This window comes from Anabrus simplex, chromosome 4 (assembly GCF_040414725.1).
Source record: "Anabrus simplex isolate iqAnaSimp1 chromosome 4, ASM4041472v1, whole genome shotgun sequence".
Classification (NCBI taxonomy): Eukaryota; Metazoa; Arthropoda; class Insecta; order Orthoptera; family Tettigoniidae; genus Anabrus; species Anabrus simplex.
In genome coordinates this window covers 298,085,635-298,229,813 of record NC_090268.1, presented here as the reverse complement: position 1 = coordinate 298,229,813, position 144,179 = coordinate 298,085,635, and the positions used below count along the sequence as shown (strand labels likewise).

Genomic DNA, 144,179 nt, shown 5'->3' with positions numbered 1-144,179 from the left:
TTTCCTGAAACGAGTGGAAAATGGCCTTCAATCAACTAGACTGCTTCTTCTTGCTCAGAACTTACAGACACTTCTGTTTCAGAGTTATGAACATTTTCATAAACTTTTTTTATAGGAATACTGGGACTGAATTTTAGGGGGTTTTTTTTATCGAATATTTAGATTTTTTGATTTTGACATATTACTGTACCTCTGACCATTGCAGATGGATTAGCGATATGATTTTCCATGTTCTGCCATTTTTAAAGGCGCAGAGTGACATGTTAATGCCTGCTGCACAGCCATTTAAATGCCCATTTCTGTTCATTCTATACAGAACATTATCCTGTAGATGCATTTATGCATTTTTCATTGGATAATTATGAAACATGGATTTGGAATGCCCTCTGTACTATTGACCCTTCATTATGCTACTACAGTAATGAACTAATTCAATTTCTGGAATATTTGTGATGACTACAGATTACTTCTGTTTACAAACAAGTATTTGAGAGAGAGTTGTGTCTTCCTTTTTGTTTAATTTATTGTGATAGGGAAGTTTCTTGCAATTTGTATTGCCTTCTGTGAGAGTATCACTTAGTGATTACAACATGCATTCAGTCCCTTCCCACTGGCATAAGCCAAAATGTAAAAGCAAAAGGAAAAGAAGAAAAAATGACAATATTAAATAATATGAATGATTTTAAAAATGCCATTTTCTCACTTTCACATTTTCACACGTTCAAAATGTACTATGTGCTACAGATCTGATGCTTTTATCTTGTAAATTCACATGCATGCTCCTTAGTACTTTATCCATAAACATATATATTACTTTTAGGATTGCCATTCTGGTTTGATGTAAAAAAAATTCAAAACTTAAAGTTTCAAGAATTTTACAAAAAATAAACATCAATGGGGGAACAAGTTCTATCTTCATAGTAAATCGTCGGCTGTAACTCGATCCAAGTATATATAACTTCTTCCTGCATACATTGACCAGTTCAACTCAGTTTATGGATGTGTTTACGATGACTAAACAGACCAATCCTGGCATAAAACATACGCCCACACAAATCACACTGAATGGATGAAGGAGGGCAGGGTTGTAATTGACAGAGTTATCTTGCTTTTCGCTTGGCCTCTTGATGTCTGCGGCATTCTCTTTCAAACAAGTTGGCAGCGGTGGATGTAGTGTTCCGCCACCGTGAACGGTCCACAGCACATTCTTCCCATGTCTGTATATCTATACCAGTAAATGAAACGTCGTATGGCTTTTAGTGCCGGGAGTGTCCGAGGACAAGTTTGGCTCGCCAGATGCAGGTCTTTTGATTTGACACCCATAGGCGACCTGCACGTTGCAATTAACCAATTACGGTTAAAATCCCCAACCCTGCCAGGAATCGAACCCGGGACCCTTGTGACCAAACTTGATCCTAGCCATGGAGCCAGACATCTGTACCAGTTGTCTTCATGATGTGTTTCAGCTGGTCCTTAAAATGCTTAAGAGAGGCTCCATGAGGTCTACTGCCGGAGCAAAGTTCACCATAAAGAATTTGACGGGAAAGCCTGGTATCACCCATGCGGTGAACATGGCCTAACTATCTCAGTTGATGAGCGATGATTGTTGCCTCAATGCTGTTTAGCTGCGCTTTGTCGAGAACTGCCGTGTTAGTCACATAGTCCTCCCACTTAATATTCAAGATGAATCTCATTTTCTGTTGGTGGAAGCGCTCAAGTTTTTTGATATCATGGTGTCAGAGTGTCCAAGTTTCACACAAAGTAAATAATACAGTCTCAAAAATGATGCACCATTTCATTTATATAAGAATGAGGTACTGGCTAATTATAGAAATATTGTGCCGTCTGGATTAGTTTGGCATGCTTGACATTTAAAATATTGTCGTAGGTTATGATCTTCATTTCCGTGTTGACTTTTAACTAATAAGATAGAGTTTGAGGGATGTTCCACCACTCAACACATCGAAACCGGTCTTCTTATAATTTGATAAATTTTACAATGTGTTGAATGGTGGAACATCTCTTAAACTCTATCTTATTATTTAAAATATTTGAATAATTTGCATATAAATATCGGGAAATAATAAATAAATATCTCTGGAACTAGTAAAGCTACATTATTGAAATTTGGTACAAATATTCATACTACCACATACTTCGAGCCAACATAATATTAAGATGGTATTTTAATATTTACAGGAATTAGAAATTTCAGTCCCAGTGTCCCTTTGAATAACTGTTATGTGCTTCAGTCTGCCAAAACTAATTTTGAATAAATAATACATAACTACGGTACCTAAAAAACATATGGTAACAGAATTTATACCTGAAAAAGAAACTACTTATGTAATTAAAATAGAATGACATGTCTCGTTCTTGATTTTATCAAATCACACTTACAATTATTTAGAAATGTATAAACATCTATGCTTCAGGTATCACCCCCACAAAAAAACCCACTATAAACCTCATCTGTTTCCTTACCATCACTTTCATTGTTCGCTGTTTCCACTGCTTCACCAACCACGAAAGTATCTGATCAGTGGATGTCATTTAAACTTGTCTAAATTCTCCAACAATAGTCACAGTATAAACGTTTCATACTAAACACAAGGTAGTAGCAGTGTGCAAAATGTGAGTAACACTATTACTCGCTACTGAGTGCGCTGCTCACCAAACATGCACTGTCACATGTAATAATGGACTGAGGGTCTTTGTTTATAAAAATAACTGAACTGAATGACACCTCCCCTTCATAATAGTGTGTTTAAAAGGTATAGGGAGTTTCAAAATTAGAGGTCTTGTAACATTCCAACAACAAGCAATATACTACAGAGGTGAGCGCCGCGCTCACCATGCGAGTAACCGTGGGTTAAAGAAGAAATTGTAATCAATGCTTCAGTTCAGAATGATAAGGCTTTATTCAATTCATTACTAAAAAGTAGTAGAATATGACATCATTAATACAGAAAAAGTAAACTACTATACAAGTCAAACCCTTCAACATTTGCTCATGTACCATGTCTGAGCACCAAACATTTCTAATTATAAAAATAGAAGAGTAATAAAATAATTATTTATCTGACATCATTCACAGTACTGACATTACACTGTAGGAGCATCCCTTGCAAGCATCAAACATTGTTATAATTTATTACTCGACATTTACAATGGACTTGCCTGCCTCCTCTTCCAATCCATAATTGAAGGGCTCCCTGCAAAAACATTGTATAATACGTTTTTCCAGAAATTAAGTTACGAGTGAAAGAACATTGTTTATCCGAAGCTGTACAGGTGACAGAACGTAAGAATCGATATCGGCAGTGTAGTCACTGTACTTGAAGCTTGAAAATCGAGCTCCGTGTGATAACGTTGTTTATCCATCCAAGATGGCTGATGTGGGAGTGAGTAGTGTGCCAGATGGCCAACTGAATAGTTTAAATAGAGGTAGGAGAAGTTCTATTAATGTTACCTCTTGGAAGGGCAATGTGCAAAAAGTACTGCGGAACAGTGGGAAAGCATACACAACTACAAAAGATGTGCTCAAACCTGGGAATTGTCCTTCCATTCAGGTGAGTACAAGAACGTTGAATATCCAAATTTTTGAATGCTATAACATGTCTCCTTTGTATGTGCTTCTATGCGCTGATAATAGCAAATAAAGTTTTGTGAAGAAGAGCAGGATGATATTTTCAGGCATTTTTAGGTTAGTATGTGAGAGTGACAGGTCTCTTTTTATCCTTTTAGAGACGGGTTTGCACGTATTTGCGGAGTGATTGCAAACACCTCACTCTTGAAATGAAGGAGGAAAGTTTCCATAACTTCTACTGCAAGAATTATCATGGACAGTTAATGTTCCTAGCAGAAAATACGGAAATAATCAAACCTCAGCGCCGGTGAATCGATGAAGCTATCTCACACAAGTCGTGTACTTTCAAGTACGGTATTACATTGTAGTTAAAGGAAAATGTTTTCATGTCTGCCAGAAAACATTTTGTGATGTATTACAGATAACACCCAGGAGAGTTCAGATGATACAAGAGAAAATAAAAAATGGAGACACAGAATTTGAGGCTCTGGTCATGGGGGATTCCATCGTTAGACACGTGGGGAAAGTGTGTGGAGGAAAGGGAACCAGGGTAGAATGTTATCCAGGAATTAGGTTGAGGCAGATGTTGAGGAAAGTAGAAGAGAGGGAGGAGGGGAAGGAGAAGGTGGTAGTGTTTCACGTTGGTACCAACAACGTAAGGCAAGCTGATATAAGTACCAACATAGTTGGAGATGTGTAGGATCTGGTAAATGCAGCACGGGTGAAGTTTAAGAAAGCGGAGATTGTTATTAGTGGAATACTGTCTAGGAGGGATACTGACTGGAGGGTGATTGGGGATTTAAATGAGACTATGGAGTGGGTATGTGGGAAACTGGGAGTGAAATTTCTAGATCCTAATGGGTGGGTAGGAGAAAGGGATCTGCGCTCGGATGGCCTTCATTTAAACCGCAGTGGTACGTATAAGTTAGGAAATTTGTTTGGAAGGGTAATAGGGAGGTACATTCAGGGAAACGGGATGGCCTAGGGAGCGGTGATAAGGGAACAGGGAACTGGAAATCAAGTAGGGATGACATAAAATTGTTAGTGTTGAACTGTAGAAGTATTGTAAAGAAAGGAATAGAATTGAGTAATTTAATAGATATATATTTACCAGATATTGTAATAGGAGTTGAATCATGGCTGAGAAATGATATAATGGATGCAGAAATTTTCTCACGGCACTGGAGTGTGTATCGTAGAGATAGGATAGGAAAGGTGGGAGGGGGAGTTTTCATTCTGGTGAAAGAAGAATTTGTAAGCTACGAAAAAGTTAAAGATGAGACACATGAAATTCTAGGTGTAAGGCTCATTTCTAAAGATAATAGGCAACTTGATATATTTGGAGTGTACAGATCGGGAAAGGGTAACACTGATGCGGATTCGGAATTATTTGATAGGATAGTCAGCTATGTGGGAAACGACATGGAAAGAAATGTGATTGTAGCGGGAGATCTGAATTTGCCAGATGTCAATTGGGAAGGAAATGCGAACGACAGGAAGCATGACCAACAAATGGCAAATAAGTTAATATGGGAAGAACAGCTGATTCAGAAAGTGATGGAACCAACCAGAGGGAAAAATATTTTGGATGTGGTGCTGATAAAACCAGATGAGCTCTATAGGGAAACTGAAGTAACAGATGGTATTAGTGATCATGAAGCTGTTTTTGTGGTAGTTAAAAATAAATGTGATAGAAAGGAAGGTCTTAAAAGTAGGACTGTTAGGCAGTACCATATGGCTGATAAAGCAGGTATGAGGCAGTTTCTAAAAAGTAACTATGATCGGTGGAAAACGGTAAATAAAAATGTAAACAGACTCTGGGATGGGTTTAAAGAAATTGTTGAGGAATGCGAAAACAGGTTTGTACCTTTAAGGGTGGTAAGGAATGGTAAAGACCCACCTTATTATAATAGAGAAATAAAGAGACTAAGAAGGAGGTGCAGACTGGAAAGAAATAGAGTTAGAAATGGCTGTGGAAGTAAGGAGAAATTGAAGGAACTTACTAGAAAATTGAATCTAGCAAAGAAGGCAGCTAAGGATAACATGATGGCAAGCATAATTGGCAGTCATACAAATTTTAGTGAAAAATGGAAGGGTATGTATAGGTATTTTAAGGCAGAAACAGGTTCCAAGAAGGACATTCCAGGAATAATTAATGAACAAGGGGAGTGTGTATGTGAGGATCTTCAAAAGGCAGAAGTATTCAGTCAGCAGTATGTAAAGATTGTTGGTTACAAGGATAATGTCAAGATAGAGGAAGAGACTAAGGCCAAAGAAGTAATAAAATTTACGTATGATAACAATGACATTTACAATAAGATACAAAAGTTGAAAACTAGAAAAGCGGCTGGAATTGATCAGATTTCTGGGGATATACTAAAGACAATGGGTTGGGATATAGTACCATATCTGAAGTACTTATTTGATTATTGTTTGGCCGAAGGAGCTATACCAGATGAATGGAGAGTTGCTATAGTAGCCCCTGTATATAAAGGAAAGGGTGATAGACATAAAGCTGAAAATTACAGGCCAGTAAGTTTGACATGCATTGTATGTAAGCTTTGGGAAGGCATTCTTTCTGATTATATTAGACATGTTTGTGAAATTAATAACTGGTTCGATAGAAGGCAATTCGGTTTTAGGAAAGGTTATTCCACTGAAGCTCAACTTGTAGGATTCCAGCAAGATATAGCAGATATCTTGGATTCTGGAGGTCAAATGGACTGTATCGCGATTGACATGTCTAAAGCATTTGATAGGGTGGATCATGGGAGACTACTGGCAAAAATGAGTGCAATTGGACTAGACAAAAGAGTGACTGAATGGGTTGCTATATTTCTAGAAAATAGATCTCAGAGAGTTAGAGTAGGTGAAGCTTTGTCTGACCCTGTAATAGTTGAGAGGGGAGTTCCTCAGGGCAGTGTTATCGGACCTTTATGTTTTCTTATATATAAATGATATGAGTAAAGGAGTGGAATCGGAGCTAAGGCTTTTTGCGGATGATGTTATTCTCTATAGAGTGATAAATAAGTTACAAGATTGTGAGCAACTGCAATGTGACCTCGAAAATATTGTGAGATGGACAGCAGGCAATGGTATGTTGATAAATGGGGCTAAAAGTCAGGTTGTGAGTTTTACAAATAGGAAAAGTCCTCTCAGTTTTAATTACTGCGTTGATGGGGTGAAAGTTCCTTTTGGGGATCATTGTAAGTATCTAGGTGTTAATATAAGGAAAGATCTTCACTGGGGTAATCACATAAATGGGATTGTAAATAAAGGGTACCGATCTCTGCACATGGTTATGAGGGTGTTTAGGGGTTGTAGTAAGGATGTAAAGGAGAGTGCATATAAGTCTCTGGTAAGACCCCAACTAGAGTATGCTTCCAGTGTATGGGACCCTCACCAGGATTACCTGATTCAAGAACTGGAAAAAATCCAAAGAAAAGCAGCTCGATTTGTTCTGGGTGATTTCCGACAAAAGAGTAGCGTTACAAAAATGTTGCAATGTTTGGGTTGGGAAGAATTGAGAGAAAGAAGAAGAGCTGCTCGACTAAGTGGTATGTTCCGAGCTGTCAGCGGAGAGATGGCGTGGAATGACATTAGTAGACGAATAGGTTTGAATGGCGTCTATAAAAGTAGGAAAGATCACAATATGAAGATAAAGTTGGAATTCAAGAGGACAAACTGGGGCAAATATTCATTTATAGGAAGGGGAGTTAGGGATTGGAATAACTTACCAAGGGAGATGTTCAAGAAATTTCCAATTTCTTTGAATTCATTTCGGAAAAGGCTAGGAAAGCAACAGATAGGGAATCTGCCACCTGGGCGACTGCCCTAAATGCAGATCAGTATTGATTGATTGAAAGATCATTGTGGCGCTCACAAAAACAGAAGTAACTGTATCCCAGAGGAAGAGAGAAAAGTAGTGATGATGATGATGCTTGTTGTTTAAAGGGGCCTAACATTGAAGGTCATCGGCCCAGAAAAGTAGTAAATGACCATATAAAAAGCTTTGTATTACAAGAGAGTCACTACAGCAGAAAAGAAAGCAGTAAGAAATGTCTTAAGTGCAGATTTAAGTGTTGCTGCTATGTTCAGATTGTTCTGGAAAGAAAATCCAACCTCAAAAGTGTCTTTACATTTCTATCATGATATCTTCAACAAAGAACATAATATAAGATTTGGACTTCCAAGGTCTGATAGCTGTGCCACATGTGACAAACTGCATATAATATTAACTGGTGCACATTCTGAGGAGAAGGAAGAAAAGAAACAACATGAGAGTGAATTACACCATTATAAAGCCGAACAGGCTTACACAGCAATGGATGGGAACATTACCTTATCTAGAAAAAATGACAGCTTTGTTGTGTTGGGTGTTGATTCCCAACAGGTATTGTTCAACCCTTCTCTTTAGACATTCAAATGTATTCTACCAAAGGCAATATACATCATATAACTTCACTATTTACAATCCAGTACAAGAAACAACTATGCACATGTGGCATGAATCTGTAACTAAAAGAGGATCCACTGAGATATTACCATGTATCCTGAACTATATTCACACGCGCTAGGTCAAGAACACAAGACTCATCATATGGTCTGATCACTGTGTGGCACAGAACAATAACTGGAAAACGGTTCCATTGTTACAGTAGTTGGTGGCATCAGACTATTTTACTGATGCAAATCAGAAGTTTCTTTGCAGCGAGCACAGCTTTTTACCATGCGACAAAGCATTCGCTCAAATTGAAAGAAGGAAGAAATTGTCTTCTATTTATGTTCCACAACAATGGGAAGATGTTATCAAGAATGCTTGTCCTAGTATTCCATTTCAAGTGACACTGACGACCCAGGAAAACTTTCTTGATGTGATGCAATTGGAGTCGAACCTAAAGAAAGACCCAACTTTAAAAATAATGAATGCTATGTGGCTTCGTTTATCGGATGACAGTCCAACTGTAGTTCAAGTTTAACCTGGTCACAATGTCTTATACCCATGGAGTATTTACAATACCACAAAGTGGCAGTGTGGGAAGGCCAAGGCAATATTGTTACTCCATTTACAAGCCTCAAGCCAATGTACACCAACCCATTCCTATTACTAAAGAAAAAGGAAAGGACCTAATCAGCATGTGTAAATTTTTAGAACCACACTACTGCAACTTCTATAAAAGCTTGCTTTGTGATTGATACTGTGCTTCTCTTTGTGTTCATTAGCCCTTATCTACAGGAAAAAATAAGCAAACATGGACTTCTAATTCCTTCTCTGCTTTTACTAGGCATTGTGCTTTATATTATATGGGAAAATGTGAAGGAACTGACATGTTATCTCTGATACAATGTGTGAATTTCAGGATATTCAAGATTTTTTGTGACTTTAGTGAGGAATTGAAGGCAGGATATAACTGATTGTGTATGTTATCAATCTTATTTCATGTAACTCTTTAGTATTTATTAAAACTATTTCATACATTTTTCAAATTTGTAAATAAGTTGATTTGTTATGTTTTTTGTGTCTCCTGTAAAATTAGTCAAATGAATTAAGCAACGTTTTTGAGGGGAGCCCTTTAATTATTTGCCTTATGTTCATAATATGTAGTCTGAAATGATAATTAACATCAAAGTATGTTCCAAAGTCCATTTTCTGACCTATATTTCAATTAGAAATATACAGAGAGAGGCCAATCTAATGCACGGGGGAATTCATGGGCTGTACGAGGTCTTGTATAACTTGGCTGGGGATGGAGATCTCTAAGCCAGGTATAGGAGCTCCCCCTGGCAGAGATTTTCTACCCAATTCCAGCCATTTCAGGGCTTGTACAACAACTAAGGCATGTTATAGCAAAAATGTGATTACACACGACAACAATGAACATCTCTTATTGGAGACATATCTATCAAAGAAAAATTTTTTTGAAAAATAAATTACATAATTTTCCTAGATGGTATAATCAAGAAGTACTGTTGTGTGGTTGTTCGTGAAGTAGCAAGAAACAGGATCCATGTCCAAAACGAACTCTGGCTGACAAAACCAGGGATGAATGCTGGTCTTAAAAGCCAGGCATGTTCTTGCTATCACTGAGGGAGTGAAAGGCATGATTGAAATCTGACTACCGATATAATGATTACAAACAATTTTTGAATTTTATGAACATTTATTATTAGAAATACAACATTTAATTTAGAAATGATACTATGTTTATGTTGTTTGTGGCAAAATAACTAAAAGATAAAGAGACACCATTGTGGAATGAGGAAAAAATAAGCATGGCTAGTATGGAATAGGGGATAAAATGGAAGGAAGTATAAGAAAATGAATAAAAGGTGCAAGAAAGTAGTAGTGAAGGAAAGCTCTGGGAAGGATTTACAAAAGTGTTGGAAGAGGATGCTATATGGACTTGGAAAAGAATGGAAAGAGTCTACATAAAGCAGATGAAAGGGGGGGAAGGAAAAGAACACAGCCAAAGAATATAAGGAAAACATGGAAGGATTACTTTGATGAACTCCTGAATGTGAGAAGGGGTGTAGACGAAAAGACAGAGGTAGAGTGCGAGGAGAGTGAAATCACAATGCAAGAGATGGAAACTGCTGGCAAATGAATGAAAATGGGAAAAGCAGCAAGATTGGATGAATTGTGTATGGAAATGATAATAATAATAATTTTGTGTGGCTATTTCCAGCCGAGTGCAGCCCTTGTTAAGCAGACCCTCCGATGAGGGTGGGCGGCATCTGCCATGTGTAGGTAACTGCGTGTTATTGTGGTGGAGGATAGTGTTATGTGTGGTGTGTGAGTTGCAGGGATGTTGGGGACAGCACAAACACCCAGCCCCCGGGTCATTGGAATTAACCAATGAAGGTTAAAATCCCCGACCCAGCCGGGAATCGAACCCGGGACCCTCTGAACCGAAGGCCAGTATGCTGACCATTCAGCCAACGAGTCGGACATGGAAATGATAATCAGCAGGAACCATTGTCTACATTGGCTGTATAGGCTATTTACTGTAGATGTATTTGGAAAGAAAAATAAGTAGCAAATGACTGGAGTAAAGGAGTAATAATACCTATGCTGTATTTAAGAAGGGGGCAAGAAAAATATGTGATAATCATAAAAGAATCCCACTCAGACCTCGGGTAGCAAAAAAATTTGAAAGGGTGTTAGAAAAAAGAAAAAAAGGTGGAAGGACAATTACGAGAAGAGCAATATGGCTTTTGAAACAGAAGGTCAATTGTAGACCCCACCTTCAGTATGAGGCAGTTGTATGTATGTTTATGTTTAGTCATCAGCCCGAAGGATGCTTGGATCCTCAACAGCTCTGCCATCAGCTGGCATAGATGGCCTAGGCATCACTGAAGAGGCGTACTAGGGAAATGAGCGAGGTAGTTTCCTGTTGCTTTCCTCACTGAGCCAGAAGTTGCTATTACATATCAGTCTGTCAAGCCCACTGAAATGCATGCACCAAATGACCCTATGAGTGATATTTTTATACCATTCATAACAGGGACTGGCTGCATAAGGAATGGCATTACTAGCATCGCTCATACCTCAGTCACTTTCATATTGTCAAAGCCAAAAGACAGACAGATTAATGAAAGCAACAAAATTGCTCTAGCCCATACCAGAAGACATAGTGCACTGTAAACACTATGTCCTGCCAGCAAAGGCACATGAGGCAGTTAATGGAAAAAAAATTGGGAATACAGAAGAGATATGGTAATGAAATGGCGTATGGCTTTTAGTGCCGGGAGTTTCCGAAGACATGTTCGGCTCACCAGGTACAGGTCTTTCGAGTTGACTCCCGTAGGCGACCTGCACGTCGTGATGAGGATGAAATGATGATGAAGACAACACATACACCCAGCCCCCGTGCCATTGAAATTAACCAATTAAGGTTAAAATCCCCGACCCGGCCAGGAATCGAACCCGGGACTCTCTGAACTGAAGGCCAGTACGCTGACCATTCAGCGAACGAGTCGGACAGAGATATGGTGATGACACACTTTAATTTAGAAAAAGCTTACAATAGTGTACCTAGTGCAAAGGTATAGAAAGTTATGCAACAGAAAGGATTTGGAAAACAAATTATAGAATATGTGCAAGCAATGTACAAAAGTTGTTGCGGCAGTGTCCAGACTCATGTGGGGAATACAGAGTGGTTTTGGAATAAAACTGGGCTATGGCAAGGAAGTGTACTGTTGCCACTGTTATTCATGATGATTAAGGACGAAATGTCCGGCTCTATGGCTAAATGGTTAGCATGCTGGCCTTTGGTCACAGGGGTCCCGGGTTTGATTTCCGGCAGGGTCAGGAATTTTAACCATAATTGGTTATTTCCGCTGGCACGGGAACTGGGTGTGTGTGTCGTCTTCATAATCATTTTATCCTCATCATGACGTACAGGTCGCCTATGGGTGTCAAGTCAAAAGACCTGCATCCGGTGAGCCGAACTTATCCTCGGACACTCCCGGCACTAAAAGCCATACGCCATTTCATTTTCACGAAATTGTGAAGGAGACAAATGTATAATATGGAGACAGGGAGCTGAAGATCTGCAGACGATATTGTAGTGGGGGGGGGGGGGGAACAAACAGAGGGGAAGAACAAGAGAAACTCTACATGTTGAGTGAGATAATGGAATAAAAATCGTGGAAAAGAGGACTAGAGGAGAAAGGGAAGCAAAAGGAATTATAAAAATAAAGGGACAAAATCTTCAGATTGTGGAGAGCTTCAAGTACTAGGGAAGCAAATTGATGTAGGATGCAAAGATTGACATAGAGATCAATGAAAGGATTCAACAGGGAAATGCATTCTACCAGAGTGCAATAAACCTGGTGTGGAGGAAGGAAGTACCAATGAAATGTAAGGAGGTGATGTATAAGATGTGCTATGCCCAATACTGACATATGCAGCAGAGACCTGGACAATGAAGAAAAGATAGGAGAATAAAATCCAGGCCAGTGAAATTCAATTTTTAAGATGATAGGAAAGACAAGAAAGGACAGAGTAAGAAATGAGGATGTCAGGAACAAAATTGGAGTGGAAAAGTTTTACGACAATGGAGAGGGATAAACTTAGATTGTTGGACATGTTAGAGGATGGGCGATGGAAGGATGCTGAAGCAGATTATGGAGACCCAGGTAGGAGGAGGAAAGGTAAGAGGGAGACCCAGGCTGAGGTGGTTGAAAACAATCAAGAATAGTATAATTAGAAGAAACCTGGATAGCGACACAGTGAAGGAGGAACAATAATGGTTGGATAGAAGAAGATGGAAAGGTGGCATAAACATCCCAACCCAGCACGAGCTCGATGTGGGAATCTGATCCTGTATTAATTAAGAGGGGAATACCTCAGGGCAGTATTATTAGACCTTTATGTTTTTTTATATATAATAATATGAGCAAAGAAGTGGAATCAGAGATAAGGCTTTTTTCAGATGATGTTATTTTGTACAGAGTAATAAATAAGTTACAAGATCGTGAGCAACTGAAAAATGACCTCAATAATGTTGTGAGATGGACAGTAGGGAATGGTATGATGATAAACAGGGTTTCAGTTTAAATACTGTGTTGATGGGGAGAAGATTCCTTTGGAGATCACTGTAAGTACCTAGGTGTTAATATAAGGAAAGATCTTCATTGGGGTAATCACATAAACATGATTGCAAATAAAGGGTACAGATCTCTGCACATGGTTATGAGGGTGTTTAGGGGTTGTAGTAAGAATGTAAAGGAGAGGGCGTACAAGTCTCTGGTAAGACCCCAACTAGAGTATGATTCCAGAATATGGGACCCTCACCAGGATTACTTGATTCAAGAACTGGAAAAAATCCAAAGAAAACCAGCTCGATTTGTTATGGGTGATTTCTGACAAAAGAGTAGCATTACAAAAATGATGAAAAATTAGGGCTGGGAAGACTTGGGAGAAAGAAGATGAGCTGCTCGACTAAGTGGTGTGTTACAAGTAACTAATCTCATGTCTGTTCCGTATTGAAGATTCTAATAGAATCTTACTTAAGTGGTATGTTCCGAGCTGTCACAAGGGAGATGGCGTGGAATGACATCAGTAGCTGGAATTCAAGAGGACAAATTGGGGCAAATATTTGTTTATAGGAAGGGGAGCTAGGGATTGGAATAATTTACCAAGGGAGATGTTCAATAAATTTCCAATTTCTTTGCAATCATTTAAGAAAATGCTAGGAAAACAACAGATAGGGAATCTGCCATCTGGGTGACTGCCCTAAATGCAGGGCAGTAGTGATTGATGAATGATGATGATGATGATGATAATGACAGGGATGATGATATTTTGAACTACTTGAACAACTGTAATCTACGGCTCTTTTTTAATGAAATGTTTAATAATGTCATCATATAAAGTCTTTATTACACACATATATATCTTTATTTATTTTTCACAAGAACATCAGTGCACGTGCTGTGAGTGACCACAACGATTCTGAATTTTACTTTTATCCCGAACACTCCTTTGGGAAGAGGGATTTTTAAATAAATTGTCAATGAACACATACTCCTAATGTCTGTGTGGCATCCATCCTAACACCTTGAAATTAATAATAAACTAATAAATGCTGCAGTTTGCATACACAGTCCCTCACAAAACTCAGTTAATCTCGATGTAAGGCACACAAGTCACCGTTTGTTCTGTGTTTAAGAAGCAACACAAAGACAAAGTGAAGGGAGCGGGAATGATATTGCATGCACATGAAACCACAATACCGCAACAAGGATTTCAAAGCTCCCACAAATGAGAAGCTTCAACATTCGATACTGAATGACAAATTCAACCTCGCCACACTCGCTCAGAACATCTGTCTAGAAAATATAAAGGTTTAGATGGAATGCTTATAAATGCATGCATATATTAACAAATAATTAGTAGAAACAGGAAAATAATGAGCTTGTTGTGCAAGCTTAGTAAGTGTGAAGAAATTTCCCTTAGACAAAATGCTTGAAGACATTCAAGTCAGAATGAAAGTGGGTCAGGAAAAGCCCATTTAGCAGTTTGTTTACAAATGTACCATTTCTCAACATTCCATTGTAAAAGGTCTTAAGAAACTGAAGTTTCTTTAACATAAAAAGTCAGCAGCTCATAAATTAACTCCTACTGATCCAGATTGTCAGCTGAATATATTACGCAGCACATCACTTTACAGCTCTCCTCGACAAGGCCGTGTGCACTGACGGTCATATGGGATTTCCTCCAGGCCACGAATTCCCCAGCACATTAGGTGTGCATCTCGCTGTACTAGCCAAGTGTATGGCACAACTGGACAGGCACTCGCTTCTTTTGTGGTGCTGCCATTGGTTTTTGCGGTTTCTTTATAACAGCATAACTTTTGGTTGTGCTATTTGAGGATCTAACCAGCCTCTGGGCTGATGACCTAACAGACCAATAATGTAATATCAACAAAACTAGCACACAATATTTTAACAAGAAGTATTTATGATAAAAACAGACAACACTGCAGGGTAATAAATTACTGAAGATATTTTCATTTTACTTTGAATTGCTATGCGTGCAGAACTTGGTTTCACTGTTGACAACATTAGCTGAACTGTAGTCAAACATATTCTACACAAGGCTAATTATCTAAGAACAAAACATTAGGTGGTTTTACCATATATACGTGAATAATCCACACACTGCCATTTTAGGAGGAAAATTTCTAAAATATACAACAGGATAGAGATGTTGCAATGGAAGTGTCTTCTAGAATCCAAAAAAGGATGGAGGAACTGGAGAGAGATGTGATAGGAACGTGCCAATAAAACTTTAAGGAAAAATTTACAGGACAGCCGTGAGACCAGCTGTGCTGTACACCATTAAAATGGTGCCTCTAAGGCAGGTTAGAGGTAGCAGAGATGAGGGTCCTTCAATGGATGTGTGGTGTCACCAGAAAGAATCACCTCAAAAATGACCCCATGTGGCACTCTGATAACTTTGATCATTGATGCAAGAATTCAGGACGCAAGATTAACGCAGTTTGGCGATCCAATGAGGTGGGTGGGGAGGGGGGGCAATGAATACGTTGGCAAAAAAAGATTACACGAATGCAAGTTGTTTGGAGGAGGAAGCAAGGGCATACTACATTTGTGCTTAAAAAACTTATTAACTAATATACATATTTTAAATATTTAAAAACGTCTTGGTGATACACAAATGTAGACGCGAACTGTAATTTAAGTATTATTCACACATATTACCTTACCTCCCAACCTCCCCCAAGCCCCTCCCCCTCCTTTCTTTTAGAGCACCTAGAGCAATAGTGTTTAGGATCCCACGGGACATAGTTTAAGGTTTAATGTGCTTACTGTCCAAATGTTTTCATCTAAGCTATTTATATACAGCTGAAGTTGACCACTAAGTGGTCAAAACATATTCTGTGTGTGTTAATGTATTTTTAATTTTTCCCAAGGCAAAAAAAATAAAGTATTGATTAGGTGGTTTTTAAAAATTAATTTGTTGAGCCACATTGTTGACGCAACCCCACACCACCACCAAGGAGACAGCAATGGCGCTGTACCTCTCTCCAGACCTTCTCTACACTCTCTCTCTTCCATCCAGAGACCTCCGATTAAATCAGCTCTCTCATCAGTGAAGAGAACAGAGACCCACTGCTCCCAGGTCCATCCCAGATGTTGCCTCGCAAAACAAAGACACACTTCTCTACGTTATCGTTCAAGTAGGGATCAATGTGCATGTCTCTGGACAAAAAATAAGCTTCTTGTAACCTCCTCCTTACTGTTCTCTTTCACTCACTCTCACACCTGACATTTTCCAGTCGGTCTCTTGCCTGGATTGCTGTGGTATGGTGATCTGCAGGAAGTTGGAATTTGAATCCTGGACTGAACACCACATAGCCCTGACATAAAACCCTTGAACATGTATGGAATATGCTTGGAAGGAACATCAGACAATGTGACAACCCCACCTTGGCACAATTAGGTACATAATTTCTGGAAGAGTGTGATCGCATCCCAGTAGAGGGAGGAAGGAGCAACAGAAAGAAGAGTCAAGGAAAAACAGGAAAAGGACAGAAGGACTGCTGTATCTCCACATTTTCATACATTGCCAAATTTTCATAGATGGGTTCTCTCCCCATCAGTCACGATTCCCCTAACATATGCGGCAAAATAAACAACACTGAAATATTATTCAATTGTGTTGGATCAGTGTGTGTCCAAAATGTGTACCATCACATGCCACACATACTGTTCATAATATTTCTGAAGATTGCTGTACATGTTCATGTACGAAGGTTGCTGTAAAGACACAAAAAATGGTGTTACCTTCTCACGTATTTCAGGAAAATTTGTGGGTGCACCATCTGTCTTGAAAACTGATTCTTTCAACATGCCCCATATGCAGGCATTGGGGGCTGTGAGATCCGGGGTGCAGGAAGAGTTCAGGAATAGAGATCAGTGAGAAATTAGGTGACCTGCAAAGGGTTGTTGCAGAAGGATAAGTGACTCCTCTCCAGTGTGGCCTGTAGTTCCATCTTGGATGAAATATTGTAATCAGGCTCACTTATCCATTTCTTTTAGATGCTTAGCAACTTGAATGTGGTGTGCATATCCACCCAGCTATTTTTAAACCTATGCTGAACAGAACTATCACTCAAACTGAGCAACGTTCATCGTAGACTATGTTTTGGGGACCTGTTGGAGAAGTCGTGTAAGATTCTCGTTTGTGATGATGATTCTTGGGCACCCTTTTGTTCATTTACTTGGCAACGATAGCTTTATTCTGTTATTTGGTGCCTCCTTATCAAATCGCTTCTCGTATTGTTTTTTAATGTGAAGCAAACTCTGCCCATTCTGATGCCTCACTCTGTATGACAGTAAATAATGTTCCACTATAAACACCTCCTATGATGTGTGAAAGAACCATAACTGCAAAAATCAACACAATTTTATATACAATAAATAGGTACTTTGTTGCTAGGGAAACTTGGACAGCGGACGAACAATAATTTCAGTGCTTTTGTTTTGTTGCAGACAACTTGTCCCAGACAACTTGTTCCTACTTCTTAACTTCATCAAGAGGGTGGGTATCAATATTATTGAGAGGCCATCTAGACCAATCTTTGGTCTTGATTTTAAAAAATGTATGATAACAAGAACCAGTTAATAGGTCTTGCATCTTTTATTCAAAGGATACACCAGTCCATATAGAAGCATGCAAATTAATCCAAACACATAAGTTCTAAGGCTATTTATAACTAACGTTGGTAGAATAGTGTTTTCTGCTAATTCAGATGGACATAATGCATAAAAATTTAAAAAAGCAAATGATACGTGCTAATCTCCACGGATTGTGGAAGACTGGAAGAAAGTTATATTTTCAAATAAAAGCCATTTTGAAGTGTAAGGTCAGAAAGTTCCATTTGTGTGCAAAGAGCAATAAGAGAAAATATCACTGGACCATATTCAACAAGCTCATAAACATCCACAATAAGTGATGTTCTGGTGATGTTTTAGTTCCTATTAACGGAATGATGAACAGTGTCCAGTAATGTACATGGAAATCTTTCGAAGAAGAGTAGTGCCTGAATTACAAAATCACTGACTAAATGGTGATGATGTCTTCCAAGATGACCTTGTACCATGTCACACATCTATAAATGTCAACAATCAATCAATCAATCAATCAATCAATCAATCAATCAATCAATCAATCAATCAATCAATCAATCAATCTATACTGATCTGCATTTAGGGCAGTCACCCAGGTGGCAGATTCCCTATCTGTTGTTTTCCTTAGCCTTTTCTTAAATGATTTCAAAGAAATTGGAAATTTATTAAACATCTCCCTTGGTAAGTTATTCCAATCCCTAACTCCCCTTCCTATAAATGAATATTTGCCCCAATTTGTCCTCTTGAATTCCAACTTTATCTTCATATTGTGATCTTTCCTACTTTTATAAACGCCACTCAAACTTATTCGTCTACTAATGTCATTCCACGCCATCTCTCTGCTAACGGCTCGGAACATACCACTTAGTCGAGTAGCTCATCTTCTTCCTCCCAAATCTTCGCAGCCCAAACTTTGCAACACTTTTGTAACGCTACTCTTTTGTCGGAAATCACCCAGAGCAAATCGAGCTGCTTTTCTTTGGATTTTTCCCAGTTCTTGAATTAGGTAATCCTGGTGAGGGTCCCATACACTGGAACCATACTCTAATTGGGGTCTTACCAGAGACTTATGTGCCCTCTCCTTTACATCCTTATTACAGCCCCTAAAAACCCTCATAACCATGTGCAGAGATCTGTACCCTTTATTTACAATCCCATTTATGTGTTTACCCCAATGAAGATATTTCCTACCGGGCGAGTTGGCCGTGCGCGTAGAGGCGCGCGGCTGTGAGCTTGCATCCGGGAGATAGTAGGTTTGAATCCCACTATCGGCAGCCCTGAAGATGGTTTTCCGTGGTTTCCCATTTTCACACCAGGCAAATGCTGGGGCTGTACCTTAATTAAGGCCACGGCCGCTTCCTTCCAACTCCTAGGCCTTTCCCATCCCAACGTCGCCATAAGACCTATCTGTGTCGGTGCGACGTAAAGCCCCTAGCAAAAAAAAAAAAAAAAAAGATATTTCCTTATATTAACACCTGGATACTTACATTGATCCCCAAAAGGAAATTTCACCCCATCAATGGAGTAATTAAAACTGAGAGAACTTTTCCTATTTGTGAAACTCACAACCTGACTTTTAACCCCGTTTATCAACATACCATTGCCTGCTGTCCATCTCACAACATTATCGAAGTCACGTTGCAGTTGCTCACAATCTTGTAACTTATTTATTACTCTATACAAAATAACATCATCTGCAAAAAGCCTTACCTCTGATTCCACTTCTTTACTCATATCATTTATATATATAAGAACACATAAAGGTCCAATAATACTGCCCTGAGGAATTCCCCTCTTAATTATTATAGGGTCAGATAAAGCTTCGCCTACTCTAATTCTCTGAGATCTATTTTCTAGAAATATAGCAACCCATTCAGTCGCTCTTTTGTCTAGTCCAATTGCACTCATTTTTGCCAGTAGTCTCCCATGATCCACCCTATCAAATGCTTTAGACAGGTCAATCGCAATACAGTACATTTGACCTCCTGAATCCAAAATATCTGCTATATCTTACTGGAATCCTACAAGTTGAGCTTCAGTGGAATAACCTTTCCTAAAACCGAACTGCCTTCTATCGAACCAGTTATTAATTTCACAAACATGTCTAATATAATAAACAAGAATGCCTTCCCAAAGCTTACATACTATGCATGTCAAACTTACTGGCCTGTCATTTTCAGCTTTATGTCTATCACTCTTTCCTTTATACACAGGGGCTACTATAGCAACTCTCCATTCATCTGGTATAGCTCCTCCGACCAAACAATAATCAAATAGGTACTTCAGATATGGTACTATATCCCAACCCATTGTCTTTAGTATATCCCCAGAAATCTTATCAATTCCAGCTGCTTTTCTAGTTTTCAACTTTTGTATCTTATTGTAAATGTCATTGTTATCATAGGTAAATTTTAATACTTCTTTAGCATTAGTCTCCTCCTCTTTCTAGACATTATCCTTGTAACCAACAATCTTTGCATACTGCTGACTGAATACTTCTGCCTTTTTAAAATCCTCACATACACACTCCCCTTGTTTATTAATTATTCCTGGAATGTCCTTCTTGGAACCTGTTTCTACCTTAAAGTGCCTATACATACCCTTCCATTTATCACTAAAATTTGTATGACTGTCAATTATGCTCGCCATCATGTTATTCTTTTTTTTTGCTAGGGGCTTTACGTCGCACCGACACAGATAGGTCTTATGGCGACGACATGTTATTCTTAGCTGCCTTCTTTGCTAGATTCAATTTCCTAGTAAGTTCCTTTCTCCTTACTTCCACACCCATTTCTGACTCTATTTCTTCTCAATCACTACTGATCTGCATCTAGGACAGTCGCCCAGGTGGCAGATTCCCTATCTGTTGTTTTCCTAGCCTTTTCTTAAATGATCGCAAAGAAATTGGAAAATTTTTGAACATTTCACTTGGTAAGTTATTCCAATCCCTAACTCCCCTTCCTATAAACGAATATTTGCCCCAATTTGTCCTCTTTCCAATCCGCACCTAATAAGGTGGGTCTTTACCATTTCTTAGCACCTTTAAAGGTACAAACCTGTTTTCACATTCCTGGACAATTGCTTTAAACCCATCCCAGAGTCTGTTTACATTTTTATTTACCGTTTTCCACCGATCATAGTTACTTTTTAAAAACTGCCTCATGCCTGCTTTATCAGCCATATGGTACTGCCTAATAGTCCTACTTTTAAGACCTTCCTTTCTAACACATTTATTTTTTACTATGACAAAAACAGTTTCATGAACACTAATGCCATCTATTACTTCGGTTTCTCTATAGAGCTCATCTGGTTTTACCAACAACAAATTTTTTGATGACAGTGACATCCAAGTGGCTGTTCTACTGTATGGGTCCGAGACCTGGAAGGTGACTAAAGTGATTACCTCCAAGTTACAGACCTTTGTCAACCGATGTTTAAGGAAGATTTTAAACATCTATTGGCCGGAAGTAATCTCCAATCATGAACTATGGAGAAGGACGGGTGAAACCGAGATGGCCATACAGATAAAGCGGCGGAAATGGAAATGGATAGGGCTTACGTTGAGAAAAGGGAATGAAGCCATTGAGAGAGAGGCACTGGATTGGAACCCGCAGGGTAAAAGGAGGAGAGGAAGGTCCAAACAAACGTGGCGAAGATCTGTACACATGGAGGCAATGGAAGAAGGCAAGACCTGGAGAGAGGTGAGGAGGTTGGCTGGCAACAGGATCAGATGGAGATGCTTCTTTGATGCCCTATGTTCCACAAGGAACAACAGGAATTAAGTCAAGTAAGTCAAGACATCCAAGTGCTCCCTTGGCCAGGCAACTCATGCAATATCAATGTGATGAAAAAGTTTGCAAGCCACTTATAATAAGAGAATAAAAACTGGTGTATGGCTTTTAGTGCCGGGAGTGTCTGAGGACAAGTTCAGCTCGCCAGGTGCAGGTCTTTTGACTTGACACCTGTAGGTGACCTGCATGTTGTGATGAGGATGAAATGATGATGAAGACGACATGTACACCCAGCCCCCGTGCCAGCGAAATTAACCAATGATGGTTAAAATTCCCGACCCCGCCGGGAATCGAACCCGGGACCCCTGTGACCAAAAGCCAGCATGCTAACTATTTAGCCATGGAGCCGGACAATAAGAGAATTATAAAACTGAATAGATAAAACCAAAGATGGTCTCATCAGGTATTAAAGTATGATATTTCTGTAGATGCAGAACTGATTTCCTGGAGTTTTATGACTTATAACAGGATTCTTTTTCTGTTTTGATTCATTTGCAAACTACTATAATTGAAGTGTTTGGTGTGACTGAGACTCCTTACATCCTGAATATCAGTATTTGTGTTGTGACAATCAAGGTCAAATGCAGGGTGGTCAGCAAGAATGATATGATAATTATGGCACAGTTGCGACAATGTGGACGGGGGCAGCATCGAGGCCCATGATAAGGCAGCTCCTAGAAGAAGCTGATCAACAATGAACTAAGCGTCCAGAATGATCTGAAAGGGAGAACTACAAGAATCTTCTGCCAATTCAGATGGACACAATGTACAAAAAAAAAACACATCTGATACGTGCTAATCTCCATGGATTGTGGAACACTGGAAGAAAAGTATATTTTCTAATGAAAGCCATTTTGAAGTGTAAGGTCAGAAAGTTCCATTTGTGTGCAAAGAGCAATAAGAGAAAATATCACTGGACCATATTCATCAAGCATATAAACATCCGCTTTTATAAAGAGCACTCCTGGCACACACCAGTCAGTCTGGAGTCAGCCTTGAGTGCATCAATCGCGAGTGAAAGCAAGCAGTACAATAAGATTGTGAGTCGGTGACGAGTCAATCATCAGAAACAAGTCTGTCAAATGGCAATGCGGAGTTTAACAAGGCTTGCTAATGTGAACTATTCCAGCAATATGCTATGATGTGAGAAGCCATGCTGGGGACCAGGAGTTTGATGCACTAGTGTGCAATGAGAACACATAAGCCTTGATGACATTTCTGTGCATTTTTACCTCACTCCACAGTATTTTGATCCACAATCACCATCTACTTCTGCTAACATGAGTTTGGGTGTACAGAACACTTTGCCTACTTCAGTCACAAAGACAACACCACTCGTTGCATCGACTGCTTCAGGCGTTCTGCATGACGACACAAGCTCCATCTGATGCTGTTCACTGCCTGCTAGTGAATGCAGTGTATTATAACTTCGTCCCCACAGTGTTACGACTATTTGATTTACAACCCTCGTGGTTTCCCACACCTGACACCGATATAGAGTCTCCTTTAGATAGAAAAACCAAGACTGGTGGTCAAAGATGTTCCTGGCCAGAGAGGGGGCATTATCACTGTCCGCTCAGAGTGGAGGATGGAAAACTTTCAGATACAATACAACAATCAAAGATGTCTGAAGTAGCCAATATGAAACATGATTTAACACATTGGTAGGTACTTCTGAGATAAAAGATAAGTGAAATCTGTTATTCTCACAACTGATAGTGACTCAACTTCCTACTCATCGATTCTAGAAATACTCAAAATACTAACAGTTTAACTGCTGAAGAATGCAGGTAACATACTTTACAGTAATCAGATCATAAGTTACAGATTTTAGAAGAACTTGTGTAGTAAGTAGCTACAGGTACAACTGTGATCTTTATTAGGATCATAATGTACATGGAACCTTCAAGAAAATTAATGAGTAGAATGGGATTCAGTTCAAAGGAAGAATGTAAGTAACTTACTTTGTAGTGTGTATATTAACTACTGTATTATGTCATGTAGTACTGATACTGTACTGTAATACGAGAATTGTCCAGTTAAGAAAATGTGTCTGGTTCATTCCCAGGCCTTACTGTGTCATTATGCTTGGCACTAATCTTTCCTACACCGGGCGAGTTGGCCGTATAGTTAGGAGTGCGCAGCTGTGAGCTTGCATCCAGGAGACAATGGGTTCGAAACCCACTGTCGGCAGCCCTGAAGATGGTTTTCCGTGGTTTCCCATCTTCACACCAGGCAAACGCCAGGGCTGTAAATTAAGGCCATGGCCATTTTCTTCCCACTCCTATGCATTTCCTGTCCCATCATTGCCATAAGTCCTGTCTGTGTCGATGCAACATAAAGAGAATTGTTAAAATAAAAAAAACTTTCCTATGGTTGTACAGTGTACAAAATGACATGAAGGTAGTGTGGTCCTGAACAATATTCATTGTAGGTATTTATTTTGTTTTGGATTATCTTGTTATTCTTTTTACACTGCCATCTTCAAATGGTCTCTCTCTTCACCAATCCCAGTTCTTCTAGATACATTTCTTTGTCCTTATTTATATCGACCTGTTGGAGCCCTTTTCTCATTGGGCATTTGTCCTGTGGCCCTAGTCTTTTACTACCTGTACTCATCCTTACCTTTTCCTCTCTTCCCTTTTATTGTCTTTATCCAGCTTTCTTCATACCCTTCACTTCTCACATAAGACTGACTGAAGATCTGTGAAATCCTAAAATCTACAATTTTCATCCTTTCACCTTATAATTTTGACCATTTTATGTCAGTATCAATATTATACAAAATGCAAAGTTTAAAATTTCTATCAACAATGGTTTTTGAGATATTAAAAAATTTAACAAAATTTTTAAAACTTTTTGGTGTATTTATAAAGTGCTCCTCAGGCCAAACGGCTCAAAAGATCTGGCTTTATCTCAGTTTTAAAATACTAATATAAAGAAGTGATATGTGGGTTTTGACAAATTTTAATTACACTAAAAGAAAAAAAAAAAATTCACATAGGCATAACTCAATTTCTATATTTTATGATGATCATGATTTTTAAAAAAATGCTCATGAACTATTGCATTTATTGTAAAATTTGCATATCAGTTTGTTATTCTGTTTTATCTGAAAGTGTGAAACAAGACTTGAAATTAGTCATTTCCAAATAAGAGGAAGCCATGGTTCATATCCCAGTACATGATTATGGAGTCATTCACAAACTTATTGGAAACTGAACACTGGAAGACAACAAATTCTGTGTGTGGTAAATTGTCTGCATTTTGTTCAAATTTAGCAATACGTCTGTATCAGTTTCCATCAACTGATCAGAAAACAAACAGTATACCATCGCTAAGGTATAGATATCAGAATCAGAAGTCTCGATAAATATTCTTATACAGTTCAAAAGTGTAGTATATGAATTTTTTTCCATTTATTTTCCAATTTAATTGGTTGTCTCTTGCAGTCTCAAGTAGATATGGACTCCTAAAACATTTTTAAAACTACATAATAAATTAAGGAAGTTGTAGGCCAGTAATGTTATGAATTCACATGAAAAAACCTACTCTGACATCAAAACGCCCAATACAAAATACTAATCCATACATTGTAAAATATATATTAAATTTGAGAAAGACTGGAACATTGATGCACAAATCAAGCACCCTTCCTTTAAAAAAGAAACCACTTTTCCCTTCGCAAAAACCAAATTATCATAAATATGTCTCCTGGTCATGGCCATCCATCAACAGCTGCACGGTTGCTATGGTTACACTTCCGTCACACATTTTGTCGCTTCACGTTACACAAATTTTCGGATGATTCCCAGCCATAAGACATATTTATGTCAAAAGAAGAAATGGTAATCTAGTAGTTCCTTAAATAAGTTCTATGGGTGAGGTGAAGGGCAGAAATTCTGTTTATTTCTTCACTTCTTCTATGGCTCTTTGTATGTAAGGCACCACCAATCGTTGAACACCTCCTTGCTCTAGCATTTATCATAGCCATCACCATCTGCGATGCTTGCAACACCTTCCCATTTGCTTCCACTTCCATGCTAAACAGCAACAGTTCGTAGTTGTTTTTCTCACAGATATGCTAGTAGGATGTCAGTCTTGATAGCCTTTCTAGTTCCGCCAGGCAAGCATTTTCCTTGTCATTATTACAAGTGTTTTGATGACTGAATAAGTATCACACTTAGGAACCTAACATACTGTACACCGAGCTCGATAGCTGGAGTCGCTTAAGTGCGGCCAGTATCCAGTATTCGGGAGATAGTAGGTTCGAACCCCACTGTCGGCAGCCCTGAAAATGGTTTTCCGTGGTTTCCCATTTTCACACCAGGCAAATGCTGGGGCTGTACCTTAATTAAGGCCACGGCCGCTTCCTTCCCACCCCTAGCCCTTCCTTGTCCCATCGTTGCCATAAGACCTATCTGTGTCGGTGCGACGTAAAGCAAAAAAAAAAAAAACATACTGTACAGTATACTGTACATGCCTATAAGGTAGGTTTCCCAAGTTCTAAACTATTAACAGTGTTTCATCTCTTTGACTATTTTTATTATTCTGCATAAAAGTATCTGTAAAAGTAATGCCTAATTGTCACAGATGATTGTTAGCTACAATAGTATACTGTAATGTGCTACGCTGCAGGTGTAAGAGCGGGAAAGTAATGGGGATTTTATTTCATGGATTTATACCATTCATATCTCAAAGGGTAATTTTTCAATGCTATTTCTAGAGATGCATTTGCACCCAATTCTGAGTCAAGAACTTCTTTCTTGTCTGAACGAGATTTTGTTGAATCTGATTTTTGCCATTGGTTGAAAATAAAGAAATTGAACGATAATATTTTCCCACTGTATATGAAGATTATACTGCACATAAATCCCCAGAAAGGAGATCAACAGTAAAATATAATGTGAGAAATTACAGGAGATGATGATGAAGTTTGCTAATAGTTGAATTGCCAACCATCTACTGACAGATTTACTTTACATGAAAGATGCTTCAGATAAGCTGCTTTATGCTGTTGATAATGACCTCAACTTTCCAATTTGTGTGCAAAGCTGCAAAGTTTGTGTCCACCACTGTATGAATGAAGTTGTTCTGCCTGTACTGAAAAGGAAAACCTTTTACTTATGTGTACCTTATCTGAATGGTAAGGAGTACAAGATGAAAATAAATAAGTCCAAAACAAAAGTAATGGAGTGCAGTCGAACGAAGGCAGGTGATGTAGGAAATATTAGATTAGGAAACGAAGTCTTAAAGGAAGTAGATGAATATTGTTACTTGGGTAGTAAAATAACTAACGATGGCAGAAGTAAGGAGGACATAAAATGCAGACTAGCACAAGCAAGGAAGAGCTTTCTTATGAAAATAAATTTGCTCACTTCAAACCTTGATATCGGAATTAGAAAGATGTTTTTGAAGACTTTTGTGTGGAGCGTGGCATTGTATGGAAGTGAAACATGGACAATAACTAGCTCAGAAAGAAAGAGAATAGAAGCTTTTGAAATGTGGTGTTACAGAAGAATGCTGAAGGTGAGATGGATAGATCGAATCACGAATGAAGAGATACTGAATCGAATTGGTGAGAGGAGATCGATTTGGCTAAATTTGAAGAGAAGAAGAGATAGAATGATAGGACACATCTTAAGACACCCAGGACTTGTTCAGTTGGTTTTTGAAGGAAGTGTAGGTGGCAAGAACGGTAGGGGTAGACCAAGGTATGAATATGACAAACAGATTAGAGCAGATGTAGGATGCAATAGTTACGTAGAAATGAAAAGGTTAGCACAGGATAAGGTGGCATGGAGAGCTGCATCAAACCAGTCTATGGACTGATGACTCAAACAACACATCTTCTAACAGTAGTCATCAGGAAGTTGATTTGCAAAATAGTAACTACAGTTTCTGAAAAAATTCCTTGCAAAATAGTAGAATGATTTGAACATGTTAAGTATCTAAACAGAAAACCTCTAAGTTGGAAGATATTAAGAGTATAGCTGCCCACAGAAGATATGAAGAGAGTGGGGGACATCAATGCAATGCTGTGAGCTGAGTAGAAGAGTATGAGTGTTTGGCTCAAGTGGCGAAGCATTATAAGCATAGCAGATGACAATGGCATAGTAAGCTGGAGTCAAGGAGTCCTGACTCTGATTTATGGTTAATTCAGCCTTATGAGGACAGCTGAAGAGCTATCTAATCATCTGATGAATTCAACAAGGAAATCAGTGCAATACAATATGACAACTATTGACAGATTCATAAAAGATGCAGCATACTGAAATATATTTTATTATTACAAAAGTCTTTGTATTTGTATTCTCTATAATTAGTAATACACATCTGTTCTGATTTTAATTTAAATATTTAAATTATTATCAATAGGTTTTAAGAACTAGTTACAATTTTCAGCTATCATTAAAGGATTTGTGACTACTGAGCTGATAAAAAGCAGAGGACAATACACAAGAATATCCTCTAAAATCTGATACAGGAATGAGTTATACTTCACATCACCCTAATCTTGAATGTGTTAAACAATTTGATTTTAAATTGTGACAGTTGTATTAATATGTGGTTACTAATCAGTAAATAATATTTTTACAGCTTGTAGCTCAATTCTCTTTTGAGGAATGAGATAATCTAAATAAATACAAAACTACATAAGACATATATTTGATGGAATGGTACACACACACACTATCCCACCTTTTACCTGAGATAAAATTCTCAATTGTGCTCCACATGTTCTGATTCTTCTCTACAAACACGTCATCAAACCTTGGCAGCCAGTTATTTAACATGTAAGTTATAAGAAACTAGAAGAATACAAGAAAAAAAAAATTGTGCAAATTTTCCACTCTCATGTAAGGAACATCAGAAGCATCTACAAAAACAGTTAGCATCAAACAAGTAAAGAATGAACTCTTTTGTCAGGCACCATTGGCAACTTGATAAATGAAAACATCAAAGGTGTTATTTTCATATTATACCAGGACACAACTTTTCTGAAAACCTACAATCCACTCTGATTAACACAAAATGAATCCTGTGGGAGGCATTCACTTAAAATAAATATTAGAATATTGGACAGATGCATACTTATAAAATTTTGTGTCAAATTCATAAAGCACCATAACGGCAGGTGAGAGAAAGCAGAAACGGCAAATAGAATATTGTCTTTCCTCCATTGTTTATCTTCATTTCTTATTTTATGCTTTCGACATCATCATCATCATATTCCACGTCGTTCCATCTTAAGCGATGGGTCGGCAAACGAGGCTTCTCCACCAGTTGCGGTCCCTGAACTTCTCTCCTTCTTCAATGCTTTCCAAAGTATGTCCTCTCTGTTGAATGTCAATATTCACCATGTCCTTGTACCTGAGTCTTGGTCGCCCTCTTGGTCTTTTGTCTTCAAGTTTTAGATCGTACATTTCTTTTGGTAATCTGTTATCACCCATGCGTCGCATATGTCCATACCATCTCAGTCGCTGCACTGTTATTTTGTCCTGCAGTCTTACAACTTGAGCCTGCTTGCGGATTTCCTCATTATGGACTCTGTCCCTCCGTGTTTTGCTGATCATGCTACGGACAAATTTCATTTCTGCTGCCTGGATTCTACTAACATCTTTGTTTCTCATGGTCCATGTTTCGCAACCATAGGTCAGGATTGGTACGTAATAAGTTTCATATATGACTCTCTTACATTTTGTTGGTATTTTCTTGTTCCATATTATGTCTTTAACTATTTTGTAAAAGTTGCTACCTGCCTGAATTCTGTGGGAAATTTCCTTATCTATAGAACCAGTATCAGAGATAACACTTCCAAGATAATTGAATTGATGGTTCATCTGTAGCTGTTTCCCCTTCATTTCAATGTGTCCCATTGGTTGCCCGTATCTCTTCATGACCATAACCTCACTTTTCTCTTGGCTGAAGATGAGTCCATATTCTTTAGCAGATTCTGCCCAGGAGTTTATTTGTCCTTGAAGATCTTCTTTAGAGTCTCCCCACAAGCATATATCATCCGCGAACAATATAACTTTAATTTTCTTACCTCCAATGGTTTGGTGAACTTTTCTCTGGATCTTTCGACAACAAGACTGAAAATGTGTGTGGATGCTATCAAAGTCCAGGTATGAACAGATTTTGAAGAAATGAAATTTACAGGGAAGTAATCATCTGTGAAAGTGAAGGTGTGTGAAGATAAAGTGTTTGTTGTTTTGTGTTTTCATGTTTGTCCTTGTCTCCTCTGTATGGCATTACTTCTATCTACACAGCCCTGTCGCTGATGATGATTATTGCATAAGCATACATATACTTCATCTATTTATACTTAAGAAATTGACATGAGAAAGGAAAGAACTGGTAATGATCCCTGTTGGTTGGCCACTAAGACACATTTCTTCTTCCCTATCAGTTAAAAATAATTCTTCTATATGCAAAGTTTAAACACCACCAAAAGTAGTTAATATTACTCCTTCTCTTCTAAACCAAGCAATATCTTGTAAGTGAACTAGTGATAACATAGGTCATCAAACTTCAAAATTTAAAGAGTTTCACCTTGTTTCCTTGACATGGCATTAGCCCAACAGCACATATCAGGTCTAGTTATAGCACATTTTTGGAACTGACAGATGTACAAAACTGCAGACTGCAGCAGACTAAGAGGAAACTTAACAGATATATCAACCAACCAGGCACTATAATCTTTCATCTCTCACACCACAATGTGTTGAATGGACAAATCAGGTGGGCTCTTTTAGAGACTTTATTATATAACTGTACAACAGCATCCCTCAAGCTGCAGTAAGTTGCTGTATTGATACTCATCTGTTGGCCAATAAAATGCATGCCATATCTGTGTGCCACTTAATGTCAAATAACAGTTGTAGAAATCTATTTCTGGTGAAACTAAGAGCTTGAAGATTACCTGGCATTAAAGGAGATGCTCAATGTGATATCCCTCAGCTATTAAATGCATTTCGCACCCCTAGAAAGGTTTGCAGACACTCAGGGAATTTGTTTGATACAACTTGCCGAATGTTCTCCTGTATCTTTTCTCTTCTGTGAGAGTTGTTAGTGTACATTTTTCCTTTCAACATCCCCACATGATATAATCACAGTTACTTAAATTGGTGGCTCCAGAATGCAACAGAGATTTAGAGGGGCTTCTTTCCAACAGGGATGAGATTTCATTCGGCTTTTCCTATGTTAACATAGTTCATCTCCTACTTCCTTTTTTTTTTTTTGCTCAAAACAGACCTGATGGTGCGGAAGTTTTTCACTATAATATGTGCCATATTCCTAATTGGAAACTGGACACCAGGAGGTCTGTGAATGAACTGAAATAGAAACTCCTTAACACATGAATAATTTGCATAGCACTTCACAATGAAAACCCATTGTTCTAATGTAAATATTTTTTAAACAACATTATACCAAAAGCATTCACATAGAAACTGCAATCACAAAATAAATGTGTCACTAGAGTGATGGCAACGCCACTAAACTCTTGTCAAAGTCAATAAAGTGACTTCATTTATCAGTCTCGCATATTACCATTACATCACCCCACTCAGCAGCCAGCCTGGTGCTGCAGATAATGCTACTACAGCAGCTGCACATGGTGAGTCAATATACAACTAGAATCATCCATACCTCGGATAATTAATGCTGGTGTTCTTATTGATTAATTGGTAGATCCTGATGAGGGGGAAAAGAAAGCTCAGTAATGTGCTTTGCATGAAAATGAAATTCACATAAGGTAAATCCGGTACAGATGTCGCTCCGGTACAGATGCCACATACACTGTAGACAAAGGTTCCCATCGTTACAGCTAGATGTCAGTGTGTATGGTTTTTCAGTCTCTAAGGCAGGACTACTGTCTGTGGGTGTAATGAAAATTGCTTTTATATTACGCCACTTATAGCCGATATCTTGTATTCATTTTTCTTGTGTTCATTTATTGTATATTAAGTTGGTTTGAAATGCTTAAACCAGCCATTTTTAGTACAGTAGAAGTCAGAAGCATAACTGTAGTTGACAGTAAGCTTATTTTGGGCCATGATAGCCTTGAGGTACGACAACAGGAGGGTGTGGTGTCTCTACCTGATAATTGGGAGAGTTGCCGCAGAACAATCCGGCTGAGATATCTCGTTGCTATCAGATTCTAAAAGCGATCTACAAACATTCAATACTATTTAGAGGATACCGGTATTTTATTTGAATATATATTTGAATATTTTATCGTCTCACGATTCTTAAAATACATAACATATGTTTATTGCTTTCATTATCTTATTATTTTCAGAAATAAAAATTTATGACATGCCCACTCAGTATAAAAGTAAGGGCACCGTTAAAAGGCCTCAATGGAAAGAGCAAAATTTAAGAGAGACTGTTAAAAGACTGAAAGCAAACGAAATACTGATCAGGGAGGCAGAATGATACTGTGGAATTCCAGCACGAACACTGAAACGAAGAATGGAGTCAGGAAATCTGGGAAAAGGCTCACTGTGTCCAGCAGATATAGCTACGTACTTCAATAATTACCGAAGTCAAATTCATATTCTAAAAAGGATGACTGGATCCAGTGTTTGAGCTGCAACCAGTTGGTGCACGAATCTTCCTGCGCATATAACGACAGATGTGTAGACTGTGGCAACAAAAGTGCTAGAGAACAAAGTCCTAAGAAACAATCTGTATGAACTTGTAAGAGGATAAATATCAGTTTTTTATTCAAGAATCCTGTTTCAGGCATGTTTTCAAATCATTGTGTTGGGACAGAATTTGATTTTGATGCTTTCTTTATATAACACAGGGAGGAATCCATTGCACATGCACATTCATAGTAAATTGAAATTAAAATGTGTTTCATTTAATGTTGTAAATAATGAATTAGATTTTTTTTGCCATTGAATGATTAAATTATAGAGATATAATTGTCTTGTAGTATGTTCTAATGTTTAGTTATATTAACAGTGAAGAAATTAGCTTAAATTCGATTTTGTTATTAATTATTTTATTTGCGGCATCTATCCCGAGCAAAGTCTGCATCTATACTGGGTACCGGGGAGAGATGCCGCTGTTGCAACAATTCTTTTATCGTCTCCTTTCTCCCACTTACTTTCAATTATCAAGGTTTTGCTCTTCTCTGTTAATGTACATGTTTTCAATTTATGCTCTATCAATTTGCAATAATTTTTAAGGTAATTCTGCCGAGAGATAACAAAAGAGATAAAAAGTGCGGCAACTCTACCGGAATTACCTTACAAGATTAGTTTTCAGTTTTTTCCTGAAGAAATCTAGAGAGGTTGATAATCATAATTAGTTAATTAGCAAAGCAACATGCCAGGATAAGCATCGTTTGGTCTTTATTAAGTATTCGCCAATTAAAACACTGAATGCTGCTAACTTAATTCAGACATAAAATGGAGCTGAATTATCAACATTATCCATGTTACTTCACGACTGACTATAGTAAAATACTATTTTTAAAATTAAAAGGGGAACATTTCTTTAAGGAATGTAAATATGTTGTAAATTTAAGGGAGAATCGGAAAAATACAGGTTACCATTTGCATATTGTTTCAAAATTCAGTCTCCTAACTCACTCATCTCACCTTGTATGAAAATAACTTTCTGAAAATTATCACTTTTCAATAGTTCTTGTACTTAAGGGAAGCCAACTTTTTTTAACTGTCAGTTAACTTGATGAATCAAGATACAATCTGAGTTAGAAACGGGGAAACAAGCATGAGGTTTTACAAGTCAAGGGTAGATTATTATAATATCAGAATTTGCAAAAATATTTATTTACAAATTAACTGTCTGAAAGATAACAGAGATAAAAATAGAGAAACTGGAATGATTAATGCTAAATAATACTATGGGATCTCACAATGTTGTTAAAACTCAAATATATATATATACACATTTCTACTACATTAACAGAATATCTTAAATCACCACATTTACCTCGACAGTCTGCCTGCAGACTGGGAAGAAACTTAACAGATACATTAAGTAACAAAGCTATATCCTCCTGCTGGAAAGTCGTCTCACAATACTGTATTCTATATTCACAAAGCCAATATTACTGAAAAAATATGTGCAGTGTCATTTAAAGAAAATATATAATCTAACATCAAAAAGTTCTGACCTATCATGTAGTGCAGATAAAGATCACATGAACACAATAATATTAAACCAGATATTTAATATTAAGTGCTCAGTCTGCTTTCTAATTAGGGTTAATTTTCCACTTCAAAATGCAAATTTCTTTCTCATTACACTCTCTATACAAAATCATACTACTTCCAATAATCATTCTGATCCTCTGGTACATATCAACAAAACATGAATGAAAAGTCTGTTTAGCTGATGATGAAATAACAAATTCGTAACTTTCAGTCAGTCAGCTAACCCTCTAAGTGTGCCACACATTGAATGTTCATTCATAAGCGTAATGTTCTCAGTCTTCAATTGTGCTTATCAAAAGTTACCACACATTGCGTATTTTAATCATTTCACAAGTATTGTGGGACATAGAAATCGTTGTTATGTACATTCTTGACATTACCAAAACTCTCTTGTACTATTTATTAGAATTAGTTATTTCAGATCTGTCTTTCCAGCGGAACACTCTTATCGTTCATTCTTACGGAAGCACCATCGACTCTCACTATGAGATTAGATTGCAATTTAGCATAATAAAGTAGAAATGCTATTTTTGAGACTGGGAACAGCACTAACTTTACACATTTGCACTGGATTTTCACAGACATTGTCACCTAATTTGGTCAAGCATACTAAAATCTGACAGATATACAAGAAATGAAGTGGTACATATGTAAAGAACACAATATTTTGTTTACAGAAAAAATAATTTCTTAGCCGAAGATATATCATGAATACCAATTACTTCCCAGGATCAAATTCTAGAAAAACCTGTATCAATTCATGCAACTTTCTTGAAGATTCTGCACTGGTAAGAGAAAATGAACATAGCCTGAGCTAGTTCAGCAGCTATCATAAAATAAAATAAAATATTTTTTTTTTACTTCTTTGAAGGCAATGAAATTAGGTTCCTGATAGGACTTGAGGAATTGCAAGTTTGAATATAACAAGTATCTCTATCACAGATGGTGATTCAGCAAAGTTGTTGGATGGAAAATTACTTGTGATAGATAAAGGTTTAAAATGTATATTAAGATTTTCATAGCATTTATTCCTAAAAATTAATTATGGATTTGCTTTAACAGAAATTGTATATGTTGCAACCTTCACTCAATGTCACAAAACTACTTTTTTCATTTATAGCCCAACTATAACAACACATTCTAATGATATTTTTCTTTTTTTATCTGCAATTAGTTTCAATGTTATTAAAAAAAAACAAGGTACCGAGTTTTAACAGTCAGTGTGATAGTGGATGTCAGCAAAAACTAACACTAATTTCCCATAGACTATATTTTTCAAACCTGTCTCCCACATAAATGATTTTTCTTTCTTATGTAATATCTACAAAACTAACCAAAATCATATGCCTAGGGTTGACAGTTATTTTGACAGGATTTATCTCCAAACAAAGAAACTTTATCTGATGTATTAAAGTAACATGAAATGAAAATGTCTCATTTTGGAAATATATAGTTTTTGTATCTGTGACAGAAAATCCACAACGGACAGCTGCTCTAGACAAGGGGCACCAGATGTTAACAGCATCACTTAAGATGGAATGACATGGGGTATGTATGTATGTATGGACCAGCTATAAATGACTAATATTGTCATGTAAAAAAAACACAATTTTATAATTAATTGCAGAGTTTTATAATCTCTATGTCTGGTCTGAAATATACGATTGGATTGTAAACAAGTAACATTTTTTGTATGAAAAATCCATTGTTTTACATGTAGTATGGGCTGAGATAAAAGATATTTAAGATGACCAATTATTGAAGATTGTAACATACACCAGACCCCTTAAATAATGTACAGAAGTTACACAAAGAAAGAAAAGAATGATTTCCTTAGATTAAGTTGATGATTTTTACACGTGTACCACTTCAATATAATATTTATAAATAGTTTCCTCATAGTGCAGCAACTCATTGTCATACATTACACTTTCATAAAACATCACGCACAAATACTCCATAAACATTCCATCACAATCTGTTTGTGTTCTATCATACTGTGTTATGAGATTTTTATTTGTTCAGATAAATCAGTCATAATTATTCTAGGAGGTAATTCACCGTCATACATTAGCATCGCTAAACACACTGGATCTTGGTGAAGAAATGAGTCCTGTTCTAGAGTTCACAGTCATTTCGTCCATCAATAAGTGTTCATTATCTAAGTCCCCTCCACTTGCTTGCTGGGCACTAATTGAGCGAGCAATCCTTTGGATAAATTTTTGTTTTCTTTCCTTCTCCCTCATTGATTTAAGTCTAGAGAATTCGTCTTCAGAACTAGTGGTACTGGAACCACCGATGCTGACCACGTCATCTCTCCCCACTTCTATAGCACTCTGAGCATCACCTTGCGACCCCATTCGGCTGACACTCATACCAGCATTGTCTGCACCAAACCCAGGAGCACTTTTGACAGACAATACCTCCGTGTAGGCCACACTTGATGGAGCGGGCGAGACGGGAGGAGGAAGCACCATGTTAGCTGAAGCAGGGGCAGATGAAGAAAGAGGCGTGATGTGCAGGTGCTGGTTTGTGGGACGAGCTGGAACATCTACAGGGGCTGATGCAGGCGGAGGACCCGTGTGGATAGGTTGAGGATTATTACCAGGGAAGATGGTTCTAACGTTAGGTCGCAGATCAGGAGGTCTCATAGAGGTCACAGTCGATTGTTCATCCACTTCCTCTATCACTTCAGCAATCCTCATGCTGCCACCACCCAGAAATTTGGAGTGCAAACTTGCAGAACTGTTACTCACTGGTATTCTTGGAGTTCCTGAAACAACTGAGAAAAACGACTTGCTTTTATTTATCTAGAGACAACTTCACACTTGATACAAACCAGCACTAGTGGAAATGATTTTAAATTCTTTTTAAAGAGTAATTTTGAAAATATGTATAAAATAATATCAATAAGTGCAATTTATTCAACACAACTTATCAACTACATTAACCATGTATTAATACAGTTAACTGGATTGACTAAGGTCAAAAACTAGCTCCAGCAGGATCTGAATGAGGGAAATTGATGATGAAAAACTAGTAATGTACCATAATAAAACATCTATAATTTCACTGAAAGTAAACTTAAACCCTTCTGAATCACCACACATATAGCATATGGAGAAAGAAGGGATTCAATGTACACAAGGAGGTACACGGACTAGCCATAAATGGACGTTCGCAGAGAACTGACATCATAGCCTTTAAAGACAACAGTTCTCACGGATTCATCTTAGATCTGACTGTCAGGTTCGAGCACCATACCGGTCAGCCAGAAGAGGTTAATCTAGAAAAGATTTAAAAAATACAAACCCACTATCCCTTACTACAAATCTAAATACCACCTTCAGGAAATTGAAATACTAGGGATAATGGTCGGAGCTCACGGTACCATACCTCGTCACTTGGTCGCCACGTGGAAGCACTTCCAACTTCCAATGTTGTTTCTAAATAAATGGAAATGTATATAGAACTAAGTTCCCCTTCACAAATTAATATCATGTGCTATATTTTCACAAACCCTCCTCTCTCATAGTATGAATACTTGAACATTATTTTTGACTGGTTGAGCACAGTATTTTACATCTTGGGAGATACCAGAACCACACACTAGCAACTCTGTCATCTAACAGCCAATAGGTACCATCTGACTGGCCATTGTATTAACTCTCGCTAAATCTGTCGTGTTCTTTCTTATGAATATAAAACTAGTAGTTACACATGCATTCAATAATAATTGGATAAAAGAAGCATTGATGATTAAAGACTACAGAAAAAATGAATATACTGTATAACATAGCAAAGACTGACATTTTATCTTACCTCCATCCATGGTGGTTCCCGTAGTTGCAGTGACAATGTTGCCTGCACTAGAGCCATCTCGTGAGAACAGTCGCCTGAGAACAGATGTCACAGAACCTACTCTATGTAGAGAATGTGCCAGACTTCCTGTGTTGATGCTGGACGCAGAACCAGCCGAGGTCATACGTTCTCGAGTGCTTACTCGGCTGATGCTTCGTTTAGGACCAGCCGTGAACATGATGGCGCTCTGTGCATCATCGTATAACTGTATGAAAAGAATATTTCACATATATTACATTGTCAACATAACTTTTCAACAAGATGGTTGAAAATGTTAATATGTGTGTTAACACCTGTGTTACAGACATCAAAACATTCAAAAATATTCCTAGTATGTAAAAGTTTATTATGTAGGGAAAAAAGAGAGAAGAATAAAGTAACCACATTATTCTTATATAAAACTAGTATAATATGTAATAGAAAAGGAACAATAACTACGAGTATATAGGCAGGAAACAAGGAAGATAGGAACAATAAAGTTTGTAGTTCTATAAGACTATTGATATTATGATCATAGCCACATGATGCCCAGTTTTACATGAAATATGAACATCAGGGACATGACCTTTTCATTTCAAAAATCCCACATGAACCAGCCAGGATTCAAACTGTGGCCACCTTGGTAAGAAGCCAGTGAAAATGCCAGTTAACTCCCATATAGAGGATAAAAACAGATTACTATGGACAGAGGGATAACAAGGAGAAAAAAAGGATAAAATATGAAATAAAGGAACAAGGAAAAATGTCTTATCTGTAGACACTGCCATCCTTTTGCTTTCAAGCTTCATCAAGCAGAGGTGAGCATCAGCACCCACCGAGGGTCATATACTTCTTTTTTTCTCTATAACATGTCACATATAGAGGTTGATTCAAAACAACACCAACAGTTGCTTAGTATATTGTGTGGGACAGCAAAGTGATCATATTTCAAGAGGGGACTGATATTCTAAAATGCATGGTGTGTGGGGAGTCAAAATTTGGCAACATTTCAGAGATGACTGTGGGAATTCATTCCATATTTTATAATGAAACTTCTACCAACCCAACATGAACATAACATCATACATTAAATTATAAAAGGGGTTTGAATTGCTGACCTCCAACTTGATTAGAGAGCCTACATCAGGCATGCAGAGAACGGCGCTTGTGTTTGAAGATGCGCGGCTGTGTGCACAGCATTTTGGTCACTGTGTAGGTTTATGTGAGAAGGTCCTCCTTTGATGAAACAGGAGTCTTGTACACCATGCCCTCAATAGTACCCCAAACATCTTTGACCATGAGTTCCACTACCAACATAGGCTCTGTAATCAAGTTGGAGGTCAACAAATTGAACCACTTTTGTCATTTAATGTGTGATGTGATTCTCTTGTTGGGTTGTTGATATTTCTTGACAAAATATGGAATGTATGCTCACTATCATACCAAAGTGTTGTCAAATTTTAATGCCCCATGACTCTGTACATCTTGACATCAGCCCCCTCTTTAAATATATGATATGATCAACACACTAAGAGTTGTCAGTGTTGTTTTGTATCACCCTGTATATACACATATACGAGGCAAACAAAGTGGTGATAACACATCCATACATGACACCTACAAATTGTTACATCTCTTCAGTGTAATTCCCAGCCATATTTATAACCTGCTACTACACCACTGGAGAACCATAGTGCTGTTTTTGTTGATGTCCCTAAGTAAACTGTATCCTCATCCTGAGGTGATGTCGCTGGTAGAGTGTTCTACTACTTGCCAGATGATGTCTATGGTGGGGAAACACTGTCCCCTCTGTTGTTTCTTGAGTTTGATTAAGAGATCAAAATAGCAAATAACAACCACCTCCATCACTGAGGTAAGTCTTACATTGGAGCAGCATTGTGACAGTGGGCACTGTCATACAGGAAAAAGAGTAGATGCACTTCAAAATGCCGCTGCTTCTACCACAGAGCGGGATGTAGGCAATATTCCAAGAACAGATGGAAGTACACAGCATTCACGGTCTGGCCTAGAGGAACTGAACTATCAATGGAGTAGAACACCAATCACATCATTCACTGGACTAACATTTCAGTTTGAGCCCATATTCTGTCCATAGTGATGATTCTGTCCAGACCTTCCACGTTGTAATGGGCCAAATGGTCACTTGCAAGGGTGTATACATCCATTTTTGAACATGGATAAGGTGATGGGGAACCTAGTGGCATGCAATTTTGCAGCACTCAGGCATACGGTGAAATACCGTGGCGTGGGTTGTTCCTATCCCAGTGGCTAACCCTCTTGTTGTCAGTCACTGATCCACCTCCTGCAGTGTTTGGGTCAGACCAAGTAAAGGGCATCCTCCACACTATAACATTCTTGTTGGAAGGCTAATATTTAACAGGCCACAATCCAATATAACATGGCTTAATCGCTACAGTTCAGCCCCACTGTCTAGAGGTAGTGAGCCTGCCTGCTACCTAGAGGTCCCAGGGTCAATTCCTGGCCAGGTCAGGGACTTTTACCTGAATTTGAGCATTGATTAGAGGTCTATGCAATCTACACGAGAACAATAGGGGAGCTATCTGATGGTGTGACAGCGGCCCCGGTCTAGAAAGCCGAGAGGATTCGTTGCGCTGACCACGCATTACCTCGTGATCTGCGGACTTTGGGCTGGGCAGCAGTCACTTGGTAGCTGAAGCCCATCAGCGCTGTTGTGACATGGGGTTTTCATTTTGGTTTTTCATTGCTACAGACTTCTCAGAGACAGACATAACATTCTATCAGGTTTCTGCAACACGCAACCTCAATCTAAATCTGTGCATGCTGCTCACTCTTTGTAAACATCACTTAGGGTGTAAACTACCAGATCACAACTATACATTTTCCCATCTGCAGATACTGCACTAGTGACGCTGAGCGTACTAGATGGCTATGTCAATCCTCTAGACATGCTGAGAACAACAATGCCTTCTTGTATCCTACGCGGTAGGATACCTGTATTGCACTACTTTCCTTCCAAACCTTCTTTATTAAATCAATTGGACTTTTCTTCTTCTGTGCATTTACTGTGTTTCTTGTCTTCTTTCTACAGAATTTTCTTGGTAATAATATAGGAGTGGTTTACCATTGCCTTCTCCTCCGCAGTCATAATGTCCTTACTGTTGACACCTAGGTGTTCATCCATCTTACATTCACCTACACTGCTGCTGCCTAGCAATAGGAGGCAGCTGCTCCTAACATGGAGAACAGATGCTGCTTTATGGATTCAGGTGGCATTTCCTTCACCCTGGGGACCATCAGTAAGGTTTCTTGGGCCTGTAGCCAGGATTTCTCTTCAGAGGATGATCACAAGAGTGTATTAAATGGTTGGCTTGTTTCTAGCTGTAAATGGCAATGGTTTCCATTTTACATTTTCTTTTGATGTATGAGGACAATGGCAGCCTGTCTGGTGGTCATGATCTACTAGATTGCTTGCCAAAAGCCTGGATTCAATTCCAAATCATTTGTTCATTTGGAGTGAAGGTATATGACGTTATTGATAGTGGTTTGTCTGTTGGATCGAGACACTGAGTCTTGAACAGACCCCTTGGTGCTATTCGACAGGAGTAGGCTATGCACCGGCACTGGTTTTCACGCTCTCCCTTCGACAGGAGTAGGCTATGCGCCGGCACTGGTTTTCACGCTCTCCCTTCCTGCTATCATACATCACGTCACTCATTTCATCTCATTCACTCCTCTTATGAGGTCAACATCAGGAACGGCATCCAGTCATAAAATCTTGCTGTTAAGATTCATCTCACTTCATACCCAACCCTGTAGAGATATGAGATAAGGGTTGGGCATAAGTATGAGAACAATGGCGAGTTCTTGAGGTTCACATCTTGTGGTAATCATGCTGGGAATCATCAGTGGTACAAGAATACCAGGTTGCCAGAGGACTCGTTGGTTAGACACCATTGAAACAGACACCACCCTCACCCTGCAACAACTAAAGGGGCAGTGTGGAACAGAACAACTTGGAGAGTGCTAATTCATAGAATCTCCGATGGTCGGATTCGACTCAGTGGATGACATCATCATCATCTTGTCTTCTACTACTTGCATAACTTCTTTTAACATTGCCTCTCCCCTGCAGTTAACATTGTTTCAAATGATTACGGTAAGGAATGCTAAGGCACTGGAATTTTGTCCTGAAACGTATTCTCTAACCTATAAGCAAATGTCTAACCAACTGAGCCAGGATTCAGTTTCAAAATATTAGGCATAAGGTAAGTTTTTAACTAGATGCACAACATAGTTGACCTATTACAAGTCCTGTTAAAGTGCCAAGTTCTCTTGTCCCACTAAACAGTGAACAAGAACAGCAAGACCAAGCACCTTTACATTAAACCTACCGAGTGCCTGATATTAATAATTTTTATAAACTGATATATATTGCAGAATGCAATAAAATATGTGGAAGTTGTTATCCCATATGCATACTTACATTTCCATCACTCATGACCTGTGCTCTCAGGTTTGTAGGCTCTGCATCTGCTTTAGTGATCTCAATGTTGGCTGTAGAAGCCTGAGGATGTTGTTCTCGGTACTGCTCAGAGGCTACTGTATATGGCAGCTGGGTAGGGAATACTTCATCCCAATATTGGTCCTTGATCAGCTCAGGGTGCTCATGGTGCATCTCATCAACTATTAGGTAAGAGACCTGCAAAAATAAAAGTTAATCAATCAATGAACACTGATCTGCTTTTAGGGCAGTCACCCAGATGGCAGATTCCCTATCTATTGTGCCCTTTCTTAAACGGGTGCAAAGAAATTGGAAATTTACTGAACATCTCCCTTAGTATGTTACATGAGTTAGTCGCTGAAAACCGTAAAAGTAGTTAGTGAGATGTAAAGCAATTATTATCATCATCATCATCATCATCATCATCATCATCATTATTATTATTATTATTATTATTATTATTATTATTATTATTATTATTATTATTATTATTATTATTATTATTATTAAATGAGTTAATGATCAATCCAGCAGTGAGCAGGCATCAACTAATTAAAACTTACCTGCAGGTTCCTGTCCACAAGCCAGTTTACTTCAAAGTCATCATCGTCTTCTCCAAATGGATTTATTAGACTCTCTGCCACTTTCAGCCATCCCATATAGAAGAAGAACTAAAAGAATATGTAGAAAGAAAAAGTATTATATAATTATTACATTTCCATTACAGACTGTTATGACTTCCAAGAATTAGTCAGTAAACCTCTGCATATAAACTAAATATACATCCATGGTCCTCTATTTGCACCTAGAGCTTTGTGGTCATTTCTGCTTTGCTGACTCGACATGAAATTGGGAAGTCCAACAATGATTTCCTGTCTTTCTCTACTTGTCTTATCTTCTGCAGGTGATCCCAAGCTCCTACTCTCATAGCCACTTCCATTAGCTTCCAAGATATATTTATTTTACATGCCCAGAACATGAAGGTAAGTTATGCACATACATTGAAGGGGGAATGAAGAACTAGTTAGTATATGGTACATAAAAAAGAACAACAATGGTAGACACAATATCAATCGCACAATTAAATATGTCCTGAAGCCCAGAGTTCTGCAGTCTGGACAGCCTTATCAAGCTCCTGCAAACAGGTCATTCAGATTGCAGGCTTCATCTAGCTCTCTGCAAACCAGAAGGTGTTTCTGCAGGTTTCCACATACACAAAACTCATCTGTGGTCACATAGCCCAATCTAGTCTTTTTCTTATGACAGGCAAGAAAAACTCTTTGCTACTAACATGGGGTATCTGACTGTCTTAACTAATATTTAAGTTTAAGTGTGGATTCTACTAAAAGATTTGCCCCAAAAAAGGTCCAAAAGCCAAAAGTGGGATTTTGGTTCTAGTAGATTTCCCAAACCTTGGGACACACTGTGATATAATTTTTTCATATCTGACCATTTTTCTTAACATTACAATTTTGATTTATGTCACACCAACACAGATAGGTCTTACAGTGACCATGGGATAAGGGAGGGCTAGGAATGTGAAGGATTTTTTTCTTTTACATCGCATGAACACAGATAAGTCTTATGGTGATGATGGATTAAGAAAGACCAAGGAGTGGGAAAAAATCGGCCATGGCCTTAATTAAGGTACAACCCCAGCATTTGTCTGGTGCAAAAATGGGAAAGCACAAAAATCATCCTCAGGGCTGCCAATAATGGGGTTTGTACCTTAATTAAGGCCACAGATTATTCCTTCCCACTCCTAGCCCTTTCTTGTCCCATCGTCACCATAAGACCTATCCGAGTCGGTGCGGCGTAAAGCAACTTGCACAAACACATCTCTAACTTCTATAACCTATACCATTATGTTTCAAAAAGAATAAACCAAAAATTGCTGCACCTGGGGCATTTTGGAAATGGACCAAAGTGCTTTTTAAAAAATACAAGGGTAATCCCAAAAATAAGGTCTCCTATTTTTTTATAAATACTGAACTCTGTTCATGTGGCTGTTGGTCACAATATTGTGAAGAGTGTTTCCCGCGCTCGCATATAAATATGCGCATGCCGTGCTGAGGCACTCAATCTTGGCTTGGCAGTCGTTGAGAATGGAGCTCCCGTTGGATATTACCGCCAAGTGCGAAGTGCGCGCAGTTATTCGGTTTTTGAACGCAAAAGGTACTGAACCGATTGAAATACATTGCCAACTGATGGAAGTGTATGGTGTCGTGCAAGGATGTCAAAAATATTCGTAAGTGGTGTAGAGAGTTTGCAGCCGGTCAGACTGAAATTAACAACGAACGAATAAAGGAGCTGGAGACCGTAAATTTCCGTTGAGACAGTCGTGAAGGTTGAGCAAATCATGCATGAAGATCGGCAGATCACCCTGGATGATCTCTGCACTTTTGTTCCTGAGGTTTCCTGAAGCACCGCTCACAACTTCCTGAACAGCATGGCGGTGAGCTGGTATGACATGGGCATATAAAAACTGTCACAGTGTCTACAAAAATGCATCGACCGAAATGGTGATTATGTAGAAAAATAGCTAAATGTTCAAGCTGTAACATGATGTAAACCATTGTAGAAATAAACAGATCTATGTATTTATAAAAAATAGGAGACCTTATTGTTGGGATTACCTTCGTACCATAATTTTGGAAATTTTGACAAAATTTTCAAGTTTTCTTAATTGGAACTGTTGTGGTGACCATTTTAGAGCTGGCACACTACCAAGAAAGTTCCAGTTGTACAAGGTAGTTCGACCGGTGAACAGTCAGCTGCACTTTTTTCATCACTGAGCCTGGTGCATAAAAAAGAGGCACAGCAAGGGAGACTAGATAGCCGTCCAGCAGTTGACTACACTGTAATGTAGATGCATAGGGCTACTCCCTATTCTAAAGTGTTTGCACAGGTGCACGAAAATCAACCCAGAAGTTTCACCTGAGGGCATGCTCATCAGCAACAAGAAATGATCTTACCTTTCTAGATCTCATCTTGATCTGCAAGCTATTTTCAAACATCTAGCCAAATATTTACTTTTACTTTTGCTACAAAACTGTAGTTTGTGTTCTGGCAACACAGAATTGTGTACATTCCGTATATATACTTTGATTACAAGTATCACAAGACAGCAGTTTGTGTCACATTCATAGAACCTTAATTTGTATATAGAAAATAAAATAATTGTTCGTGTTGTACTTTGGACATTTGTATACAACACAAACCATATTAACAAGCTAAAAAAAAAGTTGGAGAAAATACAAATTTCAGTAATTCCTGGACCTGTAACCAGGATTTCTCTTCAGAGGATGTTACAAGAGTGTATTAATTGGTTGGCTTGTTTCTAGCTGTAAATGGCAATGGTTTCCATTTTACATTTTCCTTTGATGTATGAGAACATTGGCAGCCTGTCTGGTGGTCATGATCTACTAAATTGCATGCCAAAAGCCTGGATTCAATTCCAAATCATTTGTTCATTTGGAGTGAGGGTATATGACGTTGTTGATAGTGGTTTGTCCATTGGATCGAAACGCTGAGTCTTGAACAGACCTCTTGGTGCTATTTGACAGGAGTAGGCTATGTGCCGGCACTGGTTTTCACGCTCTCCCTTCCTACTATCATGCATCACGTCACTCATTTCATCTCATTCACTCCTCTTATGAGGTTGACATCTGGAAGGGCATCCAGTCATAAAATCTTGCTGTGAAGATTCATCTCACTTCATACCCAACCCTGTAGATATATGAGATAAGGGTTGGGCATACGTACGAGAACACTGGCGAGTTCTTGAGGTTCACATCTTGTGGCTTTAGTTCACTTAATGTGGGAAGAAGGAGCACCAGAAAGAGGAGACAAGGATAATAGAAAAGAATGACGATCTCATCATCATTATACACTGCCATCTTCAAACAGATGAGCTCTCTCCTCATCAATACCAATTCTTCTATATTCACTTCTCGTAAGGTGCTGATGAATATGTTTCTGATTCACTAGGAGGGCAGGCATCAATACTCACTGAGAGGCCATCTCACAGAACTTCAGTCTTGATATCCGATCTCTTAAGGATAAGTTGATGTGAAGTGTTTATACCACCATCTTGACCCACGATGACGTGGCTATGAACATGGACATTCTCATGGTTTTCAATTTGGACAGTTGTTATTAGTAGACTGTGTACCTGATCTTGTTATCTTTTGTTATGTTTGTCATATTTTATTATGAAAGTTTATATTTGTTAATTAGTCTGTTGACAGTACAAGTGAAATGTACTCAGAGTACCTGTATCTTCTGCTTCGTGAATAAATAAATATGTAAAAATACAGTTTAATACATGAGCATTATCATCATAGTATACAAACTTTTCTTTCTTAATCAATTTCCAATGTCTTGCCATTATAAGAATTTCTGTAATTAATTTGTTTATATACTAAGAAGTTTGATAGAATAGAGAGAAATCAAACTGTGACCTGTGACAACTTACATTTGCACTTATAACTAAGATCGTTAAGATCATGAGTAACCACATTATATTCCATATGTTGATGTCAAAACTGACCTGTAGTGTGGTGAAGACTGGAAAGAACTGGTCGATGATGTTGTTATGAGCATACAAAGGGTTCTTAGGATCGTCGATTTCCAGCCACTGGCGTCCCATTACACAGGTAATAAAGTATGAATATACTGCCAACGTCACCACCTACCACACAAAGAAAATCAGAATTAGAGATTTCAAAGAATTTCACACATTGAGAAAGATCTCAAGACACGACAGTCTTACTCAAAGCAAATTAAGGAATTTTTCAAATTTATAGAACAGAATATTATTTATTGTCATTAAAAAACATACATTGTTATAGACAAAGTCAAACAATCCATAAAAATGTTTTTTTAGTCATAAATATACAAGGTTACATGATATACCTCCATTAACCTATTGATTTCCCTCTCAGGTACCGGTAGTGATAACATAATATCCTCATTTATGTTTCATCTCCCTCTGAGTATATCCTGCATTAAATATTTTATGCTATACCTACAAGTAACATACCTACATATTTCCACATCTTTACTAATTTATATGGAGGTGCACCAAATTTTCTTAAAATCCTATATACTGTACCTAAATGCTGTTTACCATCAGCAAGTCTTTTTGAAAGGATATCACAAAAAAAAAAAAAAAAAAAAATTAAATTCCAGTGGGAGCTTGTTAAAAAATTATCATACCTGTGTACCAAACAGACAGATATTACACTTTACAACACAAATAATCACTGATAAATAAAGTATGGTAATAAGGATTTTTTTTCTTTTCAGTTTTACAAAATGCCTAAATGACAAGTGTCCATGATGGAAAGAATTACAGGAATTCATAGAACTGTCAACATTTATACTGAAGAGTGGGAAGTTTCATTTGAGGGGATGGGTCAATGACCTCCACAATGAAATAGAAACAGCAGTGTTTGGGCTGGTATGGGATCCTTCGGATGACACAATCAGGTGTGATGTGGAACCAGAATGACCGAACGTGATGCCATTGACGTAAAAGGGGCTGATTGCATAACACACAAAGGTTTGCAACTCAAAATGAATCCTGAGCCCCACACTCCTCCAACCCAAAATGATGATGCAAGAGGCATGTTTGGCACGTTGCGGGTGGTATAAAGAGTTACCGAAAACCTGGAGAAGTCTTTCAACAAGTGGGTCGACAAAGTGGGATGCTTGAGGGAACGGTGCATTGATCAAAGGATCCATTGACTTAACTCGAGTCATGTTTGCAGATTTCCGCAAAGAGGCTTTCTCAGGATGCATCCATTTGAGGGCTAAACATAAATATAATGTCACTTTATGTTTCTTCATGCTTTAAATCTGATTAAAATTTGGAAATATTTCTGTAAGAATGTGTCGGGTGAGACCCCTCTGCTTACATCATTGACCACTCTGGTGATGAGGGATATCAAGAGCTATTTCTAGACTGATTCGATGGTAGTACTGATATTGCTACAGAAGAGTGATAATTCGGAAGTACTTGTTGAAAATGGAAGGAAATATACCTAGGCTGAAACTCTTGGCAACACTAATCTCTACTAGACTTTATTTTGGAATGTAGTGATGCGATGAGCAGTGACGGGAAGAGTACAAGAAAAAAGTAATTGGGCTAAATTACAGTTAGAAAAGACATATTTTACTCAATTACAATTACAAATTAGTTTTTAAAGAAGTAATTGGTAAAATTACAATTACTTAAAAGAATGGCAGTTTAAAGGAAATCAATATTGTTTGTTTTTGTTTTTTTGTTTTTTATGGGACTGGAGTGATACCAAAGTTTGCAGGGAAAGATATTTTGCTTCATTAATGTGTTAGCTTTTCTTTTAACTTTTTTTTTAGCATAGAGACATTAAGTGGCTACCATCAGTAAATGGGACTAAACATGATAAGTTACCTTGGAACTTTCAAGAGGATCTTTTTGCCATTTTTTATTTTTTTTTTATTTAGTAACTTTTAGCATTTCAAATATTTTACTTATTAGTTTACAAAATAATTGGTTCTTAAAATTCTCATCGTGAAGACTCAACCTCTTGGGGAAAAGTACATTTTTCATTTGTTTAAAACACTCCACAGGGTTTACAGGGTTTCAGGACCCTTTATCTGGTCAACTTTGTCCATGACGCACATCGGCCAATAGTACATTTCAGCCAATGGGACATTTCGTCAAATGGAACATTTCATCTTACCAGCTTTGTCCATAGACATTTCGTCCAATGATACATTAGATCCCTAGTGTATGGACGTCCAATAATGTTGTAATGGCTTCAATTAAGTCATATATGTCACACTGCATATTACCAAACATCACCTCTGTCCTGTCCAACTCGTTGGCTGAATGGTCAGTGTACTGGCCTTCAGTTCAGAGGGTCCTGGGTTCGATTCCCGGCCGGGACAGGGATTTTAACCTTCATCGGTTAATTCCAGTGGCTCAGGGGCTGGGTGTTTGTACTGTCCCTGACATCCCTACAACTCACACACCACACATAACACTATCCTCCACCGCAACATGTAGTTACCTGCACATGGCAGATGCCGCCCACCTTCATCAAAGGGTCTGCCTTACAAGGGCTGCACCCGGCTAGAAATAGCCACATGAAATTATTATTACCTATGTCTCTGTTTTAAAATGTATATTTTTTTCTTCTTTTCATAACATGACAAAAATTACAGTATATATAGTAACAAATGAAGGCCAATCTTTTATTAAATTCGTTTCCCTAGCATCACCACTCAATGAACCATAATGCCATCAGGCGGTAATGGAGATGTAAGACAATAGTGGGAGATGGAAGTATAGTAATCAACACTTAGCAGGCATTGACGGTGATGTCCATGAAGTTGTAGTACATAGTGTGAAGAGAAGAGCTGAGGAACATCCTAATGAACAACCCACAAGTTTATTACACATGACTGTACGTACAGTACAAGAAGAAGAGATGTGGACGATGCTCCCCGACAGAAATACTATGAGAAAACAAGTCAACCGTGAACAAAATCGAAACAGGCCTCCTAATCCTGGATATCGTGTAGGATTTGAAATTGCTCCTTAGTGCAAGTAATGCACAATTTCTAATTACATCATTCGGTTATAGATAATGAAAACAAAATGTTAGTGTTCACAACATTGAAAATTTTAAGGTATGCTGAGAAAATGTACAGTACATAATGGGCACAATTGCACGAGGGCGAAGGAGAGCGCAACCACTGAGGATCGTACCTGAAACGTGGAATATCAACACTGCAGTTATTAGAGATGAACAATGAAGAACTAATGCAGTCAAGGGTTGGCAGAGCAAGATTCCAGAACTTAACTGTTGCATGGAAATTACAGAGTTACTGAAGGATAAACAGCAAATGGATGAAGAGACTATTTGCGGCCATACACAGATGGGCGTTCACCTTGCAACAAGTTCACTGTAAATGGAGCTCACATAGCAGAAATAGTGCACAATTACAAAGAATAAAAGGAAATAATATTGTTATTGGTTTTTACGTCCCACTAACAACTTTTACGTTTTTCAGAGACACCAAGGTACCAGAATTTAGTCCTGCAGGAGTTCTTTCATGTGCCAGTAAATCTACCAGCATGAGGCTGACATATTGGAGTACCTTAAAATACCACCGGACGGAGCCAGGATCGAACCTGCCAAGTTAGGGTCAGAAGACCAGTGCCGCAACTGTCCGAGCCACTCAGCCCGGCAATATACGGAAAATGACTACTGAAACATATCTCTGAAATATTCAAATTAATACCACTCAAAATGAGTCTGATTCTGAATCTGGTCCTGGTAACAGAACATATAGTATATTAATGCAAAAGTTACGTTAAGAATTTCATCAACATTAAATCTTAATACAGTCAAACCTCGATATCTCGAATCTCCATTACTGGAATTTTCAGTTTCTCGAAGTAACTTAAATTTCCCGGCCGTTTATCCTATTCTTCATGTGTATTTATTTCTCTATTACTCGAAATTCTGTTACACAAATTTCTCAATTTCTCGATGCAAACATTTCCCCCCTTGAAGCAAAAAATACTCTGTAACTCGAATTTTGTGCAACATTAACTGTGCAAAATGGCATTTGTGGTTTGGGAGGAACAGTTAACAAGTAAAGAAAGGTTTGCAGTGATGCTGGGAGCTAATGTGACGGGAACCGAAAAACTAAACCTTTTAGTGATCTGAAAATTGCCGAGGCCTCGCTGTTTGTCGGGTGTGAATTAATAAGTAAAACTCTTTCAGAATCTGACAAAGTTAATGTACATATTGTACATATTATAAACTATGTAAAAAGCATAAGACCATTGGATTTAGTATTAAGTTAAGTTTACTATTAAGTTCCAATGTTTATAGATTTAAGTCTTGACCTTAAGATTAGTATTAGGCTGAAGATGCCCATAACTAGGGCGAAACATGTCCCTAACTGGTATTTATAATTCATGTAGAATTTAATCACTAAAAAATATATTTATATTGTATAGGTGGACACAATAATTGTATTCTTGAAAGAGTTTTACTTATTGTATCTTCAATATGGAACAAAATGAGATTAGTTACTTGTGAATTAATAACCGGTCACACATGAAAGCAACCCCCGAAGTCCCGGATGACAAGCTCCACTTAGGCATTTACGAATCTCGGCTGCGCGGTATTGACGAGAAATTTCAACGTGGGGGGGGGGAAGTTTAACAGTAACAAACAGAAGAGACGAACGGACTTTTGCCAAAGGTGTTAACGGAGGTATGTTTCTTGTTTCGCTACTGCATGTACTGTATCCTGTCTCCTAAAAAGTTACTATAATAAGTGTTATAATTAAAATGATGCCGTAAAATAGGGTTTGTTTGTATATCTTTAAATACTGTCAAAAATAATGTATCCAGTATAAGCCTGTAGATACATATGATTCAATTTTATGCTATACATGCTCAAAAACGGTACTCTCTATAACTCAAAATAAAATTTAGCTCCCGAAGTGATTCAAGATATCGAGGTTCCACTGTAATTGAAATTTCAATAAATGTATGGACGAAAAGCAAAATGGCCTGGACAAAATATGCCAGACAAACTCAGTTTGAACACAATGTACTACAGGACGAAAAGCTATGGACAGAAATCCCTGGACAAAGTGTGAAGGACTAAATCGGTTTGGAGGAAATGTTCACTTGGACAAAAAAAACAGATGGATGAGTCTGTTAACCCACTACTGGCTGATTTAAAGTTTAATTATGAAAATATCCCCAGCAGTGATGGATAATGTAGGATAAGTTTGATACAGTATGTTTTCGAAGTACTGGAGAAGCAAGAAAGTACTTCATTCAGCACTGGTACTGCCGTAATAGAAATAAAAAATTTATCTTCTTCATCCCAAACTCCCCCCCCCCGTTCAGCTTCCATAGAATGTAACGATTACTATATTGTAATGATTACAACAAGTAAAACTTACATTTCTTAAAAAGTAACAATTACAAGTAAACATTACCAAAAAAGTATTTGTTGCAAGTAATTTGATATCTCTACTCAATTACTTTCCAACTCTGGTGATGAGGGATATCAAGAGCTGTTTCTAGACCAATTCGATGGTAGTACTGATATTGCTACAGAAAAGCAATAAGTGGGGTGTACTTGTTGAAAACAGAAGGAAGGGAATGGGCCAAAGGACATCTGATCCAGAAGACTGGCAGCACAGACCAGGAAAGCTTAATCTTGCAGTTCTTCTCTCCAGAGGATTCTAAAAATTGACATATAATGGCCAGGACACCATCAGAAAGAGGCAGAAAAAGAGATGAGAAAAAGCTGTGTGGAAACAATCTGCCTGTCAGAAGAAGAGAATTTCACAGAAAGGCTTATGTACACTGACTGACAGAGCAAATGCAACACCAAGAAGGAGTGGTTCGAAAGGGATGAAAGTTGGGGAAAAAACAGAGACGGCACGGACGAATAATTGATGTTTATTTCAAACCGATATGCAGGTTACACAATGCACACGGCATCGACTCAGTAGGATGTAGGACCACCGCGAGCGGCGATGCACGCAGAAACACGTCGAGGTACAGAGTCAATAAGAGTCCGGATGGTGTCCTGAGGGATGGTTCTCCATTCTCTGTCAACCATTTGCCACAGTTGGTCGTCCGTACGAGGCTGGGGCAGAGTTTGCAAACGGCATCCAATGAGATCCCACACGCACATGTTCGATTGGTGAGAGATCCGGAGAGTACGCTGGCCACGGAAGCATCTGTACACCTCGTAGAACCTGTTGGGAGTTGGGAGATGCGAGCAGTGTGTGGGCGGGCATTATCCTGCTGAAACAGAGCATTGGGCAGCCCCTGAAGGTACGGGAGTGCCACCGGCCGCAGCACATGCTGCATGTAGCGGTGGGCATTTAACGTGCCTTGAATACGCACTAGAGGTGACGTGGAATCATATGCAATAGCACCCCGAACCATGATGCCGCGTTGTCTAGCGGTAGGGCGCTCCACAGTTACTGCCGGATTTGACCTTTCTCCACGCCGACGCCACACTCGTCTGCGGTGACTATCACTGACAGAACAGAAGCGTGACTCATCGGAGAACATGACGTTCCGCCATTCCCTCATCCAAGTCGCTCTAGCCCGGCACCATGCCAGGCGTGCACGTCTATGCTGTGGAGTCAATGGTAGTCTTCTGAGCGGACGCCGGGAGTGCAGGCCTCCTTCAACCAATCGACGGGAAATTGTTCTGGTCGATATTGGAACAGCCAGGGTGTCTTGCACATGCTGAAGAATGGCGGTTGACGTGGCGTGCGGGGCTGCCACCGCTTGGCGGTGAATGCGCCGATCCTCGCGTGCTGACGTCACTCGGGCTGCGCCTGGACCCCTCGCACGTGCCACATGTCGCTGCGCCAACCATCTTCGCCACAGGTGCTGCACCGTGGACACATCCCTATGGGTATCGGCTGCGATTTGACGAAGCGACCAACCTGCCCTTCTCAGCCCGATCACCATACCCCTCGTAAAGTCCTCTGTCTGCTGGAAATGCCTCCGTTGACGGCGGCCTGGCATTCTTAGCTATACACATGTCCTGTGGCACACGACAACACGTTCTACAATGACTGTCGGCTGAGAAATCACGGTACGAAGTGGGCCATTCGCCAACGCCGTGTCCCATTTATCGTTCGCTACGTGCGCAGCACAGCGACGCATTTCACATCATGAGCATACCTCAGTGACGTCAGTCTACCCTGCAATTGGCATAAAGTTCTGACCACTCCTTCTTGGTGTTGCATTTGCTCTGTCAGTGTATTTCAGTAGGTACACTATGACAGTGAGGATGGTGGCATGGATGCACCAGTTCATAAAAAAATTGAGGTAACCTGTATCAGAGAGGTTCTCCAAGAATTTGATGGAGGTGAACTGCTTAGAAAGATTTCATAGGAAGAGCTAGATGAAGAAGTGTTTCAAAATAATAAGAGATACAGGAGGAGTCCTCTGAATGAAAAAATAAATATTTATGGGGAAGAGCCATTGACATTCAAGAATCTCATTATTCTCATTACTGGAGAAGAGAATGATGGAAAAAAAGCACACAGTAATGGGGCACATAGGTGTTCACAACCTTACACAATATTAAGAGAGGACTTGTGGATAATCAGAGGAAGGTGCACAGCTATAAACTTTGTAGCAGAATGCAGAAAATATGGGCACTCTATCAAGCCGTACATTTTGAACTGGTGGAGTCACACTCTGCTGAAACACCAGCATTAGCTATCAGGAGACGTTTTAGCAGGAAAGATTATCCTCAGATTATTTTTTCCTGATAATGGTACCAATTTGATAGGTACAGCCAGCGCCCTGCAGAAAGTCGATTGGTAGAATATTCAGAACAGCACATCGGTTCACAGGATAGAGTGGAGATTCAACCCTCCATCATCACCTTAGCAGGATGGATGGTGGGAACAGATTGCGAGAATGCTAAAATAACTACTAAGAAGAAACCTTGAACAAGCTTTCTTGAACTCTGAAGAACTAGTACAGTCTTATGTTACTGAGTTAGCGATTAACGCAAGGCTACTGGTGTATCTGACAAATGTGAGCAATTCTGAGCCACTGAGCCCCTGCAAGTTCTTGTAAATTTACCCCCAGTAGAACTGCCTGACTTGGATCAAGTAGATGCTAAGTTTTTTTACGCTTGTTAATGTCACACTAACTAATCAAAGGTTTTTGTCAATGGAAGGATTAGAAAAGGCTAGGATGGGGTAGGTAGCGGCCATGGCCTTACTTAAGGTAAATCCCCAGCATTTGCCTGGTGTGAAAATGGGAAAACACAGAACACCACTTTTAGGTCTGCCGACAGTGGGATTCAAACCCACTATCTCCCAAATGCAAGCTCACAGCTGCGCGACACTAACCACAAACTCATTTCGTTAGGTGCTAATTTGTTGAAAGGTAGAACTGCATATTTACAGAGACTCAGGAAAGGACTGCAAATTCACTTTCATAATGATATTTGGCTGTGTTGGTTCACAACAGAAAGAACCCAAGATCTCGTAGAAACAGCCTGGGGATGTTGTGCTCATTGGCAACGACAACACGAAGAGGATCTGCTAGCCTTTGGGATGAATGTTTGTGGGCCTGATGGAATAACCTAGGTCGTTCGTCTCCGCATGTCCAGTCAAATGGTTCTACCCACTGGGATGACATCAGAAAAGGAGCATGATGCATTAGAGATTATGCTAAAGCATTATCTGAGGTTCCAGGAGTATTAGATGGTGCAGATGAACAGAAGAGACGAGCTGTGAAGATCATAAGGAATGGACAAATGATCAAGGTTCCAAGTAAAACTGATTTCTAAATAAGACAATCATAACTTTATCACAGATAATGTGAGCTTATAAGTTGCAGAACTTTTAAAGGAAATGTAGAGAATTAATGTGAAGTCTTTGTTTTAGATGATCTTTGAACCCTTGTGGTTATGTTTTTGTTCTTAGATAAGTTGGATTGTATTCCATGGTGAAGGCCCTGTTAGACCAGGCAATAGAGAATTTTACCTGGAAAATTTCATGGTAGTTCTGAATATATGCATACTTTATGGTGTTCTTCTTTTGATCGCTGTATAAGAATATTTCTCCCACCAAAACTTATCCCCCTGCAACCTTCCAATATTTTGAAAAATGAGCCCCAAAATATGTTATTTAATTGTATTTTTGGGAAAGAATACCTAGAAATACAGAAAGTAGACAAAATGTGCAACAAAAAGATCCTATAACATTTTGATGTAGGATGATCGGGGGTTTGCTCGCGTACCTCGGTGCCACAGGGCTGCATATGCCAAGTAACACAACTCCACTTAACCAATCACGTCGTTTACGTTCGCTTTCCCGTCTCCACCCTCCATCTTTTACTTCAAAACTCCTCCCCTCCTCCTCATTCTTCCTTTCTTCTAGCATCTGGAAGTCCCTAACCACTTACCTCTTCCTAAAAGAAAAATATGAGGACGAAGAGGGGGGAACACTTCCATTTAAAAACCTTAGAAACTGGACTTTTTTCAGTCAAAATTAATGGTTGAAATTTATGATAAAAACCAAGAAGATACATACATGTTACAAGGTAGTTGAAACATAATTTGATAGTACTGAGCTTAGGTTTTTTTTTTTTTTTTTTTTGGCTTTACGTCGCCCCAACACAGATAGGTCTTAAGGCGACGATGGGATAGGAAAGTTCTAGGAGTGGGAAGGAAGCATCTGTGGCCTTAATTAAGGTATAACCCCAGCATTTGCCTGGTGTGAAAATGGGAAACCATGGAAAACCATCTTCAGGGCTGTCGACAGTGGGATTTGAACCCACTATCTTCCGGCAGCCTGGGTTTTTGCTCAAGTCTAACCAAGAAAGGTAAAAAATAGAATAGAGGGGCATTTGTTGTTCATACTTATTTTATTTGTCCTATTTTCGGACAAACAGAACTTTTCTGTTAAAATTAGGAACATTCGACAAAAACAGAACTGAATTCATGATTGCTATGTGATAGAACAAAAAATCCCCTACAAACGAAAATTTTTTGAAAAAAAAGGAAAAAGTATTGAAAAAGTAAGGACAAATCTGAGTCTGGTTATTTTTTTTGGAGGGGTAGGGGGTGAGGGGGAATTTAAATTCTTCTCCACTTGACTGCAGCCGAGGGCCCAGTTCACCTGTGCCAATCTGATCACTATTAGAACCATCAAAATATTGCTCCGTCAGCTTTGCCGAAGTCTGAAACATATGGAAATATTTGCCAGTCAAGTTGAAAATTAAGTTCATGCATGACAAATATGTAATTTGTTTCAAATCATGTTTTTAAAGTGGACTGATTGATTGATTGAATTACTGACACATTGATCTATTGACTGATAAAACAATTCATTTTAATGATTACATAGTTGCCAAATCTTCCCAGAAAAAGCAAAAATTAGTTAAAATTCCAGCTTGAACTATGTTCAGAAAAAGTTTTAGTTTTCGACCAAACCTGGCAACTTAGATTTACACAGTGATTCATTTGTTTGTTTGATAAAGAAAGGGAGAAAAAAGGAGGTAAAAAGGGCTTTTTATTTTATTATTAATTTTCTGGGCTCTGTACAAGCTGGATCTTCAGATTCACACGATTTGTCCAAAATGCTCTCATCACTTAATCATATCTTCTCAGTCAACAATTCAAGTTCCACTTCTTGTGTGTCATCTACATCCAGAGCCTCCATGATATCTTCAGGAATATTCTTGCATGAATTGTTGCACTTGATGCACTGAATGGAACATTTCAACCCTCTTTATTTGCAGCCACACATGACATGGCAGTTTTAAAAAAAACACCTGCAGGAGATACGCTTATTGCTGGAACGTCCTGTATGAACGTTTCTCAACAGCAGCTTCAGCTGGGGGCAAAGAGACAATGTTGTGTTTCTTGCACATATGTATCTTCGTCCTTTTCATTTCAATCACTAACTTTGGCTGAAAAACATCTTGTTTCAAAGGTTTTAAGATGGAAAGTGCTCCCCTCCCCCTCTTCATCCTCTTCTGCCTATTTTAGGAAGAGGGAAGGAGTCAGGGACTTTCAGATACTGGAAGAGGAATGAGGGGTTTGGGGGTAGGAGTTTTGAAGTAAAAGGTGGAGGGTGGAGGCGGGAGCACAAACGTAAACAATGTGAGTGGTTAAGCAGAGTTGTATAACTTAGGATATGCATCCCCCCCGCGCAAAGAGGCGCATGGTCCAAGGCATGCATGCCACACCCCCCCCCCCCCCTGCCGTTTGTACTACGTCAAAATGTCGTAGAACTTTTCTGTAGCAAATTTTGTTTACTTTCTCTATTCTAGGTATTCTTTCCCAAAAACACACCAAAAAAAACTGTTTTCAAACACACTTTGGGGGGATTTTTTTCAAAATTTCGAGGGGTTGCAGGGGAATTCTTGGAAGGTCTCTATTGCCTGCACTATGTGTGGAAATAAAGTTTCTTTAGCATTTTAACTTCAAATCAGTAATTCAGTTTAAGACTGATCTAAAGACTAAGAAAAAGAAAAACACTATTTCATATGTACTTACTAAGATATAATTGTTCTACTTGCCTGTGTGTACACTAAAGGTATGCTTATTGTATCGTAGCTCAGGAGCAAGCCACACTGGCCTCGAAATTTGTTCAGTTCATCAATGATAGTTTTCACAGCAAAATCATCCCGAATTCTTCCTTCTTTTCGAGCCCGAGTAACAATACTGGCTGCCCACACAATAGGCAACCAATGTTTTGAATGGCGAGGAAACTTTTCGTTGAGGTCTCCCATGATGGATTTCTCGTTGTCTGTCAGAAGACCGGCTTCAACAAAGTGATCAAGGGTGGGGAATCGTTTCTTCACACGAGGACTGATCATGGTAAAAACCATTGAAAGGCACAAACAGACATAACGCATGATGGTTCTTCTCATGACTCTGCCACGCTCATCCTTAAAAAATAAAAATAAAAAAAGAAAACATGAAGATTAATCAACAGCTATTATAAGAAGAACACAGCTAAATAAAGTTTTAAAAAATAGGTTCTGAGAAGGCCGTACCCATGAGGGGGGGGGGGGGCAGTTAGGAGTTCATTTCCCCCATCCCCCAAATGAACTTAAATTTAAACAGCGCATACAGGTTTTTGAAAACTCAACCCATTAAATCAAAACTATGATAAAATCAAGAATTTGGAAAATAAACAATTGAATTTAACTCATGAAACTGTGCCATCTTCAAATGTTTCTCTATAATATAGGCTACAGTTAACAAATTTACAGAAAAAAGTTGCAGCAAGTTAATTTTGGTGAGATTTGTTTTTCACTTTTTTAATAGACCTTGCACTATCATTAAATTATTTTCACTCCAGACCAAGTAATTCTTGTTTAAAATGTTTTGCTTGGGCCTTTGATTAGTCATATAAATACAGAAAATGGAAAACAATAAGGTAGGTATAGACCTACCTATTATCTTAATATTATAAGTGTTGAAATACCTATTATATGGTTATAAGCCAACATAGAAATGTATGATACATTTTGTCTTCAGTTTTTGACACATTTAGTATCAGTCCATGTGCATCATGTTTCAGATGTACTTAAGAGATGCTTCTACTTTCCTGACCTTTCTCCAGTTATCTGGGATGAGCAGTAATGTAGATTAATCCCTATTTAACAGCTGCCAGATGTCCGACTCGTTGGCTGAATGGTCAGCGTACTGGCCTTCGGTTCAGAGGGTCCCGGGTTCGATTCCCGGCCGGGAATTCCAATGGCCCGGGGGCTGGGTGTTTGTGCAGTCCCCAACATCCCTGCAACTCACACACCACACATAACACTATCCTCCACCACAATAACACGCAGTTACCTACACAGGCAGATGCCGCCCACCCTCAACAGAGGGCCTGCCTTACAAGGGCTGCACTCGGCTAGAAATAGCCACACGAAATTAAAAGCTGCCAGATGCCCTACCTGACGCCACCCATATACAAAGAACACTAGGAAAGTTTTGCAATATGCAAAAACGGTTGGCTGGACACCCCTGTTACGGTGAGGGATGAATAAAGGGGTGAAAACCGGTCTAGAAGACAGCAAGGCGCGACCTTCACACCAGTTGTTACCAAGCAGTGGGACTGAAAGCAAGTTAAGATGTCAGTGTGGTCTAAAGGTGAATATCGCACAATTATCCGCTACAATTTTGCTCGTGGATTAACTGTTGACCAGTGCCTGGAGGAAAGACAGTCTACATCAGACAACAATTTTCCGCTGGTACAAAGAGTTCCAGAGGGGAAATTTTGGGGTTGGAGACGATCCTCGTTCTGAGCGACCGTCTGAATCAGTGACTGAGGAAAACATTGAAGCTGTGAGGAAAATGTTGCAGCAAGACAGGGGTTGACATATCGGCAGGTAGAAGAGACCCTCCACATCCCTGCACCAGCTATTCATTCCGTTCTACACAACCATCTCCATATTAGAAAGGTTTGTTCCCTTTGGGTGCCCCATTCACTTTCAGAGGAACAAAGGGTACATCGAGTGAAATGGTACCGAAAAATGCTAAAACAGTTTGAAAATGGGACTTCGCATAACCTCAATAGCATTGTTACAGGTGACGAAACTTGGCTTTATTATTACGATGTTCCAACAAAATCCCAGAACAAGGTGTGGCTGTTTGAAGAAGAGGTACTCCTGTGACTGTGCGAAAGTCAAGGGCAGTGAAGAAAAGGATGATTGCAGTATTCTTCACTAAACGGGGCATCTTGACTCGGGTTGTGCTAGAAACACAAAGGACAGTTACCACGAAGTGGTACAGTGAGACTTGGTGGTGGTGGTGGTGGTGGTGGTGGTGGTGGTGGTGATTATTGTTTTAAGAGGAAGTACAACTAGGCAACCATCCTCTATATAACACTAATCAGAGGGGAAAAAAATGGAAGGGATCCAACAATTCGAAAAATGAATATATCGGCCATAGGAAGACAAGGGCCACGAAGGGCGTGAAAATGAAAGACACCCTAGCCCTCGCAAACCTAATAGCGTCGGGGTCGGAAAATAACAAGAGTTGACCAAGAGAGGTCGGATAGGATAGATGAAAGTGAGGAGCCTGACACAAGTAAGTGGAAGCAATGCCAGGACTCAGCTGAGGGCCCCGTGGTCGCTAACCCACGCTCCAAAGTTCAGAGCCCCTGGGGTGGTGGTGGTGATTATTGTTTTAAGAGGAAGTACAACTAGGCAACCATCCTCTATATAACACTAATCAGAGAGAAAAAATGGAAGGGATCCGAAACTTCGAAAAATGAAGGTATCGGCCAAAGAAAGACAAGGGCCACGAAGGGCGTGAAAATGAAAGACTCCCTAGCCCTCGCAAACCTAATAGCGTCGGGGTCGGAAAAGAACAAGAGTTGACCAAGGGAGGTCGGATGGGATAGATGAAAGTGAGGAGCCTGGCACAAGTAAGTGGAAGAAATGCCAGGACTCAGCTGAGGGCCCGTGGTCGCCAACCCACGCTCCATAGTTCAGAGCCCCTGGGGTGAGCCCCTGGGGCCCCTTTTAGTCGCCTCTTACGACAGGCAGGGGATACCGTGGGTGTTATTCTACCGCCCCCACCCACAGGGGGGAAAAGTGAGACTTGTCTGCCTCAGGTCATCCAGGCTCTCAAACAGCTCTTGGCGCTTGAATCACTACAATGCTCCAGCACATCGTGCTAATGTAACAATGGATTTTCTTGTCAGATCAGGGTTCACTGTGCTTGATCACCCTCCATACAGTCCTTATCTTGCCCCATGTGACTTCGCACTCTTCCCAGAAGTGAAGATGAAGCTGAAAGGGCGACGTTTTGCATCCAACGAGGAGCTTCTGGCAGCATGGGATCAAGAGTGTGAAAAATGTAAACGAAGAAAAGTGGCAGAGTTGGTTCAGTGACTGGTTTTGACGTATGGAAAAGTGTATTGAGTGTGGTGGAAATTATTTTGAAAAGGTCTAAAGCGTTCACTCACATTGCAAAACTTCCCTAGTGCCCTTTGTATGGGTAAATGTTTTCACTATTGCGTGCTTCTGTGGTGGTTAGTAGTATGATACCTTTTGTGTAGGTGAACATCTTGAACACCACATGGGAGGACCGTGTCACCAACCTTGCAGTTCTTGAGAGAGAGTATTCTATAAGCATTTAGGCTACCATCATTAGTCATCGTCTCAGATGTATAGGGCTGCAGCATGAGTGATGCCAGGCTTCCTAGTCAACTCCTGTATGGTGAATTCTATTCCAGCATAAGATTTCATGAAGCCCCTTTGAGGCGTTTCAAGGATAAGCTAAAGCATATCGTGAAAAGACCTGGAATTAATACTCAATCCTGGTATACGCTTGCTGAGAATCGTACATTTCGGTGCCATGCTGTTTCTACACCGGTTACTGTGTTTGAAGAGGAACAACGTAGACATGAAGAGACTCAATGACGAGCACGGAAGCTGCATCAAGTTCAGCCCCCTTCCAGCCATCCATGTGATTTGTGTTGACGTATGTTTTATGGCAAGACCGGGCTACTAAGTCGTATGAAACATATTCACAAACCACTGTGAGAGTGAAAATGTGAACTGCTAAAGAATTTGTTTACTTGGATAAGAGTTACAACCAACGACGAGGAAGTGAAGACGTGTATCAGGACGACTACAAACATCCAGTATCCGAACTAGAAAAATTAACTAAACGTGTTTAACTCTTTAAGCTCGTATGTCTAAAACGTTCCGGCATCACGATTTTCCGTTGGGCTCGTATGTAGGAAATGTTCCAATATTCCGACAAAACACGCACTATACGCAAACCTTTTCTTGAACCCTGAGCTCCCTAGTGCTGAATTGGTAGACCTCGGTTATCTTCGACATCCGTATTGGCAACCTTTGAAACAAACTACATCGCTGTGCGACAACTGGCGTACACTTTACGAACTAGTACTGGTGTTGGTTTACACAGCAAAGCCGAACTATAAAATTCATGCTAGGAACAAGATTCGCATCGAGAAATGTTATATAATGTATGTGTGACAGAGTTGTTGGCGTAAGATAAGAAATGTTTAGAAAATTCATATCGATCGATCATATTATCGATTCAATTCAGATTTCATTTCCATCCAGTTGGCAGTATAATCGGAACCGGCAGCGCTCCCTCCTTGCTTCTCACCCCGTAAAAATCGGGCTCAAGAAAAGGTTCACGTATAATATGTACTACCCGCGAAACTTTGTGACACTTCGGCACCCTAGTGCTGAATCGGTACACCTCGGTTATCTTCGAGATACGGATTGACAACCTATGAAACCAAAAATTAATCCATCATACATCCCCGGTAAGACATCTGGCGCTGTAATCACAAAACTTCGAATACTATTGTTATACAGTAAAGCAAAGAATAATATGGGTAAAACTGAACTTTTGAAACTTATTAGAATGGAGGAAAATCCAATTACATCACAAGAACACCTTAGAACTTCTTCTCGGAAACATCACATAAAAATAAAAGCCAGTGGCGGCTCGTGGATATGAGCAATGGGGGGCGCGCCTTAGTTTCATAATTCCATAATATATCTCAAGTTCTTCAAACCATGTCATCAAGATACACACTTCGAACACTATACGGTGTAATGCATATGCAATTATTATTATTATTATTATTATTATTATTATTATTATTATTATTATTATTATTATTATTATTATTATTATTATTGTCCGCCTCTGTGGTGTAGTGATTAGCGTGATTAGCTGCCACCCCCGGAGGCCCGGGTTCGATTCCCGGCTCTGCCACGAAATTTGAAAAGTGGTACGAGGGCTGGAACGGGGTCCACTCAGCCTCGGGAGGACAACTGAGTAGAGGTGGGTTCGATTCCCACCTCAGCCATCCTCGAAGTGGTTTTCCGTGGTTTCCCACTTCTCCTCCAGGCGAATGCCGGGATGGTACCTAACTTAAGGCCACGGCCGCTTCCTTCCCTCTTCCTTGCCTATCCCTTCCAATCTTCCCACCCCTCCACAAGGCCCCTGTTCAGCATAGCAGGTGAGGCTGCCTGGGCGAGGTACTGGTCATACTCCCCAGTTGTATCCCCCGACCAAGAGTCTGAAGCTCCAGGACACTGCCCTTGAGGCGGTAGAGGTGGGATCCCTCGCTAAGTCCGAGGGAAAAACCGAACCTGGAGGGTAAACAGATGATGATGATGATGATTATTATTATTATTATTATTATTATTATTATTATTATTATTATTATCATTATGCGTGAATGGTCCCTTTTGGAACACACGAAGCTTTAGTTATGATATGCTTTCATCTGTTGACTAAAGATCCTCTTCCTTTCTTACGTCCACTTGGTACCTGCTCTTTTTGGTACTTCATTCTCTGGAGTAACTTCCCACGTGTCAATTTTCTTTCTATATATGTTTCGATTCAAAATGTCTTCGGGTTGAATTTGTGCGTTCTTCATGTCCGCTTTTGTTTGTATTATTATTATTATTATTATTATTATTATTATTATTATTATTATTATTATTATTATTATTATTATTATTATTATTATTATTATTATTATTATTATTATTAACATTTGCCTGTTCTTGTCCACGATCGAATTACGTTTACGAATAGTTTCGCTGTAGTGATCACTCAAACAAGACACGACATTGACTTTACCAAGCATTTCAAAGTCCATGGTACTATTGATATCACCCCTGTGGTGATCCATTTATCTCCTTTCCTAGAACGGGAGAATAGCAGGCAAGGAATGCAGTAAAAGGTTTCTGAGATATCACTTCCACATATCCGCGCGTTCTTGTTATATACGTCAGGAGAATTAATTTGTCTTTGGAAAGCCCTATTTTCATTTTCCTTGGTCTCCGGTCTTTTCAACAAGAAGTCTGGTGTCGGCCTACCACACTTCTTCAGTTCGACTTTCTTCTCGATAGAAAGAGAAGAAAACGTTAGTTCTTTAATATGTTCGATGGTAATCATACTGTACGAAGTGCAAACATAACACTACACGCCTACATATAAATCACAACCTTTCTCCTAATTTCACCTCGTCACAGTCACCTCACGAGATCATTCATCAACACACAGCTAAACATCGCGCTCTCCAGTGAGTATGGCCAACATGAGTCAAGTGCGAGGAGACAGTAGTTACAGTCGTTACTCGTTTCGTTAGTTAATAATCCTAAAAACTACAAGACTATTTTAAATATATACCAGCACATTTAACTCAGGTAAGTGCCTCAGTGAAATAGTTCCTAGTTTTAGGAGAGAAATGGCACAAAGTGACCCCTGTTAAATAGAAATCAAATCAGCAATGTTTCGGGTAGGTTGGCTGCAACCATGGGCCGCGGCAGAAACGCGCCGGAATCTCCGTTAGAACAGCACATCTCTACTGTGCCTCTGATTGGCTCCCTCAAGGCCAGTCGAGCGAGACGCGAGACTCGGAGTATTTGGTCCGCTCTGAGAGAGCGCCCTCCTGCGCCGGGCCAGCAGCGCATCGGGCCGCAGTACAGTACAACTCGCGCCCTTGATAATAATAGTAAAATATTTCGCTTGTTAACATTTAAGATTAAAATTCCGTAATTTAATGGAACCCCGTGGGGGGAGCGCGCCTTAGCGCCTCCCAAACGAGCCGCCACTGATAAAAGCAAAAATAGTAGGTAGCTGTAATAGAGAAAAGGAAAATAAACCACTGCTCTTCACCTTCAGTAAGTCGATTGAGCTGCTGTATATACTGGAATAGTTTTCCACGAAGAGGATTAGGACATTTTCTGCCTCTCGTTCTAACAAATCTCCAGGCAACCCTGGTAAGAAAAGGTAGGCCGGGCTAATTATTTTATTATGCTTGATATTATTACGGATGAAAGAGCCTCCGTGGCTCAGGCGGCAGTGCGCCTGCCTCTCACCGCTGGGTTCCGTGGTTCAAATCCCGGTCATTCCATGTGAGATTTGTGCTAGACAAAGCGGAGGCGAGACAGGTTTTTCTCCGGGTACTCCGGTCATATTTCATTCCAACAACACTCTCCAATATCATTCATCTGTCATTCATTAATCATTGCCCCAGAGGAGTGCGACAGGCTTCAGCAGCCGGCACAATTCCTACCCTCACCGCCAAATAGGGGCTTCATTCATTACATTCCTGACCGGTCGAATGACTGGAAACAGACTGTGGATATTCATTATTCCGGATGAAAAAAGTCTCGAGACATGATGTGATGCAGTCGTGGGCTTAAGATAAAGGTTTGGAAAATCCATACCGATTATACATTTCAGATTTCGGCTCCATTCAGTTGGCAGTTCTACTGAAACATTTGAGTTCTCTCCTTGCCCCTCACCCCCGGAAAACGAAGTGTCACTAAAAGTTTTACGGATAGTACTCCAAGAAAAGCGTAATTTAACAAAGAATTTAAGTAGCCATCGATTCTCGGGGAATAGGCTACCCCAGGCAATCCGCGGACGTATATCGAACACTGTGTTTACTGTTGGAAGACGCAAAATGGTCTCGTGCAAATCAAGAAGACTTACCAGTGTAGGTGCGACGTACAGAAATTTTTTTACAGGTTGCTTTACGTCGCTTCGTCATATGACGACGATGGGACTTTGGTTGATTCTTAGTGGCTGTACGGATACGTATGTCCATGTCTGTAGCTTCTGGACAGGAGTTGGCTTTAGTCAACTACTTACGATTCGAGCCATACTGCAATGTTGACTTGCATTGTGTGCGGAGAGGCATATTCTGAGGCTGAGATGCATAAGGCCAGGGCTGAGATTCTCAAAGTTTTTGGATTGGCACCCCACGTCTTGCCCGCCAGCTTGTGAATGATGATGTGGACGCTGATTTTCCCTCTGGTGTTGATGCAGCGCTGTTTAAACGTTAGGGTACAATCAGATGTTACTCCCAAAGTACCGTACTTCAGGGTCGAGGAGTGACTGACTGACTGACTGACTGACTGACTGACTTGTCGTTAGTTGACGTGCGCTCTGTCTCTTGTATGTTTTTAGTGACCCGACAACGACGGGTTCAATACCTAGGTATATCTACAAGTACAAGGTTGCGCTATCATACTGTCAGTATCTTTCGAAGAAAAGTAAGAGATTCTTAGTATTTTGCAATGGTCTACTATAAATCTTGCCATTGGAATTAAGTGCATACTGGCAAGTCTCTGTGAATAGAAAGCCCTCAGACGAGTCGCTAGGCAAGTCTCTGCACTGAGGTAACACCCAGGCCTTTCCTATCCCTGGTAGGCCTACATGAAGTATCTGAACGTAAGTGTAAGCTATTTGAGATTTCTCTTGATGTTTTTTTTTTTTTCCTTGGGGGACATGGACTTATGAGCCGTAGAAGTAGGATCAAGAAGACTTCACCTTCACCAAACTCTGTAATTCATTTGCATGCTTATATGTGAAAACCGGAAATTATTGCTATCGACAATAAGAATTCAAAAGAAAAATTATTGCAAATGAGAAAACAGTTCGTATTGTAAAGGCCGGTGAAGAAATTATTATTATTATTATTATTATTATTATTATTATTATTATTATTATTATTATTATTATTATTATTATTATTATTATTATACTACAAAAAATGACTTGCCCGGCACAATGATTTGATTTAATCAAGTGAAGAAATAATATTGTTCTCATATACACTGACTGACAGAGCAAATGCAACACCAAGAAGGAGTGGTCAGAACTTTATGCCAATTGCAGGGTAGACTGACGTCACTGAGGTATGCTCATGATGTGAAATGCGCCGCTGTGCTGCGCACGTAGCGAACGATAAATGGGACACGGCGTTGGCGATTTCTCAGCCGACAGTCATTGTAGAACGTGTTGTGTGCCACAGGACACGTGTATAGCTAAGAATGCCAGGCCGCCGTCAACGGAGGCATTTCCAGCAGACAGACGGCTTTACGAGGGGTATGGTGATCGGCCTGAGAAGGGCAGGTTGGTCGCTTCGTCAAATCGCAGCCGATACCCATAGGGATGTGTCCACGGTGCAGCGCCTGTGGCGAAGATGGTTGGCGCAGGGACATGTGGCACGTGCGAGGGGTCCAGGCGCAGCCCGAGTGACGTCAGCACGCGAGGATCGGCGCATCCGCCGCCAAGCGGTGGCAGCCCCGCACTCCACGTCAACCGCCATTCTTCAGCATGTGCAAGACACCCTGGCTGTTCCAATATCGACCAGAACAATTTCCCGTCGATTGGTTGAAGGAGGCCTGCACTCCCGGCGTCCGCTCAGAAGACTACCATTGACTCCACAGCATAGACGTGCACGCCTGGCATGGTGCCGGGCTAGAGCGACTTGGATGAGGGAATGGCGAAACGTCGTGTTCTCCGATGAGTCACGCTTCTGTTCTGTCAGTGATAGTCACCGCAGACGAGTGTTGCGTCGGCGTGGAGAAAGGTCAAATCCGGCAGTAACTGTGGAGCGCCCTACCGCTAGACAACGCGGCATCATGGTTTGGGGCGCTATTGCGTATGATTCCACGTCACCTCTAGTGCGTATTCAAGGCACGTTAAATGCCCACCGCTACGTGCAGCATGTGCTGCGGCCGGTGGCACTCCCGTACCTTCAGGGGCTGCCCAATGCTCTGTTTCAGCAGGATAATGCCCGCCCACACACTGCTCGCATCTCCCAACAGGCTCTATGAGGTGTACAGATGCTTCCGTGGCCAGCGTACTCTCCGGATCTCTCACCAATCGAACACGTGTGAGATCTCATTGGACGCCGTTTGCAAACTCTGCCCCAGCCTCGTACGGACGACCAACTGTGGCAAATGGTTGACAGAATGGAGAACCATCCCTCAGGACACCATCCGCACTCTTATTGACTCTGTACCTCGACGTGTTTCTGCGTGCATCGCCGCTCGCGGTGGTCCTACATCCTACTGAGTCGATGCCGTGCCCATTGTGTAACCTGCATATCGGTTTGAAATAAACATCAATTATTCGTCCGTGCCGTCTCTGTTTTTTCCCCAACTTTCATCCCTTTCGAACCACTCCTCCTTGGTGTTGCATTGTCACTGTCAGTCAGTGTACATGGTAGTGAAACATTTAGGGAATATTTATTAATCAGAATACCTACTGTATATACCGTCAAAATTAGATTCCCGATTCAACAGAGGACTTTAAGAGTGGCGGTAGATTGAATTTCATTTTTGAACTTCACAGTTAATTTATTCGGAATCCTTCAATTTTCTGACGTTCAAGTGTTACATGGACACAAAAAGCAAGATTAATTCAGAAATTTCATCTCAATCATTTATCACGATATTCGTTCCTGATACTTCAATCAATTTTTATTTCCTTTTACACTGCACACTACCTCCATTGAATTAAAATAATGAATGTAGGAAAGCTGTACGAGTGAATGCTCTATCATGTTTGGTCTGATATATATGCAGTATACTTTGCCACTACAGTAGAGACTAGCACAGAAGGAAACTAGACAAAAGAAAGAGCATGTTTGTGGTACAGATTCTCCATTTCCTCCCTGTTCATCAAAGAAGGGGGTAGAAATCAATACGTTTCATTGTCACGAAGGTCATGTCAAGGACTTTATAACCTTCGTTCCTGCAGAGAAACATAATAATAAAAGTGTGTCGCCGCTATTGAATGCTACTGGGAAGAGTGATGGAAATAAGACTGCAAAAACGCAAAACGTAAAAGAATATGGAATGGTTTATCAAGATAAATCTATATGTATAAAGTAAGAGTTTCGTCTGTACGTTACTCAGAATTAAAAAAGAATGGTAACTTACTTCTCAGTAACAAGGAAATGAACTCAATGTTCCGTCATCTCTGTCTGTACATCCATCACGAGAAAATGGCTGAAGATAATTTAATGAAAATCGGTATGTAAAGTCAGCGAATAAGGCACTACAATCTAGGCTGTAAATAATTTTATTCATGATGGGTGAAATGGTAGTTTAGGGGAAGGCCTAAAATTCAATTCTCCAAAATCTAGTTGGTCCCGTCGATAAATTCTACATAACTGAAGTTATACAGAATTAAATTTCCGATCATTTATGTCATATGCATTTTTACCGTACCGGCTATGATAACAAGAGATATTCATGAACTTCGACTTTTACTGCCACGTCCATATCAATGCCGAGCCAAGAGAAAATGGGTGAAGAGAATTTAATGAAAATCGGTATGTAAAGTCGGGGGATAAAGTACTACAGTCTATGCTATAAATAACTTTATTCACGCTGGATGAAATGGTAGTTTAGGGGAAGGCGCCTAAAATTTCATTTTTAAATACCTTAGCAATTTAATAAAATCTTATTCACGTGTACGCGACTTCACCTAGAATTCTGTATACAATGTAGAATTCCGTAGCGAAGCACGCGTACACCAGCTACTGTTCGATAAAATTGAAATAATAGGTAAACAACTGACAGGGAATCTGCCACCTGCGGGACAGCCCTAAATGTACATCAATGATGAATGATGGCGGTGACGGTTTTCATGAAATGCATCAAAATATTATAGCTGATAAAGTACCAAATATATGGTAATGGTTTCTATATTATTTTAAAGGACAAGGATGAGTGTACAAGACATGACTAAGATAGCTGATCTAATGCCCATGTTGTCATCACAAGATGGCCACCAAAGTAAGGTGTGATTTTTGTGGTCGAAAGTCTCCTACCGCGCGGTGTAGCTTGGAGTGTGTATGCCGCGCAGGCGCATGAGAGGTGAAATTTTATTAATCTCAACGAGATCTATCAGCAAACACCAGAAAATTAAAATGTGACCTAAATAAAGAAAATAAGGCTTTGTGACTGAAAACTGACGAATGTTGCCACACTTCATAAAGTGTCCAAATATAAGACTAATACAAACCAAACCCCACGGCACTTAACGCCCTTGAAAGGGCTCTGGCCTTCGATTCGGTTCAGAGGGTCCTGGGCTCGATTCCCGGCCGGGTCACGGATTTTAACCTTAATTGGTTAATTCCAATGGAACGGGGGCTGGGTGTATGTGTTGTCTTCATCGTCATTTCATCCTCATCACGACGCGCAGGTCGCCTACAGTCGTATTTATTCTTTTGATATGAATATTATTAGAATGATTTCCACTTATCCGTTATGCAAAATAACTGACCACTAGCTGAATAATAATAATAATAATAATAATAATAATAATAATAATAATAATAATAATAATAATAATAATAATAATAATAATAATAATAATAATAATAATTGTACCGGAGGTACACCCGCCCCAAGCATTTAAATTAAGCGCCTTGGAGAATGCCATCTGAAATATAAACCTTGCAACAACTAGTACAAGAAGTTTGAACATTTTTCAACAGATACTGCTACTGTAAACTTATGCTGTGCCCCCATGTGTAAAGATGAACTATTAAAATTCTAGATAAATTTTGTATGTAAAGGTTTCCTAAACTGGAATGTTTAGTGTTTGTTTTGATGTTTAAAAGTTATCAACACTTCTGTCTCTTTCCGTCAATTTAAGGCGTTGGACAATCAGAAATTTTGTACATTTATTAATCACCAATGACAAAATTTTGATATCTATTTGATTATCCAATGAGAATTGGGGGTGTGTCGGGCCCTTGGCCCAGAGTTTTCTGGAACCTTCCCGTCTGCTATAAAAGCTGGCACTTTTCGGACCAGGTTGTCTTAGTGATCGCTACAGTCTACTATCTAGAGTGTGTTCGTAACGGAGGCGGAGGCCGCCTCATCCATCTTCGGGACGTCCACCAGCTCAAGGTAATGGCAGATCTGTGATAGTCTTTGAAAGCTAGCTCGAGGGAAAAGTTTCAATTCTTTAGTAATATAAATTTGTTTTCTAAAATGTAAATTTCAAACAAAGTCGAAGGAACTTAACCGAAATGAGGGAATAGAGAGTGAGGTACCCTCTCAACTTGATTTTGAGGTGACTATGATTTTGTAACCTTTTCTACCTTGTGATTTTTGTAACTTAAATATTTTTCTCTATCCAGTCACCTCAGTAGTATAGGCTTAGCCTCTGTAACGTCGGGTCATAAGGTCAAATAGGGTTTATGCATTTCACATAAATTTTAAGGAGCGCAAGTGTTTGGTTTTTAGGCCAGTAAATTTAATCTTTTGCTTTTACCATTACTTTCATGTTAAAGATATCAGATTGTTGAGCAGTTAAGACAGTGAATACTGTTTAATATTGTTAAATGTAGGTTCTGCCTAGACAGGCCTGGAAAGTGTGAATTTTCGGAAATAGATTCCTAAGTAGAGCAAAGATGCTCTTTACTAGTGGTGTAAAAGTAATTGGGAGATCCGTCTCCTTGACTATTGATTGAAAGGAGCGGTAGTGCTCAGGTAAAAATTGTAATTCGGAGCTTCAAGCTCCGCCTGTAAATTTGTTATCTGATTATTCTAGATCTTTCTGAAAGTTTTTTTGAAGCTTACGAGCTACACTTCTGTAACGGATTGTTAATTACTTGGCAAATTATTAAGATTTGAAAAGAGAAAAAAAAAGGGGGAAGGTTAAGAAAGGAAATAAAACTGCCACTTTTAAAGTTTTAATTTATTCTTGTGACTGTTTAATATCCACCCATTCGTGTTCGCACCCCTACGTTCCGCAGAATCCCCGGAACAACAATAACAATATGGCCTCAGCTACTGAGTGCAGCATTGTAATTTGGGGGCATTTAGGCCGCTTGCACTCTATCAGATGTCACAGTAACCTAGATCTCTCTTGGGCGAACTACGGCTGAGTTTTAATTAAATTTGTCGGGTAAACACCAAATGTGTCACCAGAGACATTTTACATGCCGACATGGTACGGTATGAAGTGTCGAATGAACTTTTTTCCATACAGAATATTAAAATAATATATTAAGAAAATGGTGTCAAATGTTCCCTGAGAAAATCATATTATAAATGAATTGATAACGATTAGTTTATTTGCATCTAACGGGTCGTTTTTGAGAGACATATTGCATGAAATTTGGAGTTAAGAACAGGATTCAGTGCATCGAAAGGGGGGAGGTGATTAAAGAACTATTAAACTACCACGAATGAAATAATCAATTCTCTAGAGCAGAGTCTCTCAAACGCCCAAAATCTCATTGTGCAAACTGAGGCGCAGAGTTCCTGTGCACAGTGCATCGGTCCCTCTCGGCTCGGACCAACGCTTCGTCTCTGAGCTACTCGGCTAAGCTCGGCTCGGATTTGGAGCGCTACGGAGCAAGTGAGGAAGAGGGAGACAGGCGGAGCGAGCGAGACAGGCGTGGGGAAAGAGAGAGACAGTGCTATTGCTCCAAATCGAGGAGTGGGGGTCTGCACTCTGGTCAACCAAGCGAAGTCGTCTTTTGCACCGTGCACAGTGCAATGCACTGGTGCATGCACCCTGAGAGGCCCTGATCTAGAGTATGATAAGAAGAAGTCTCTTCGATAAAAGAGCCTTCTACACGGTTCTCTGCCATGGCCATCCATCAATACAGCAACCATCTGTACTCTAACGCCCCTCTTTGATAATGTTCTCTCTAAGTCATGGCCATCTATCAGTAGGGCCTAATTCACATCACAGCCTGCACGGTTGCTAGGTAACGTTGCGCCATACATTCTGAATCGCTAATTTCGTGACGCCAATTTGTCAGACGATCCCTAGCCACTAGACATTTTCATATCAAAAAGCTAAGGATATTAAAAAAAGGCCATTTTATTTCACTTTTGGGGTAAATTTTCAGTGTCATATTCTCTATAAACTCACAAAAGATGAAAACTTCCTTTTCCATATACAAATAACAATGACACATGTATATTCGTTCAAAATACTTCAACATCAAATCACAGCACGTTACAGGTGCAAAGGAAGAAAGTGACTTACCTGCCCATGAATATTGGAACTGACGAACACAGCGATTGGATCTGGCCAGGGAATGCTGACATATTGGTTCCACCATCGTGTCATCACAACAGACACATAAAAACCCAGTACAAAAGATAGGGGAATGAGATCATTGAATGTTTCACAGTACTGGGTGACCATTTCAAAAACCCTGCAAAAACAAAAAGCGGCGTTATAATCTGTCAAGATTATAAATAAATAAATAAATAAATAAATAAATAAATAAATAAATAAATAAATAAATAAATAAATAAATAAATAAATAAATAAATCTCAAAACTTGAAAAGTTTGCACATGCAAAAGTTGATATTTAGAATCTGCTTTAAAAATAAAGGAACACTTTTTTTTTAAAAAAATTCTGTAAATCCCAATAGGAGGGGTTAAAAGTGTGAATAATGGGTTGAATGCCTTTAATAAGGATACATATATCTCAGAAACGGAAGATATTACAGAACTGAAAATTCGTATATGGGATCTCCTTTAAAAAAGAAGCACGTATTATTTTTTTGGGGGGGGGGGGAAATCCAATTAATGGCGGTTAAACAGGAGTGACAAATTGGGGTGAATTTTTTGAAAGACTACATCTACAGAATATATGAGAAACGTAGAATGTTACAGACGTAAAAAGTGGTATTTGGAATCTCCTGTAAATGTAAAGAAACATAGGTGATTTGTTTTTGGAAACTCCTCTTAAGGGGAACTAAAAAGGGGGTGACATGTTAAAATGAGAATTTATACAGTATATCTCAAAAAACTTCACATGTTACAGAAGTGAAAATGGTATTTTTATCTCTGTGAGAAATAAAGAAACGTGTACTTTTAGTTTTTGGAAATACCATTTGGGTGGACGGGGGGGGGGGGGGTAAAAGTGACCGAAAATTGTGTTGAATTCTTTTAATTAGGCTACTGTTATCTCAAAAATGAAGATGTTACAGACGTGAAATTTGATATTTGGAATCTGCTTTAAAAGGAAAGAAACACCTATTCTCGGAAAATACAATGAATGTGGAGGGGGGAGGAAGAATTTAAAATTAATTGACTTAATTGTATGAGAATACTTAGATCTAATTAAAACTAAAATTGTTAGGGCCTACAGACGTGAAAATTGTTATATGGTTCTCCTTTAAAAACAAAGAAAAACCCTTTTTTGGGGGGAATCATCTTGGGGGGCGGGAGTGAAAAGGAATTGAATTCCTTTCATAAGGACACATAAATCAAAACTGAAGAAGTTAGAGTCGTGATAATTGGTATTTAGAAGATCCTTTACTATTAAAGAAACAAGTATTTTTTGCCGGAAAATTCACTTAGTGGGGGGGGGGAGTGTGAAAGTGAAAAAGGTGAATTATTTTTATCTCAAAACTGAAGGTAATAGACGTGAACATTGGTGTTTGGAATCTCCTTTAAACAAAGAATCACGCCTTCCTTTAATTTTTTTTTGGGGGGGGGGTACATAAACTTAACGGCGGTAGGGTGCAAAAGGAGGTGAGACCAATTGATTTCACTGTTCATAATGTATTTATAAGGAGCCTCCGTTGCTCAGGCCGCAGCGCGCCGGCCTCTCACAGCTGGGTTCCGTGGTTCAAATCCCGGTCCCTCCATATGACATTCGTGCTGGACAAACGGAGGCGTGACAGGTTTTTCTCCGGATACTCCGGTTTTCCCTGTCATCATTCATTCCAGCAACAATGTCCAATATAATTTCATTTCATTTGTCATTCATTAATCATTGCCCCAGAGGAGTGCGACAGGTTTCGGCAGCCGGCACAATTCCTGTTGTCGCCGCTAGATGGGGGCTTTATTCATTCCATTCCTGACCCTGTCGAATGACTGGAAACAGGCTATAGATTTTCGACGTACTTATTCTGATCATAAACCGATCATTTTTAATCTTTCCTGGGTTCGTTTTCAAGAGCCATCTTCTCCTTCGGAGAACGTTCTTAGATTACAGTAGATTCTCCTGGCATATAAATAAAAATTTAAACGCATTTGAAATAAACGATAGGAATGAGATTGACCGTCCAATTGCTCACCTCTATAATAAGGTCAATAATGCACGGAAGTATGTCATTCGTATGGCCAGAAATCCCGCACATTTGCCTAGGCGCGACAATGGTGCTGGTCACATTCTCAACAATGACAATGGCAGCAGATGTAATTTACCGCCAAGCAGCGGTCTTGCATCTTGCTGTGGGGTCCAGAACATCTAATAATAATAATAATAATAATAATAATAATAATAATAATAATAATAATAATAATAATAATAATAATAATAATAATAATAATTTCTTGGACCGTTGTCAAAATGTGCAGACCGCGCTGGAAATGTGTCCTGGAAGGATAATGACTACGAATGCAGTCCGTCCGCGGGTTCAGTACCGCCAAGGCATTCAAGACGACACCACGCCGGATCTCCTCAAGGATTTGATCCATATTAAAAATGCTTATAGGAAAATTTGGCAAAGATTTAGGGATCCAACTGACCGGGTGGAATACCTGGACGTAGCCCGGGAAGTACGAAATCGATTGCTGGAAAGAAAGATTGAAAAATGGGAGGAACATTGCCGTAATCTCTCAGAAAACGAGTCAGATCGCAAATTTTGGCGGATCCTCTCAGAACACGAGTCAGATCGCGAATTTCGGCGAATTTATATAACACGTAAAGCATCCAATTATAAATTTTAGTATAATACCGTAGCGAAGCACGGGTATCTTGCTAGTAAATAAATAAGAGTAATACATAAGTAATACACCTCATCAGAGAACCATTCAGTTCAAAATGAAGGAGGAGTGGATAAAATGTGGTGGTGGTGGTGGTGGTGGTGGTGGTGGTGGTGGTGATGGAAGGATAAAGGAAACATTATAATCAATCTAAATTCCTAATTCTGATATATTTGGGACTAGCTGATGTACCCGTGCTTCGCTACGGGATTCTAAGACTGTCTTTGTGGTTTTCCTAACTATAGGCCATTAGAAAAACGTCAGTAGGAATGTAGGGATTAAAAGCAATGTTATCATATAAAATACTCGCTAAAATGAAATACCGCACATTTTCTCACTTTCAACGAACGGTACTACGATGCCGATCTAACAGTCCAAAGTTCCAGTGCTGGTATGACCAGGCCGAAGCCGAAGACAACCGTGAACACTCCTCTCCCACTGTTCCGAATGCTATGATGAACCAGTTTGTTATGTACCAGTAATATCAGAAAATGTATGAACCAGAGGAATGGCATGCTTAAGAAGAAAGTTATCTAACTCCCCAGCTACTTCCCGACAATATTTAGGCAGGCTGTTATACTCGGTTCGACCGGGCGAGTTAGCTGTGCGGTTAGGGGCGCGCAGCTGTCAGTTTGCATTCGGGAGATAGTGGGTTCTAAAACCATTGTCGACAGCCCTGAAGATGGTTTCCCATGGCCTCCCATTTTCACACCACGCAAATGCTGGGTATGTACCGTAATTAACGCCAGGGCCGCTTCCTTTCCACTCCTAGCCCTTTCCTATCCCATCTTCGCCACAATACCTATCTGTGTCGGTGTGACGTAAAAGAAATTTTAAAAAATACTCGGTATACAGCAATAATCCCATCGATCGGGCATGACTGGCAACAAAAGAAACAAAGCCCATCACAACAAACAATGGTCAATGTACTGTAATGTTATTGTTGTTCAATAATATGAGCTTTCTGTATTTTAGACTTTCACATTTAGTTTCCTTTCGACTGTGATATTAGGGCGTCTTACGCAATTAATTAATATCGTAGAGTGTAGTTCCTTATTCCGCGACTTTACATAATGATTTTCATTAAATTCTGTCTACCCATTTTCTCGTGACTGATATCGACTTTGCAACAAAAATCCAAATTCATGAATATCTCTGTTATCATAGCCGGTACGGTAAAAGTGTTTAAGACATAAATGATCCGAAATTTAATACTATATAACTTTAGTAATGTAGTATTTGTCGATAGGACCACTAATAATACAAATATTTGAGAATTAAATTTTAGACCTTCTCCTAAACTACCATTCCACTCAGCGTGAATAAAATTATTCATGGCCTAGATTGTAGCGACTTATTTCTCGACTTTGCATACGGATTTTCATTAAGATAGGACCACTAATAAAAAACATTTGAGAATTTAATTTCAGGTCTTCCCCTAAACTACAATTTTTTCAGCGCGAATAAGATTATTTATGGCCTAGATTGTAGCGACTTATTTTCCGACTTTGCATACCAATTTTCATTAAGACAGGACCAATAATAGCATACATATTTGAGAATTAAATTTTAGGCCTTCCCCTAAACTACCATTTCTTTCAGCGTGATTAACATTATTTCTAGCCTAGATTGTAGCGACTTATTTTCCGACTTTACATGCCGATTTTCATTAAATTATCTTCAGCCGTTTTCTCGTGATGTACATACATACATACATACAGAGAGAGAGACAGACAGACAGACAGACAGACAGACAGACAGACAGACAGACAGACAGACAGACAGACAGACAGACAGACAGACAGACAGACAGACAGACAGACAGACAGAAATTAAGGAAAATTAAAAAGCATTTCCTTGCTACTATGGACACGATCGATACAGAAATACCATCCATTTTGAATTCTTAGCAATGTACAGACAAAACTCTTATTTTATATATATAGATTGTGATCTTTCCTACTTTTATAAACGCCACTCAAACTTATTCGTCTACTAATGTCATTCCACGCCATCTCTCCGCTGACAGCTCGGAACATACCACTTAGTCGAGCAGCTTTCCTTCTTTCTCTCAATTCTACCCAGCCCAAACTTTGCAACATTTTTGTAACGCTACTCTTTTGTCGGAAATCACCCAGAACAAATCGAGCTGCTTTTCTTTCGATTTTTTCCAGTTCTTGAATCAGGTAATCCTGGTGAGGGTCCCATACACTGGAACCATACTCTAATTGGGGGTCTTACCAGAGACTTATATGCCCTCTCCTTTACATCCTTACTACAACCCCTAAACACCCTCATAACCATGTGCAGAGATCTGTACCCTTTATTTACAATCCCATTTCGTTCCGGAGTCAATAACTCTTCTTCTTAACATCAGTTTGTTCAGTTCAGCTTAAGACTATCCAATTAAACCCGTTCCCATAGACATAAACGAACCACGCTCAGCATATTAACCTGCGTTTGCCGAGCAAATAGGCTGGCAATGTCTAGCCTAGCTGTTAGATCACATTCGGGGAATAGTGGGTTCGAGCCCCATTGCCGATAGCTACTAAAGATGGTTTTCCGTGGTTTCGCATTTTCACACTAGGAAAATGCTAGAGCTGTATCTTAATTAGGGCACGATCGCTTTCTTCTTAGCCCTTGTCCTGTTCTATCACATCATAAGACCTCTGTAAGTCAGTACGACGTAAAAGAAATCACCTTCATTTGCCATATTGACAAGTATCTGCGAGAGCATGCCGAAGGACCGACAGTGAAGTAGTTCTTTAGGCTTTGGTACTCGAATGCCTGGTGGCCATGATGGTTGAGGCGTCAAGTCTATATGGTCTGACACCGTGGTTGATCGAAAAGAATTTCACCGTCAACCTGTTGGCTGGCAGTGTCGGAGAGGTGCTGTTATACAATTTTTAATCACTAGATTGCATGCCGAAAACCTGGATTCAATTCCAAACCTCTCCGTAGTGGTCGTAAGGCTCATAACGCTGTTTATTTATTTATTTATTTATTTATTTATTTATTTATTTATTTATTTATTTATTTATTTATTTAATTTATCAATGTCTTTCTGTACATGGCGGGGCTCAGGCTATGAAGCCTGCTATTATGCCAAACCACATAATTGTACACCTGTGTAAAGAGAACATTATAACTACTTAAAATTAAAAATAAGTTTAATACAATTTAAAATTAACGTAAAATGTAATTTAACTGAAATGTAAAGTATCATAATTTGTTTTTAACATTTTTAAATGAATTTATAGTAATTACTATTATTAAAACTTACCTCGAAAATTGACAATGTTACTAATCTTACATTTACATTTTATTCATTTGACTTAATCTAACGTTTGAGGGTACTTCTTAGAGTAAATTATTCTGAATGTAGGTAAAATTTCCCGCACATTCTTCTGAATACTTTTAGGTTGCTTATGTCTCTAATTTCAGCCCGGAGGAAATTACAGGAACGTATGGTCCCCGGTACAAATGAGTTGTTATACATACTACTGTGGTGAGTGGGGATGACCTTGCGGGTGTTCTACCTGAGGCAGAGAGGTAATTGAAGTCTATTCTCAGGTATATATTGGATAGGAGCCGGGGGGAAAGGAGCAGCTGACTGTCGTAGCGAGAGGTCGTACGTGCCTGTCGCTCCGTTGTCTCTCTCCTTGCCAGGCGCTCAGTACTTTCAAGTGCTAACCAGGCAGCTGTACTTATTAGTACGACTTCGAAAGGGCTTTTGTCTGAGCTGAGCACTTCTCAGTGCTCGCTTATTCTTATTCTCTTTCAGGAATACCAGGATGAAGAATACGGACGTGTGGCGAGCAGCAGACTACTGCTGGGCATCGGAGGAGAACGAGCCGCCTGCACCCGAGCCGGAGCCGGAGACCGAGGTGGAGACGGAGCCGTACAGGGACGGGTGCGACCCCCCTGACGGCTTTCTCTTCTCCGAAGGCCACACCGACCCGGAGTACGAGGCGCTGCTCGTGTACTACAGGCCAGGGCGCCCTGTAACTTCTGAACGGGGCCTCGTCCTGGACAGAATGCGGCGCCCTCGCCGAGGAGGCAGGATCATCTCGACAACCATGGCCGTCGAGAGCTTCCTACCAGGAGGCCTCATTATCCGGCATCACGACCAGGAGCGGATGCGCGACGCAGAGAAGGAGCTTTCTACTCTGTTCCAGGTCATCCGTCTACCAGGGAGGGACGGCGTGCCAGGGATGAACACCGGCGCAGTCAGGGCCGCGACGGAGACCAGGGAGACGCCGAGGAGGCTAAGGAATAGGGCGGTTAATACCGACCCAGTCCTGGCCACCCAGCCGGCGACCAGCGACGCCATCACGGAGGTGGGGCATGACGCCCCCTGGCGCCGCGACGGTGCGACTTCAGTGGAGGAGGACGCCCCCTGGCGTTCTGAGGCTGCTGTCCAGGCCCAGCCTGACAGCACGTTTGTCGAGCTGCAGACCTCGATGTGCGCCCCACAGGACAGGGAATGCACTCAGGCATTAGCACCGACCGACGCCGCCGCCGCCGCCAGCCAGGAGAAGGAAGAAGACGGCGACGCAGCGGAGCCATCAGCTACCCTGGGGTCACCAGGCCGGGAGGAGGGCCACCAGGACGAGGCCTCTTCCCCCGCCGAGAAGCAACCCCCGGGAAGAAGAAGAAGAAGACGACGCCGCACCAGGAAGCAGAAGGCGTCGCTGGCTCACCAGGAGAGGACCGCCAAGCCGCAACCCAGGACTGCTCCCAGGACAGCAGTCAACCGAGGAGCCAATCAGGAGAGGACCTCAGCGGGTAGCGGCAGTCAGGTGAGAGTAAAACGTCCCCCTCAGCAGCTCTTGCAGTGTTTCCGCTGTCTGAGGTGGGGCCACCGTCAAGTTAGCTGTGGACTCCAAGTGAAGTGCAACCGCTGTGGTGGTGATCACCACTACACGGCCTGCGCAACACTTAAGGAGGCGCCGGTGTGCGCCAATTGCGCGGGGGGCCACCCGGCCTCCCACCGCAGTTGCCCAGTCTACAGGGCCATGGCGCGGGCAGAGAGGAGGGAGGCCCGGCGCCATGACCCACCCCATTCCAGGAGGCCCCCGCCTCGGCGGGCTTGGCCTCATTCTCCGGGATCGGAGACTGGGTACGAGGTACCCCAAGGAGGTGGAGTCGTGCGACAGGCCCTAGTGGTACTTGGCGCATGGCTCCGCAGCCGGCAAGGACCGCGCTAGTCCCAGCAGTGCCCAGACGGACTGATCCCCAGGCGATGGAATGGCGAGGAATTGGTTTATGTTTTGTGCATGTTACCTGTTCCTAACTAACACAACCTCTGGTCTTTTTCCAGCCCACATCCTTGCATGTGCTATCAAAAGATGTCAGGTTTTACATGTAGGCTCTTTCTTCTTTCTGCCTATGTGGTTTTTCCCTGACCCTTCAATACCAAACTTCAATACCATATACCTAATACAATATCGCCTGGTAGCGTGTTTGACATGGAAACAGGCAGATACTCCTTGTATCACTTCCCACTCTTCCCTGCTATCTCTTTCTTCTTCTTAGAAATAATAGCATGTCGGAGGCCATGTAGATTGAGTCGTTGGTCACGCGGGGGGAGCGGGCTTCGGGGGCCCCCCCGAAGAAAAAAAAAAGAAAAAAAAGGCCGGGGGGATACGTGTGCTAGGCTTCGGTGCGTCCGGGTGCGTCAGATCGCCGCTGCTGTTGACCATAGTGATGGGACATTCGATTAATTTTACTGAATCGATTCATTTGATTCCGTTCACGTTACTGAATCGATACCGTGATCCGATTCACGGCACTATAGAGTCACCGCTCCCACTGCATCTGTGTAGTATGTAATGGTAAGACAGCAGCAACAGCATTCATTGTTCGCTGCTGCCATCTGGTCTTCATACTATGAACTCCTTTCTTAGAAAAAAAATGCTAGTCACTCTAATACATCGAAGGTTTCCGGCGACGCAGGATGGGAAAGGTCTAGGATTAGGAAGGTAGCAGCCATGGCCTTAATTAAGGTACAGTCCCAGGATTTCCTGGTGTAAAAATGGGGAACTACGGAAAACCATCTTAACGGTTACCGACGGTGGGATTCAAACCCACCATCCCCCGAATGCAAGCGCATAGCTACGTGATACTAACCGCACGTCCAACTCGCTCAATCATTTTTTTAAAATATGTATATTTCTATCAGCTAAGATTTTTTTAAATCGTCATATTTTGTATAGGTTACCCGAGATGTACAGTAGCCATCTGGTTTTCTGATTCAACATACTGTTGGTTAAGTTATTGCGTCAGTCAGCTCACTTACTGTCCACATATTATTGAAGTCTTGTGTAACGATGTGACATACGAACTGAGACAATACTGAGCGGTTCTTCCCAATATAAAACAGGTACTTTTGAGTGGTCATGAGCATGACTCATAGTCATAGGGCAGGCTAGAGTACAGTTTAATTAATTGTCAAATGTCAACTAAGTTATAATACTAATATTCATTAAACTAATAAATAGTATAACCTAATAGCCTACCTACTTACTAGCTACTTTAGAATTATGTTTTGACTATCTTTTTAACACTGAAAATAAATCCATCTATAATTTTTTTTTTGCTAGGGGCTTTACGTCGCACCGACACAGATAGGTCTTATGGCGACGATGGGATAGGAAAGGCCTAGGAGTTGGAAGGAAGCGGCCGTGGCCTTAATTAAGGTACAGCCCCAGCATTTGCCTGGTGTGAAAATGGGAAACCACGGAAAACCATCTTCAGGGCTGCCGATAGTGGGATTCGAACCTACTATCTCCCGGATGCAAGCTCACAGCCATCTATTATTTAAACCTCCCTGTAAGAAGAGGACAGTGAATGCAAGTGGGTATTATTTTCAAATGAGCTGAACTCGGGAGTCCATTTAGCGTACGATTCTTTCAATGTACCATGGCTCTGCATTTATTGCTTTAGAGGAAGCCCAGTGTGCTGATAAGGAGCCGTGTGTATCTTGTGTCTCACTGAGTCGTGCTCGTTCACGATTCTTCCGGTGTGCCATGGCTCACTGTATGACTCGCTGCAGCGGAAGCTCGGCTCTCCGCCACCCGCCAGTGTCCAGTGAGCCGATAAGGAGCCGTGTGTATCTTGTGTCTCACTGAGCCGCGCTCGTTCACGATTCTTCCGATGTGCCATGGCTCACTCTATGTCTCACTGCAGTGAAAGCTCGGCTCTCCGCCACCTGCCAGTGTCCAGTGAGCCGATAAGGAGCCATGTGTATCTTGTGTCTCACTGAGCCGCGCTCATTCACGATTCTTTCGATGTGCCATGATTCACTGTCTCGCTGCAGCGGAAGCTCGGCTCCCCGTCAACGTCCAGTGAGTTGCCACTCAGCACTGTCCGCTGGGAGTAAGCTGAATCGTGTGCCATGAGCTCGCCCTTCCTGTGAATCGATTCACTCGGACACTTGAATGAATCGATACATTGCTTCGAATCATGCATTCAGTAGCCAACACCAGTCAACCATGCGTTACTCATCGTATATACTTCCTCGCCTCATACTGTACTTCTGACTTAATCATGTAGATAACAGAGTGCTAGTATTTCACTCCCGTTTAAATTCTACTCTTCTACATCCCTGTAGGAAGATAATGCAGGGCTGCTGTTATAGGAGCAACCTAGTTTTATTTTTATTAATAGATCTGCTAAAATGAAATGCAGTCTGTCAGGTTTAGTGTTTTCTTCTGTTGGTTGGAATCGAACCCGTGCTTATGGGTCGAACATCACCACTGATCTCCAGATGAAGCTAATCAACCTGTGAACGATGGACAGGACCGCTGTAAATTTCAAATTTTTATTGAATAATATTAATAATAATAATAATAATAATAATAATAATAACAATAATAACCCGTGTGGGGATTTACCGGTTACCTCCATCGGGCGCGTCCCATTGGAATTGGGGAAGCTCGCTGGCTCTGCCGCCAGCAGAGTCAGAGGGTAGTAGGGAAATAAAATACCACCGTGAAAAAAAAAACTGGTCCCTTGCCAGGGTTACGGCGAAGACTGGTAAATGACCAGAAGCCAGAAAACATCTTGAGGCAACCTCTAGGGCTAACAACCCTAGTTGTAAAAGGATGGGTACCCGTCCAAAGCAAAGTCAAGTCAAAAAGCATGATGGCACAACATTTCAAGAAACATAACCCAGGGGGTAAATATTCGGATAAATCCCTCGTCGTGAATGCCACGGCGCACGAGTCTCGTTCGGATTCTGGGGGAGACTCGACATCATGCAAGAGACGAGTCGGAGCGTCTCGGTGTACCCCGAAGTGTCAAAAACTCAGGCCAAAATCTAAAACCTTTCTAGCAACTTTCAACATAAATTCACTTACACAAACTGGCAAACTGAAAACCCTCACCAAATCTCTTCACGAAAATCAGATATCCATAATGGTCCTACAGGAAACAAGGTACCCAGATGAAGAGATTTTTGAATCCGAAGGCTACCGATTTTTCAAGAGCAAAGCGCAAAGAGGAATCCTCAATGGAGCTGTGATGCTTGGAACCGCGTTTGCTGTTAGAACCAAGATCCTTAAATCGGTTGCAAATTTCGAACCTGTGAATGACAGATTGTCTATACTCACAATTAAATGCACGAACAAAACCTACGCCCTAGTTAACGCACATGCTCCTACAAACGATAAGAACAAGTCTGATCCAGACGAAGTTGATAATTTCTGGGACCTACTGGATGAAAAATTAAACAAAATCCCCAAACACCATGTAAAGCTTCTTTTGGGTGACTTCAATGCCCAACTAGGTCGTGAACAGAAGTACAAGAAAGTTATAGGAAATTACCCTGCTCACAAAAGAACCAATCCCAACGGCAAAAGACTGGTGTCCATTTGCGAAAATCACAACCTGCAGGTCATGTCGAACCACTTTCGCCATCTACCCAGAAAGCAAATGACTTGGCGTTCTCCCGTCCAAGCTCTCGGAGAGTTCGAAATTGATCATGTTGCAATCTCCAGGAGAAACAGCCCTGAGATTATGAATGTCAAGGTAAAGAAAGGCATCAATGTGGCCTCAGATCATTATATGTCTCTTATCAAATTCTAACCAATTCCCGCAAACACAAGGAAGACAACCAAACAGATCACACGCTTCGACAATGATAAACTTCGGCAAAGGGTCGAGGAGTTCCAGGAGAAGGCTAGACCAAATGACTGTGACTTTAACAGCGCCAAAAGTCTCCTTGCTGAGGCCGCCAAAGACGTTGCAGAAATCAAGAGAAGCAAAAAGCATGCCTGGTGGAATAGTACCTGCGAATTAGTCCTCCAAGAAAGACTCAGTGCGTGGAAACAGTACTACTCTACGAAATCAGAAAGTGATTGGGAAACCTACAAAACCCAACGTGCCCAAGCAGCTAGGGTATTCAGAACTGAGAAACGTAAATACGAAAAATCTCTCATTGAAAACATAGAACAAAACTTTAGGAAGAATGAAAGCAGAGAGTACTACAGAGCCTTCAAACGCAAACTCACTGGCTATAAACCACCATCTCTATGCTTTGAGTGAAAGGACGGCACACTGGCGACGTCAAATGAAGAAAATTGCAGCATTCTGGCAGATTACTTCAAGAATTTACTTAATTGCTCTAAACCGCAAATCCCCATTGAGACCAAGGAACCCTTACTCAGGTACCCAGATTCCAGACCACCCGACAGAGATGAAATCAAGCGCTACATTGCCCGTCTCAAAAATAACAAAGCGCCGGGGGAAGACTCAGTAGTAGCAGAACTATGGAAATATGCCCCAGAGGAATCACTTGATATCTTGCAAAAGCAAATAGAAGAAATTTGGAACAAGGAGACCCTACCCGAAGATTGGAAAATAGCTTTGATCCATCCATTACACAAAAAAGGCAGCATGAAGAATATCAACAACTACAGAGGAATATATTTGCTACCCGTGACTTACTAAATTCTATCACTTGCCATCCTGGAGCGTTTGGAAGCACAAGTCGAACATCAAATAGGTAAATACCAAGGAGGGTTCAGAAAAGGTCGCTCAACAGCTGAACAAATCCAAAATCTCAAAACGATCATCAGATATTGTACACTAAGGTCCAAGCAGTATGTGTCTGTCTTTGTGGACTTTAAGAAAGCGTACGACTCCATTGACCGGGAAGTCCTGCTAAACATCTTAAATGAATATGGAGTTGATTTGAAACTGCTGGCATTAATTAGAGCCACCCTGACCGATACAAAATCCAAGGTGAAGTTCAACGGATGTCTCTCGCATTCCTTTGCCATCAAAACAGGAGTCCGACAAGGTGATGGGCTATCCCCGATACTCTTCAACTGTGTTCTTGAAAATATCATCAGAACCTGGCGGGTGAGATTACAGGAAACCAACTACAGTCCATTGAGAATAGGAACCAAATCCAAGGGGATCGCAACAGACTGCTTATCATTTGCCGATGATATTGCTGTTCTCTCAAATGACATAGAAACCTCTAGAGCTCAAGTTGAAATTTTAAAGGAAATTGCCGAACAAACTGGTTTGCAGATATCGTTTGAGAAAACAGAAGTAATGACTAACATCAAAGAGGCTCCACCAAAACTCCATACAAAATACGGGGACATCACCCGAGCAGACAAATTCAAATACCTGGGTGAGATCATCATGAAAAATGGACTGGACAAAGAAGCACTTCAGGAGCGAGTGCGCAAACGGGAAATAGCCTACCAAACATCCCGCACAATCAACAACAAAAAATGCCTTTCCCAAAACACCAAGATACGTCACTATGAAACAGTTCTGAAGCCAGTAGTTCTATATGCAGCCGAAATGCTGTCTCTAAATGCCAACAAAGGACTCCTTGAAGAACTGGAGAAAAGAGAACGCAAAATTGTGAGAGGAATCTTGGGATCAAAGTACAGAAATGGAATCCATCAAAAGAGATCCAACAAGGAAGTCTACAGCAAAATAGAGAAAATTACCGACACAATCAGAAAAAGACGGGCACGATTTTACGGTCATCTGAAAAGAATGAACGGAAGGAAGTTAACTAAGGAAATCTTTCACTTTTTTGATTCAAACCCCAAAACCACAATTCCCTGGTTTAGAAATACCAAAGAAGACCTGCAAATGCTACATATCTCAGCTGAAGACGCCCTAAACAGAGATCTCTTCCGCAAGAAAATATTGACGAACGGGCTAAACCGAGACGAGCAACCGAAGAGAAGACACGGTGCCCCCTTGGACAGAGGAGCGTAAGCAGGCCCACTCACAAAGAATGAGGGAAATTTGGGCTCTAAAGAAGGCCAAGTTCAGTGTTAAATGCAACAAGACTTAACGTGGTCCTTGATGGCCCCAACGAATTATTTATATATATATAACAACAATAATAATAATTGTACCGGAAGATACACCCCTACGCCGCGCATTCAAAACTAGCGCCTAAACGAACTCCTCTATTGGTAAATCAGTGAAACTGAAACGACACCAACTTGGAACTTTAATCAGAAGGTGTCACCACCGAAATATTATGCAATTTTGTTATTGTGCAGTTTCCTGACCTGAGTGAATTTCTCCTTGTTTTATTTGCCATTTATCAAGAAGTTTGGACATTCTTCCATAGATGACTCTACCAAAAACTGTGATCATGCACCCTGGTGCGAGGTGTAAGAAGTTATAATTTAAAGAAGTTTGGTATTTCTAGGTTTTTGTAACTGACTGATGTTCATTTATTTTTGGGTTGGCAATATTTCCTTTTTCTTTCCGCTAGTTTGGATTTAGCCAATCCCTAATTTTTTAATTAATTTCCAACCAATCCCGTATTTCTTCTTCACTTTGTGTTTAACCAATAAAATCAAGTGGGTGTGCCCTGATTCATCTTGAATGATCTCGAACCTTCCCTGAGGGTTTATAAACTGCGGCTTTTCACGTCTCTTGCCCAATTGATCGTCATCTTACTAAGTGTGTGTGTCAAAGCAGGAGGCGGGCGGCCTCTTTCTTCGGTCAGCAGTACATCTACAAGGTAATGGCCACATAACATCTTTCTTTCTTGCTAACTCCGCAGTTTAACCCGAGGGAAAGGTCCGAATCGTTAACTATGTAACCTTCTTTTCTAAAAATGTAACTTCAACTGTAAATCGGGGATAGAGAGTGATGTACCATCTCGAGCTCCCCTTCATCTTGGTTTGAGGTGACTACGTTTCATAACTGTTTTTCATTCTGCATTGTAGTAATGTAAATTCTATACGAGTCACCTTAGTAGTTTGGGAATAGCCTCTGTTTCATCGGCCTAGAGCCCCTTAGGTTGTTTTAGTGTTCATATCTAGGAGTGCAAGTATACGCCTCCATTCAGTTTGTGTTTCGGGCCATTTACTTAACCTGTTCTTTCCCGCAAAGGCCCTGTAGGTTGGGTACGAGATACCCCCGTATAACATTACCTTTCAATTTGTAAGTTGTGCCTTTATGGGCGAGTGATTGTAATGTTCGGATATTGCCTTGAATAGGCTAGAAGAAACTGAGAGCCTATTAGCTCTTTTCCAAAATTTTGTAATTGTAAAGAGTGCTTCTGAAGGATTTCTTCCCCTGAATAATTTGTGCTCGGTTGTAAATTTGAGCTTGTAGCTCAGGAAATGTAAAGCTAGGGGCTTAAAGCGCAAAGTGTTAAGGTTCTGAATCTTGGATTTTTCCCAATCTTGTGGAATGATTGCTACTTGTACCTGTAATATTGTCATGAAAAAAATTGTTAAGTTTGAAATTCTGAAAATATAACCTTCAGTTTAAGTTTTAAATTCAATTCTTGACATTGTAGTTAGACCCATTCACCCCGGCACTTTTTTTCACCTCTGCGTTCCACGGGAAACCCCGTAACAACAATAATAATAATAATAATAATAATAATAATAATAATAATAATAATAATGATAATAATAATAATGGGGCATGGCATCTGTATTGGCTTGGTGGTGACCTAATGAGGATAAAGTGAATGGCGAAGACGTCATAAACACCCAGTCCCCAAGCTAGGGGAATTAAAAGTATGAGGGGGATGATTCTGAAAATTGAACCGGGGCCATCGGACCAAAGGCAAGCATTGTATCCACTTAGCCACAACGCCGGACTTTAATTTATCATCTCCACTGATCAGGGGTTGAGCATTGGCAGTAACAGAGGCCAGGACAGTAGCTTGTGAAGCAGCCCTGACAACACAGCAGGCTAGTCCGTTGGCTATTGGCTGCAGCTGAAAACGCTGAAGGTCTGACGTTCACTAAATAACCATCGAAAAGGTAACCTAAGTCTAGTGGCAGCCCACGTCTTGACCCCAGCATATGTCACTGCTACTATCATATATCACATCACTCATTTAATTTCATTAGCTCCTCTGATGATATTGACGTCAGGAAGGGCATCCGGTCGTAAACAGTCGCTACGAAGATTCATCTCAATTCAGCGACCTCGTAGAGAAACGGTACAAGGGTTGGACATACATACCTACATTGTTTTTTTTTTTTGTTTTTTTTTTTTTTTACAAGTTGCTTTGCGTCGTCTTATGGCGACGGTGGGATAGGAGTGGGAAGGAAGCAGCCGTTGCCTTAATTAACGTACATCCCCAACATTTGTCTGGTGAGAACACGTGAAACCACGGAAAACATCTTCAGGGCTGCCGATAGTCGGGTTCAAACTCACTAGGCTCTCGCCCGAATGCAAGCTCAGAGCTGCGCGCCCCTAAACAAGCGGCCAACTCTCTCGATCATAACCTACATACACTCGTGAAACGGGCGAAACACAATTCATTGAGGCTGGTGTGGGTGGTGGGACATGAAGGAATTCAGGGCAAAGAAAGGACTGACAGGTAGGTAAAGGAGGGTTCACAGAGCCGATTCACAGGTCAATTCTTGACAATGTAGTTAGACCCATTCAACCTGGCACCTTCTTTCACTTTCCAATGGACCATTTAAGACAAAGGTCAAAAAATAGATGATCGACAGTCATAAAAAAAAGTACTGGAGATCAACGGAAGGATACAAGAACGCAAAACCCCATATAAAAGAGCTAAACGAAAGCAAGGCAAATAAACTAGGAAAGGAAAGAAATCTGAAGTGGACAAATAATCTGTTCACTGGTCGTTGCAGACTAAAGGGACATATATACAAGACTGGAATGCTGTGAATTCATCTTCTACTAAATGACATAAAGCAAATGAAACTGCTAAACGCATCATTTGTGAATGCGAAGCGTTAGCCATGCTAATACACTTGGGAGACACTTCAGTGATTAAAGTGAACTCTCCCCTTCGTAATCTCACAGGATTTATCACTAAATGTGGAGTTATCCAGTGACACTAAAGTGGAGGAAGCTCAACAGATCTAATTGGTCGCAGTGCAAGGTCATGCAGTGACCTCCCTCGTGTAACCTAATCTGCCCTATGACTCATCTGTACTGTTCGAGTGCCATTGCAATTTTACACCAGCGTTACTCACCGGGCGTAAGCGTACTCCTGGGAGCACTTCGAAGGGATACATGGTTTTACTAATTGCATTGCTAATAGCTGTAGACTGGAAGTATGAAAGATATGTCTGCGTTCTGGCAAAACGTTAACTATGAATATTGGCAGCTCCAGCATATCTCCTTGACGGAACATTTTCCCTTTGACTACAATTTCGTGAGTCCAGATTTCATCTACAACTGAATTAAAGAGTTAAGCTAAGGATAGATCAAATTATCACGAAAACAGGGTCAGATTTCCCGCTAAGTCAAATTTTTCTAATCACCTTTGCCTTGTCTTAATACACCAATTTTCAACAAGCAAAGCCCCGAACATACTTTTACAGAACATCGTTTTAAGAGATAACAATGATTAGTTCTCTGTATTTTTGAATAATAATAATAATAATAATAATAATAATAATAATAATAATAATAATAATAATAATAATAATAATAATAATAATAATAATTGTACCGGGCGGTACACCTCCACTCCGCTAATTTAAAATGTGCGCCAGTTGAAACTCCTCTGCTGGAGGAAGTCTGAACTTTATCTACGCTATTAATTCTCTACTTTCTCAGAAGATGTCACCACGTGGAAAATTTTGAGTTTTTGAATTGTGTCATTTTTGATGTGGTTTTGTTTCGCTTGAAGTAAGAAGTGTGAACTTTCTCTTCTAGAGGACACTACTGAAGATCAACAATAGTGCAACCTAGTGCGGAGTCAAAGAACTATTTTGTTGGAGAAATTTTTATTTCAAATGTTTGTTCTTTGCTAAATTTTTTTCAGTCTTTGGTTAAGTTGGCAATATTAACCCCTTCTTTCCCCTTGTTTTAAATCTAGCCTATCCCGAATTTCTTGAATTAATTTTCCACCAATTATGTGTTTCTTCTTAGTATTGTGTAGGGGGTTTATTGATCTACCAATAAAATCATCGCGGGAGGGTGTTTTCATTCCCCTAACGCCTAGAACCTTCTGCGAGAGTATTTAAACTGCTGATTTTAGGGTCTCCGGGCCACTTCTGTTCCATCTTTCAGTGTATAAAGTACATAGCAGGAGGCGGGAAGCGCCTCTTTCCTCGGCAGCGGTCACCAATAAGGTAATGGCCGATTAATAAATTCTTTCTTTGCTAGCTCAGCAGTTTAACTCTCGGGGCGGGTGCGAAGCGTTCCTCCATGTAACCTTTTCCTAAAATGTAACGATCTTTCTTCTATTCTCTTTTAAGCTACCTTCTGGGATAGAGAGTGCTAACCCTCTCGAGCTCCCACTCTTATTGTTTTGAGGTGAACTTATTTTCTCAACCTATTCTTCGTTAATGTAAAACAAATTGCTCTTTTCTAAAGTCACCTCGGTAGTATGGGATTAGCCCTTGCATTAGTGGCCTAGAGCCAGATTAGGTTTTTAAAAACAAGTGTATTAGGAGTGCAGATTGCCTCCTCTCAAATTGTTATTTTAGAGGTCATGTAATTGCCCCTTTTCATTTAATAGACCTCAGTAGGTTGGGTATTGTACCCCTGTGTCTATGTCCAGTGAGGACAACTTGAAGGTGGAGTTTGGTGTGGCCTGGGAGAGGCTTAAATTTTGAGAGCGAGTGGCTCTTTTGAAAATTAAGTGTTGTATGCCTCGTGGAGGCTTTTCTGTGTAATTTGGAGCAAGGGCTCCTAGGTATGAATGGGGTTTTCTGCCCCTCTGTTAAAACTCGTGTTTGGGGTAAAACTGAGCTGATTGCCCAAGCAGTGTAAAATCAGGGCGCGAAGCCCAATTCCTGTAAATATTGTAACTACCCTTTTTGATTTGCTACTTTGTACCTGCCATGCTTGTTATTTCTTTGTTTTTGAAAAGAAAATATAACCTTGTTAAATTTTAAATTAATTTTGCTTTCGTAGCTGGAGACCTATTCACACCCGCACCTTCTTTCACCTCTACCTACCACGGAAAACTGCGTAACAAGTGGTAGCAGAGCGTGGTTGAATGGGTCTCAATTTAGCCCCTTTTGACGGCTAAACATTGTTTGTTCCGAACTCTAACTATTTTCCCAGTTGCTGGAATTTTTTGAGTTTTTCAAAATTGTTCTGTCACCATGCCCGGCCCTCGCGATGTTCTCCATCTTAACTATTTGCGCAAGGAGGAGTTGATCTATGAATTGACTATTAGAAATGTACAATCTGGAGGCACGGTTGCAGTAGACACAAACAAGCTTAGAGAGTCCCTAGATTTGCCCATTTCCATCCCCAATTTGGGAGAGAAAGAAATTGACGACTCTCTTTCCACGATCACGGAGAATATTACCGGGCTAGCTTCTGTAGTTAGTTTTTTTGATGAAAATGATCCTTCTCCTAATCAAATTAAGCGTGTGCAAGCTAGGCTATATCATTTTTCGAATAGGGTTAACGATCTGTTGTCTCTAAAGTTGAATGACGTTCAGAAGAAGGAAGCTAGTACGCTGCTTGAAAATATGTCTGAATTATCTAGCAAGGTCACTCAATTGTTAACAGGGGAGGTTCCTCCCAAAAGCGATCTACCCACCACAGTGAATGCAGGTAGTGAGGAAGCGCCTCCCAAGGGAGAAGTTAATAGGATAACCGTTGCTGCTCAAACTATCCCTGCCCCATTGGACAACGAATCTGAACGTCGTGCATCATTGGGTAACATCCGTTCTGAATTAACTTCCTTGCCATTGAAACCTTTACCTACTATGTCACCCGGGTTTAGCAGCTTGCCTCATCCATTGGCAATGTTGCTCAGAGGTATCTCTAAGTTTTCCGTTAATACCACCAGTGATGTAATTTCATTTTTAAGATTTCTAGTTGAATTTCAGGATCATGCCCTTGTGTTTTCTCTTTCCCCATGTCAAATTTTGCAAATTATCTATCCTTATGCAATTGGTATTCTTTCTGACAAAATAGTAAGAGCCATAGCCGAACAGTCATCTATTGAAGATTTTCATGCACACTTGCTTGCAAATTTTATTCCCGCCCGCGCGAGGTCTTCTCTGATTCAGAAGTACTATTACCGTGTACAACGCTTGGATGAAAACTTGGCTGATTTCATACAGGACATTAAGTTTTATACTAGGGTGTTTGCTCTTCATTTCCCTGAGGATCAGATTGTACAAGCTATTGTGGAAGGGATTTCACCACCCTACAGGTCATATTTGTGTTTCGCGGCGTGCCCGCAAACTTTCTCTGAACTTGAAGCATTGGCCGTCTCAGCGGAAGGAGTTAGATACGCCGATTCTTTGCGTGTCGCGAAAGAACCCCCGCCTTCCTTTAGTAATACTCGGCCTCCACCTCGCCGACCAGTCAATCCCCGTAAATGTTATGCTTGCGGGTCGCCTGACCATCTGCGCAACAAGTGTCCACTGATCAAGTCAAGTGGGACAAGGAATGGAGCCGGGTCATCACAAGGCTGTTTTAAATGTGGGGCTTTCTCCCATATCGCCAAGAATTGTCCCAATTCGAATAGCACCCCCTCCTGCTCAACTTCTGGTGCAAATTCCACCTATGCCAATAATAAAAAGTGACTAGTGGCTTCGGCTGAGTCGACTAATCCATCTTCCCGAGACTCAGCCACTGGTAAACAGGTTGTAAATTCAGGGAACGAGCAATTTTCTAATACATCTTTTGAAGCTCCCAAAGAGTGTCTTAGGATTGCGGCGGATTCCCCCGCACCGGTCCCCTTTCTCAAAATTGAGTTAAATAACGAGCCTATAACAGCTCTCTTAGATTCAGGTAGTGTTTGTTCTATTATTTCGGCTGATTGGTATTCAAAATTGAAATCTGTTTGTAAGCTTTCTAACTATTGTTTGTCGGCGATCCAATACGTTTCGGCTAATTCCTCTCCATTAGAAATTCTCGGTTCCTTATATGTCAAAATTCGTATTTTTCAATTCACATGGAAAGTTAAATTGTTTGTGGCCAAGCATTTGTCTTGCCCCATTATATTGGGAGCGGACTTTATTTCTCACACTGGTCTTGTGCTCGATCTTCAGAGTAGGTCTTGCACTTTCAAATTTGCCTCTAATTGTAAGATCCCTCTATTAAAGTGTAATTCTGCATCATGTTCTTCTATTTCGCCTACCCAGGATGAGATGTTGTTAGACCTTAGACATCTACCTGAGGAGCAGGCTGATAGTATTCGCAAATTGTGTCAGTCGTTTCCCGAGGTGTTCTCTGATACTCTTGGTGTTACTGACCTTATTGAATACAAAATTGAGGTCACGGATTCGATTCCTGTCCGTTTTCCACCTTATAGGCTATCTCCACCTAAAATGAAGGCTCTAAAAGAAATCATCGATCAGATGTTGAAGGACGGTATTATTAGGCCCTCTAAGTCAGCGTATTCTTCGCCTATTTTTTTAGTCCCGAAACCCCAAGGAGGCTTCAGGCCTGTCATTGATTACAGGGCTCTCAATCGGAAGGTGGTGTTACAATCTGTGCCCCTTCCCGACCTTCATTCTTGTTTTTCATGGTTTCGTAAGGCCAAGTTCTTTACTATCTTGGACTTGAATCAGGCCTATAATCAAATTCCCCTTGCCGAAGAGTCTAAACATCTTACAGCGTTTGCCACGGTCTGGAATTTATACGAATACAACCGCGTGCCTTTCGGGCTCCCCACGGGAGCAGCTGTACTCACTAGGCTACTAGATAGGGTCTTCTCCGACATCAAATTTGAGTACTTATATCACTCCTTGGACGATGTCGTCGTATTTTCAGAGACTTTTGAAGAACATCTAGATCATCTGCGAGAAGTTCTCGATCGCCTTCGTAAGGCTGGGTTAACTGTTAAGTTGTCCAAGGTTGCCTTTGCTAAGCCCTCTATGTCTTTCCTAGGGCATATTGTGTCACCGGATGGTGTAGCAGTCGATCATTCTAGAACACAGGCCATCCGTGATTTTAAACCTCCCAAGGACATTAAAGGCATCGCCAGGTTTATTGGTATGGTGAATTTCTTCAGGAAGTTTATTCCTAACTTCGCTAATAGAGCGGCGCCCTTAAACCTCCTTCGTAGGAAAGGCATCAAATTCGAGTGGGGACCTTCTCAACAAGCCGCTTTTGAAGACCTTAAATTAGCTCTTTGTAATGCCCCTGTACTTGCTATGCCTGATTTCTCGAAGAAATTCATTGTCCAAACCGGCGCATCGTCGTCAGCGGTAGCTGCAGTCCTTCTTCAAGAGACTGAACTAGGGAGGCGCCCCATCGCCTATGCGTCCAGGATATTGTCGGCTCAAGAAGCCAAGTATTCCATCTATGAGCTCGAAGGTTTGGCAGTCTTATTCGCCTTAGAGAAGTTCCGTCTCTATCTGGAACATGTCAAATTCGACCTGGAGACAGATAATCAAGCCTTAAGCTGGGTCTTAGGTAGGCCGCGTCGTACTGGTCGTATAGCCCGCTGGGCCATCCGTATTTCTGCCTTCCAGTTTGATGTTAGACATATCAGAGGTACCGAAAATGTTGTTGCTGATGGACTCAGCCGTATGTTTTCTAACGACGTCGAGACCCACGAACCGGTCGACAGTTCATCACCTTCCGAGTCCATACTATCTAAGGTTAATGCCATCCTAACAGATGCTCCCATGCTCTTTAGGGATATCGAGAAATACCAACGTGAAGATCCGACGCTGGCTCCGATAATGGAAACCCTTTCTTCTGGGGAACATGTTGTCCCTTATGTTCTGAGGAATGGTGTTCTCTGTTGCCCTTCGAGGCATGATAAGATGATGAAAGTTGTTGTTCCAGCGGTTCTGGTACCTATGATCTTCAAGTATTATCATGAGACCCCATTAGGAGGGCATCTTGGTATCTTTAAAACTCGTGAAAAGATTCGTGAAATGTTCATCTGGAAAGGTATGGACGGTGAAATCCGTGAACTAGTAAAGGCTTGTAAATCCTGTTTGCTTAGTAAACCGACCATGTCCACCAAGGTAGGCCTCTTGTCTTCTCAGCAAGCGTCGCGCCCCATGGAACGCCTGTATATTGATTATGTAGGACCATTCCCCCAGTCAAAGGGCAATGCCAACAAGTTCATCCTTGTGTGTGTAGATGGTTTTACCAGATTTTCTTGGTTATTTCCGACTAAGCTGGCTACCGCTCAGTCTACCATTACTTGCTTAAATTCTATTTTTGCTTCTTTTGGTCCGTGCCAATATATTGTATCTGATAATGCTAAGGCTTTTACATCTAACTTATTTCGTAAATTCTGTTTTGACTTATCCATCTCTCATGTAACTACTTCTGCTTATTACCCTCAACCATCTCTGGCTGAACGGGTTAATCGTAATCTCAGGTCCGCACTTATTGCCTATCATCATGAAGATCATTCCAGGTGGGACACGTCCCTGCATTGGTTAGCTTTTGCTTTGAATTCGGCGGTTCATGAATCTCATAAGTTCACTCCAGCTTCCTTGATGTTCAAGTTTGTTCCCAACACGCCGCTCTCTAACCTTTGGCCTCTGAGTGACATTCTACCCGAGACAATAGATCCGGATAATATTAAAGATCTTTGGAAGAAGGCTAAAGCCAATCTTAAGGTATCTCATGAAAAGGTTAGGGAAAAGTATGATCGTGGACGGAGACCCACCACTTTGAAGGTAGGTGACCAGGTGATGGTCAAGAATTTTGTTCCCGCGGGCAAGCTTGCCCCCAGATTTCATAGGCCATGCATCATTCTCGATTTTCTTACTCCGGTTACATTGTTAGTAAGCAATCCAGCCACCGAGAGGATATTTAGGGTTCACCTGTCCCAGGTGAAACCGGTGTAAATTTTGTGTCAACTTGCTTCATATAATTTGATAGGAATATGAAGGTTATATTTTTTTTTTTGAGTTCTACTCTTAAGGCATTCTGCTCCTTCTATTTTATTTTATATGTAAGCATTTCTGTGAAACCTCCCCCGATTTGTTAAACTGCCATCCTGTCCTTGCCACGGCCATTACCACGCTCCCGTCTCCTGCTCCACTACACACAGTGGCTGGCTTAGATGAAATGCCATGGATATCTGCACGCCGCTGGCCCCTCAATCTCTCTACATGCCTGTGCCCTCAAAAGAAACATGATGGTCCAACACAATTCTGCCGTCTAGCTTTAATGCTTCAGTGCCCCCGCAGCCGCGCGGCGCCGTGCCGCAACTGGGTTTGAGGAAGGGCCCCCTCGGCCCCAGCGAGGACGACATGTGCACGGCGAGCCGGAGCTCTCCTCCCGGCCAAGGCTGATGTGCGGCGCACGACCTGCTACTTGCCCGCAGCCTGTATATGTTCACCGCGGGCGCGGCGTGTTTCAACACCTCTGCTCCCCTCATAGTGCGGGCGAGCGGTATCTCAGAGTACTTGAGGGGTCCGAGCGGCCTCCTTTGGACGCAAGCTGCAATGGCCGGTCTGGCCATCCAACTTCATCAACCTCAACTACATGGACAGTTACGATAAGCAATGACTACACTCGGGAATTGAACAGCAATATTTGGTGGACATTGCAAAATTTTTCATCACTTTTAAGTATTAAAAGTTTATCCTCAGAATTCTACTTCTACAAACTTAAAAACTATCCTTCATCTGCAACAACAAAATTTTGAAACTAAATCAAACCAAATTAAGAAAATCTTATAAATTTTTTTGGCAATTAATCTCCATATCTACATCAAAACTTGGACCTTGTTTTCAAACAATTTCATGTGTCACCCCGGGTGGAACTTTTGGGGGGGGAGGTCTGTACCGGGCAGTACACCTCCACTCCGCTAATTTAAAATGTGCGCCAGTTGAAACTCCTCTGCTGGAGGAAGTCTGAACTTTATCTACGCTATTAATTCTCTACTTTGTCAGAAGATGTCACCACGTGGAAAATTTTGAGTTTTTGAACTGTGTCATTTTTGATGTGGTTTTGTTTCGCTTGAAGTAAGAAGTGTGAACTTTCTCTTCTAGAGGACACTACTGAAGATCAACAATAGTGCAACCTAGTGCGGAGTCAAAGAACTATTTTGTTGGAGAAATTTTTATTTCAAATGTTTGTTCTTTGCTAAATTTTTTTCAGTCTTTGGTTAAGTTGGCAATATTAACCCCTTCTTTCCCCTTGTTTTAAATCTAGCCTATCCCGAATTTCTTGAATTAATTTTCCACCAATTATGTGTTTCTTCTTAGTATTGTGTAGGGGGTTTATTGATCTACCAATAAAATCATCGCGGGAGGGTGTTTTCATTCCCCTAACGCCTAGAACCTTCTGCGAGAGTATTTAAACTGCTGATTTTAGGGTCTCCGGGCCACTTCTGTTCCATCTTTCAGTGTATAAAGTACATAGCAGGAGGCGGGAAGCGCCTCTTTCCTCGGCAGCGGTCACCAATAAGGTAATGGCCGATTAATAAATTCTTTCTTTGCTAGCTCAGCAGTTTAACTCTCGGGGCGGGTGCGAAGCGTTCCTCCATGTAACCTTTTCCTAAAATGTAACGATCTTTCTTCTATTCTCTTTTAAGCTACCTTCTGGGATAGAGAGTGCTAACCCTCTCGAGCTCCCACTCTTATTGTTTTGAGGTGAACTTATTTTCTCAACCTATTCTTCGTTAATGTAAAACAAATTGCTCTTTTCTAAAGTCACCTCGGTAGTATGGGATTAGCCCTTGCATTAGTGGCCTAGAGCCAGATTAGGTTTTTAAAAACAAGTGTATTAGGAGTGCAGATTGCCTCCTCTCAAATTGTTATTTAAGAGGTCATGTAATTGCCCCTTTTCATTTAATAGACCTCAGTAGGTTGGGTATTGTACCCCTGTGTCTATGTCCAGTGAGGACAACTTGAAGGTGGAGTTTGGTGTGGCCTGGGAGAGGCTTAAATTTTGAGAGCGAGTGGCTCTTTTGAAAATTAAGTGTTGTATGCCTCGTGGAGGCTTTTCTGTGTAATTTGGAGCAAGGGCTCCTAGGTATGAATGGGGTTTTCTGCCCCTCTGTTAAAACTCGTGTTTGGGGTAAAACTGAGCTGATTGCCCAAGCAGTGTAAAATCAGGGCGCGAAGCCCAATTCCTGTAAATATTGTAACTACCCTTTTTGATTTGCTACTTTGTACCTGCCATGCTTGTTATTTCTTTGTTTTTGAAAAGAAAATATAACCTTGTTAAATTTTAAATTAATTTTGCTTTCGTAGCTGGAGACCTATTCACACCCGCACCTTCTTTCACCTCTACCTACCACGGAAAACTCCGTAACAATAATAATAATAATAATAATAATAATAATAATAATAATAATAATAATAATTGTTTTATGTCCCACTAACTACTTTTACGGTTTTCGGAAACGCCGAGGTGCCGGAATTTAGTCCCGCATGAGTTCTTTTACGTGCCAATAAATCTACCAACACAAGGCTGACGTAGGCCCTATATGATCACCTTCAAATACCACCGGACCAATAGCGTAGCCAGGATCGGCCGATTGGGGATGGAGGGGGAAGAAGAGGGGTATAGTTACAAAATGATGAGAGAACACAATGAAGTTGCTTGTGCGTGTGTGGTGCTCACATGCAAGAATTGTTATTGTTAAGGACACTGATAAAAGTGAATCATGCTAATATTCAGATTGCAGAACACTACAGAATTTTACATTAGAATACAGAATAAGAACAATATGATCAAGGTCAACAGTTTTACAGCGAATGGTATGTTCAGTTTACAATCTAAAATCCTACTTTTGAGCCTTTTCAGAAAATATATGCAACAGATTTTTTGGTTCTACAATTATGTCTTTGAATGTTTATTTTATTGTTTATTGTCAGTTTCTGTTTATTTATTTTTTGTAAAATTTCTATAGGGCGGTTCTAACCCCCACTTGGCTACACCAGCGGACTGAGCCAGGATAGAACGTGCCAAGTTGGGGTTAGAAGGCCAGCGCCTCAACCGTCTGAGCCACTCAGCCCGGCGATCAATTTCACATTTCGTTGGCATATAGCCTATTGTATAACTATATAAAACAGCATAAATATGTTAAATATTCTATAATAATGTTACGTGCCAGCCCAATAGCTGGCCGTACACGGTCAGATTCTTTGGCAGGCCTCGCCTTTGGGGCCAGATCCGACAGACCGCCTGCCAGGCGTGACCTTCAGAGACCCGGCCTGCTGCTCGCCATCAACTGTGACACCAAGCCTGTCGTATTGTGCAACATAATCTGTCAACATTCCAGACCCTCTCGTTAATGGAATGATCCCTTTGTTCTCAGCAGGCCAAGCCTCATCCGCTGGCCTTTCAAACTAGTTTGAAATCCTTGCCGGTCGGGTCTGCCGTACTTAGAACCACGGTTACTAGACTAGACGGTAGGGGTCATCAGTTGGGTGCGCAATAGCAAGCCACGCCTCCTGACGTCACAAGGCACCCTTGTTCGCTAAGCGAAGCAGAGTGCTATTAGTCTAGTGATGGTGTTTACCTTGTCAACAGTGTAAGAATTTAATTTTTCTGTGCTGTGCTGTGCTGTGCTGTGCTGTGCTGTGCTGTGCCATAGTGTGTTGTGCTGTCGCCGGTTGCTCTAACCACGATAGACACCAGAAGGATTTATACATTAAATTTCATCGTTTTCCAAAGAACAGTGACATTAAATTAAAGGGGATTAATGCCTGTAAACGGGCTGACTCCTTTACTATTGAGAATGCTCGTGTATGCTCTGTACACTTCGACAATTCGGACTACAGAAGGGACTTGAAGGGTGAGTTGTTAAACCTTCCAATTAAACGTAATTTAAGGACTGACGCAGTACCACATTTAAATTTACCACTGAGTAGTAATAATTTAGCGAGTCAGTCCTGTCAAGATCGTGGAATAAGGGCACAAAAGCGAAATAATCGTAAGGAGATACGGCAAATTTTACAATCGCAGGCGCCAATTGAAGCAGAAAATATTAATAATGCAATCTTGAGGAAGGAATTAGATGACAGAAGTAAACATCAGTGTTTCTGTAATGAGAAAATTGCTGAACTGACTGCAGAATTGGAGTTAATTAGACTAGAAAATTGTGACTTAAAACAGCAAAATAAGGATCTTCAGGACCGTCTTAGTGCAGCTAATACCGAGATAATAAAATGAAAAAATAATGTTCAAGTTTTTGAGGGTACTTTTTCTAAAAGTCAACAGCAAGCTTTAGTAAAATGAAGATGCTCAAGTTGGTCATCTGAGGACATTGCTAAGGCGGTAACCTTACGGTCTATATCATATAAAGCATTGTGTTTTGTTAGAGACGTGATTAATTACCCTCTTCCTAGCGAAGTTACAATCAAACGACGGCTAAGACAGTTTTCTATATCTCCTGGATTCATTGAGTTGAGCATTAATATCTTAAAAACACAATCAAGTCTTTTTACAAATTTTGAAAGAGATGCTGTTCTCAGCTTTGATGAAATGAAGGTTAACAATGACTTGTGCTTTGCTCAAAATGAAGAAATGATTAGAGGACCTCATGATAATGTCCAAGTCATTGTAATAAGAAGTTTAGTTCAAAAGTGGATGCAACCTATCTACTAACACTTTGATACAGCGATGTCAAGAGAACTGTTAATAGAAGTAATTCATGTCGTAGAAAGCACCGGATTTAAAGTTACGGCAGTTGTATGTGACATGGGACCTTCAAATAGGAAATGTATGACAGATCTGAATATTTCGTGGCAAAAACCGTCGCTGGAAAACCCATCAAGTAAAGAACGTAACATATGTTTTTTTTGTGATGTGCCTTATGTACTTAAATTACTGCGGAATCACCTTCTTGATGAAGGATATAAACTGGAAAGTGGGCAATGTTTCACAAAAGAAGCATTTACAAAATTAATTGAAATGCAAAGTGAGGGCGAAGACCTACAATATGCTCATAAGCTTTCAATGAAGCATATGCTTGTGACTGGAACGGAGAGGCAAAATATACGGTAAGCCGCTGAACTGTTATCACTGACTGTGGGGAAAGCAATATGCCATAACTTCCCAGAGCTCAGCTATGTAGGAGAGACTGTAATCACGATTAATAATGGATTTGACGTCCTAAACTCCCGTGTCCACGTGTGTGGCACAAACAGCTTTAAAAGTGCCTATGGGAATTGTATAGAGCAACAAAATCATGCTCTTGACAAATTATTCGAATTAATTTTCACCATGAGAATAATTGGCAAAAACAAACTCCTTCCTTTTCAAGAAGGTTTTCTAATGTCTATAAGTAGCCTTCGTGGTCTATATAAGGACTTAAAATCAGAAGGCTATACTTACGTAATGGCGGCCAAATGTAACCAGGCCATAATTGAGAGCTACTTTTACCAGATCCGAGGACTTGGTCGCTTTTATGATCATCCTCTCCCTACCATTGTATCGCAGCGAATTAAATCATTGATTTTAAGCCGGAATGCAAGTTAAGTGATAAACAGCAAAAACTGTCCAGATGAAAAAAATGTCCAATCTCTGAGCGCAGACGTTTTGTCTGCGCAAGATGAGGTGCCTCAATACTTCATACTTGATAATGACGAACATTGCCAAGCAGTGTCCAACCAAAATCGAGAAGCTTGCGACAAAAATTGTATTGTTGAGGATGAGGATGATGATTTCACTTCAGCTGTCAATGGACTTCTAGAACATTTTCAAGATGAAAATAATGCTAACGTGTCTGTCGAAGTAGTTAGAGAGAAGAACGAGCTACTAGAAATGATTGCTGGCTATGTAGCTTATAGGGTGAAGAAAAAGTACCCCCAGAAAGATAATATGTACGGGATCCAAACCGTGAACATTTATCCTTCACCTAGGAATTGGCTATAAACCATTTCGAGAGGGTACTAAATGAAACCCACAGATGAGTGCATTAATTCTATTATTAAAATGGAAGATGAATTTAGTGCCTTCCATGGAAACTACATTATGAAATGCCCAGGAGTCTTTAGATTGTTAAATGAAAAAATTAAGAAAAATATCCTGATCTTGAAGATTTTGTTGTTTCATGTTTAGTTAGAACCAGAACCTTCATAAGGATGAAAAACATAAACAAACTTAGGCACATGAATTCTTACAAGAGGTGTAAGCAAACTCCTAATGAAAAGAGGAAAAGTGTGAAAAAAGTTAAGAAAGTTGTTGGATAGACTGATTTTAAATAATGTAAAACAACGAAATAACATCTAGATGTAAATATTTTGTGTGGTACCTATATAATGTAAATATGTATGCAGTTTTAGCACCATCATAAAAATTGGGTGTATTTTAGGTGCTTTTAAATATTGAACTTTTGATCGCATTTTCTGACTGTGAGGGTTTTCTCCGTACCACAGGTCTATATGGCCTAAGCCTGTGGAAGCCTCCTTCCCCCAAAAAAAGAGTGACCCCTGATATGGTGGAAGAGGTTGACGTTTCTTGGCTTTGGGGCTTTTTACCAACATTCAATCGGCCAATACACATTTATAAATAGTTACTTATACATAAATATAATATTAGGTGTTTAAAACATTACTTAACACCAACAATCCACCAAAACAACGGTAAGAAACATCCCGTGCGATTGGTCATGTTTTTTTAATTTTAGTAACGAGTTTTAGAAATGAATCTATGTATAAAATCGTTCTAAAATCACTGGATGGATAGAAAATACGAAAACCGAACCGTAAATACTTTATTTACGAGGCGAAAGATAATTTAATACTGAGAAAGCTACTGGAATAGTTTGTTAAGCACAGGGTCATTATATTACTTGTAATCTTCTGAAAAATACTCAAATAAATTACAACATAATTATCTACACGTAACAACCGGCAATTACATTTGACAAAATTGAAAAATATTAAGCAAATGGTTAAATAAAAACAAGCAAATCATTAACAGAAACGCACAAATACAATGGGTCGCGTTCACTGCTAGCCGGCCAGAGGAGACCCGATGACGTCATCAGCCAAAGCCAGCCTGCGCGTGACCCCTACCGTCTAGTCCAGTTACCGTGCTTAGAACTGTGCGATGGACATCGAAGCAGACGGTGTCCAGAGGGAAAAAAATGCTGTTGCGGCTGCTGGAATGTGCATTTTGCTATATGTTAAATCATACAAACAAAAAAATCGATCGAAGTGGATGAAATCATGGATAGGACAGCGAGACAGCTTTAGTCACATGAGTCTGATACAACACCTGAGAGAAAATGAACCGGACGATTACAAGAATTACTTGCGAATGGACCACAAGCATGTACCGGGCGAGTTGGCCGTGCGGTCAGTGGCACGCGGCTGTGAGCTTGCATCCGGGAGATAGTGGGTTCGAATTCCACTGTCGGCAGCCTTGAAGATGGTTTTCCGTGGTTTCCCATTTTCTCACCAGGCAAATACTGGGGCTGTACCTTAATTAAGGCCACGGCCACTTCCTTCGAACTCATACGCCTTTCCTATCCTATCGTCACCATAAAACCTATCTGTGTCGAGGCGACGTAAAGCAACTAGCAAAAAAAAAAAAAAAAAAAAGTAAGCATGAATGGATTTTTCTCATTATTACGTTAAATGTTTGATCCTTCTCAGTCTTATCCTTGGCTTTGACAATATGAAAGTGACTGAGGTACGAGCGATGCTAGTAATACCATTCCTTATGCAGCCAGTCCCTGTTATGAATGGTATGAAAATATCACGCATAGGGTCAGCTGGTGCGTGCATTTCAGTGGGTTTGGCAGACTGATATGCGAGCAACTTCTGGCTCGGCGAGGAAAGCAACGGGAAGCTATCTCACTCCTCATTTCCCTAGTACGCTTCTCCCAGTGATGTCTAGGCTATCTATGACAGCTGTTGGCATAACTGTGGAGGATCAGACCAGCCTTCGAACTGAATACCAAACATACACAACACATACATAATGGACTTGTTTACCGGGCGAGTTGGCCGTGCGGTTAGGGGCGCGCAGCTGTGAGCTTGCATCCGGGAGATAGTGGGTTCGAATCCCACTGTCGGCAGCCCTGAAAATGGTTTTCCGTGGTTTCCTATTTTCACACCAGGCAAATGCTATGGGCTGTGCCTTAATTAAGGCCACGGCCGCTTCCTTCCAACTCCTAACCCTTCCCTATCCCATCGTCGTTTTAAGACCTATCTGTGTCGGTGCGACGTAAGCCACTAGTAAAAAATGACTTGTTTTGCGTAGCTCTTACTGGAGAACAGTCTAGTTGAAAGCGTATTTACTGTGGATATTGTAGCTTCTAAGCTGAAGAAGGAGGAAAGGGGGATACTGAAGAACGCTTGATTGCGACACCTCATGTTTTAATTGTCAGAGACACAGCCGCTCTTTGTACATTTCAATAAATTTCCCTAGCAGTGCCTTTGTCCACTCCATGCTTTCCGTACAGGAGGCTTGATCTGTGAGGCGAGGTCTTTCCGTTGAGGTGCTGACAACAGATCTGGTCTGTAGCGGATAACGCCTCAAACTGACCTTGCTCACTAACGAGCAGCCCTAGCCTGTCGGTATGCGTCACAAAAGACCTCGCCTGTCAGAATTCCTTTCCGTACTTCCAGGAAGGGGCTGGTGACTCAGACGACCTGGGATCACCCAGCCGGCTTGTAGGGTGGGGCCGGCCTTTCCGTGTATTGTTCTCGTCGGCCGACTTACCTGTGAGTTTCTTGGAGATCCAACGGGAATGTTCTGCCTCTAGCGACATCGCGAAATTTCTGGCTCAAATCACGTGAGCTATAAAAAGGGAGGTTAGCCGCGGGCAGTCAGTCATTGGACTCCGTGTGAGACTCAGTGTGTTGAGGTTCGGTGGCTGGGGTGAGAGCGAGAGAGGTGTTTGCGGTGGCCAGTGTCCCACCGAGGTCTAAACGAGGAGCTGTTGTTGTGGTGTCGGAGAGACCAGTGTGTGCGTGGACTGGAGAAGACAGAACGAAAGACTGCATTGTGTGTTCGTGTATTTCTGTGGACTGAGGTAGAGCGAGGGAAGCCGCTATCGCGAGTGTGAAGGTAAATGGACCTGCGTTAATGTTCACTGTTGTGAGTATCGCCCTGCTGTTGAATTCTGTTGAGCTGTTTAGTTGTTCACTGCATGTGACTGTGTGAATTACTGGACTGTCTGTGGAATCGAACCAACGAACAGTGAACATGTGTGGTGTAGCCAGCGGCACTGTGTTCAAATCCAGCGGTCAACGCATAGCGGCTGTAGGAGGTGACTGGACTTGGGGAAAGTGAAAGTGAGGCTTAAGCGTCCGCAGGTAGACGAGCGGGATGGACCTCCTACTGTGTGTACAGAAGAGAGTTTTGTACAAACATGTTGATGGTGTATGGCACGGATGACTAGTTGCACAACTGTTTAAAACAAATCGGGAGAGACCGAAATAATTTGCGCAACACTTCCTGTCTGACAAGTGGTTTGAAGGTCTGTTTGACGACAGTCGGCCTGTGAAGACCTTTCCTGTATCTACCCGAGTCCGGCTTAGTATGGCGTCGAAAAAGAGTTGATAAAGAATTCTGGCGAGAGTTCATCTCAATTGTCTGCACTGTGAAAAGTGAAGAGTGAGGTGAATAAAAATAGGAATATGAAGGATGCGGCGTATGAGAAACTGATGGAGAAGATAGAGATTGATCCCAGAGCAGATACAGCCGTAGTGTGTACCAAAATTAATACCCTTCGTACTTCGTACCGTAGAGAACTTCAACTCAATAGCAGCAAAAAATTCGTTGCAGGATGTAAAATGTGTATGTACCCAATTTATGGTATTTCACCGATACAGACTTTCTGAGGGACCAGGAGATTCAAATGCAGGGAACATCCACAAATGATGATATCAATGAAGATGACAAAGAAATGGAGGAATTTAATGAAAAGGTAAGCATTTAAATTTCAATAATGAACTGAGGTTTGCACAAACTATTGCAACGTGTATGAATCAAAGTTTGCACAAACAGGACGTTGCACAAATCCTTTGTTGCGTAAACTGTTTGATCGTGTATGGGGCCCTTAAGGGAGTACACTCATAGAAAAGGTTCAGAAACACTGCTACAGACTACGCACTTACCGGCAATTTTTTCTAATTATTTACATTAATGTACTTTTATAAGATTCACTGTATTACAGAGAAGCAAAGAGTTTTCACGTTATGCCAAAAGAAATGAACGAAGTAAATGTACTTACTTCTTCTGCTCAGGGTTGAGAAAGCACCTGTAGGTGATGTTAAGACAGTAGTATATGAACAGGAAGGCCATAAGGTCGGGCCACACCAGCTTGTATATGCTGCCTTTCCATCTGAAAGCAACAAACAACGCAAATATTAATCACACATATAAAAAACACAAGTGCGCAGACAGCGCAATAGAAATCTGATAGCTGTATTTTGCGGTACATTTAACCACAGAAAGTATTTAGAGAGCATAATTCTTGAGTTATCAAGCAGTTCCACAAATGACCTTAACAGTCTACCTTCATACTGCTTTATGAACACAGTAGTCTTTGGGGCTATAAAGGGTTCAGTTGCTATTCTGAGGAATCATTTATACGTGTAACCGTTAGAGTAACATGCGATACAGCTGGCCTTCCTATCCTTGAATCTCTCTCTCACCATCTCGATTATAAGATGCACTGAAATTAAATGGCATATGGCTTTTAGTGCCGGGAGTGCCCGAGGACAAGTTCGGCTCGCCAGGTGCAGGTCTTTTGATTTGACTCCCGTAGGCGACCTGCGCGTCATGATGAGGATGAAATGATGATGAAGACGACACATACACACAGCCCCCGTGCCAGCAAAATTAATCAATGATGGTTAAAATTCCAGACCCTGCCGGGAATCGAACCCGGGACCCCTGTGATCAAAGACCAGCACGCTAACCATTTAGCCATGGAGCCGGACATAAGATGCACTGTATTGTTACGAATAAAACACAGTCTGATTTATCGCTCTAATTTATCTCAGGATTACCCTGGAAATGCACACACACCTATACACACACAATTCTATTCAACCACGAATGCTAGTTGCTTTACGTCGCACCGACACAGATAGGTCTTATGGCGACGTTGGGATAGGAAAGCCTTAGGAATGGGAAGGAAGCGGCCGTGGCCTTAATTAAGGTACAGCCCCAGCATTTGCCTGGTGTGAAAATGGGAAACCACGGAAAACCATCTTCAGGGCTGCCGACAGTGGGATTCGAACCCACTATCTCCCGGATGCAAGCTCACAGCCGCGTGCCCCTGACCGCACGGCCAACTCGTCCGGTCAACCACGAATGACCAAACAAGTCTCTGTCCTCTTCACACAGCAACAGTCCGGCGCGTTGTTATTACCTGAGACGGCTATAATCCTTACTGACAGCTTCGCCTTACTTTCATATAGTCTCGCAAGTTCAGTCACCCCATACAGCAGCTGCGTGCATACGGATAGGTTTGAATACAGGGCTGCCGATTCCCACAACATACGATGACTGTTCCTTGGTTCGATTCCACAGAAAGTCCAGTAGTTCACACAGTCAAACACAGTGAACTGCTTCAGACTGACAATTAAACAGCAACAGCTCAACAGTGCTAACCAGCAGGAGAATACTCTTCAAAACAACGACCATTAACACTGTTCCAATTACACTCACGACAGCTGCTCCACACGGTCACTCCACGGCGGTCCTCAGTCCACGCAAGAGCACATACAGTATTCCAAGGCAGTATGCAGCCAGTATTCTCCTCAGTATGCAGCACGATACTCACACTCCGGCGGAGCACTGACGACAGCCAACACTGCTGCCGACCCCAGTCCGAGTACCGAACTTCAACACTGACTGGTGGAAGACCCACCACACATTCGATCCTCCAACATCGCAGCATCTCCTCGTTTGCGGCGGCCTTGTATTTATCTCTCGATGATGGGTTACTGGAATATTCAAGGCTCGGCTAGAGACGGAACATTCCCGTTTCGTGTTCCAGAAGGTGCAGGGTAAAACCAGACGAAGAGAACAATACAAGGAGAGGCCGGCCATGCCCTCAGGCTGGGAGCTCCCAGTTGACTCACTAGCGGTGTTGGTGGTGATTGTTGTTTTAAGAGGAAGTACTACTGGCCAACCATCATCTGTCAACACTAATCAGAGGGAAAGGAACTCAGGACTCACTTAAGAGTCCCGTGGTCGCCAACCTACGCTCCCCTGTGGCCCTTTAAGTCGCCTGTTAAGACAGGCAAGGGATACCGTGGTTGTCATTCTAACAACCCCACTCACAGAGGGACACCGTATCCGAGTCTACTTCTATCATTTACCCACAGTCCGGCTCCATAACTAAATGGTTAGCGTTCTGGCCTTTGGTAAAGGGTCCCAAGTTCGATTTCCGACCAGGTCGGGGATTTTAACCTAATTGGTTAATTTGTCTGGCTCGGGGACTGGGTGTGTATGCCGTCTTCGTCATTAGAAATCATCTTAGGTAGGGCCCCATCCTCACAGACATGCAGGTCGCCTATAGGCCGTCTACTGAAAAAACACCTGCACCATGCCTCTCCGGAAACCATATGTCATTATTATCTACCCACACACTATTAAAAATCAATGCCACATTTCCTCGAAAGGAACACTAGGGCAATATTGATTTAAACGTATGAGTAGTTCAGTGTCATTATCCATGTACGTTTTGTGCCATTAGCCGCAGTTCCATTAGTCACTAGTAATGAATCAGTGAATGTGTCACGAAGTCAACTGAAGTGCAGTAGAATATCTACATAGAAGTTACAACGGGGCTCAAGTGCTCAATGTATATAGAAATACTGGACATACCGCTGTGCTCTCGGTAGCAGCATATAATCTTACCACCCAGAGGGCCCTGGTTCAATCCCCGATTCACCATGAAACAACACTCTCTCACGTTCTTGGGAACTGAGAACGTATTTGAATTCCAGTCCTGACTATCATAGAATGAATTTATCGTAGTTTCCCTTCTCAATGCAAACCCATTAAAAACACACACACGCATCATAATCACTTCCTTCACCATTAACTCCCCAAACCTCGAACAGTCGGGACTGGAAGAGAACAAGGGTTGAGTAAGAGGTGTCGGGCAGAACAGTGAAAGAGAGTTGCCTGATACAAGTGTAAGCCATACGAGATTCAACTAACGCTCCATGCCTGTCACACGGTGTGAGAGATGGTGGTGATTGTTTTAAGGGGTAGTACAACTACGCAACCATCCTCTATTAACACTAATCAGAGAGGGGGGGGGGGAGGGATGGAAGGGGACTGACGCTTCGAAAAATATCCAGCGGGGTACAAAGAAAGACAAAGGTTAAGAAGGCATGAAAATGAAGACTCCCTAGGCCTCGAATGGCCTAATACCGTCGGGGTCGGAAAGGAACAAGAGTTGACCAAGGGAAGTGAATCAGAGCAGTTAATGATATGAAGTGAATGACGTGATATATGATAGTAGGAACGGAGAGGGTGAAACCCGGTACCGGCACGTAGCCTACACCTGTCCAATAGCACCAAGGGGTCTGCTCTAGGCATTACGTCCCCATCCGACGGACGACTCACTATCAACAGCGTCATATGCCCTCACTCCAAATGAGCACCGTGGAGAGGTTTGGAATTCAATCCAGGCTTTTGGCACGCAATCTAGTGATTAGAAATTGTATACCAGCACCTCACCTTCCCTGCCGACCAACATTCTGATGGTGACAGTTTTTCGACCAACGGGACTCGAACCAGCTAACCAGCTAGACCATATACACGCCACCCCTTACGATCATGGACACCAGGCTCCATCGAATAGTATCCTATATTTAAAAAAATACACAACTGTGTCGGTAGGGTCCGAAAGGCCGAACGTGAGGTTTTACGTATGAGTCTAGATGTTTACAGCCGAGCCGTCAGATGAGGTCGGAATTTCGAAACGAATATATCAAACACTTTCTTTCGTGTAACGAAAAATATTTTTCTTCATATTCTGTTGTATTTGTTATTATTTAAATAATAATAATAATAATAATAATAATAATAATAATAATAATAATAATAACAACAAGAAAAAATACAGGCTGGACAGAAACACGCAGAAAGGAACACAGTGAAAAAATGAAGAGATATTGGGAAGAAAAGAAGAAGAAACATTGTGCAAAATAAGTTCAAACGCGCTCCACAGCTGGGCACAACGAATCAAAAATAATAATAATAATAATAATAATAATAATAATAATAATAATAACTTAATAATTCGGGGCTCACCATTCAAACAGTCGACGCCATCCATGAAAGAATCCATATTCAAGAATCAATCGATACATCTATTGAATTGTCCATACGATATGCCACAGTGTAGCCACCTGGTAAGTAGGCCTAGGCCCTATCTAAAATTTTTTACATGCACTGAAAAAGTTTCTGATGGTATTTTTTGTTGTTGGTAAAAGCCAATTAAGTAATTACAGTGTTGTGAATTATTTTGAAGAAAGTAAACGACATACTATGATATAAAGGACATTTCAGTCCCTCACTCCACCTTTCTCAAACATTTTATAGGAAAACACCTTTTCTGTTCCTTAAGAATCAGAAACTAACTTCCATACATTGGTCTTCATAAAATTGATTAATTTTAGGCAGCGGCGGTAGTGACTCTAGTGCTCGTAGTGGTGGTTCATATAACGGTCTTGGTAATTTACGGGTACGGGTCCTCTGTACTCGGGTATGTAAAAATGGTTTGATAATCTGTGTTTTCAGTATGAACACTGATGGTGTATATTAAATAGCATTATTTTGGTTTGGGATTGTTCCTATTCTGGCATTCCGGAATGAGAGATATGGGGGATCGAAGAGAGGACGCTAGGATAATCGCTGGTAGTATCCAGATTCGAAGCCCGTAACTCTGAACGAACTAGGTAGCTTTGCAGTCCTACTGAATAGCGGTTGAAAAGACACTAGGATAATCGCTGGTGGAATCCAGATTCGAAGCCCGTAACTCTGAACTGGGTAGCTTTGCAGTCCTACAGAATAGCGGTTGAAAATCCTGTGAAGTCGGGAGTGATAGATACCATCGACACAGTGAGAGAGACAGGTCGGAGGAGTTGCAGATATAAATTCCTGGAAATAGACAGCCCTATGGGAAACAGGCGATACGGGAGACGCCACGAAGTGTCTGCAGTGTCGTCTAGTCGCACTTGGGATGCCCGAAGAGTCACACGGCGGGTGGCCCCACAATCAATACCTCAGCGCCACACTCAGATTCTAAAATCCAGTTTTCTATCGACAGGACTTAGTCGCATACCTTCATGACTATGATGTTCTTTGTACTCTGAATGTGTTGAGTTTGTCGTTATTTGCACCTCCCACGTCTTTCCATTACAGAGATCTATAATAAATTAGTCTGACCAACCTCCATAGCTGCAATCGCTTAAGTGCGGCCAGTATCCAGTATTCGGGAGATAGTGGGTTCGAACCCCACCGTCAGCAGCCCTGCAGATGGTTTTCCGTGGTTTCTCATTTTCTAAATTAAGGCCACGACCGCTTCCTTCCCACTCCTAGCCTTTTACTGTACCACCGTCGCCAAAAGACCTGCCTGTATCGGTGCGACGTAAAGCGACTTTTGGTCGGGTCGAGAGATTTTAATTGCGTCTGGTTAATTCCCTTGACTCAGGAGGTGGGTATTTGTGTTCGTCCCAATATACTCCTCTTCACATACAAACCACCACAAAACACACAAAAATGAATATATCCCTCTACATACTAAGATTGGCATCAAGAAGGCCATCCAGCCGTAAAACAGACCAACTCCACATGTGCGGCATAATTCGAGGGAAAAGCTAAGGAAGAAGAAGATGATAATAATAATAATAATAATAATAATAATAATAATAATAATAATAATAATAATAATAATAATATAGTTATTTTGACGTCCCACTAACTACTTTTGAAGGTTTTCGGAGACGCCGAGGTGCCGGAATTTTATCCAGCAGAAGTTGTACGTGCCAGTAAATCTACCGACTCGAGGTTGACGTATTTGAGCACCTTCAAATACCACCGGAATGAGCCAGGGTCGAACCTGCCAAGTTGAGGTCAGAAGGCTAGCGCTTCAACCGTCTGAGCCACTCAGCCCGGCGGAAGAAGAAGAAGAATCGTTTTTTGCTAGTTGCTTTACGTCGCACCGACACAGATAGAACTTATGGCGACGATGTGATAGGAAAGGGCTAGGAGTGGGAAGAAAGCGGCCGTGGCCTTAATTAAGGTGTGAAAATGAGAAACCACGGAAAACCATCTTCAGGGCTGCCGATAGTGGGGTTCGAACCTACCATCTCCTGAATGCTAGATACTGGCCGCACTTAAGCGACTGCAGCTATCGAGCTCGGTAAGAAGAAAAAGAAGAAGAATCATTGTATTGCAATAATATAATTCCCGATCTTGTTAGTCGAGTAGCATTGCCCCTGACTTCTCAGCAAGACTGCCGCGGTTCGAAACCCAGTCAACGCATGTGAGAATTTGAAATGAAAAGTCACCTCGGATTCCTGTACTGTGATCACAATGTCAACTGTCAGGTAAAACTGCAAGCTTGTCTGCTGGAATTCTTTATCGTAATATTTGCAATGCTAAGTCGGGCTCCTTGGCTGAATAAGCGTAGTAGCTGTCGGTTCAGAGTGTCCCACGTTCGATTTCCGATCGAGCCGAGGAGTTTAGCCGTATCACTTTACTTCCTCTTGTTCGGGACTGGGAGTTTGTGATTGTCTTAATACACACAACACACAGAAGGACTCAACAGTGAATACATGTCCCCAGATAGGGCTGGTGGCAGGAAGGGTATCCGGACGCAAAACATGGCCAAGTCCACAAGTGCTGCAAAGTACCAGGGTGTGGGCAAAGCGGTGGTGACATGAATGTAAAGGGAAATTACGTGTAAAACTGGGTCAAACCCACCAGGTAGTGGCGACCCCAATCAATTGAGGAAAAGGCCAGGAAGAAGGCAGTTTTTTAACGCAACTCATGTAAATTGTTATCATTTAATGAATTTGTAGCCTTGCTGTATGATTCAATGTATACTGATTATTATTAATTATTAGTAGAGACGGGAATTTGCCTATTTGCCTATTTTATTCCTGTGTTCAGGAACGTAGGCTTTTGAGATATAAATCCATCTTAGGATCTTTTCAGCTATATTTTGTTGGTTTTATTGTGCCTATAAATGCCTATTTCAAGGGTTTGTGCCTACTTGGAGTATAATTGCCCATTTATTGCCTTTTGACTGTATTTTAAAACAGATGATTTTCTTCCAGTGCATTATATTTTAGCTAGTGTGCTCTTTTCTCAATATCTGTTTACCCCACGAACAAAAATCGGAATTCTCAGAAGTCACCAGAAATAGTTCTAGGGAAATTTCCATCAGAAGAAACAAGGAACAATTTGACCTCGAAGCCTTCAACCCCTCCAACCTCCTAAGACAAGTGTGAGAACCAGTCAACGGTGAACTGTGTTGCGCAACCCATATGTCCTGTACCTCCCCTTCGATGTGAACTGTTGTACGCGTACGCTTTATGTTCAGAATATGTTGTGATTTATTGTGAAGTTGGATAAGAAGAAGTGTTTTTGCGGCAATGCCCAAAGAAAAATCCTCGAAGTCCTACTGGCTGAAGCAGTGGATCACAGGGGATCCCAATTTCACTACGGATCTGTCAAGCTTGCTGTAAGGAGGTACGTTTGTTTGTTCCTTTTATCTTCTTAGTGATTGAGAATTATGATCACATTTCACTGTAGCATATTAACGCCTATTAATTTATGTATTGTGGCAAGTTGTTTTGTTGCAATGTTGTATTAGTCGTGAACTTTCAATAATGTATATTGCTAAAATGTAAATAATCATTAAATTACTGAACGAGGAGTTAGAACGCCGGTGGTCTCTTGTCACAGAATGGATGAAAATTAAATTGGTATTTTGAATTGTGATTCGTTTCCTGTGCAAATAGAGGTTTAAAACTGAAATGCAATTTTTAAACTCCCTTTTAAAAATTGTGAATTCTATTACACTTCCGCTAAGCCTTCGTGAAACACAGGTTGCAGATCCAATGTAGCCTGGCGTGTTTTACAAGGTTGCAAGTGATAAAACTCATTGTTGTCCGTACTGAAGATACTGAATGTAGGATTTTGTCACCTATTCAATACATATAAATTTTACATTTAGGAAATTTATTATTAATTCCGCCCTATTGAATAGGTGATAAAATAAACCATTTAGCATCCTACATTTTACAAGGTTGCCAAGACTATCTTTACAAGACCAGGCCAGCGAAAAGACCGTTGGTCTGGATTGATGAGGTCCGGTTAGTAACCGTTGTGCTTCGGGGGAGGGGATGGGATGGGGAAACAAAGAGAGTCTGAGGGGCGTAAGCTCCCAGGTTAACAAGCCTCTAGCATCCCCTCTATAGTCTTGCTAAATTGTGACAAAAATAAGGTTATGGGCGCATGTCACGACAATTTCAAATTACGCGGTTTTTAATTTTCAACGAGGGTGGTCGCCTTGTGGGCACACATGATGCAGGATCTGTTGCAGGCAACAGAAAATAGTCTTCATGACAACTAACCCGGCTGACCAAAGCCGGCGAATAGAAACAAATTAAAGGTTCACAAATCTGAGATTTATAGTGCCTCCGTTTTCATTCTTTTATATAAGTAAGAATACTGCTATAGCCCGCTTGGTGTGTCCTTGGCAAGCAAAAAGGACGGATCTCTCCTCTACCATACTCCGGTATCGTTTCACGTCCTTTTTATTATATTTTTCGCCCGGTGAACTCGACACGATGCTGCCAAATTATAACTGAAAATCCTTGAGGTCATATTTCCGCGTAAATTACTAATTCCCTTGTTCCTATTTTGAAGTTTTGTACTCCTAAAAACATCATCTCTAATAGTCATTTTTTAATGAAACCAATGCATGATATATGCTAAGCATTATTGCCAATTAGCCCAACTGTAGAAATTTAAGATATAGGGACAATGTAATTTGTCAATTTTATTATTTTTCAAATCAAATGTGAGAAAAATACACATATATCAACTTAGAAATACTGCGATGCATCTGATACGAGTATAGAAATCAGTATCAACGCAGCCTTTTTAGCAATCCACTTTGGGCAGCGACCAACAACCATTTTCTTCAGACCTATGCACTGCAATGTTGGGAGCATCTTCAAAATTCAACAAGCTGCCGGGAGCAATCACCAAGTTGGAGAAGAGTGGCATGCCCCTGGTGGAGTCATTTAGGATTGTGGAATAAGTCAGGGGAAGTTGTTTTTTTTTGCTAGGGGCTTTACGTCGCACCGACACAGATAGGTCTTATGGCGACGATGGGATAGGAAAGGCCTAGGAGTTGGAAGGAAGCGGCCGTGGCCTTAATTAAGGTACAACCCCAGCATTTGCCTGGTGTGAAAATGGGAAACCACGGGAAACCATCTTCAGGGCTGCCGATAGCGGGATTCGAACCTACTATCTCCCGGATGCAAGCTCACAGCCGCGCGCCTCTACGCGCATGGCCAACTCGCCCGGTAGGGGAAGTTTTGACCGGACCTCTGGGAAGGCAGCCGCTGTCAGCGAAATAAAACCAGATGAAGTACTTCATTGAAGTTTTGTCCAGTCACTTCATGTGATGTTGAAAGATCTTTCTCTCAGTACAAAAACATTATACATGAGAGGAGAACAAGATTGTTACCGGAAAACATTGAAATGTTGCTTGTAAATTACTTTTATAGTAACTGAGTGTGTTATTAAAGTGTAAAGAATTTTTCATGCCTATTTTACACGTTACTGCCTATTTATATGCCTATTTTGCCTAATTTAAGAGGCTGTATGCCTGCCTATTTCAACTGTTTTAGTGCCTATAATTCTCGTCTCTAATTATTACGTATTATTTATTATTATTATTATTATTATTATTATTATTATTATTATTATTTATTTATTTATTTATTTATTTAGCTTTACAAGTTAAGTCGCGCATAAATTAAGTAACAGTATGACAAACAACGAATAATTTAACTTACAAAATATAATAAATATAAAACGTCAAGATAAAACACAAAGAGGAAATCGAGAGAGATACAGAATGTGCAATACAGAAAACGAAAAAAGAAAAACACAAAAACACAGAAATGATGCAAAATATAAGTAAATACATAAATTTACGAATGAAAAATGTGAACTAAACCAAGGTGTCTAGTTATTGCAGCCGTTGAAGAGCCGCTGTTGAATCTGTAAGAAGATCGTCGATAGTTCCGCAAAAGGGCATCTGAAGGTGAAGTGTCGCACTGTCTGGAATTCTTCACCAGTCATAGCCTGGAGAAGGTGGAAGGCCCCAAGAATGCAACAAAGAGCCACTTTTTCCATGCCCAGTGTGCACTCTGTTTAGTGGGACCCATACACTCCACGGAAGACGAAATGATGGTGGTGATGATGATGATGATGATGAAACATTGAGTGGATTTTCTATTCCTAGGCCAAAAGGAAAAACAAACATTTTTTGCATCAAATATCAGGTGCTGACCAGTGTTCGATCCCACAACCTTGAGCGCAGAACTGCACCACTATATGGCCACTTCATTCTCAGTGTTATGGAAGTATACACTTTCTACACGCCTTCACAGAGAACATGCAATCCAGATCCTGAACGTTGCGGCCACCTTCAAAGTGTAAGTTTGTTATGTGGCAGCGCGGACCTTGAAGTAGAAGTGGTAGCATTCCAGGACGGGGGCAAAGGCATACAAAATATTACTTGGCGAGATAATGTTATCTAAAAATGTTTGTAGAGGAAAAGTGTGTTCACCAATGCTAGAATCCCATCATCTCGTCTCGAGAAGAAATTTACTTGTATAACCAGCAGAGTCTTGGAGGGGTGTGCCAATCTAACATGAGAGCAAATGGTACGTCTGGGCGAAACTCTGCAAACGTACACAGCCTAAGCATCCAAAAGCTGGTTCTGTTCCCGAGATTTTAATAGAGAGGAAAGTCATTCGCTGAACACTCGTTACAACTGGATACATTTTATAAACATGGCACAGCTCCGATAATTAACGAGTTAGCCAATTTCGCGTCGCTAATGGATCCTAAGAAAACAGTATACTGCACACTCAAATGCTTCGCAGGTGCCAACAAAGTGGACCAATGCCTGACAAGAAACTACTACTACTGCTACTACTACTACTACTACATGTGTGGAGAAGGTGAGGGGATCGGCGACCGTGGCCCATTCTAGGCACTGTCCCGGCATTCGCCTTAGTCCAGGATAATGGAAAACAACGGACAACCACTCTCAGAACTGCCGGACCACCACGGACCAGCCTTGGCCACTTGTAGGTCGAAGCCTACTCTGCAACTTTAACTCCACAAGCCAAATGGTGGAGAGGATTGTCAGGTCCCGTCCTTGCTACGTAAAATTAAGTGCTGGTGGTAATTATTAAGAGGAAGAACAACTTGGTAACCATCATCTAGTAACACTAATCAGAAGGGAGATGGAAGAGGTCCACTACCTCGAAAAATGACGGTATCGGGAAAATAATGGAAAGGGCCACGAAGAGCGCGAAAATTTAAGACTCCCTAGGCCTCGCAAATCTAATATCATCGGGGTCGAGAAAGAACAAGATCGAGGAACCTGACACAAGTAAGTGGAAGCAATGCCAGACTCAGGTGGGGGAACCGTGGTCGCCAACTCTCACTCCCCCTTTCATTTACCTCCTCTTACGATAGACAGGGGATACCATTAACGTTATTCTATCATTCTCACCCACAGGGAGATGACAGATTAAGTACTAAAATGAGAAGCAGATGTGTGTTACGTAGCTTACATTAAAGCATCTTTATAACTGCAGTGACTATTTTTGTCATCATAAATGCCTATTTAAATTATTTTACTGCCCATTTGTCTAAATATTAATTGCTTATTTGCCTGCCTATTTTAGCAAAAATAAATGCCTGAACTTCCGGGCTCTAATTATAAGACATGGTTGGGCAGAATAGCAGGCTTTATAGCCTGAGTCACGCCATGTAAATAAAGGCACGATAATAATAATAATAATAATAATAATAATAATAATAATAATAATAATAATAATAATAATAATAATAATAATAATAATAGTAATAATAATAACTGTAGGGGTAGACCGAGGTGTGAATATGGCAAACAGATTAGAGTTGATGTAGGATATAGTAGCTACAAAATAGGATGGCATAGAGAGCTGCATCAAAGCAGTCTATGGACTGATAACCCAAACAATAACAAATTATGAATTATCAATATCAGAGTGGAAAATAAGAAAAAGTGTGAATACAAAGTAGTTGGAAGTAGTATTCTAAACTGAACGTATTTTCTATTCGTAGTTCAAACGAACAAGCAACATTTCTTGTGTTCAACACGTGACGTTGAGCGACAATATTGCAGAACTGTAATGAAATCTTATCACAGTTATTATTCAATACTGGAAGATATTATAACATCTTCAAATGTCGATAAAATATTTTCATTGTTACACTCACTTTATTCCTGTTTGATGTGTTAGTGGCGGCTCTTTTTCAAGAGGTCGAAACAACGGTAGAACACCGTACGCAGATTCTGCTAACATTCAGCAACTGACTGAAGATGCTATCCAGGAGTAGGATATCTGTCCAAAAACATGATGGATTCTGTGGTGCCGAGTATGCCTCGTCAAGTTCATCCATGCCTCAAGGCCCGGTGTTGATCCGCCACACACTGAACAATATTTCTAGGTTCAAAACCCCATATTACCAACTTTGTGCATTTGTTGAGTTTCTGTTGCTTTTGCTTAGCTGACTTCATGTTGTTTTTCTTTGTATATACCCTTCATAATATATAATGTACGTACATACACGCAGCAAAATAAAATGTACACTAGATTAGAATATGTAAAACCTCTGAGAACTGTGTCGTCACAAGCATGTATAAAGTAAACTCGTGTGCTCGTCCCGGGGTGGTGCAGCCGTTTTCAGGCGCATCCCTAGTGGAGATGAGCTGCATGTAATATTTCCTGCTATTTTTATATCTCTGGCAGTACCCAGGACTCCAAGGAATGCAGCTAATAGTGCTGACCGTTATGCTACGGAGGACACAAACACGTATCAACGGAAGAAAGAAGAGTGAAAATTACAGAATTTGAACAATGAGGGTGTCGTATAAAGATAGGGCAGGGCTGTTTAAGCCTTGTAAACTTAATACTATCAGGATTGAAAAAAGAATAAAGGGTTGATAAAATAGATCGACTAGGTAGTTCGACGTTTATCTAGCTTCTCATACTTGTGTACCTCTTTTTTAAACCCATTTCTATTAATTGTACCCTTTGTTTTTAAAATAATAGCTATTTTTTAAAATACCGTACTGTATTCATACTTCTGTTCTACGTCTGTCTTGAGGTAAAATAATAGAAATGAGGTAATGACTTCGGAAGAGAAATGACAACACTACAAGTACAAATCACAAATTTACTTCTATAAAATATTCGTAATACAGAAATAAGTATAGCTTCATATTAAACACTGATGATCAAGCTTTTAACAAAGTAGTAATTTAATAATATTTATGTGTTGTCTAGGTAAGCAATATTTGTTACACAGATCACTAGGCAGATGTTAGGCCAGAGTCGGCCAACTAGCTGGCGTGTGGTGTAAGAGGGACCGTGTGACGTCGGAGAGCCCGTGTGACGTATGAGCACAGAAGGTGGGGAGTCGCTGTCGTAGAGCGAGACGAAGAGACAGCCTCGCTTTGTAGTAAACACGTTCAGTGCTTTACGAAGTGGTGGTGGTATTGGTACAGTACAGTACATAAGTATGGATGAACCGGGCACGTCACGGTGCGACAAGCTACCTACCCCTCCGATCTTTTTATCTTTGTGGGAAGATCTATATTTATTTGTTGAAAATGATAAGAATGCTACAGCTAAATGTTTAGTTTGTAGAAAAGAGCTACAGTATGTAAAAAGATATAATTTACAACGCCACTACAGTTTGTGTCACGCTGCAGATTATGATCGATATCAAGGCGAGGAAAGGGTACGTGTAATTACAGAACTAAAAGGTAAATTAAATAACCCTGTCGAGCATTCGATCAGTCTGTCAGCAGTTCGACTGAGTTGTAAAATTTCATATTTAATTGCAAAGAAACTTAAACCGTTCGGTGATGGTGAATTCGTAAAGGAATGTTTAATTCTAGCAGCTGAGGAGTTTTGTCCAAATATCATTGAAGAGTTCGAAGCTACCAGCTTGTCCGCACACACAGTGTCGAGAAGAATTCAAGACCTATCTGATGATGTCCACCTACAATTATTAGAACTGACAAAAAGCTTCCGGGCATACTCCTTAGTAATTGACGAGAGCACAGATATTTCTGACACGGCCCAACTAGCCGTGTTCATACGAGGGGTTGACGAAAATCTTACAATTTGGGAGGAACTACTGGATTTAGTGCCTATGAAGAATACGACGAAAGGCATTGACATTTTCAACTGCATTGTAAGTGTTGTTGAAAATGCTTCCTTGCCATGGAACAAACTAGTTTCAATAGCAACAGATGGTGCACCTTCTATGGTAGGACGCAATTCTGGAGTAGTTGGGCTCATAATACAAAAAATGAAGACTCTCAATATAGCTCACACACTTGTTCCAATTCACTGTATCATACATTTAGAAAATCTGTGTGCGAAAAGCATTGAACTGAACAATGTAATGACTGCAGTGGTTAGAATTACTAACCTCATAAGATCAAGGGCCTTACGTCATCGGCAATTCAAGGAATTTCTAGCAAAAAGTGACAGTGAACTTGGTGATTTGCCTTATCATTGTGCTGTTCGCTGGCTTAGTCGAGGCAAAGTACTCGATGCGTTTTTTCAACTACGACAAGATATAGCTACATTTATGGAGCAACAAAATGTGCCAGTCCCCGAACTACAAGATCGCAGGTGGATTTGTAACCTCGCATTTCTTGCAGCTTTAACAGGTCATTAGAACATTCTGAATGTTTCTCTCCAGGGAAAGGGTTTAATAATTACAGATATGTTTGATAGAGTGAAATCGTTCAAATTAAAATTGTGTCTGTGGGAGCGTCAGTTCATGAACAGAACTATTCCACATTTTCAAAAACTGCTTACAGTGTTTGAATGTGCTACGGCTGAGGATATTGATAGGTATGTCAAAATCATAAAAAACCTTTATTTGGAATTTGATTCTAGATTTAACAATTTGGAGTGTCTGGAAACTGATTTTCAACTTTTAGCCACGCCATATTCCGTTGTTGCAGATAACGTTGATACAGACCTACAATTAGAGTTAATAGATTTACAGTGTGATAGAGAACTATGAGATAAATTTGTAAATAAGAAGGATTCGTGTGACTTTTATAGAAATTTGTCACAAAAAAGGTTTCCCCGATTTCATAGGTTTGCAGCAAGAATGTTGAGTATTTTCGGTTCTACGTATGCCTGTGAACAACTCTTTTCTATTTTAAAAACAACTAAACCTAAACAGAGAAGCCAGTTGTCAGATCACAATTTGAAGTGTGCTCTTAAACTTAGTGTTTCTCAAACATTAACTACTAATATTGAAAAACTAGTCCACGAAAAAAGACTACAAAAATCACGGAAACCCACGAGTGGCAACTGATTATCGACATCATGAGGTAAAACATATGTTTTGAGTTTACAGATTAATCGTTGTACTATTTTTGTTGTAAAACTCTACTGTTTCTTACTATTAGCACTCTTTTTACATTGCATGATATTATAAAACACAGCAATTTTTTGTTCAATATTGGTTCCAAAGATGCACCGTCAGAAAACAAGTTTAGTTTGTATATATAGAAATAAACTTGCTTTATAACTCTTAAGTTACGTTACAATAAAATATGTAGAGAGAAATATGTACTACACATACCGCATTGTACCTGCAGTCCTTGGACCTCCCCCTACGAATGACGTTGTGTTTCCTCTCGCCCCTCTAGCCTTCACTTCTCAGTTACAGTACTAAGTGCATCGTTTCGCTGCCCGAGCAGAGTGTGTGACGTGTTACCTGACATCACACGTACACGCAGTTGGCTGCCCCTGTGTTAGGCAGTTTCTCAATTTTTATTTGTAGACTTCATATTTTTTCTGCCATTACTGATTTTATTTCCCGCGTATCCTGAACGACAACACCGGTTGAGAAATGTTGGGCTAAGTGGTACAAGTAAGTATAAACAGTTGCGCCATAGTCACTACATCATACCTCACACGTTTTGAGTCCCCAGGAGACTGAGTTCAATAAATAAAAATTGCCCGCAATTAATTGGATCTCAAACAATTTCGAGAGTTTTGAGTTGCAATCATCCTCGTTGGCCGGTCTACGTATGATGTGCCGATTCACGTATCTAACTTCACCCAGGGGAAATCATTCCGCTTATAAGAGAGGCTCAGTGAAGCCAGGGGGATGAAAGATTGAAAAGCTTCTGCCCCACCGGATATCGATCTCAAGACCTACGTCCGATAGTTTACCGCTTCGTCTGCAACAGTTCCATCAACCGGTATGAAAAGAGTCAGCGAGTCATATACAAAGCTCAATATACTAGAAGTGCTGCATTACATTATTTTCCATATCGAAATTTATGCGGGGAGCGAGAATTAAAAAAAAAAAAGCATTTGTTACAGAGTTAATACAACTCTAAGTAGGGGAAAAAATCCAAAGAAAAGCAGCTTGATTTGTTCTGGGTGATTTCCGACAAAATAGTAACGTTACAAAAATGTTGCAAAGTTTGGGCTGGGAAGACGTGGGAGAAAGGGGACGAGCTGCTCGATTAAGTGGTTTGTTCCGAGCTGTCAGTGGAGAGATGGCGTGGGAGGACATCAGTAGACGAATAAGTTTGAGTGGTGTCTTTAAAAGAAGGAGCCAGTATCCAGTATTCGGGAGATAGTAGGTTCGAACCCCACTGTCGGCAGCCCTGAAAATGGTTTTCCGTGGTTTCCAATTTTCACACCAGGCAAATGCTGGGGCTGTACCTTAAATTAAGGCCTCGGCCGCTTCCTTCCCACTCCTATCCCTTTCCTGTCGCATCATCGCTATGTCGGTGCGACGTAAAGTAACTAGCAAAAAAAAGTAATAATAATAATAATAATAAAAGTAGGAAAGATCACAATATGAAGATAAAGTTGGAATTCAAGAGGACAAATTGGGGCAAATATTCATTTATAGGAAGGTGAGTTAGGGATTGGAATAACTTACCATGGGAAATGTTCAATAATTTTCCAATTTCTTTGCGATCATTTAAGAAAAGGCTAGGAAAACAACATATAGGGAATCTACCACCAGGGCAACTGCCCTAAATGCAGATCAGTAGTGAATGATTTTGATTTATCCTGATTTTCTTTTACTGGCACGTTAAATAAGAGAAATATTCCGGCACTCAAGCGTTATTTAAGACCAACAGTGATGAAGGTGCGTCTATCGCTATTTCTTAATGGATGCAGAATGTCTGCACCTGTGTCGTGACTCAGGTCACGGAAAAATGTAGTTCTCATCCAACTACGCCACTACATGAACACCATGGAGCCCGTCAAGCATCAGCACAACAACAAACTCACTCCCTTTATTCATAAAGATCTATAGCATTCTAGTAATGTATTTGTGAGAATCGACAGGGTGAAATCATCACTGGAGAAGGCGTATGATGACCCATATCCAGTGTTCCAAAGGTCATCAAAATACTTTACCGTGATCATCAAGGGTAATAACGCCAACATTGCAATTGATCGCCTGAAGCCCGCCCACTTACTGACTAACGAAAGTGGACATCATCATCTGGAAGCACCAGATCCTCAGGAGACGAACTCCCATGTTAAACCAGCGGAGGACCACCAGCAACAGAAGACTACTCGTTTTGGGAGGACTTCTCGATATTTGGAAATTCTGAAGGGGGAGTGGTGTGGGGCCCACATGACAATATCATGGCATGACATCATGCACATTGTGCACTCCTTGGAGAGAAGAAATTGTGACGGAATGTTTTGATGTCTTTGGAGATTGTTGTTATGACTAGATAATCATTGATAGTGGCATTACACTATTAGAGTGTAAAATAATATTGTAGTACAAAATAAATAATAAGCGCCGCATTATACTAGTCCCCTACACTAGACTTTCTTATGCACTTGAAACGCATGCCTCCGCACATGAAACATGTTGCACTCTTGCAGTGCACTACAAAAATACGCAAGTTCCTATTCAAGTTTAAGGATGACATCACCGGCCCTAGCTTCTTTTTTCTTTTACCGGGCGAGTTGGGCGCGCAGCTATGAACTTGCATCCGGGAGATAGTGACATAGTGGGTTCGAACCCCACTGTCGGCAGCCCTGAAGATAGTTTCCCATTGCCACATCAGGAAAATGCTGGGGCTGTACCTCAATTAAGGCCACGGTCGCTTCCTTCCCACTCCTAGGTCTTTCCTATCCCATCATCGTCATAAGCCCTGACTGTGTCGGTGCGACGTAAATCAAATTGCAAATAAATAAATAAATAAATAAATAAATAAATAAATAAATAAATAAATAAATAAATAAATAAATAAATAAATAAATAAATATAGTTTAATGATCCATTCCATAATCATGCCGTGTCGACCCGACAGATCCAGGAAATGACAGCCGAGCCGTGTAGAGCCCTGGGTGAGCAGCGCATTGCACCCTTGCGAGACGGTTTGCACACGTGTGCTGCGCGCGCAAGTTTTGAAGAGTTCCCACTGCTGTAATGGTGCGGGGAGAGGAAATGAAGTTGACGTCACACCTGCCGAGTGTACAGCAGAAAATCTCACTCGAGACACTTCATATTTCTACTTAGCAATGGAAACAAAGCTGAAAATAAGAAAAATAGCCGTCGGAAAACAATTAAATCAAATATTATCATTATGGCTGTTTATTTCTGGCAAAACAAAGAAATAATAATAATAAGGTAACTGAGAAGGACCTACGAGAGTTCTAAATTACAGAAGAGATGCTTGTAGATGGATCCGCGAAGAAAATAAGCAAAGATAAAATAAACAGGTTTCAGGACAAGGTGAAGCCCAAACGACTATACAGAATTTCTGAAGAGAGGAAGGCAAGATATGAAAGGACAAACAAGTACTGGGAGGACAGGAAAACACAATTCAATAACCATTGATTGATCTATCGTACCCCAAAGTGTGTGAAACGGATAAAAATAATAATAATAATAATAATAATAATAATAATAATAATAATAATAATATAGAATACCTTACGTATAGGAACTTCTTCGCTAGTAACTGTACGAGTCATCTGAGGTCAAATCATCTTCAGATTCGGAAACATCACTCATATTGACAATCGGGTCATTAATGACTGCTTCTTCCAAAAATCAAAGTGTCTTGTCCACCCCAGACTTGAGCTCGGGACCACCACTCTTCCGAGGATCGAACCTGTGGTCAGGAACGTAGGAGGAATGGTGTCACTGAGACATGACGAGGTATTAAAGGGGAGAATATGTGTATATATTTATACCTATGTAATGGTAATGATACAAAAAATAGTATGAATAATATTAGAGGAGAGATTCAATGTAAAATGAGAATCATAACGTTTTGGAATATGAAAGAATATTGAGTATAGAAAGGCAGCATATTTGTGCATAAAAGAGGAGAAGGCTTGGTCGAACAGTGGTTAGTCACGTAGGCAGGGTACCGCACCCTCCCAAGTGCGTAGATTGTATTCCAGAAAGAACGAAGTCACGTTGAACGAGCGCGGGAGTTTTAGCCCTCTGATTGGCTGAACTCAGTTTCCACAGAGTGGAGAATTTCGATTCCTTTCTAGACGCTCGGGCGTGTTGAGGAGGCACACCCTAAACGGTGTCTCAGGATCAAATCTGCCGGGCAGTTGTAAGCCGAATCTCTATCAGTCAGCACTTAGAGATTGTCGCATAATAATAATAATAATAATAATAATAATAATAATAATAATAATAATAATAACGTTAAACTCCTCAAGTTGGGACTTAGAAGTAGACCACTGAGAGTCGACCACGCCAGGCCTTCGAAGTAGATATCATTTTGAGGTTCTGGAGACGCTTGTATATACTGTACATATCATCAACTATTGGTATTAAATGTGGTAAAGGGAAGCTGTAGATTTCAGATCTCTTCACGCGTAGCGAATCACCCAGGCCCATAGAATGAATCTCCCAAACCGCTCGGGGAGCAATCTGACTTAGCACTCTACGTCGTGAATAACCAGTGTCACGACAAAAGCAAACCAAACCCTATAGCGCAACAGCCTGGAAGGATCCTGGCCTACCACTGCTACTACTATGACAGAAGATCTATCTGGATGAGACGCACTAAAACTCTATCTTCTTAACCCTCTGGTCTTTGAATGTTAAAAGCTTAGCGTAAAATCGTGAAAAATCGTATATATATTCCAATATGGCAATCCACATCACATACGAGTGTTACGCTATTAGGCCCAGTTAAGAATTGCTGGTATATCTAAAACACTCCACATCACATACGAGTGTTACGCTATTAGGCCCAGTTAAGAATTGCTGGTATATCTAAAACACTGAGCTTATGTTGAACATTAAAGCTTGAAATTTTCTTCACCAAACGGAAACGAAAAATAATTCATGCAGTAGAGGGTTAAATGTCGAGACACCCATGAAAACAATCGCACATTTTAGTGACTGATTAAGGGGCACCAATATTGATTTCCTCCCCTCCCTCTTGTAGCGTGCTGCGATATTCACAATAGATTAATACGTGGTGATTTTCTTTAGGAGGAATTCTGGAATCTTTCCGATATCCAAAAACAGCCTTTGCCATTTCAGTATCAGTCTAACACAGTCAGCAATAAATGGCTTCCAGGAATATCGATACTCAGTCTGTGCACCAAGCAAGCAATATAGACAGTGTCACGGATGATGATGATGATGAAATGAAATGGTGTATGGCTTTTAGTGCCGTGAGTGTCCGAGGACAAGTTCGGCTCGCCAGATGCAGGTCTTCTGATTTGACCCCCGTAGGCGACCTGCGCGTCGTGATGAGACGACACATACACCCAGCCTCCGTGTCAGCGAAATTAACCAATTATGGTTAAAATTCCCGACCCTGCCGGGAATCGAACCCGGGACCCCTGTGGCCAAAGGCCAGCACGCTAACCATTTAGCCATGGAGCCGGACTATTAAAATATTAAAAGTTAGGGATAATCAGCAACATTACGACCCGTAATGATGCCACTCGTAAGATCTCGGCCAGGTCTCATCAATAGAAATGATCCGCCGAAGAAAGGGCTCTCACTGATGATGATGATGATGATGATGATGAAGCCGTTCGTCCAGCCTGCTGGGATAGCGATAATGTCGATTCTACTCGTTTCTCCATGAACTACCAATTAGTGCACCTCTTCCTCCATACGATATTAATTTCTTCCTTCGCAGGGCAGAGGAAATTATAGATCTTTTGAAGCCGGATGTTCCTCGGTAGATTTCCACATAAACTACAGTGCAAAATTCCAAGCAAATACCTTTAAAACGTTTAAAAATATGATCAAAACAATGTGTAAAAATATTAAAAGTTAGGGATAATCAGCAACATTACGACCCGTAATGATGTCACTCGTAAGATCTCGGCCAGGTCTCATCAATAGAAATGATCCGCCGAAGAAAGGGCTCTCACTGACGCCCATAGCACTGAAAGTATTTATTTTCTAGGTGCATAGCATACATACAGGGTTCTAAGTTTAGAGGTTCTCGATGTAAGCACATGCTCCCAGCGACGCGGAGGCCTTTCGATGCCGTCGGCAATGCACATCTCTGGTCCGTGCGAAGAGAGCGATCGATTGGCTGCGGAACGTCTTCAACTGTATAGAAGCGAATCCCACGCCGTGGTTCTTCACCTTAGGGATTAGGTCGAAGTGCAGGAAGTATGAGGGCTGGTAGAGCACTTCCCAGCTCCAGCGACAGAACATATTACTCACCGCTCCTGCTGCATGCGCCTTTGCAGTATCGTGCAGAACGATAGGTGGTGAGTAATGTTACGGGGTTACCCGTGGACCAGCAGAGGTGAAAGAAGGTGCCGGGAGGGGGGGGAATGGGTCTAACTACTAACTCAAAGTTAATTTAAAACTTTAACAAAGATTATATTTTTTAAATTTCAACAATCAACAACCAAATTTTAACAACTTTTCACTTAGTGAGATGACAATGATATATCAGGTACCATGACAAGATTTAGACCAAGCAAGAAAACCCAAACTTTAGTGACTGATTACAGTGATTAGTAACCAGGGCTTCCAGCCCCTCGCTTTACATTACCTGAGCTCTCCGCTCAACTCTATAAAAGATTACAATTTTACACAAAGGGCAGAAATCCCCTAATACCTGGAGCACTTGCTCCCAAAATTGCAATATCAGGCCTCCCAGAGGCAATTTTACAACACTTGAAAAAGAGCTCACGCGCTCTCAGTTCTCAAGCCTATTCCAGGCAACACAATATGAATATCTAATAATCACTGGCCTTACAAAGCACTATTTACAAATAGCCATCTTATTACACAGAGGTATCTAGTACCCAACCTACGGGGCCTTAGTGAAAAAAACAGGTTCAAGAAACGGCCCGAGTACAACTGGAATGGAGTCAAAGATTGAGCTCCCCCCCCCCCAAAAAAAAATTTAAAACCTATAGTGCACTTGGCCAACAAAACAGGGGCTAATCCCAAACTACTGAGGTAGCGCGCATGGAGATAACTTCAATACATTGCAGAAACAAATGCGGTACCTCAAACCAAGATGAAGGGGAACTCGAGAGGGTATATCACTCTCTATCCCCGGATTACAGTTAAAGATTTATGAAATTTTACATGAGCCGAATGGAGAATTACATTTTAAGGAAGGCGCTTACAAAGTTAAAGTTTCGAACCTTTCCCCCCGGTTAAACTGCGGAGCTAGCAAAAGTGAAGATGTTAAGTGGCCATACCTTGTCGGAGTACAGTTGCCTGATGAAAAGAGGCGCCTCCCGACTCCTGCTTGACACACACACACACACACACACACACTTAGTTAGATGTTGATCTAATGGCCAAGAGACGTGAAAATCCGCAGTTTATAAACCCTCGGGGAAAGTTCGAGACCTTTCATGAATAATCAAGCCACACCCTCTCAATTTTATTGGACGATTCAAAATTTACACTCAAAGTCGAAGAAGAGATCCAGGATTGGTTGGAAATTAATTACAAAATTTAGGGATTGGCTGGATTCAAAGCTGGCGGAAAGAAAAGGTAAATATTGCCAACCCAAAAACAAATGAACATCAATTAGTAAAAAAAACTTATGAATACAAAACTTCTTCAAAAAAGTTCTTTCACTTCGCACCAGGGTGCATGATCATAGTTTTCTAGCAGTGACATCTATGAGAGAATGTCCAAACTTCTTGATGAGCGGAAAACAAAACAAGTTGAAATTCACACAGTACTGGAAATTTCACAATAACAAAATTTTAGTGGTGCCATCTTCAGAGAAAATTTATAAGTTGGTCCAGATTCAAGTTCACTGTTTCTCCTGTAGAGGAGTTCTTTAAGGCGCAAGTTTTAAATGTGCGGCGTAGAGGTGTACCTCCCGGTACAAGTATTATATGAAGTTTTCGGCACAGCTCGCAGAATGTTTTGCAGAAACGAACAGTAGTACGCCGCATTAACGGTCTGCCTTATAATAACACCATCCCAATCGCAGGTAAGAATCACCATAACTTTCATGTTGGTTGGGGCCTCCCGAACTGTTGTTCTTTGCGGTGACCCGTATAATACCACTAGGTCGACTGGCATTCCGCCTTTGGTTCATAAGATCTGGTCCAGGTCTCAACAATAGTACTGAAATGGCGTATGGCTTTTTAGTACCGGGAGTGTCCGAGGACATGTTAGGCTCGCCAGATGCAGGTCTTTTGATTTGACTGCCGTAGGCGACCTGCACGTCGTGATGAGGATGCAAATTATGATAAAGACGGCACATACACCCAGCCCCCATGCCAGCGGAATTAACCAATTATGGTTAAAATTCCAGACCCTGCCGGGAATCGAACCCGGGACCCCTGTGATCAAAGGCCAGCACGCTAACCATTTAGCCATGGAATCGGACAACAATAGTAATGATCAGCCGTAACAAGGCTCTCCTTGGCGTTCATAGCGCTGCAAGTGAATACAAGCAGCGTCATATCGTAGCCATGACTGCATTTATGTTAAATCATGTGGAACCCATCTTGAGCCAATATCTCTCATTCCCAGCTGGTCCTTCAGGATGTGAAGCACAGTCCAAGAAACCAGCCCGGTATCTTCGGCTAACTTACGAAAAGTCGGAGTTCCGATCCATGTCCACTAACGCGGACACAGTCTGCACATCGTCATCACCTACTGGTGGATGACCAGTTCGAGGCATGCCTGACACATTTTAGCGTCCTTCTCTGAAGGCTCTTAGCTCTTATCCACCTTCGGTAAGGTAATGCAGATGCACCGCACGCCTCTTGCATTCCTCTGTGATTGTCGTTGCGACCTCTAGCACATTAAGTTTTTATCCAGCTCCTCTGCTGTTTCTTCGAAAACATTGCGACTGTATTACGTGACCGCTCGTTCACAACTGTTTTGTTTCTGTTACCACTGCACAAGCGTATGGAGGGGGAAGCTCGAAGGGAGGGTAAGTATTTAACCCATGTAGTATAAACGATGTTGTCTGGTTCCGTTTCACGACAGCGCTAGAGCACTGTTGCCATTATTTAAAAATCAACCTATGTACAGACAGAGTGGCTGGGAAGACTTGGGAGAAAGGAGACGAGCTGCTCGACTAAGTGGTATGTTCCGAGCTGACAGTGGAGAGATGGCGTGGGAGGGCGTCAGTAGACAATACGTTTGAGTGGTGCCTTTAAAAGTAGGAAAGATCACAATATGAAGATAAAGTTGGAATTCAAGAGGACAAATTGGGGCAAATATTCGTTTATAGGAAGGGGGGTTAGGGATTGGAATAACATGCCAAGGGTGATGTTCAATGGATTTCCATTTTCTTTGCAATCATTTAAGAAAAGACTAGGAAAACAACAGATAGGGAATCTGCCACCTGGGCGACTGCTCTAAATTCAGATCAGTAGTGATTGATTTGAAATGAAATGTCGTATGGCTTTTAGTGCCGGGATATCCCAGGTCGGGTTCGGCTTGCCAGGTGCAGGTCTTTTTATTTGACTCCCGTAGGCGAGCTGCGCGTCGTGATGGGGTTGAAATGATGATGACAACACATACACCCAGCCCCAGTGCCATTAGAATTAACCAATTAAGGTTAAAATCCCCGACCCGGCCGGGAATCGAACCCGGGACCCTCTGAACCGAAGGTCAGTACGCTGACCGTTCAGCCCACGAGTCGGACGATTGATTTGATTGCTTGATTGAGTGGGATGCAACACATGACAGACTACGTGTACATTTATCAACATATAAGCTCACCCAACAAAAGATTAGTCAGCCTAGTGCGCACGCACAGGTGGATCGTTAAGCCTGTCCAGAAGGCGCAGTGAACGAGTCCCGCGCTCAACCGCACGACCACTGTCCTTACGTGAGTATACGGCATTAGCGATCAGTGAAACATTGATGTTTCAAGCGAACAGTGTACGTCAACAAGGGTAGATGAAAGCATGTGACAGAGTGGCAGAATTGGGCAATCATGTTTAGCCTTGCCCATGGCCATACAGTGCAAGAAGTTGCTGGATTTGTCGTCGTGTGCTACACGTGGCCGCGAAACACGACGTCAAAACTGTGGTCGGAAGAAAAGATCCTGATTGAGAGAGACCGGAGACGCGTTTCACGGCTTGTGAATCAAAATCGCTTCCAAACCCGACAGGAATTGCTGCAGTCACTGTATGATGTTTGGGACATCACTGCATGTTTTTAATTATTGAACTATATATTTTTTTTTTTGCTATGGGCTTTACGTCGCACCGACACAGATAGGTCTTATGGCGACGATGGGATAGGAAAGGCCTAGGAGTTGGAAGGAAGCGGCCGTGGCCTTAATTAAGGTACAGCCCCAGCATTTGCCTGGTGTGAAAATGGGAAACCACGGAAAACCATTTTCAGGGCTGCCGACAGTGGGATTCGAACCTACTATCTCCCGGATGCAAGCTTCACAGCCGCGCGCCTCTACGCGCACGGCCAACTCGCCCGGTAAACTATATATTTAATTGATAAGATGTATATATTTAATCACTGATAGGTCATGTTTAAATTAATATATATATATATATATAGGGTTTTTATCATCCATTTCAATCATCATTTCATTTCTTTGTATCGCGGCTATAACGTATTCTGAACGAACAAATTATTGGGTAAAGTATTTCAACATCACGCATATTTATAACTTGCAGTAAATTTTCCAATAGCCGTTGTGAGGTGACCAGAGTCAGCAGGCTAATTTCAGCCCAGTTCCAGGAAAAGTTTTTTTTTTTTGCTAGGGGCTTTACGTCGCACCGACACAGATAGGTCTTATGGCGACGATGGGATAGGTAAGGCCGAGGAGTTGGAAGGAAGCGGCCGTGGCCTTAATTAAGGTACAGCCCCAGCATTTGCCTGGTGTGAAAATGGGAAACCACGGAAAACCATTTTCAGGGCTGCCGATAGTGGGATTCGAACCTACTATCTCCCGGATGCAAGCTCACAGCCGCGCGCCTCTACGCGCACGGCCAACTCGCCCGGTGATCCAGGAAAAGTACGTCATCGAGGTTACGAGAGATATTACCCTCTCCACCTCATGAAGAGACAGTTGATACATTATTTACACCCACTTTTCAAACTCAGCTTCGGGACAATTTATTTCAGCGGGAAAGTTCAGCCTATGTGGATGAACGTAATGAAGCAACGTGATGGATCCACAGCAATACATTGGAGAAGGGATGAGACCTCGAATCTTATTGGGCCATGTGATATGGCTGATGGAAGGAGACTTTTGAGCCGATATATACCACCGACAAGGGCTGGAGAGGAGATTCGGACATTCGGACATTCTCTTTCAGATTCTCATTTAGATTCTTATTCATACTCTTACTACGATTCGACGTCTACACATCTGAGAAGATTTTAACTTAGTTCACTTCGCATCTGAGTATATTCTACTCAAAAGTTACTCTCATTGGGACTTGTTATCTCAATGACGAGAGGTAGTCAACGGGAGACCGGCTTTGACTAGTATAGGGCAGGAGAGCTATTATTATGAATTTAGCTACGCTACTGTTCCGTAATACGGAAGAATACGAATGTATTCTCTCCATGAACATAACCCATGGTGGTTTTGCACTTAAAATTAGGACTCATTACGACTTTATGTAAGGAGTACAGTAGGAAGTGTTAAGGACAGGAAATGTAGAAGTAGGACTGGAATCCAACAACAGAGAAGGCAGCCGGTACGAGATCCACATATCATCAGCTTCAAGACAACAGAGTCTACATATGGTGAGCTTATGGCATAAGTTACTGCAAGTCTTCGCGCAACAGTTCATTTTTAAAATTAATTTCATTCAATTTTTCTTTTGCTTCCGTAAGTTCAAGATATCGTTAAAACGCCGTTACGTCACGTTTTTCATCTTAATAAATAACTGTTTTAATTTGTATTTTATGAAATGATTATTAATGATCCTTAAATTCCAAGTTAGTGTACTTAATGATTTGTGTTCCGTTCACCTCACCCCTGGGAGTTTTTTGAGTCTCATTACGCATTATTATTATTATGATTATTATGATTATTATTAATTATCTACTATTGTTTTCAAGCCTTAAGCTTGAAGACTGGCGCCCTTGGGATACTGTTTCTGGAGAAACAATGACATATCATTTATTTATTTTAATATTAAAGTGACCCACCACGTTATAAATTTGTCGTACATCTGTGGGCCAAGTGGGTACGTCACAACTGAATGAATTTCCATCCCAAGTTGATAAAGAGAGAACATTGCGACGGGAACTGCATGCAACGAACATTTAGAGTCGGTCACCTCGCAGGAGGCCATTGTTTACACAGCCCATAAAGCTGCACGTCTTCAATGGGCTAGAAATCATCGAACGTGGACAGCAGCTGATTGGCGGAACGTAATGTGGTCTGACAAATCACGTTTTCGTCTGTATTCCAATGACGCACGTTGTCTAGTGCACCGAAGGCCAAATGAAGCATTTCATCCTGGATGTGTGTAAGGTCAAGTTCAAGCTGGAGCTGGGTCTGTGATGTTTTAAGGGTGCTTTTCGTTATCATGTATTGGGCCCGCTCACTGAGGCGACCACTAACATGAACCAGCATGTATCTTTAAACATTCTAGATGATCAGGTGTTGCTTTTCAGTCAACATCTGCATGAGTATACTATTGATAACCCCGATTTTTCAAGATGACAATAGCAAAGTTCATCGGGATGGACGCATATGTGACTGGTTTCATGAACACTCCCCCATCCTATTACATCTCGACTGGGCTGCAAAAAATCATCTGAGTTCAACCCCATTCAAAGTCTGTGAGATATGTTGGAATAGCGGGTACAACGCCGACATCAGCATCCCCGCAATTGGATGAATCAAATCCTCAGCGAATGGCTTCATCTGGATGCGACGTACCTGCACAACCTTGTGGACTCTCTTCCTGACCGAATCCAGGAGGTAATCAAGTCCAGAGGCGGAGTTACACCGTATTAACTGATGCTTGTAATGATTTCTCCAGGGATCTAATGTTAAAAACTTCATATTTAGTCCGTATTGAAAGGAGATTAACACACATCAGAAGAGAGTATAAATGATCCAGCTTACATCAATACAAATTTTTATTAGGGACCGGTTTCGATGTCTTTGGACATTATCCTCAGCCATAACAGGTTAAATGAACAAAGATCTTACAATACAGAATGAAGAAAACCTACAACCTGTTTTCCAATCTTAGACCGGGTCAGGAATGTAACGAATGAAGCATATATAAGGCTAGTATTACAACGGGGTCGCCACTCCCAAGGTGATTATTAATGACTGATAGATGCAATGAAATGATAATGGAGAGTGTTGCTGGAATGAAAGACGACAGGGAAAACCGTAGTACCCGGAGAAAAACATGTCCCGCCTCCGCTTTGCCCAGCACAAATTTCACATGGAGTGACCGGGATTTGAACCACGGCATCCAGCGGTGAGAGGCAGACGCGCTGCCGTCTGAACCACGGAGGCTCACTTACAATACAGAATATAAACCATTAATAATGAGATAATATAAAATGGGAAAAATATACAACATGATGCTCAAGAATCATTTTTACGAAATGTACAAGTTAAAACTTGATGACCGGGCGAGTTGGCCGTGCGCGTAGAGGCGCGCGGCTGTTAGCTTGCATCCGGGAGATAGTAGGTTCGAATCCCACTATCGGCAGCCCTGAAGATGGTTTTCCGTGGTTTCCCATTTTCACACCAGGCAAATGCTGGGGCTGTACCTTAATTAAGGCCACGGCCGCTTCCTTCCAACTCCTAGGCCTTTCCTATCCAATCGTCGCCATAAGACCTATCTGTGTCGGTGCGACGTAAAGCCCCTAGCAAAAAAAAAAAAAAAAAAAAAAAAACTTGATGGTCAGACAATAAAATAGAAATGAAAATGTTATCACTAGTTTAAAAAGTCTTTGCCATTATGTGATGTCTAAAAGTTTTTAAGCGTGGCAGGGATAACTAATGTTTTGTCCGGTGAGTTTATTTTGATAATTCCCCGTTTTCGCCAGATTAAAGAAGAAAAAACAAAAACAAACCGACAAATGTAAGGTGTATCTCATTTCTGAAAGGAGCAGAGAGCACGCAGCTTAACCAAGAATTAAATCTAACATCAGATGTGAAATACATTTAAAAACACGTATTGTATCAAGAGATTGGAAATAAAGCGATAGGAATTAATCGTGACAAATCGACAATTTTGTTTCGAATGAATTAACTCGAAATGCCTACTTCACTAATCGCTTGACTTTTAAAAATTAACCTTCGCCTTAGATCGAGATCAGGTTCATCTGTGTCAGGATGGATTGAAACGTATCAAGCATATGTTTCGGTCGTTCTGATGATCTCTACACTCACACAGCAGTCAGAATAGTATTTTTTGCTTTTAACGAAAAGAAGTCTTATGCAAAACCTCCCCCCGAAGGAAGAGCAGACGGTTCCTTGGGGACAAAAGTATATTTCAACATTCATTCTCTTTCAAGCGAGTTTAAATCAGATTTCTCCATTTTGTTTCCTACAATTTAATGAGTACAAGGTGAACCAAAGAAGAGCTGAACGAACTCCAAGAAACTCTTGTCTTCAAGACAAGGCTGAACCCAATTAGCAAAAAAGTAAAACGGATATCTTTCACTCTGTTACCAGCAATCGTCCTTTTTTTGTCTACCAATGCTTCACCCGTAATCTTCTTGCTAAGTTATTAACTGTGCTAGAGACAGCGCTCACATTTTCCCTTCACAATATCTGCATATAACCAAGAACGGTTACTGATTTTATCGAGTAAGTACTTAAATTTTCGTTCTAGCTCAGAAGCCAAAAGTTAAATACAAGGGAAAAGAGAGAATTTCGTAAAAACTAGCTGGCATCGGGGTGTGTATGTTCAGTTCTCAGCCCAAAGGCTGACTGGATCCTCAACAGCTTCACCATTAACTGTCATAGAAGAGGCGTATCAGGGAAATAAGGAGTGAGGTACTTTCCCGTTGCTTTCCTCACTGAGCCAGAAGTTGCTATTGCATATCAATTTTCCAAGCCCACTGAAAAGCATGCACCAACCGACCCTATGAGCAACATTTTCACACCATTCATAGCATGGACGGGCTGCATAAGGAATGGCATTACTAGCATCGCTCATACCTCAGTCACTTTCATATTGTCAAAGCCAAGGATAAGACTGAGACAGATCAATAAAAGTAACAAAATTGCTCTAGCCCATACCAGAGGACACTGTGCACGGTAAACACTAGGTCTCGCCAGCATTATTACAGTCGCAGGTCTCTAGTTCTCAGAGTTCAACGGTACAGAAAACAGTTAATAATAATAATGTTATTTGTTTTACGTCCCACTAACTACTTTTTAAGGTCTTCGGAGACGCCGAGGTGCCGGAATTTAGTCCCACAGGAGTTCTTTTACGTGCCAGTAAATCTACCGACACGGGGCTGTCGTATTTGAGCACCTTCAAATACCACCGGACTGAGCCAAGAAAACAGTTAAATGGGAGTAATGGCGTATTAAGTTCATTATCACCAGTGTCTACTAAACTTAGCGACCAATTCTGGAAAGATTTCTAGCTTGCTTCTTTCCTTATCGCTTAGTTTTTCATTCTCATCTTCTAACTTGGGAAGATTATTTATGGGGGCCTTCATCACTGATGGCTCATTCAAGTCTCAGTTTACGTCGCACTGACTACTATGGTCGTCTACGACAAGTCGCGTGCATGTGCTCATCCCAAGTCTCAAGGCCCGACAATAAACACCTGTTCCGGCCACGGTACCTCTTGTGATCTGAGGTGCTGTCGTAAATTTTCAAAGTGGCAGTGCAACTGTGCCTTAGCTACACATTTGCGGTATGTATTGCATATTGAACACTTTGATAATGCGTCAGACACAGATACTAAGTGAGATCTTACAGGGACGATGGGGTAGGACAGGGTTAAGACTGGGAAGAAAACGACTGGGGCCTTAATTAAAGTACAGCTATAGCATTTACCAGGTGTGAAAATGGGAAACCACGGAAAACCATTTTCAGGGCTGCTGACAGTGGGGTTCGAACTCTCTATATCACGAATGCAGGCTCACAGCTATGTGACATAAACCTCGTAGCGAACTCGCTCGTTAAGTAAATAAATAAGAATAAACAAATACCTAACAGAGCACATATGCTTGACTCGCTGGACACACAGATTACACACGAAAGAGGAAGGAATGATACTCAATACCTTACAGTTCGATCAATAGCCCCGTAGTCTTGGATGTACGAGGAGCCATAACCTGTGTTACAGGAGTAAGTAAGTAGTTGCTGTATTGCCAGATTCAGCTAGGGAAATCATCGTATCCCATGAAGCCCTGCATTTGACCAAATAAGGTCCCGTAAGGAAGATAAAGAGTAGAAGCCTGACACGAGTACACGAAAACAATGGCCGAGACCTCGCATTCGCCATTTCATGCTCAGAAGCGTGAGCATCTGTGGGAAAATTCTTCAAATCAAACAGGAATAATACCCCATGCAAAAATGTCCGTAATTGTGAGACAGACTTGTGAAACTCATGAAATCCTCTTCCCTGTCTACTAATATGCAATCCATCGCCGGCAGTAGTTTTATTAACAATAAGTATTCTCAAATAATAATGAAATAGGCCTAAGAATATATCTGTCCACGTTCGCAGACAACAAAAACCTAGGAAACTGTACGGAGGTTTGAGATTAGAATTCCTGCAATGATAGTGATTACCTTCTGAGTTTTATTAAACTCAACTCCATAAAAATATTACACAGCATCCTTCTCACTTTCTCTTTTTACTTTTTATTTATTTAACCTGGCTTCTCAGGCAGTTAGCTATTCTACAGCCCGTTCCATTCTTCATAAGGTAGGTAGGTAAGGGTTATTCTGCCCGAAGGCAGGTCCGAACCTCCGCACAGGTGTTCCTGAGCCGGAGTTTACGTGCGGTAGGGTGGCCAGTTCCTTTCCGCTCCTCCATTCCCTTACCCCCCACCAACAGCGCGTGGCAACCCATCCTGCTCCTGACCACGCCCAATGTTGCTTAACTTCGGAGATCTCACGGGATCCGGTGTTTCAACACGGCTACGGCCGTTGGCATTCTTCATAACAAAACCTTTTGTTTCTTCTCCGCTTTATTATATAACGTTGTACATGTTCACGTGTTACATGATCAATATCTCGGTCTTGCTCTTTCTGACGTCCTGAAACATTCCAGTCCATTCACTATCTGGAAATAGGTCATCACCATCACCATCACCATCATTATCATCATCATCATCATCATCATCATCATCATCATCATCTCACATATTGTAAATTTGTGAACTGCATTCTTGATAGTACTACTGGCGACAACAGTAATTTTTCAGACATCATTCACTGGTGTTCGCATTCATCGCGAAATTATTATGTTGGTACAAGTAAGTGGAAGCAATGCCAGGACTCAGCTACGGGCCCCGTGGCCTCCAACACACGCTCCCGAGTTACGGGCCCCTGGATCCCCTTTTAGTCACCTCTTACGACAGGCAACAGATACCATTGGGGTTATTCTACCGCCCCCACCCACAGGGGGATATGTTAGTTTAAGTGGCAAATTTTAAGTTTAATGGCTGCGCGAATATATTTTTTTTTTTTTGCTACTTGCTTTACGTCGCACCGACTCAGATAGGTCTTATGGCGACGATGGGACAGGAAATGGCTAGGAGTGGGAAGGAATCGGCCGTGGCCTTAATTAAGGTACAGCCCCAGCATTTGCCTGGTGTGAAAATGGGAAACCACGGAAAACCATTTTCAGGGCTGCCGATAGTGGGGTTCGAACCTACTATCTCCCGAATACTGGATACTGGCCGCAATTAAGCGACTGCAGCTATCGAGCTCGGTGCGCGAATATACGTTAGTTAGTCATGTACACTGATATTTATAACTTAATAATTCACTATATTTGTAGTTAAATCTAACCTTTTCACGTCAACAGTTCTATGCTGCACGCACGGATGGCTGCTTTAGCCCGTTCGGTATTACACTAACGCCTGTTTCGCTTTGTGACTCTCCTTTCCGGAAGGCCCAATTATTTTCAATGTTATCGGTAGATCTTTACGTATTGCTCTGACGTTTCGCGTGATATTTTGGATGGTATTCTCCCATTTATTAATTATTTTTCACAATTCGCTGTTATAATTAACATTTCTTGGCACCTCACTTCTACGCTCAGACTTCAGCCAGTACGAGCTTTAACCTTCGCTTTAAGTCACGGTACAGCCTCAGTCACGTTGACATTCAAGATAATGCTCAGCTGCTTAGCTGACTGGTGCAGTTAAGGACATGTTAACCAGCCACCAACTGTCCATCAGCCAGATCATCGCTTAAGGTCACCAGATCTGCGGTCAAGTCTTCGACGCTCGAACTTGGACCTCTACAACTTCATACGTCAAAATGTAAACATCTTTTTGCTGGTGCTCGGAGTTAAATACTTTTAAAAAAGGCAGCAAACCAGGCGAGTTGGCCGTGCGGTTAGAGGCGCGCATGTGAGCTTGCATCCGGAAGATAATGCGTTTGAAAATCACTGTCGGCAGCCCTTAAGGTGGTTTTCCATGGTTTCCCAGGTTTACACCGGGCAAATGCTGGGGCAGTACCTTAATTAAGACCACGACCGCTTCCTTCCCACTCTTAGGCATTTCCTATTCCATCGTCGCCATAAGACCTATCTGTGTCGGTGCGACGTGAAGCAACTTCTTAAAAGACAGTAATAACTCGAACTTTCAGATACTTTCTTTAACTTCAGTGTAACTAAATTATTTTTCAAACCATCCATCTACAACAACGTCCTTAACAAACATTTAATCTAATCTTACTTAGCTGGACTTTCCGCGTCAACTTTTACCTTAAATTTTGCTGACTAGTGAACTGTGCTTCCTAGCTCGTATCAACTTAAATCAAGGTTGACGATTCTTCATAATTCTACAGTTTATGGGGACTTCGTCTCCTCTTTAAGTTAACTTTCTCCTTTGTGTCACGCTCTTTGCTTACCAACTTAATCTAAAGTTACTATCGAGGTACACAGTTAAAAAAAATTAGGGAAACATGTTTTTGAACGTATGCCATCCTCCAGAAAACAATACCTCACACCCAGGTGTATTGCCAACTAAACCTTTATTCTTTACCGTTGAAGTATACAAAAGAACATCGATGGATTCGCGTTCATTTTCAGAATACAAACGAAAATGTCCAAATAGGGGCGAAAACAAAGCGATAACAGTCCTCTAGGGTGGATTTTTATCACAGCTGAAGAGCTTCAGTATGGTGCTGTCCTCCACGAGCATTTATCACAGCTTGGCACCTACGTTTCATGCTCCGTATAAGTCGACGGAGGTCAAGTTGCGGTATCAGGTCCCATTCTTCAATGAGAGCCTATTCGAGGTCTTGGAGTGTCTGTGTGGAACAGGGCGCACACGAACACTTCTGTCAAGCCTATCCCACACATGCTCGATGGGATTAAGCTCGGGACTCACTGCTGGCCATTCCGTCTCTTGAATGTCCAGTTCTCGCAAGATAGCTCTGGTGATGTGTGCTACATGAGCACTGTCATTGTCGTGCATGAGTACGAATCGTTGCCTACGTTATAATACAAGGCCTGGAAATAGAGCCCGTAAAACGCTATGGAAGTGGTCACACTGAAATTCAATGCCGGGCCGCCAGGATCGCTTTCTTGCCCCCTGTCTACCAAGTTCGCGCCTTAAAAGTGTTTATTAACTGAGTTGGTTTGAGTGTATTAGGTTTCGTCTGATGTTAAGCATTCGCAGTTCCAGTCAAGGTTTATTCACGAGAAATTAAAGGTAAAGGAATTTCGTTTAACAAGTTTCCAGTGAATGTTCAATGATCGAAACATTATACAGAGGAAGTATTAAGCATGAGATACGACTTCAAGCTGATAAAATTAGGCCTCTGTTCCTAAGTTTTGATCCGAGTTACGTCATAAGAATCGGGCGATGCCAAAATTTGTCACTGTACTTTTTGTAAACAATGCTACCTTGACCGGCGACCATTTGAGAGGCCTCTTCAAACTCAGAAATCATAAATTAGGAAACCAACCACGAAAATAATGTTTACCCAACTAATTTGGAGAAAATGAATGTAGCAAGAGCTAAAAATATTGTATTTTCCCCTGAAAAAACCTCTGGTTTGAAAAGTATGGAGGTGGTTTGTCCCGAGATCATTAAATACAGTTTAAAATAAACCATTTGTTTTATGGAGCATTTTATGGAATTGTTCGATGCGCATGACGTCTACAACACCTCACATGGGACATATTCCAGGAATGAGAACAAACGAGCATCTTTTGTACTGAAGATAAACGCCTCAGTTGGTGAATTAATGATTTCTTGTCATATATTAAGAAAATTCAAATGCATTCAGAGAAAGTAAGAAAAGATTCATGAGACATAGATCTTGACTACTCAATCCACTGTGGCCTGCGTAAAATACTTCATAAGTTTACATTTGCATTATGCATTGACGAGGAACCTAACAAGCGATGACATCGAGCTCTTCTTCAGCTACCCAAGACGCCAAGCGGAATACAATGAGATTATGGTTCGTGCGGCAAACGAACAAGCAGACTGTAAAGGCTGTATAGAACATACCTCTTCTCCAGTTATTCAAAGTCCAACATTGTGTCTTATTCGTTTTCAAGATCGAGGAGCCCTCAGATACCGAAAATCTTCGTCTGTGGGACTTCTGCAGTGAACGACGGAATTTGTCAGCACCGCTAAGCAGTAACTGTCCCGAAGAGAGTTACTAAAAGGTGTACGTTTTTCCGAAAGACATGTTCAACAGTGAAATTAAGTGTAGAAAGTGTAAAGACGACAAACCACCT

The 144,179-nt window shown here is 40.8% G+C and overlaps 1 protein-coding gene across 1 annotated transcript; it reads right to left on the bottom strand.

Annotated features, from left to right (window-relative positions):
• Positions 1–32,262: 32,262 nt before the first annotated feature.
• On the bottom strand, positions 32,263–131,992 carry LOC136871906 (bestrophin-2). Its single transcript, XM_068227396.1, has 9 exons — positions 131,904–131,992; positions 107,738–107,848; positions 73,452–73,623; positions 58,187–58,558; positions 46,634–46,774; positions 42,645–42,752; positions 42,064–42,279; positions 37,560–37,803; positions 32,263–36,519 (listed from the first exon to the last, which is right to left on the bottom strand). Exons 1-9 carry the CDS (start codon positions 131,990–131,992, stop codon positions 35,801–35,803), a joined length of 2,172 nt encoding a protein of 723 aa, XP_068083497.1. The 3' UTR covers positions 32,263–35,800.
• Positions 131,993–144,179: the final 12,187 nt, after the last annotated feature.

What these genes read in the sequence shown, in the direction of transcription:
- LOC136871906 (XM_068227396.1), bottom strand. Translation starts at nt 131,992, where the DNA reads ATGCCTCGAACTGGTCATCCACCAGTAGGTGATGACGATGTGCAGACT. An exon ending in GTTCCAATATTCATGGGCAG is followed by an intron (nt 58,559 to 73,451) that starts GTAAGTCACTTT and finishes TTATTTTTTAAG; the next exon opens with GATGAGCGTGGCAGAGTCAT. An exon ending in AGGTCATGAGTGATGGAAAT is followed by an intron (nt 37,804 to 42,063) that starts GTAAGTATGCAT and finishes CTTTTCATACAG; the next exon opens with TTATACGATGATGCACAGAG.